The following is a 144,179-nucleotide window of genomic DNA, read 5'->3' as shown; positions in this document are numbered from 1 at the left end:
TGACTACTGTTTTTATGATATGTGTTAATATGCTTTTATCTGTTTTTAAATTATGTTTTTAATCTGTTTTAACCTGTTGTAAGCTGCCTTGAGTCCCTTCGGGGAGAAAGGCGGTGTAAAAATAAACTTATTATTATTATAGGATTGCAGCCTTACTCTCAGTTGTTCTGAGAGTGTAACTAGAACCAATGGGGTGAAACTACAGTGAATTAGATTTAGGTTAGACATGAGGAAGAATATTGTAAGAGCAGTCCAGCCCTGGAAATCTGTGTCTTGCAGCTCGCTCGCTCTCTCATAGAGGTTTTCAGTCAGAGGTTGGGTGACCATCTGTGAGGGATGTATGGCTGGGCAACCTGCCCTGAGCAGTGGGTTGGACTAGATAATCTCCAAGGTTCCTTCCAACCCTAACATTCTATGATTCAATAAAACAAAATGGGTGAAAACAAGGAAAGCAGGATCATTATGACTATGAAGAAAAGATTATGTACGTATTAATAACTGCACAATTTCAAGGGTGACTCTTTTTGTGTAAGGCTCCCTGAAACAGCTCTTATGGCAGTCAAACAAGCATTCTTCTTTATTGTAGGGCAGAACACAACTAGACTAGAAACGGGGAAGAACACGGAAGAAAAGTCTAAGGGCAGTGTCTAGCACCATCCCATAAGAGAAGTTCCGAGGATCAACACATTAATGACCATGTTACTACAACTCTTTATATAAAGGCAGCCTAGGAAGAGGAGCCCCACTGCTGAGTGAAAGAGGAAGCTCTTTCAGGCTTCAGTGCTGCCGCCAGACCTCTTCCCCCTCACTTCTGGAGTGGATTGTGCTACACTGAAGGGATGCTGTTTGAGAGCACACGGCTGCCTGCCGTTCTCTTCCCCGCTTCTCTGCTGCTTACCTGGGACCTCTCTCAGCTCCTCACAAGCTCCTCTTTTTTGCTCTAGGATCCAATCCCAGCCACCCAACCCCCAGCCTCTCAGAACCTCTTCCAATTCTTCAGACAGCAAGGAATTGCTTTTCTACCCCAGCCCCTCTAGGCCAAAAAGGGGTTGCTCCAAGAGTATCCAACAGGGGGCTACACACCCATCCGGCTGGGCCTACTAAGGTTCACACTTTTGATAAAGCGGCCTATAGTGCACAAACGCTCATTCTGAAACAAATGTGTTGGGGCCCAGTCCTATCCAACTTTCCAGTACCGGTACCGCCACAGTGCAGCCCCAAGGTAAGGGAACAAACATTCCTTTACTTTGAGGAGGCCTCTGTGACTGCCTTCCACACCACAGGGTGCAGTGCATGCCCCATTGGCATGGCTGCACTGGCACTGGAAAATTGGATAGGATTGGGCCCTTACTCCCCAATCCTATCCAGTTGCAGTGCAGTGCAGTTGTGCCAGTGGGGCATGCCTCACATCTTGTGGTGTAGGGGCAGTCACTGGGGCCTTCTTAAGGTATGGGAACATGTGTTTCCTTACCACAGGGCTGCACTGTGGTTACACCAGAGCTGAAATGTTGGATAGGAGTGGGCCCTCAGTCTTTAAGAGCACAAGACTATTCGTTCTTTAGATTGAAATAATGTTACCTGCCTGTCCCTGATAATGATACCGGGGGCCTCTGTGCAACCACAGATGTCATGCATCAGTTAGATGGATGTTGTTTGCATTCAGTCTCTGGAACATTCTAGAAGAAAATATCTGTTAGGCTCTCTCACCTCACCCCCACAATTCTGAAAGCCCTACAAGTGACGCCAAAGAAAGTGAGGCAACTAAAGTATAGAACTGTGTCACTTAACGACCTTCCCCTTAACGACAGGCCGCATGTATGACAGTGGCCAAAGCACAACAAAGAGGCTCTTAATGAGGCAATCAGGTCTCCCATAGCCTGCACTAGAGTGTCTGTTTACACAACGAAGAGGCTCTTAATGCAAAGAAGAGACAATCTATCTCCAGCAGCCTGCGTCGCCAGCTAGTGTCTGGCATGGACTGTTTATTTATCCAACAAAGGCACTAGATTGGGCTGAATGTTTGCTTAACAACCTAATCACATACTGATGGGGATACATTTTCCGATCCCCATTGTTAAGTGATGCACTCCTGTATTTGGATTTCTAGTAGTACACAAGTAATACCAATGTATGAGATGATGAGCAGGATTCCTCAAAAACATGATCATGGAAGTAGTCTAAGATTAGTATGACTCCAGCAGTTAGCTATTCTGAGATTATGCAGGATTGTGAAAACATAAGAAGAGCCCTGCTGGATCGGGCCAATGGCCCATCTAGTCCAGCTTCCTGTATCTCACTGCGGCCCCACCAGATGCCTCAGCAAGCACGCAAGTCAAAGAGATACCTGAATCCTAGTGCCACTCCCTTGCATTTGGAGTTCTGAGGTAGACTTACCATCATTTTTAGTATTGAAACTGGGACCAATTGGAATATCACCAGCTGTGGCACAAGTGTAAGGGGGGGTGTGAAACTTTAATAGCATCTTACACTCTTATAGCCTCTCCTTTCAGGCACATGCATGACAGAAGCCCCACTAAAGGAATTTAATCCTCTTTTGTTCATCCAGACCAGGCTTGACTTGAGGGCAACAAACCTAGGCTCTTGCCATGCACTGGGAAAAAGGGGGATTTAAAGGCTAGCACCCCCTCCCGGAAATGAGAGGGTGCTCACATTAAAAGCCACTGGGACCACAGCAGGGGAAGGAGTGCAGCTGGAGGTGCATGGGGGTGAGCAAGCGAGTGAAGGATGGGCCAAGGGAGTGGAGGAGGATAAGGAGACAGGCTGGAGAAAGACAGAGGTGAGGGATGAGGTGAGTGGGAAGGCGAAGAGAGACCACAGGCGAAGAGGACTAGGCTGATGAAGGAACAAGGGGAGCTGAAGAAAAAAGGGGACTAGACTTGGAAGAGTAAGTGGGGATGGAAGCTGACAAGCAGAAGCAAAGGAAAGCCCCAAGGGCTAGAGAACCCTGTGGACCATAAGCCCAGACACTGGCTTGTCACAAGCAGTTACAAAGCCTAGGCCCTACTCGCTATCTCACCTCCGTGTGAGACCCAGGGTCTCCAAGGCAGGGAGCACCCTTGCCCCTCCTTCCCAGGCATCCCCAACCCACTGACAAGAGGATTTCTGGGGATCTCTGTAGATTCCCAGGCCCCAGTGAAGGCAACTAAGGACCTGAGATAAAGATCAGACTGCATGCATTTGGGGCACACAGAGAAATAAACGCTTTTGGCAGCACAGTGAGGTACAGTATGTTTCTTTACACCAGTAGTGTTCAACCTGTGGGTTGCAACCCCAATGGAGTCATTTGGGAGCTCACGGCAAATGGTGCTGCCTTATCAAAACAGAGTTATTTATACACACAGTTCTTGATACTGCATTGACTCTGCTTACCGTCTTGCCTTGCAGCTCCTAAGGCTGGCCCTACTCAGGCTGCGACTTCACAGGATTCTTGTGAAGAAACAAGAAGATCGGCAGCAGGTCTCCAGTTTCATACTTTATTTATTTACTGGGGCAATGGCATGAAAAAGGTTGAAGAAGTTGACTTTCATCCCCTTCTCCTGGGTAAGGGAAGTAGCCCCGCAATGGCAAAAGCATTCGTGTAGGGCACCGAGCCCCACACGAATGGACAGAATTTGGTGGAGCTGTGCTCCACCGGACCAGCTTCCCTCCTTCTCCGCTCCCTCCCCCAGCATGCCTCCTGCCCGCCCTCTCCCCACCTCCCAGTCACACCACCTCCCCACGCTTTCTATGTCCTCCACATGCCTCCCCCCTCCCCAGAACACCTTCTCCCCACCTACCCCCCACCCCCGCTTACTGGGCCATGGCTCAGTAGTCCGAGCGACCACCAAGTGGCGGAGGCTGGGTACTCACCCAGCGCTAGCCCAGTGCTGGCCAGTCCTGGGCTAGCACGGGCACTTACCCGGCAGTAAGCTGGTGCATCGAGCCCAGCTTTGGGCTTTTAATCCCAGAATATTAGTCATCCCAGAATAATGTAGAAATCATCATGGTTATCAAGGAACATTGTGGTTTTTCCTTATTATTAGCAAGTCAGGGTGTAATCCTACCCTGTGCTGCAACAGACAAACCAAGAGGCTTGTGCTGCATCCAGTGCAGAATAGGGGCCCAAAGCAGCTCAGTCAGAGGTAAGGGGAAACTTTTCCCCTTACCTCTGGGTAAGGCACACTGGGCCCTATAGGTCTCCTCAGACCTGTGCCATCTTCCTGAGTCATTTGTGTCTTTCCTGTGGAAAGGTTAATCAGTGTAAGCAGATTTCTAATTTCTTCAAACTTGTTTTGATTTACCAGCTGCTCAAACCAGACAAAGTGGGCTTATTACTTAGAATACCATTATCATTCACACATTTTGGAGCCAAGCTCTGTCTGTGTGCCAGATCAGAAATGACAAGCATCAAAAACAACACCCCCTACTGTGAAAACAGCATGACTTGTAACTCAAATACTTTAAAAAGCAAAGCAATTATGGGATTTCGAGTTTTGGCATGAACGTTGTGTTTTTAGGTTTCAAGCTTTGTGAGGAGAAAGCTGATGGTTGATATTCCCAGATCTGTATTATATCGATGAGATTGGATTTTAAACTCACATTTGGTTTGATTTGAGACTGTTTGCCTGTGTTTTTGCTTGGTTGATTTTGAAATACTGAATCTGTGTGATTTCTTTAAGCCTATTGTTGGGACTTTTGGAAATCATGTGCCACACACATGCTGAAACGCACATACACATCAAACTTGCTTGACTAAAAACTATCGTCATTGCTCTGCTTTCGTGCCTGGACTATCTGGGAATGGTCCAGATGCCACATGGAAACAGTGCTCCTATCATCCCTTCCTCCTAAGGGGGGATACAATCGAGATGTACAAAATTATACAGGGGATGGAGAGAGTGGATAGGGGGATGTTCTTTTCCCTCTTACACAACACTAGAACCAGGGGACACCCACTAAAATTGAGTGTCGGGAGAGTTAGAACAAACAAAAGAAAATATTTCTTTATCCAGCATCTAATTAGTCTGTGAAACTCCTTGTCCCAGGAGGTGGTGATGACACCTGGCCTAGATAACTTTAAAAGGGAATTGCACAGATTTACGGAAGAAAGGTCCATCATAGATTACAAGCAATGCTGGGTAATGCAACCTCCTGGTTTTAGAAGTAGTCTACCTCAGAATAGGCTTACCAGATGTCCTAGTTTGATCGGGATTGTCCTGGTTTTGCAGTAATGTCCTGGTGTCCCAACTGGTTGGAAATTCTGTTCCGGATTCAGCTGAAATCGTTCTCCTAGCTCAGTGGTTCCCAACCTGCCTGAGCATGGCCTTCCCAACTCTCAGAAGACCTTCTAAGGCCTCCAAAGGGCTTTAAAACGTCCCGGTTTTTTGGGGGAAGGCTTTCTGAGGGCTAGGGAGGCTCCGGCTCCCTGAAGACCTGGGGGGGCAGCACTTCCAGGCTCTCCCTGGGGTGGCACAGTGGCCAGAACACCACTGTATCTGGGCTGGGCCTCATGGACATCCCCTCATATGGTGCACCACTGTAGAACTCCAGTGTAGAACCCAGGCTGTACCACTCCCTCTACCCCCATCAACCATGCCACTGAGTGAGACAAACAGTTCCCTTACTACTACTACTCTTCCTCTGCAATGTGCAGCCGCAGGAGGACGTTTGCTACATTTCAGAAGTCAGAACTAGAATATGTACCAGAATGCTCTGGGCTTCCTAGGCAGATACAGATGAGGAAAGCATCCCCTCGAGGTAGAAGATTTGTTTACTGTGATAGACCTCTGAATGTCAACTATCAGTACCATCAAATACCAAACACGATTGCATATCCAGTATTGCAATGTCTACTTTCAGATATCCAATAATGAAATAAAATATAATTGACCGTCAAACCAGATGTCTAATATCCAGAGAATATTATTATTATTATTATTATTATTATTATTATTATTATTATTATTATTATTATGAAGAAGAAGAAGAAGAAGAAGAAGATTGATATACCACTTTTCAACAAAAAATGTTCATAAAGTGGTTTACATAGCTAAATAAATAAATTAATGCTTCCCTGTTCCCAAAGGGCTCACAGTCTAAGAAGATGCACAAGGAATATCAGCAAACAGCCACTGCAAAAAATGCTAGGGTGAATAGAAGCAGTTGTGCACTCTCTCTCTCTCTCTCTCTCTCTCTCTCTCTTCCCCCCCCCCCACTATAAGACAAGCACCACATTAAGAAGTGTCTCTTTGCCCAGTTAGCAGTGTGTTATTCCAACATCCAGGGTTTAGCAAGAGAATATTGGCAAAGTAGGATTTTAAAAAGCTTATTTGCTTCAACTCTTATTTTCCTTGCAAATTAAAAACGTCATAATGATGTTTCAATAGCTAATGAGCTGTTGTTTTATTGTGTATTTAGATGACTGCTGCTGACAAAGTGAGGAAAAATAATCTTCTGCTGTGTTAGACAAGGAAGCGTGCCTACAGTGGCAGTCTTACAGTGCGAACCTACATGTGTTTACTCAGAAGTAAGTCCCATTTGTGTTCCAAAGGGCTTACTCCCAGGTAAGTATCTATATGATTGCAGCCTCAATAGCTGAAATTTCTGCAGATTGGGACCCTTCTATCCAGTGGTGTAACTAGGTGGGTGCAGGGAGTTGTGGGTGACACCCGTGGGGTGTGTGTGACACCACTACTGGCCCAAATTATGAAAATCTTATTTTTGAATAATAGCATCATGCTATACAATGGGTAATTTAATGCAGAATGCAGTGAAACAAACAACATTGAAATATCTGTATTCTATCAAAAATTATAGCCACGTAACCAGAAAAGGAAAACACAAGTGCCTTATGTAACAAAAAGTTGATTTCTTTAACTCAAAACTAACCAATGAAACTGATTGTTCTAAGAACCAATGAAGTGTTATTAAGACACAGAAGGAAAGCAATAAGATATTAGTAGGAGTCAATTCTCATTTCCACGTATCAGAACTAATACTAGAACACTTATTCAGGTGTGTGAGTATCATCAAGTTGGTTTTATTATTGGTTATTGATTTGTTGGGTGAACTGAACTGTTATATATTAAAATAATTAAAGTTAATGGGTGTTACACCGACCCTAGTGATGCCACTGCATTTAGGCTATATGTATGATATTGTGATTTATTCTGTATGGTCTGGGGCAGGAAGAGGTCCATCATGGGGGTGATGCAACAAGCTCTTACATCAGGTGAAGCGAACCCTAGTGATGCCTCTGCTCCTATTTTGTGGGGGTTTTTCCCCCTAGGATGTTCAACAAAGATTCACCAGAATGTAATTTGTCTTTTAGACCCTATTAGAAACAAAAGCAGGGTGATTCTGAACAGGCTGTCTTGGGCTCGTGGAGATTGAAATAAATACTCAAATTGCACTTCCACTGTTGACAAATGGGCATATGGGCATCTTCTTTCTAACTAGTCATCTTCTTTCCAGTTAGTGTGACCATAAAGCTGATACTTGCAAAGCACTGTGTGTGTCTATGCGCCCCCACACATGTGTGCATGTCTGTAAAACTTAACTAGAATAGACCCTGGAGCCTCAGAAAATGTTCCCTGGGCTGAGCCAGCAGATCTCATTAATGTTCCCTGGGCTGAGCCAGCAGAGCAGGGTCCCTCTGTCTCTTTCAAGCCCAGGGATGATTACAGCAATTGTCATGGCATTTGTTTATGACCCAGATTTCCATAGCCAGAGCTTCTCTCATTATAACAAAAAGAGCCAGCAGAGTTCAGCAAATATGAAGCATTCTGCAGTTCTGAAGCAACATCCCAGATCAATCTCTGAATCAGCAAGCAGGTAGTCCCTACACAGCTATGGTCAATCATTCACAAGTCCACATTCCTCATGTGGTCAAGAAGAAATCAGAGAGAGGAAGGAGGAATTCCCTCCGAAAGACCACTGAAAGCAGTGGCATCATTAGTTATTTGATTTTTTTTTTCTGATGCGCTGACACCCCACCCCACTGGTGCAACCACCTGCACCTGAGCACTCCTGGATGACAGTGCAATCCTGTGCATGTTTAGTACAATGTCCCACTGTACTCAATGGGGCTTACTCCTAAGTACATAAGATTGCAACTTTTCGGCCCAGTCCTATCCAACTTTCCAGCACCGGTGCAACTGCAATGCAGCCTCAAGGTAAGGGAACAAATGGCCTCTGTGACTGCATCCCCAACACAGGAAGCAATGCATACCTCATAGACACATCAGCACTGGCACTGGAAAATTGGATAGAATTGGGCCCTATGTCTCTTTACATCCCTGCTCCTAAGCAATGACCCTTTATCTTACATCTCTGTCTGTTCCTTCAACAATCTTTCTTTTACAAATTATCCAGCTCTTTCCACCTTGACTCAGCCTTATCACATGCATGTTCAAGGACTTATTTTGGAGATACCTGCTGCCCAACCCCTGGGAGCTGGGGCCAAGAATAGGCCCTCGGTTTGGCTGTACTTGTCCTAAGAAGCAACTAAACAGCCACCGGGTAGATGGGACTCCTTAGCCTGGGAAGGCAGCTCATCTGAGAGAAGGAAAACTCTGATCCCAAACCTCCACTGCCTTGTGGCTACATCCAATTATGGGAAAGGCTTCAGGAGTCAACCCGAGGCAAAATCCGGAGCCAGAGTCCCTGAAGCAGTTCGTGGCTGTATACAGTCACACTCTGGCAACTCCTGTGACGCTGCTGGAACCAACCGAATTGGCTTCTGCCTTTCCATTGGACCACTTCAGCGACATGGAGAGGGAGAATTTGCTGCATGGGTAACAGTCTATCCTCCATACCTACTTTACCCAGGCTTTGCGCACTGGAGAGGGCACTCTGTTCCAGAACCACCATTCAGAGCAAGATACCATAGTCTTCCGAGACTGAAGGATGCCAACACCTGCTGCCCCCTGGAGGGAGTTCTGTCAATTTGCATGGGTAGGTTGCTAGCTGGGCATTGGGATGTGAAAATGTATATAGAGCTGTAAAAGATAGAAGGTTGGGGGGCAGAAGGGCTGTTGCACCCTTCAATGCGGTACAATCTTGTGCATATCTGGAGGGAGCCAGCTGTCCAAAAGAGGTCATGCATAAAACCTGCCAAGTCTTGTTTCTCATTTGTCTTCCTATAAATAACTTCCTCCCATTTCACCCTTGAGCCTTTTTTCATTTGAAGGTCAAAAATTACCCCTTAATGACAGCATCTGGCACAGGGAAGAGCCCTGATAGCGGTAGGAAGACAGGGCTGTGCTATGTGGCAAAACAACATCAACTGCTAGCATATTTTAATGAGGGTATTTGCTGCTATTGTAACATTCTGGCACAGAAGCCTCTCTGTTCTAAACAAGGGACAATGCCGAAGGACCTAGATGCGAAGGCAACTGCTGTGAGCTGACAAGCTGAGAGCACAGCTATTCATGCTGGATGCAAGGGTTATCATTGCTTTTTGCCCTAAAGCTGAAATTAGTGTGGGCTGCCTCGCTGCATTAGAACAAGTTACTACAAATGCTGTTTTCTCTCCAAGGCAGTTGACAAATCTGGGCCGCTGATTTCATCACCTTTTTATTTTTTGTTTGTTTATTTTCTTTTTAAACCTAGAACAGATCAGTAAGTGCAGGGAGCCGAGATGTTCATGCCTCAGTGGAATAAACAAACGACATGGGGGAATAAGCAAGGATGATATGAATCACTCAGATCAGGTCACACATGCATGAATGAATGAGGAATGAATGGAAGCTCAAAAGAATAGGGAGGAAAGCATGAAAGAGGCATGAAAATGAGTCATGTGACAGAACCTACCAGCTGACATTCTGGAATTCTCTGCTAAAAAATCCAGCAAAACCTAGATCCTATAACACAGGTCTACAAAATTGAGGGTCAGTAAAGTTTTTCCCAAACTTTATGGTGGTTTGATATGAATTTGGGGTGCTGATTCCAAAAATGGCATCCATTTTGCCCTATCATGTCTAGTTTTGGAGATATAGCCTCATTAGTAAATGGTTCAAGCAGCTTCCTCATGAGGAAGCCATGCTGTAGGCTTCCTCACGAGGAAGCTGCTTGAACCATTCACTAATGAGGCTATATCTCCAAAACTAGACATGATAGGGCAAACCGGATGCCATTTTTGGAATCAGCACCCCAAATATACCCAGGAATTGGTGTAACGTTTAAGGAAGCAAAATGTGTGTTGGCCTCTGTAATCACAGAATCCCCATTCTGTAACTGGAATAGATTATGCACATTTACAGCCCAATCCTAACTAGGATTAGGCCAGTACATGAAGGAATTTCTGAAAGCAGAACTGGCTTACCTAAGGCTGCTAGTGAGAATTTGTGACAGAAGTGAAATTCAAACAGGAGAAGTCCAGTTTTATTCTTTATATGTGAAATGCCTTGTATGGCCTCAACATATCTACATTTGCTCAAAAGAAAATTAAATTTTACTGGATTCAGTGGGACTTACTCCTGAGCTAATTTTGGGCCCTAAACATACTTACTAGACTACAGCCCAATCCTATCCCCTGCTACATTATAGCATGCAGCTGTGCCAACAGAGGCTGAACTGCATGCTATGGGGGAATGATCAGATTGCCCACAGGAGGTAAGTGAATAAAGTTTTTACTCATCCCCCCCTCAGTAGGCTGCCCAATTGTCTATGTGTCTCCTCAGACCAATACCAGCCATTTTGCTGGTGTAAGTCTGAGGAAAGCCAGGGGCATTCCAATGAGGGGTTTCAGAGATAAGATCCTGGTGCAAGTCGCTACCACCAGATCCACTACCTTCCTTCTGACCTCAATGCCTTTAAAAGGGAATTGGACAAATTTCTGGAGGAGAAGTCTATCACAGGTTACAAGCCATGATGGGTATGTGCAACCTCCTGAGTTTAGAAGTAGGCTCCCTCAGAATGCCAGATGCAAGGGAGGGCAGCAGCATGCAGATCTCTTGTTGTCCTGTGTGTTACCTGAGGCATCTGATGGGTCACTGTGAGATACAGGAAGCTGGACTAGATGGGTCTTTGGCCTGATCCAGAAGGGCTCTTCATATGTTATTATGTTAAGGTGACTTAGCTAGGGAAAAGGCCTAGCTAGAATGTGTGAGGTTTTTAGATTAATTCCTGTTGATTTTGCAAAGTCCTCCTAGCTAGCACAAACATTTCCTGAGTGAGGTAAGCAGATTGGGTAGTGTCATGGCTCCATCTATTGGGGCCATCAGTGGTAATTGCACCTTTACAAGGCCTTTCCATTCTTCATGTACTTTTTGCATCCATTTTCCCTCAACCTGCTTTTGACTCTTTCTTCTCCTATTGTTGTTAGAACCAATTTTATTTTAAGTTTAATGAATGCATGGTCTGCCTGGTCCCTTGTTACAGGGAGATTCAATGGACTGAAGGCTTCTCTCAATTCAGCTGCTTGTCTAAAAGGGACAGTGTGGAGTAGGAAAGGGAAGAGCATGCTAATTACTAGACACTACTTCTCTGGGTCAGCCTGCATTCTCTTAGGAGTCCCCTCTTGCCCATGACACATGCTGAAGTTTGCACTGTGAGTTTCCTACAAAAACTTACAATAATCTTTGCAGAATATTTTTTAGAAATGGTTCATTTGTCATTCCTACTTTGTAGATGTTGGAGGCTCCCATTTGCCCAGGGTGGCAGAGATTACTACTGTCAACTACTGGATGTTGCACAATATGCAGTGAGATCACTATCTTGTCAATCCCCAGACAGACAGGCATAGCAATCCTATTCACGTTTCCTGAGAAGCCCCAATGAATTCAGTGCATGTATAGAATTACATGCACAGGATTACAGCCTGAACCACATACACTTAGCATTTCCCATGTTTAGAATGTATTGTATTCCATTTGAAATGTGTAATTTCCTGTCGTTTAATTGTACCCAAACCCTGCAAACTGAGGCATGCCTCAATGTGCCAGTCCTGAATTAAAGCCCTCTTTAGTGCTACTTGTATTTCCCCTGTTCTGTCCTACACATGATCTCTTCCTCTGCAAAAATTTTCTCTTCCTTGAGACCTTAGATGCCCTTATGAGTGAATAGCATGAGTGATTTCCCAGCTGTCATAACAAATTCCATTAATGTCTGTGTAAAATAAGAAGCAGAGATTCATTAGGTTATCTGTCATAGCTTCTTCTTGAGATGCTGTAAATTGGTATCTCAGTAGACTGGCAGTTGTAAGCAGATTCCACAAGGTGGCACCATGAAAAGACAAGTCATCATCCATCTGGCCAAATTTTTCCCTATGGGAAAGTGATGGAGAATTGGTTTTTGCCCAAGTGCTATGGTTTTCCCAAGAAACCAAGATGATTTTTCTGAGTTCTCTGTTTGAATCTATTCTGGCCTGCTTGTTAAATACACCCATGCTACTTCCTAATGGACCACCTGCAATTTAAACTAAGAGTTTATACTTTTGTTTGGGGTAGCTACCTGAACAAATCCTTGCCCTTCATTTAGAAAACTGCTTCTTCAGCCTCCTAGGATTTTGTTGTTAGTTGTGTGCACAAAGTCTAAGAAGCCTTTAAAAATTGGGACAGTGTAACAGTGTTTTACTTAAAAGTAAGTCCCATTACAGTTAGTGGGGCTTACTACCTGGTAAATGTGGATAGCATTGCACCTTCAGGCCAGCAACAGAAGCAGACAGTTTACTGACCAATGCTGAACTGCCACATATAGTACTGTATACTGTACAGTATAGTACTGTAGCTAGAGGAGGGCAAAACAATAAGTACTGCAGGCGCCGAAGTGCACCGTGTAAGCGGCCCTTCTCACTTGCAGTTGGAGACATTCCGGGCAGCAACAGAAATGCACAGGCACTTACAGAACCAAATGTACAGAGACAACCAAACAGAACAGGCACTTACAGAACCAATACACTTGCAGAGACAGCCAAAGGTGTCTCCTGCATATTGCCATTGCTGCCTGGAATGGCTCTGATGATGAGTGGTAGGGGCTGCTTACATGGTGCATTGTGGTGCCTGCAGTACTTCCCATTTTGTCCCCATGCTATACTACTGACCATAATGTGATTTAAAGGCTGCTGCGTTTGGCTTGATCAATCACAAGTTATGCACTATATGGGATGCTCTTGCATTTGCTAGTGTGGGAAATCTCATGGGGCTGCTGTACTGTGCAGTGATGAGGGGAGAGAAGCAAGGCACACAGCACATGTACCTGACCTTCCCATGTACCTGATACTTCCCTCAGGAGTATGCAAACAAACAGAATTCAGAGATTTGCAAACTATGTGAAAGGCTCTCCAACACCGCTGTTAACAAGATGGGCAGCCCAATCCTGAGCTCCCATGGCGTGCAGCTTTGGCGGCACCAAAAACAGCTGCCACCGCATCCTGCATGCCTCGGGATACTGCAGGCAGCACCTTGGTATCAAAAGGTCGGCGGTGAGATAAAAGTATTCGTGTAGGGTGCCAAGCCCTACACAAAAGTGCAGGATCTGGTGAAGCAGAGCTCCACTGGTCCCACCTCCCTCCCTCCCCGCTCACTCCCCCCTGGCATACCTCCTGCCCACCCTCTCCCCACCTCCCGCCTACCTGTCAAGCCTCCTCCTCACCCTCTCCCCGTCCGCCTCTCCCCTTCCCAGAAGACCTCTTCCCCGCCTCACCCCCACCCCTGCTTTCCTTACCGTGGCTCGGTGATCTGTGTGACTGCCAAGTAGCGGAGGCCAGGCACCTGCCTGGCATTAGCCCAGTGCTGGCCAGTGCTGGGCTAGCATGGGTACTCGCCCGGAGGTAAGCCTTACAGCACGTTTGTGACAATGTGCACCAGCGGTAAGCCGGTGTGCCAAGCTCAGGATTGGGTTCTCAAGCATTAAATGGGAGAGCTAGTAATAAATGTAATGGTTAGAGTGTTCAATTTAGGCCAGGAAGATCTGGATTCAATCTCCACCAGAACAGAAGTTCATCCATGGACCTTGGGTCACTCATCATCCCTCAGCCAAGCCTACCTCACAGCTGTGAGAATAAATGAGAGGTCCATATATGCTATCTCAAAATATACCGTACTTACAATGCCTTGGGACGCATCAAGCTCAAATGCATTGTAATAAAGGGAGAAAAATTCTTCATTATGCCTAGTCTGATCCTTTATTGCAGGCCTTCCTAGATTCTACCAGGATGGAGCAGATCCAGGAAAAACAATCTTGTCAGCCTTGCAGTCATCTTGCTTGGTGAATATTAAGCGGTATCTCACCAGTTTTCAGACATTATTTTCTCTATAGATCTTGATACCCCTTCTTCTGGGTCATACCATTCAGTAGCAAAGACTCTGCACAGGGCAATCAGTTATTTTCCAGGCAGCACAATAGCTGTTGTGTTCCCAGGACAAACATACCCTGCAATGTGAAGAAAACAACAAAACCCTTCAGTACAGGTTCGTAAAAGGAACCTAACTGTTGCCAGAGTACATACACTTGCAAAGAAGACACTTTCTATGAATCAGTATGCAGAAATGAAATTGCACAAATAGTTAAAATTTAGCAAAATGTCATACTTCAAATATAACCTTGAATTTCAAGCACTTCAAATTTTTCTTCTGAAACTCATGTTTTGCTTTTGACACTCTAAAACAGGGGTGTCCAAAGTTTTTGGCAGGAGGGCCACATTGTCTCTCTGACAATGTGTCAGGGGCGGGGAAGAAAATAATTAATTTACATTTAAAACTTGGATAAATTTACATAAGTTTACATGTTGTTGGCAACCTTCAGTCTCGGAAGACTATGGTATCGCGCTCTGGATGGTGGTTCTGGCACAGCGTCTAGTGTGGCTGAAAAGGCCAATTCGGGAGTGACAATCCCTTCCACACTGGGAGCAAGTGTAGTGTGTCCCTGGTCTGTCTCCCTGGCTATGGGCCTTCCTTCTTTGCCTCTTTGCCTCAGACTGTTGGCCAAGTGTCTCTTCAAACTGGGAAAGGCCATGCTGCACAGCCTGCCTCCAAGCGGGCCGCTCAGAGGCCAGGGTTTCCCACCTGTTGAAGTCCACTCCTAAGGTCTTCAGCTCCCTCTTGCAGATGTCCTTGTATCGCAGCTGTGGTCTACCTGTAGGGCGCTTTCCTTGCACGAGTTCTCCATAGAGGAGATCCTTTGGGATCCGGCCATCATCCATTCTCAAGGATGAATTCTGGATCCTGGATTCTCAATGATCCTGGATTCTCAAGGATCCATTCTCAAGTTTACATAAATGAATATATTAAAGATGAACTTATATGAATGAATGAAGGTCTTGCAATAGCTCAAGGCCTATAAAGGAGGTCTGGTCTAGAGGGTAGAGCCTCCGTTTGCCTGAAGATAACATCCGAAGGTTGCCAGTTCGAGGCCACCGGCACCGTGAACAGCGAGACCTTGAAGCAGCTGACAAGCCTAGCCAAGTTATGACGCTGTCAGCCTGTGTGGGAGGAAAATGGAGGCCAGAATGTGATACCAGATCATAAAAAGATCCATCTGAAATGTTGTGGTTCTTGAAAGACAGAACCTTCTTTAATTGTAAAAATCCCTATAGGAATTTAGTATAGCCTGGCTATGTAAACCGCATTGAATTAAAGTCTGAGGAGAAATCTGACGACCAAGAAAGGCGGTATATAAATACCTGTATTATTATTATTATTATTTTATTATTATAAAAGGCCTTGCACAAAGCAAGGCTGGCCTTTCCTTTGCTGCTGCTACTGCATCACGGATGTGAAACAGCAAGCAGTGGAGGGACTCCTCATCCCACAGCTCATGCGAGAGGTCAAACAGTCACCCTGAGAGTGGTTGCATCGGGCCAGTGTGGGCTCCAACAAATCTCCGGAGGGCCAGAGTCTCATTTGAGACTGGGGGCTTCCTGAGGGCCGTATTGAGAGGCCTCAGGGGCTGCAAGTGGCCCCGGGGCTGGGGTTTGGGCACCCCTGCTCTAAAATAACCAGGACAGGAATATGTTTTTAGAAGGAAAATCCTGAATTGTGAATGCTGAGTTTCTTGTCATGAAATAAAGGATCACAGCCTCCATACTTAGTTTTGAATCCTGGATCTAATGTACTGGTCTAATATTCTTCATTTTTTCTGGGTTTTATGAGGTCAAATAAGCCAGATGTGGTAGCTTACTGGTGATTTCTGCTATGGATATAGCCCACATGACCTCAAGGTATATATCACGGTGGCCAAACATGACTCACGAGTCACATGTAATGTGCAGCTCACGGAAATATGTTGGCTGAGCTTTTTGTATCACAATTAATAAAAAAGTTAAATAAAAAATGTCAAGCTTTATAATTATTTACCAGGTTTAAACTAAGAGTACATTGGATTAAGAGGTAAGTTTAATGTTCATGGTGAGTAAATATATTTAAGAATTTTAATGCTAATTTTAATGCTAGATCTGAGTCAGAGATTAAAGAAAGTTTGTTTATGGCTTGTGGCTCTCAAACACCTAAAGTTTATTGCATGTGGCTCTTACATTAAAGCAAGTTTGGCATTGGCAAAGCAAGCACAAGCGTGGTTGCAAACGTGCCATAAAGCACATTACAGCCACACGGAGGCCAGTGTCATCGGCAGAGAGGCCTCTGTGGCACTGGACCTGTGCCCAGGGCCTCTGAGAAGAGGGTACAAAGTATCTTTTGACCCCTTTGCAAAGGGGTATGTGAAACAGAGTGGGGGAGGGTGGTGACAGGCAAGCTGAACAGGGGGAGGGAGGGGCAAAACAGGATAGGGGGAGAGTAAAGACAGCTGGAAAAGTCTTTGGAGCCCAGGTGTACCCCCCAATGTGGCATCAGTAGTGTCCCCAGCATCCCAGTCATGGTAGTGTCCCCAGCATCCTGTGCAGGCAACAAGTCTGAGTAGAAAACGTAATATTCCAGGAAATTTCTGGGCCCCCTCCTTTGGCTCCTGGGCCTCCGTTTTGACCCTGGGCCCGGGTACAAATTACCCCCCTCTCCTAGGCCCTGCCTGCGCCTGCCAACTGGGGTAAGCCAACCATTGGCCAGCAGGTAGGCGGCAGGACAGCAGAACGGGGATAAGGGAGGAGTTGTAACTGGGTGGGGGGAGGATGGCCCAGGGGGCAGTTCAGGCCTGGAAAGGGGATGGGGATGGTAGCATAGGCTACTGCCATTCTATCCCAACTCCTGCACCCCTACATAGGTCTCCTTGGTTCTGTGCCAGCGATTGTGTTGACACAGATCTGAGTAGACCCATAGGGGCTGCAGGGGCCCAACACAGGGTAAAGGAACCAAGGTTCGTTTATCCTGAGAAGACCACTGCCTGCCTCCTTGGCCCTGCTGGATATGGCAGCAGCCGTTTTGGCAGACAGGCAGCTCAGTTAGAATTTGGCTGTCCCCCTCCTTAAATATGCCTGGATGTGGCTTTGCATGCTATTAAATATCATTTGGCCTCAACTCAGGTAAAAGTGTATTAGGATCCAATCCTATCCAACTTTCTAGCACAAGTACATCCACAACGCAGCCCCAGAGTAAGGGCCCACAGCACGATGCAGCACGAACCCTATTGGCATGACAGCACCAGTGCTAAAAAGTTGGATAGGATTGGGCTCTCCTTCTCCTCTGGACTCAAGCCCTGTAATTTTTCAGAAATAGATTCTTCCAAGATACACTGAGATGGAATGTTTAATATGTTTTTAAAACCGTATTTCCTAGCTCTGCTTTTATCAAGTTTAAAGCCATTTAAAACAAGACAGGTTACCTGCCCCCTCTTCTTTCCATTATAATTGGTGTAACATCTTCTTTTCCTTGCCATGTTTTATTTAAATAAACTAAAGCCAGAAAGAGCACTAGACCTTGCTATGGTAGTCCCACTGCTGATACTCCTTGTCAAATGACTGTGGGATATAAATAAGAAAGGCAGAATTAACTTGGTGCCTCTTTATTATTTGACAAAGCTACTTAGATTTTCAGAAATAATGTTGTGTTGCATGTGTGTAGTGAGTGAGTGAGTGAGTGAGTGAGTGAGTGAGTGAGTGAGTGAGTTATACATACCCAGCCTTTCTCCTGGTAAGGGCACTCAAGATGAAAAACATAAACAATAATAAAACAAAACAGTAAAAGCAAGATAGTAGAGGGGAAAAAGTCAAAATTCTGCTCCCTGAGCACAGGCTGCTATAGGACTTTGAACAAAGAATACAAAGACACTCCTGGGTGAATACAGTGGACCCCCCTACTTTACAATGGGTTCACTTTACAACGGACTCTGTGTAGTAAAAGGAGGTTCCCTATATACAAATAAGTTATTAACAATGGGCTCATAATTGCTGTCAACAGGACCTCATGGGTGACAGATAAGCCACTCAAGGCACAATCCTAACCAGGTCTACTCAGAAGTAAGTCCTATTTTGTTCAATGGGGTTTACTCTCAGGAAAGTGTGGTTAGGATTGCAGCCAAAGACTTGGGGAGACGGACATTAGGGGGGGAATGTGCCTGTGGAACTTACTTCTGAGTAGACATGCCTAGGATTGGGCTTTTGGTTGTACTCTTTTTTCTCAAATACACAAGCAGGCAATTGGCACTTCTCTCTCCTCCTCTCCCCCACCCCACCCCCTCCCACAGGCACATTCCCCCCTCATCTCATAATTGCAGTTAGCACCTCTCCTACTGTCCCTCCCCTCACTTCCAAAGGTCCAGAATCACTTGCTTCACATTCTCTCCCCCCCACTGCCAATTGCCTGCTCCTGTATTTCAGAAAAAAGTGTGACCAAAAGCCCAATCCTAGGCATGTCTACTCAGAAGTAAGTCCCATTATAGTCAATGGGGCTTACTCCCAGGAAAGTGGGGCTAGGAGAGGAACCTGAGAGCCCAGCCCAGCTCAGGCATGTCTATTCAGAAGTAAGTCCAATCATAGTCAATGGGGCTTACTCCCAGGAAAGTGTGGATAGGATTGTGGCCCAATGGGGCGTCCTGGAAGGTATCCCCCAAAGATACAGGGGGATACCTTTATTTTCCTAGCTTAGAACATGTTCACCATTAAGAAATCTTCTATTCTCACTCTTACTGCAGCCCCCAGAAGTTGTAGAAGTGAGAGTTGAGACAGAGGCTGCTTGACCTGCCTCCACTGAGCACAAATGAATTGTGCAGGGGTGATCCGATTGGGTTTGCAGGCAGTAATGTACCAAGAGTGGAGCAGGGTGCTGATGATTGGCCCTGGGTATCAAATCTGCCCTAGATGTCAAACATGCCACTGAGTGGCTAATACACCTGGCCTCTCCTGGGATCGTGAGGTGGCCAGATCTACCCTTTGCTTCAAGCGGCCAGTAGCTCTAGCCTCTACCAGATGACTCTTGAAGTGGAGGCCAGGTCTATGCTTTGAGTGGCTGGTAGACCTGGCCTCCACTGGGGAGGGGGACGATGACTGAAGGCCGAGGCCAGATGACCTGTGGCTTTGAGTGGCCTGCCCTGAATGTCAACTATCCTAGATAGACCACTGCTTGTAGAGCATACCCAAGAGGTCTGAATGGGAGGGTTGCCCTGGGAAACCACCATTTAATAAATTCAAAACAAACACAATAACTTTGATTAATGCTTGGAAGCAGGGAGGAAGCCCATTTTTTTTCAAAACATGTTTCCCTGCTTCCTTGGTTGAAGAGTGGAATTGTAGAAAATGCAAAGGAAAAAGTGTGTGTGCGGCCTATCTCCCATGAAAGATGTGGCATGCAATCACAGTATAGTATAGTGTGTACCCCAGCGAGGAAGTTTTCTGCCCTGAGAAGAGCCTTGGAGAGAAATTCCTGTCCCTTTCAATGGGCAAATGCTGCTGGGAACTCTGCAGATCCAGGAAGTGTGCCAAGAGATGACTGGCAGCACAAGAGAAGCAACTGGCACATATTGTGCCTCCAAGAAAGTCCTGGATTACAGTGAATTCGTGGTTGTAAATCTCACCATAAACTGAAACTCACGAATGCATTTTCCCAGGGAATGGCTACTCATTTGGTTTGGGCCTGTCAGTCTTCCCTGCTTTGATTCCTAAATCACATAGATGTCAAAAACTGTTCACAATCAATAAGGTATCTGTCTCTGTGTATGTCAATAGGGAAAAGAACGCATCTGGTGGCTTTCAGGCCAGTTCCCAGCACAGATTAGTTCTGTCTATTGGATTTGCTGGTTTATGGCCTAGAAATCCAATAGATTACAACTTTTTTTATTAGCCTCCTCTATTTTAGATAATGGAATGCTTTTTAAGCTGTATACAAACTGATGAACATATTTATGTTGATTTACAGCCTGACCTATCCCAGAAGGCTCTTAATTTAATTGCCATCTGGGGAAATCCAGGAATGTTATGAAGATCATTCTTGTAAATCTAGACATACTAATGATTACGATTAGCATTTATTTATTACAGTTTCATCCAGTGGTAGATGCATGTGCCTTTGGCTATAGCAATACAGTTCATGTGCAGGTTCCCATCCTGTCCTTCCCTCAGGTTACTCAGAAGTGTCTATGGCTGCAATCCTAACCACACTTTCCTGGGAGTAAGCCTCACTGAACAAAATAGGACTTACTTCTGAGTAGACCTCATTAGGCTTGTGCCCTATATTGGTGTTTCTCAAACAGTGGGTCTGGACCCACTAGGTGGGTCGTGAGCCAATTTCAGGTGGAACATTCATTTCAATAATATATTAGACTTGATGCTCCTGTGGTATGTGACCACATTTGGGGAAATGTGACAGACCTGTATTTTAACAGGCTATGTATATGCTTTTAACAATGATAGTCAATGGGACTTACTCCTGGGTAACAGCCGAATCCTATCCACACTTTCCTGGGAGTAAGCCCCATTGACTGTAATGGGACTTACTTCTGAGTAGACATGCAGGCGGCCAGTGTGGTTAGGACTACAGCCTAGGTGTTAAAAATGTTCCTGCTTGATGATGTCTCGTCCAGCCATGACATCACTTCTGGTGGGTCCTGACACTTTCACACTCTAAGAAGTGGGTCCTGGTGCTAAATGAGTGAGAACCACAGGTGTAGCTGGACAGAGGCATCCCTGATGCAGCCTGACTCAGCACAAAACAGCCTTATTAACTTCTGAGCCATCCCAAGCGATGCACTGACCGGCAGGGACCGAACGCAGATCGGGAGCCAGCACGGAGCGAAAGGTACCAGATACCGTATATCCAGTGCGTTCGATGAGACCGACTCCCAAAAAACCGCGCATAAAATTATCGTGCGCTTACAATCCAATCTTTTCGGTAATCACTCCCCCCCCCCCCGAGCATTCCATCGCTCCCGGCTCGCGCCTTTCCTGAGTTCTGACTCCGCCCACTTCTGTGGGAGGGGACGTTCTTTCGTACTCGAGCTCCTCACGTAACCGTTGGTGTGGGTCGGTCCTCCCAACGAAGCGGCAGCCATCTTTAGTCCGGGAAAAGAAGCCTTGAGGAAGAGGTGGGGGGAAAAGCAGCAGGGCGTTTTTTTCTTAAAGGTAAAGGAACGCTAAACAAGCCTTCCCGTTTTCAGCGGAGGGGAGGGAAAACCGGTGAGTAGTAGCACCCTGAGGTAACGACCCGTCGTCCCCCGCTGCTGCCCTCAGTCAATATGTCCGCGCCGTGCCAGGCAAGAACCGCAGTCTGGAGCCGACGGGGGGAGGGGGGTGTTTGCTTGCACAAAATGGCCGCCGAGAGCAGAAGCTGGCGCTCTAGCACAGCGTCTCTATGACTGGGCACGCTGGTGGTGTTGAGAGTTGGGGGTTAGCGAGCAGGCCTGAAGGACCCATAAGCGGGGAAGGCAGCGCGGCGGGTGGCGATAGTGTGGCTCTTCCTGGTTAGGCGGCGGCGGCGGCAGCAGCAGCAGCAGCAGCGACTGCCCTGCCGCCCCCTGCATGTCCTGCTCCCCCCTCCTTCAAGGCTCTCCCCGTGGCTTCTCACTCTGCCCTCGCAGCCCTTCCCTCTCCTCTCAGGGGCCTCTTCTCTGCCCCGTGGCTTCTCTTTCCGCCTCCTCAGCTGGAGCAGCTCCTCTGCCTCGCCTCCCCCTGCCCCTTGGGGGGGGGGTCTCTTGCACTCCTCTCAGCTCCCCCTTGAGCCTTTGGACCACGCGGGGCTTGCACTGACTTGCCTGCCCCCTCCCCATCCGTTGAGGTGTAGAGAGAGAGCACCTACCTACTCACACGCTTCCCCCTCCCCCCACCACTTCTGCCTCGTCCCCTGAAAAGTCCCCACCCTGCCTGCCTGGCTCTGCACGTTTCACCCTCTTTCTCCTCCTAGCCCCTCTGCTGGTCTTCTCCCCTTTTCCCTGCCCCCTGCTTTGTCCCAGGAGGTCTTCCTTCACTGTGTCAGTTCTGTCACTGCTTTCTCTGCCCTTTATAGTCCAGCCTGGAGAGACTGTCCCCTGCTTGCCTCCTTTCTCTGGGGCTGATTTGGGGTCCTCAGGAGCTCTCAAGCCCTCTCTCTTGACACATCTTTTGTTTGGAGAAATTCTCCTTCCTGAGTCTGTCTCCCCTCCTTTCTTGTATGTAAACAAACTTCATTGCCTCTGCTTTTGCTTCTTACTGCCTTTCCTCTCCATTCCAGCTTGAACTAGGAATCCCCCCTCCCCATCTAGCAGTTGAAACAGAAACAAAACCTCTAGATTTCCTCTTACCCTCATACAGCACTTTCTTTGCTTATTATCATCACTCCACACAGGCTTAGTGGCTGCTTGCATTCTAGGCTTAGGCAAACGGCAGTATCTGCTCTCTCATAGGTGGCTTTTTAAAAGAATGTGTCAAGCACTAACTCTGAACTAACTTTGTTACTTCTCCACTTCTGCTTTTAAGAGATCTTTCTTTGTTGCCAGAACTGTAGGGTTGGGGACAAGTCTTCTGGGGAAATTACTTTTCTTCCCTCCATCTCAGAACGGGTGGTAATAGTTGGAGAGGCTGAGGAGGAGGATGCCAAGGAAACTGCTGTTGCCTTATAAATCTGTGTTTTCTCACTCTCGAGTTCCAAGGGGTTTGCATGATTCCTTGGCAATGAATGCAGCCAGAAGTGGCTACCGGGTCTTCTCGGCAAATTCCACAGCAGCCTGTACAGAGCTGGCGAAGAAAATCACTGAGTGAGTCTCTTAAGCTTTTTGTTGCTTTGCACTCATGAGTTTATGATTAGGCTAGTTCAGGTGGTAAAGTGGCCTAGAAAGAAGTAGTATTTGCTGAAATAGGCTTACTTTTTTGCCACAGGCTAGCATTGAATTAATTAACCTTGAGTTATTTCTAGGTGCTGGTCTGTTTGTGCTTGTCTTAGGACTGTCAAAATGACTCACAAAAGTTGTGAACAAACTTTTTTCTAGCGAACCAACACAAACTGTCTGTGATCTTTTTGGTTACTTATTTCATTTCAACTTAATGAAAGTGATTTACCATTGCTTTAAACAGTTAATATTTTAAGTATTATCTCTCATACTTTTATTTACACTTGAAGTAGCTAGGACTTTAAAAAACCTTGTTTGACTATTGTAAATAACCCGAAAATTCGCTAATCAGATATAAATGTCTTGCTTTAGTTTTTACTACATGGTATAAAGTGAACTGATATAAAGGATATCATGATATAGTGTTGTAAAAAATGTGTACCTATTTCTTGATTCCATCAATGCAGCTGGCAACCATTTTGCAAAATTTAGAGCCCAGTCCTGTGCTCGGCGGCATGGCTCCAGCACGGGGTGGTAGCCCAGCTTCCACGGCATGGCGGTCTCCTGGACCGCCAAGCTGCAGCACGGTAGGCAGGGACGGGGTGGGGAGGAGGTGTTCCAGGGAGGGGGGAGGCCAGCGGGGGGCGGAGAGAGGGCGGGGGAGGCGTGCCGGGTGAGGGAGGCAGGGAGGGAGGCGGGTTCGTGGAGCTCCACTCTGCAGGATCCAAGGTGCTCGTGTAGGGCACCGCGCCCTATGTGAGTTCCTTTACCTTACAGGTAAAGTAAGTATCCCCATTGCAGGACTGCTTACCTTACCTGGGAGAAGAGGACAAAAGTCCCCTTCTCCTGAGGCACCTCTTGAGGCGCAGAATCTGGCAGCAGCTGTTCTCGTTGCCACTGAACCTGGGCACCCCGGGCAACTCAGGATTGGGCTGTAACTTGTTATTTAGTCAGTAAGGTTAATAATAGCCAGGATGGTTTAGTGGTTCCAGAGTTGGAATTAGACCTGGAAGACTAGGTTCAAATACTCACTCAACCATGAACCTTCCTGGGTGACCTTGGGCCAGTCACACTCTCTTAGCCTTGCCTACCTCGCAGGGTTATTGTGTGGACAGAAGTAGGGGAGAAACTATATACAAAATCCTGAGCTCCTTGGAGGAAGGGCTACATAAAAATGTGGAAAAAAATAACTTTCAGCAGTGTTTTATTTGCATCAGTTTATTCTGTGGGAAAGATGGGATATAAATACAGTAATTTAAATAACTAAATGTTAGGTACATATCTTGTTCTATATTCTCTTTTTAATACATTGTCAATCATCCTTTAGGTTGGAGTATTTGAAATTGAGGCATAATTGGTAATCATTTTTTTGTCAAGGTTTCACAGAATGTGCCTGACCTTGGTCCTCAGCCAGAATTGGTGGTCACATCAACCCTACCCTCCCCTGACTCCAAATTGGAATGTAGTCTTTTATTTGCTGTTAGTCTGAACATTGGACACACTTGGAAGTCTGCTTGCTTTGGACTGGTCTTAAAGCTCAGTCTACACAGGGACAAGATTCTGTTTCTTCCTTCCCACCTAATGCCTTTGAATCCCACTACAAGCTTAGAAATGAGCTCCTGCTTCATCTCTTATTTGCGGTCATCTGAATAGAAATATGCTTACTTTAAAGCATTTTAAACCCCTTTTCCTGTTAACTATGGAACTTTTAAACTAATATTAATTGGTTAGAACAACTTGTAATTAATTGGCCAGGCATCTTATTTGCACAAATTAGTGAAAACACGAAAGCATTCTGTTTTGATAGTGTCACTTTTAAGGCCAGCCTTCCCACAAGGTCACATGTTTTGGCCACTGTTAAAGATCATCAAGCAGTCAGTTAACGGCCTCCTCACACTTCATTAAGAATGTGAAACATACATGAAAGGGTGTAAATTTGATTGAAAGTTGCTGATCTCTTGACTAAGTTATGCAACTTGCCCCTCAAAATGGCCACAGTGCCAGAAGATTGGAGGATAGCAAATGTCATGCCTATCTTTAAAAAGGGAAAGAGGGGGGACCCGGAAAACTATAGGCCGGTCAGCCTAACATCTATACTGGGTAAGATGGTGGAATGCCTCATCAAAGATAGAATCTCAAAACACATAGACAAACAGACCTTGCTGAGGGAGAATCGGCATGGCTTCTATAAGGGTAAGTCTTGCCTTACGAACCTTATAGAATTCTTTGAAAAGGTCAACAGGCATGTGGATGCGGGAGAACCCGTAGACATTATATATCTGGACTTTCAGAAGGCGTTCGACACGGTCCCTCACCAAAGGCTACTGAAAAAATTGCACAGTCAGGGAATTAGAGGACAGGTCCTCTCCTGGATTGAGAACTGGTTGAAGACCAGGAAACAGAGAGTGGGTGTCAATGAACAATTTTCACAATGGAGAGAAGTGAAAAGCAGTGTGCCCCAAGGATCTGTCCTGGTACCGGTGCTCTTCAACCTTTTCATAAATGACCTGGAGACAGGGTTGAGCAATGAGGTAGCAAAGTTTGAAGACAATGCCAAACTTTTCCGAGTGGTGAAGACCAGAAGTGATTGTGAGGAGCTCCAGAAGGATCTCTCCAGACTGGCAGAATGGACAGCAAAATGGCAGATGCACTTCAGAGTAAGTCATGCACATTGGGGCAAAAAATCAAAACTTTAGATATAGGCTGATGGGTTCTGAGCTGTCTGTGACAGATCAGGAGAGAGATCTTGGGGTGGTGGTGGACAGGTCGATGAAAGTGTCGACCCAATGTGCAGCGGCAGTGAAGAAGGCCAATTCTATGCTTGGGATCATCAGAAAAGGTATTGAGAACAAAACAGCTAATATTATAATGCCGTTGTACAAATCTATGGTAAGGCCACACCTGGAGTATTGTGTCCAGTTCTGGTCGCCGCATCTCAAAAAAGACATAGTGGAAATGGAAAAGGTACAAAAGAGAGTGACTAAGATGATTACTGGGCTGGGGCACATTCCTTATGAGGAAAGGCTACGGCGTTTGGGCCTCTTCAGCCTAGAACAGAGGCGCCTGAGGGGGGACATGATTGAGACATGCAAAATTATGCAGGGGATGGACAGAGTGGATAGAGAGATGCTCTTTACAGTCTCACATAACACCGGAACTGGGGACATCCACTAAATTTGCATGTTGGGAGAGTTAGGACAGACAAAAGAGAATATTTTTTTACTCATCGTGTGTTTGGTCTGTGGAACCCCTTGCCACAGGATGTGGTGATGGCGTCTGGCCTGGCTACCTTTAAAAGGGCATTGGACAAGTTTCTGGAGGAAAAATCCATTACGGGTTACAAGACATGATGTGTATGTGCAACCTCCTGATTTTAGAAATGGGCTATGTCAGAATGCCAGATTTAAGGGAGGGCACCAGGATGCAGGTCTCTTGTTATCTGGTGTGCTCCCTGGGGCATTTGGTGGGCCGCTGTGAGATACAAGAAGCTGGAGTAGATGGGCCTATGACCTGATCCAGTGGGGCTGTTCTTATGAAAGAGTAGCTTATTGGGTGAAGTGAGGGCATACTTAACTCTCTTCTTGTTTGGAAAACTGACCTATCAAAAGTACTCTCCCTAAGATGGTCTTCTAACTAGAAAGGAAAAAAACATGTATCTGTACACATCTCACAAGGGATCTCTCATTTCACTAAACAAATTTACAGCCTTCTGTGGTTGCTTTTCACTAGTAAAAATACTTTTGTTGTATGCACTTGCTTTATAACATCCAGTTTGGACTGGAGTGTCATGATACTATAGCAACAACTTTTTTTTTCTCTTATAGCTGCAGTGCCTTGGTTAGTAGTATATGTCCTTTGAAGGAAATCTATCCAGTATTTTCAAGCTTGTAAACATTTTGAATTAAGTTTGTCACAGTAATATTTCTGGCAGACTTATTGTTGAAAAAAAGCTGAGCATTTTCTTCAGCACAAAGCCTGTACTGTATTTTGTTTAACATGTCACGATTATCCGCAAATACGTTTTTCGTGCACTATTATTAATATTACCCATAACTGATCTTTCTAAAATGGGGATAAAGAAAGAACTGTGTGTACTAACAAAGAGCAAGTATTAATAAAACAAGAGTATTATTTTTCTCTTTAGCCTGCTCTTAAAAATGCAAAGTGGACAAGTGTCTTTTTTGTTCTTATTGAGATCTGGAGCTATAAACTATTTAATCTCGAATTATTCTACAAAAATGTAAAGTATTGTACTTCATTTTTTCCCTGTTAGGTATGGCCATAGTGAGATAGAAAGAGCTATCTTTTGATATCCAAATGTGCCTGCCTGCAGTGAGCTTGTTGTTCTGTCTATGATATGGACAGTTGTGCTGTCTCATATGATATGATGAGAATGGGGCAGGCAGGGAACCATCTGCTTGGTGCTTATTTGCAAGGCTGATGTATGTGGTGGCTGGTATTTCGTGAAGACTCTTAATACAGTGGCTTAACACAAAAATGTGTTTTGAGTGATGCACAAAGGTATACTGTATATAGAGAAGGTATCCTATGAAGGCAGGGAAACATTTCTAATATTCAGGTTAGTAGGTACTTTTGTTACTAGTTTCAGTTATAAATCATGCTATATCTTAGGTTCTGTGAGTCCAACTTGCATTTGTTTCATACCAGCGTAAAGTACACTAATCAAGTAGTAATTTATCAGTCACTAGTTAACCTATTATTAGTTAAGCTATCTGCAGCTGTTTTCATTGTAATAAAATGTGTAGCATTACTGTAAAGTGGTTTTTGAAATCATCAGCAGAGCACCCATGCAAGCTAATTCTGAAATAGCTAAAGTTCATGTTTCAGTTCAGCCAAATACAAATTTATATATTTTATAAAGTGCTATCAGTGTACCTGATACTTTACAAAGAATGAAAAGGCAGATTCCTGTTCCAAGGGGATTACAGTCTATTGACACAACAGCGGTGGGGATGAAGGTAGGAATAAACACAAAGAGCATATTGACTTGTTTCAGGTGGACATCCTTTTATTGTTCCAAGTTTATTACAATATCTGTAACCTTGCACAAAAACTGAAAGATTGAAATTGACAGATGCTTCCAAAGACTCTAAGTCAAGGTCCTAATAGGACCAAATGGGAATTATGTGAGGTATCTCAGGAAGTGACAGCCTGTGGCTGGGCATTGTAAGCGCTCGGCTGTCATTTCCTGAGACTGCACATAATTGCCAGCCATCCCTACTAGGATCTTGACTTCCAGGATCTTTGGAAGTATGTGTCAATTTCGACCTCTTTGCCATGGTGTGGTGGTGTTATTTATGTCCCTTTGTAATAAGCCTATATTCTTAGATCTCTTAGTGTGTTTGCCTCCATGAGGAGAGGAACACATGAGGGCTTCCTAGGAGCATGTCCCTTTAGCCCTGCCTCCTCTTTAGCCCCGCCCCCTCTAGTGTTGGTAGAGAGAAGCAGTCATGCTCCTTGGGAAGTCCTCACATGTTCATTTCCTTATGGAGATGGATAGGACTAAAGTAAGATTTATATTCAGTTGGTTGAGCCAAAGCTCAAGCACCTGCTATCACAGCTTTTTTGAGGCTGATTTCAAAAGCCACTGTGAAGCAGATTCTGTGGCTAACAATTTCAGGCATCCCAGAATACACTTTGCTGGGAAGTCAGCCACCCTCCCCAGCAGAGCAGGGTGAGTCTGTCCAGTCTAGTCCCATGTGTTCTTCTTAATGCTATGTGAAACTTTCACTAAGAGGTTCAAGAGAAATTCAAAACATTATTAATTCGTAACTGGAACTTGAACCAGTTGTGGGAATAATGATGGAAATAGAGTAGAATATGATGCTGGGTTATCACACTGACTTGGAGACAGCAATTAAGGGGTTGCCCTCCTGTTTACTGAAACAGTCCAGTTTATACAAAGTGTTGATAAATAGATCATATACCTAGTGGACTGTGGAAACAATGCATGTTCTCCCTCCTTCTGTGCTTAACTTTAATGTGAACTGTAGCCATTGTGTATGAATGCTTATGCTAGTAAGCGTTGCATTTGCAATGTATTTTGTTTCATGCTAGATTGCATGTGAAAGAGCCCTTAGACCAGTGTTTCTCAGTGTTTGTCCCCTGTCATACCACTTCGCATGCTCCACTTATTGGAAACACCACCAGAAAGTTACTGGTGATAATGTCATCACCACTTACTTCTGGATTGGGAGGCTAGACGCAATGTGACAAATACCACTAAGAGGTTAAGGGCAGATGGGAGGGCTTTCTCAAGCATGTGAAAAGTGCACACTGGAGCTCTACCCACTGAACTTCCTACTGCTACTTGTCATGTTGCATTGCTGGTCTTGCTGCCAGGTGGTGGGGGTCTGGGCGTCCCGCATGTACCACCAGACACTGGTGGATGAGTACCACTGATTGAGGAACACTGCCTTAGATTACTTTGTTAGAGGCCTCCATTACATGCATAATGACTTTAAAAATGGGCTCTGCTTTTTGTGTGCCCCACTAGGAATTCAAATCTTTAATAAAAGAAGGGAGTTTTTTTAATAGTTCCAAGACATGCATGTGCTTCAAGTGAGGGAGTTGGTAATGCATGTGCCTGAGAGACTGCAGTTTAAGTAGGTGTACCAAGAATGTCCTCTATATATGTATCAGGAACATACTGGGATGTGTGTCTGATGACTATGCTGTAACTAGAGCTTCCTTATCTTAAGAGAGTTACTGAAGACTGAATACAATCTTGGAAAGCACAGTAAAACTTTTTGTTTGGACTACCTTTTGGGGCTGTAAGCTAACATAGCCTAATTCTACAATGCTTTGCGTTTAATGGGTCTCTCATTCTGTTAGGACATTCTGTGCCCACCCAAAGTGCTTTGGATTGTGTAGGTTAATTAGACCAGTATGAAGCTAGTATCTGTTAACTAAGTATGCTAGAAAAAGAGAGAAGAGAGACTTTTCTGAGTCTGAGATGTCACCAGTTTGTACTTCTCATTCTATCTTGATTCAGTAAATGGGTTTGGTGCAGGGATGAGTTTAGAATAGATTCAGTCTTGATAAAGCTTCTTTCTTCCACTTGCCCTCTCCTTAATTGCTTTGCTGGAACTCAACCCTGGGTTGGCCCCATTTGGCTCAAGTGTCCTGAAAAAGGTTACAAGTTGAAAGTGATGTGATAGAATCATTGTGTCAGCTTTCTAAAGCACTTTTTGTGGAGGTAGTCATAAGCTTTTTGTTGTTGAGTGAAGAAGCACTTGCTGTTGTACTCCAGGACTGTGCTGTGTCAAGCAAATAGAGCAGATCTAATTTATGGTGGAATTTTGTAGATCATGTTCACCTAAATGAAGGCTGATCCCATTTCTTACACAGTCTTTAAGGTGCTACAAGACTAGGTTATTCTTGCTGCAGCAGGCTAACATATTTATTTTTGTTTATGCTTCTAAAGACTCGAGCTCACTGCTGTTCTCTCAGTTGTTCTCAATTCCCAAGTGCCTCATATATTGTGAGATTTTTAGTATATGCTATTGTAGAGATTAAACATGTGTAGAGAGGTAAAATTGACTGCATTGTTTAAATGGTGACTCTTATATCTAGCAAGGGGAGATGAATTGTCCATCCCAGCATAGCTTATTTTTCAGTGGCAGTTTTCTGGTGTCCTGACATGTCTTTCAGATTTTGAGCCCATTTAGAACAAGAAACCATTTTTAAAATTTATTTTGCTATGTAAGTCACTTTGAACTTTTTGTTGTAAGCAGTATATACATATTTTAATTGGAGCGCTTTTAATTTCTGTCTATATAAAGTAGGGTAGTGTGTGTCTTCTATGAAGACCCTTCTGATGGATTCAAATCTTTGTTTATGCCCCTTGAATAAAATCTAATCATATCCACGTATAAGAATCTGTTTTTGCTAAGTAAAGCACTGGATTGTCAGGGTCAAGCATCCTTTTTTTGTTTTTTCTTTTCTTTTTTTGTAAATGGACATCTTCTGGAATTTATCTAATTTGTTTGTTGTGCTACCTTGTTTCTAGTCAGAAAGTCTAACAAAAGGGATGTGTTTCGAACATAGAAATGCTTTTATCTCTTTAAAAACCTTTGGGCAAAATAGCCTGCAAAAGCTGTGAAATGAGAAAAACAAAACTGTTAAATGTGCTGCCTTCAGATGTGATATAAATGTCAAAATCAAATGAACCAGCTTCTTTTTTTAATGGGGTGTTATGCATAAAAAATAGTTTGATTCAACAAATCTTTGACTAGAGCTATTTTCAATGTGATTTGAAAGATCTCGTGAAGATAAAGGATATAGACCTCGGGTGACTAATGATCTAATGAATAATGAGTAAATATTTGCTTAGAACTGACTTCTAATTAATAGCTGTTTCTCAGTTAATGTAATTCTGGCATTGGAAATACAATCTGGGAAAAACCGAACTGGGTCTGATGAAGTGACTTAGGTGTAGTGAGACTGGGTTATTGAACTGAAAACTTCAGTGATTCCTTTTGTACCTGGATAAATGAATTGGCATACCAATTCTGTTTTGGGAATTGTGCAGCTTAAGTCTTTTTTTAAAGTTTAAGAAACTAGCTCAACACCAATATGTTATTGCATATTCTTTGATAAGGGACCAGTTAACTGTGTGTGCCCACATGTTTTAGGGCAGGTGTCTACCATCATACTGTATGTGTTTACAGTCACTTGGCCACTTGGACACAAATAAATCCTATCTTTAGTATTCTGATGATGCAATTTATGATCGAGGGATGCTGTTCCAAGAGACCCATTTGGCACCATTGGTGCTCACCTTGCACCAGGCAGTTAGTGTTTCTATTCAAGTAGGTATTTGGGCTCTCTGGAAGCTGAACTGACATGAAGCTGGTCCTGTATGTATTCCGTTATGGGCAGCTGTGATTTTGTAAACTGTTTTCATTTTTTAAAAACTATTTGCTCCTTTAGACGTGTTTTTGGATCAAAAAGCAGAATAAAAATGTTCTGAATCATTGTGTTTGTCATCATGGTCTGTATTTTAGTGCTGAGCTTAGCTTTGATGCTACTCTGCTAGAAGCTGTGTAGTGAGTAGTTCTGTACTAATAACCAGCTGCTTCCTGTGAATCTAAATTCCCTTGCATCTTTCTGTCTTGTTTAGGCGTCTTGGTGCTGAACTTGGAAAATCTGTAGTGTATCAGGAAACCAATGGAGGTACGTCAGGTTTGTAACATGCTGATTATATGTTCAAAGTGATTGTGCAGTGCTGCATTTACAGACTCGAAGAAGGTACTCTTTACCAAACCAGCCTAATCTATGTAAAATTTCAAGAGATGTTTCACTGCTACCTGTTTATGTAGGTAGCAGTGAAACATCTCTTGAGGAAAAACATTAATTTTTGGAAATTTTGATATTTGTCCTTGAACCTATTGATTGTTTGACTATCAGAAAACCACTGAGATAAGCATTTCGTTGATTTTCTAGCTGCTGCCATGATTCTTTAAATATTCTGTTGAAACATGTTTGTTTAGATCTCTCCTGGGGGGATGAATCCGCTCGTTTAGGGTGCACTTCCTTTTGATGATCTGGACTGCTTGTGTTTTTTTTACACTTGTAGGAAGGACTGGCATTTTGAACTTCTACCTGTGCAAATTAAGGAATTTGCTAAGTATGAACCTCTAGGTAACTCGGACCTGAGATCATGAAACAAGTTTTCTCTGTAGGGCCTATCTCAGAATTCCATATACAGGTTGAGTCTCATTGGGTGGCAAAAAACACATTAAAGCAAATCAATTTAAAAAACAAAGTTCCTTTGCTCTGGTGATTTAAAAACATCCTTACTGATCTTTGTGATGTAAGAAAGAGTCATTAAGTAGACCTTCAATCAGTCTCTGTAAAGGTGCTTAGAAAGGCTTCACTCCTACCCCTCCCTTCACCAATGCAAAGTATCTTTCTTTCTGTGCTCAGGGGGAAGGGAGGGGTCTTGAGCTGATGCCTGAAGAGAGAATGACTGATGGATTGTCAACCTACTGCCCCCCTCATTGTTAAAGGATCATTTTCCTTTAATTTAAAGGACTAAAAGGCTTTAAAGACTTCTCATTGCATTGAGAGAGAAAAATTAGGTTTTACTTGTAATGATTAGGTTTTACTTGTAATGGCTTGCATGGCTTGTAATGGCTTGCATGACTGTCTCTCTTGACAACAATAAGAAAAGCAGTTTTTTTAAACAATGTTTTTAAAGGGATGCAGAGATGCTTTTTCCCCCTTGTCCAGGGATCAGCACATTCCTTCTCATTTGCAGTGGCCATTCTGAACCTGTACTGATGGGTTGCTTCACAAGTTTATGAAAACGTAGTTTTTCCAGGAAACCAAAAACCAAACTGAACTTTGAAAAGTCAGAACCAAAACCCTGTCTTTGGATATTTTCCAGAGCATGAACAATAGACACTTCTATAACTGCTTCAGTCCTAGGACATTTGGTGACTTGTAGATGTAAAATATATCCTCCAAAACACTATAGTTTGAGTTGACTTACTTAGCAAACCAGCAGTCCAGCTTCCGCTTCCCAAGGAGTGTCATCTCTTAGACTGTGAGCCCCTCAGCAATCAATCAGTCTAGAAAAGAGGTGCCTGGAGGAGGGGACATGATTGAGACGTACAAAATTATGCTCGGAATGGATAGAAGGATATTCTTTTCCCTCTCACACATCAGAACCAGGGGATAGCCACTAAAATTGAGTGTCGGGAGAGTTAGAAAGACATAAGAAAATATTTCTTTTGCCAGCATGTAATTAATCTGTGGAACTCCTTGCTACAAGATGTGGTGATGAAGTCTGGCCTAGATCCCTTTAAAAGGGGATTGGACAGATTTCTGGAAGAAAAGTTGATCACAGGTTACAGTCCGTGATAGGTATGTGCAACATCCTAGTTTTAGAAGTAGGCTACCTCACAATACCAGATAGAAGGGAGTGGCAACAGGATGCAGGTATCTTGTTCTCTTGTGTGCTCCCTATGGTGGGCTACTGTGAGATACAAGAAGTTGTACTAGATGGTCCTTAGACCTGATGCAGTGTGCCTCTTCTTATACTCCAGTGACCTGTTTTCTGTTGTAAAGCATCATGCACATGGGATTGGGCTATATTAATTGTCATAGCATTATAATGCTATGAAATCTGAACTATTACAATGTTCCCCTACATCTAGAACATTTGACTTCTTTGTATATTGCCATTCAGTCAATTCTTCATGAGTTCTATGCTGCAGGATTGGATGAGATCCATCTGATTCAGTATTCTTTTTTCAATAAAAGCTATCCAGATTCCTTTTGATGCTCACAAGCAGGGCATGAAGGTTATTGCCCTTCCTTGGTTTTTCATCCACAGAATTTGGTGTTTGTAGTTATACTGCCCTTGGACATGACATAGGCTGTCATATCTTATGACAGTTGATATACAAATTAATGGATGATAAGTCTAATTCCCTTTCATGACCATCACCATCCCTTGTGGCAGTGAAATGTACCAAACCTTTATCCTGTCCCTGTCCTTAGTTCATCTTAAAACCAGCCCAGTGATTTAATTTATCCTTGAAAACAAGTTGTTCCAGCATCTTGAACATGTTAGTTGCCTTGTCTATACAACTTCCAGCTGAGATATCCCTGTATATTGCACTTCCTGCTTTAAAGGGTTGCTAAGTGTCAAAATGAGACACTTTCTCATTGGCAGTCTTTCTTTGCAACTGTAGTGCAAATTAGTTTCTGGTTTGTGAAATTTTGTTGTTGTCCTGATATAAATAGATTAGATTCTATTGCATTTGGCAAAAAGTTCTCACACTGCTGGATCCTATCAGGGCTTATTTTGCTTTCTCCAGGGGACATTGCCTCTTTCCTGATGCAAATGTAACCTCAGGCACATCATAGGTGCAATGTTATTTAATAAGTTTTTATTCTACCCTTCTTATGCCCACAGGAGCCAACAGGATGACTCTCAACACTAAATATTGTTTCAGTTTATATAGGCCCAGAAAAGCATTTTCCTCCTCCTGCATTTGGAAATATGCATATTGTTGGATGGCTTTTGGTTAAAGACTGAAGGGGAAAGAAATCAAGAAATCTCAGAATAAATCATTGTGCAGATTTAATAATGAGATAAAATATTCTTAAGATAATAGGATCAGATTCTGGGAATCTGACACATTTTGACAATTGATGTGTTGGAGCAATATAAAGTTTAATTCTTGATATATATTTGTTTTGATCAAGCGTGCATGTCAGGTTGGAATTTTTGACGTATTTATTTTGTGTATATTTTGACATTTGAAGAAAAAATCCTGAATGGGAAACTGAGCTGCCATATGTGAGAAAAATAGGTGTCTGTATAGACACACAGTTTGTATCCATAGTTTATATTGTGAAAGCAGTTTAAGTGTGTCTGTCTAATCATGTTTCAAATACAAAACTTGTTGGAAGCATGCATGTTATTAAATAAATTTGCAAGCATTGTATTTCAGTTTAAATATCTCCTTTACAGAAACGAGAGTTGAAATCAAGGAATCTGTCCGAGGCCAGGATGTGTTCATTATTCAGACAATCCCTAGGTGAGTTTACCAATGGAATGATCAGTAGCAACCCAGATTATTGGATATGTGAAAGTTCCTGTTGAGTGGATTTGTTCTGGAGTGTTTCCTCTACATTTACAAGTGTAAATACTTTTCTATCCGTCCTGCTACCAACATCTGTTACCAACATCTTCTACATTACTGGAAGAATATGTGATGTATAATGCCAGTTAATCTCTTTCATCCACTGTGGAGACGCTTAATCAGACAGCTTAATGTGGTACTGAAAGTGACAGTAAATGAAACCCAGTGAGATTTCATGGTTGATGAAGCTCTCCTGAAGACTTTTAATTAATCTTTCCCATCTCTCTATTTAAGAACCTTTTGGAGGATTGTTACTCCTTTAACCAGAGTATTCTTTATAACACAACTTAATAAATGCTTCTACTTAAAATTAAAAGAAACACCTCCTTGAAACCCCTCAGTGCTATTCAGTTACGATATATTTTCAGGTCCTAATGGTGGGCAAACAACTTGCTTGCCTGAAACTAGTAGGTAAGCAACTTTTTACTGATGTGGTAAAACAGATGTTGAACTAGCATTGGAGTCTCAGAGACCTGATGAGGCGGGCCCACTACCCAGCCCTCTACCCAGCAGGGAGGGGGTGGGCCCACTACCTAGCTGGTAACTCCTGCGATACCGATGCTCATCTGGGAGGCAATGCATGTGGTCCTGCTGCCCAGCCAGTCATTGTTAGCTGGCCAAGGGAGTGTCCATATGAACCTGCCTGTCTTTTGAGGTCCTCTTAAGAGGCCCTGCAGTGAGTGTCATTGCCACTGGAAGTGCAGTTGGTAGTAACTTTGTGAATGGACCTTCTCTGTTGTGGCATCCAACCTATGAGATTCCCATGTGAGATCAAAATTGCCCCCTCTGTGTTGACCTCCTGCAAGATTTTAAAAACTTTTCCTTTTCAACAAGACTTTAGTTGAGTTGGACTGCAATCCTATACATGTTTATCTGGGAGTAAATTCCATTGAGCTTAATAGACTTACTTCTAAGTAGTTATGCATTGGATTGTGCTGTAAGTCTGCTTTTTATTTGGTTGTGTCTGGCTGCCTATCTGCCTAAATTGCCTATTATTGCCATTTTGACTTTTTTTCTTATAGTTGTTGATTTGCTTCTTTGAGTGTTGTGTTTTATGTTTATATTGCTTTTAATTATGTTAAACTGCCTTGGGTTTCACATTGAGAAAGAGAGGCAAAGTGTAAATAAATATAGTGAAATAAAAATTGTTTTAATTTCACAAAGGCTGGACCCACAAGTGATTAAACCGTTTCTGATTTGTGTCACATGCATGAGAAAGTTTACAGACATGCCCCTGAATCTGCAGGGGTTGCGTTCCCACTTCCCCCGAAGATACTTGAAATTGTGGATAAGAGTAACCAGTGGATAAGAGCAGTCAGCCTACCTAACCTTTGCTCTACTGCTGCAAAGGATGCTGGGGTGATCCCACAAATTACATAAACAGGTAGATGAAGTGAGGACATAGAGGCTTCAGTTTACATTTCCTTTGAACCAGGGCTATGCAGTGTGGGGATGAAGTTAGGCGGAATCACCCCTTTGGAGTTCTTAGAGAAGTGCGGCTGCCATAGTGGCTGCGACGATTGCCCAAACAGTCCCAACCCATGCTCTTTGAACAGTGCCTGGAACGTGTGGGTTGTGAGTGTTTGGGCGATCACAGCTGCTGCTGCAGCAGCACTTCTCTAGGAACTCTGGTGGACTCTCTAGGAACTCTAGGAACTTTGTTTCAGCAAGACATGCCTGTGGCCTCTGGGAGACTCAACTCAAATCCAGAAGGCACTCTTCAGAGGGGTGGGACACTTTTATACATTTCTGGTCCTTTGTCCTAAAATCTAGACTTCCCATTGGCTGAAATTTCACATCATAGATGGGGCAAACTCCCAATAGGCTATAGATAACATTAGAGACACCTGATAGGTGTATTTCAGGTTACAGGTTTCCATAAAAGGTAAAATTAGGCATTTAAACATACTCAATGCCTGTTCATATTCCCATCATTCAATCCAATTAAAATTAATTTGACAGGTCTTCTTACTAACATCATTTAAAGAGATGACACAATGTGCTTTGCCTGGTACCTTTCATCTTATCAGCATACTTTTCCCTTGTGTTAATGTAAACATTGAACACCTGTGGGACCTCTCTGCCAAACTAAGGTTTCTTGTCTTTTATAAAGTATCTCTTAAACTTTTCTAAGATCAAGTAATTTTTAGTCCCCTATGGCCTGCTTCTAATGACTATTATGTCCCCATATGTGGGTTACAATTTTGGGGCAAGTCTATCTTGTCCTAGCTTTTGTCTATATGTGCCTTTTTCTATTTTAGTTGCAATTCAAATAAAGAGTCTCCAAAAGCAGAAGTTTCCCTGGTACTTTTCCACTTCGTCCCTCTCATCTTCTCGCCCCCTCCTTACTTTCAAAGGGGGAGTAGCCTTGTCTCACTTTGACTTGTTGAAGGATACTGGCTTATCGAATTAAAATGTGTGCTGTTTTCTAAAGTTCATCTCTTGCAGGTGTCTTGTGGTTAGCTAGCTAGACACTTTGTTAGTTTGCCAAGAAACATTGCCAACTGATAGGACTACCGTGACATTTTAGCAGCGCAGTTAATTTAGCAGCGCAGTTAATTTAGCAGCGCAGTTAATTTTTAAGCTTTCCCCGAAGTTCATGCTTTCCCTGTCCCTTCTTCCCTTCTCTGTTACACTGTATTGATGCTTGCTACAGGTTTGGCTATCTTTTCTTGGGAGGGGGCCTGAGACAGGTAAACTGGCGTCAGTACTATACTTTACAGTTCAGTATGAAGCTTGATAGTGGGTGACAGAGCTCAATGGGGGAGCGGATCCGGATCCACGGATACCAGATCCTTGGATACGGGGGCATGCCTGTACTCCACGTACACACTTGCGTGTGTGAATTAAGCACCCTTTTCCTATGTTATGTTTTGTTGTTGTAATTTTTATCTTACATAGGTAAATAATGCTGTTTAAAAGTGTTAGAATTTTTCTTTTTCAGACAGGGCTTCTAATAATAATTGGGGCAGTTGAAATAAAACAAATAGCTATTATGTTGGTTAGATGAGTTCTTAGTAAACCTTTTTACTAAGGTTTGTAACAAGGTTACAGACTTGTTCTTAGTAAACCTTTTCCAAATTGGTTTGGCTGCCACAGTGATTCTGGGTGTGTTCTCTAGTGCATTCTCTGTTCAAGTGGGACACTGGCCAAATTTGTTGGAGCCCTCCACAAACTGAAAACATGTCTCAAATTTTCCCAATGCTCTCCTTGGGCTAGCAGAAGATTGCACTTTTTTTTAATGAATTACTGATCTTCTCAACTGACTAGTTTTTGTGTTGTACCTGAATTCCTCTGAACACAATTCGAGAAGCATTAGGTGGCTTATATTTTTTTAAATCCTTTTACCCTGCTTTTCCCACAACTTGTGACCTAAAGCACCTTGCACTCTTGCAGCCCAATCCTTTCGAAAGGCAGCGCAGTCAGAACACGTGTTCCACTGTTGCTAGATGCTGCAAAAGCACTGTAAAGTACTTTGTGGCAGTGCAGGGTACGAAGGCTGGAAGGTTTTAAAGTAAAGGTAAAGGTTCCCCCTGGCCTTAAGCCTGTCATTTCTGACTCTGGGAGCTGTGCTCATCTCCATTTCTAAGCCAAAGAGCCGGTGTTGTCTGTAGACAATTTCCATGGTCATGTGGCCAGCATGACTAAACTCCCAAGCGTACAGAATGCTGTTACCTTCCCACCAAGGTGGTACCCATTTATCTACGTGCATTTTTACCTGCTTTCAAACTGCTAGGTTGGCAGGAGCTGGGACAAACAATGGGAGCTCACCCCACTGCATGGTTTTGAACTGCCAACCTTGTGGTCAACAGGCTCATTGTCTCAGTGGTTTAACCCATTGAGCCATCACTTCCCAGTACAGGACATTAAATTGGGCCTGGAAATACACCAGCAACCAATGACACTTGCATAGCATTGGGGGTCAAAGGTTTTCAGCATGGAATCCAGGCTAACAGTTGCTGCAGCACTCTGTTGAAGCTTCCAAGCACTCTTCAAGGACAGAGTAATCCAGGTGAGGCTAAGGGAGAGATATGTTAGCTGCTATGATCTCTAAGAAAAAAGTCTGTTATATCAACCGCACAGTCACAGAATTCTGTTTATAGTATTTGTTTCATTTTCTTTTATTGGTCCATGGGTTTCTGACTAATATTTTCAACCATTTCAGAGATGTGAACACTGCAGTGATGGAACTGTTAATCATGGCGTATGCACTGAAGACGTCCTGTGCCAAAAATATCATTGGGGTCATTCCTTACTTTCCTTATAGCAAGCAAAGCAAAATGAGGAAGAGAGGCTCAATAGTCTGCAAACTGCTAGCTTCCATGTTGGCCAAAGCAGGTATGCGGTCTGATTGGGTCAACAAGATTTGATCTCCCACAATTGTGCTCAGCAATAATTTCAAGAACTTATTTAGCTGCTTACTTGTGTTACTTTTGTTAGGTGCTTGGGCAATTTTGATGTATTGCAGTATGTGGTAGAGAAGGCACATCATTGAACAACTAGTAGTCATAATCAAACCCACCCCCGCACTTATCAATGAGGTTCAGTTGGTGACTTTAACAGCCATCTTTCATGTATTGAGAATGAAAGAGGGGTGAGAGCCATAGTTTGGGTTCAACAAACCACAAGGAAAATTTCATTTGTGGAGCAGAGTTATTTTGCCCCTTCTGCTGCTACAGCCACTGAACTTGAGGGTTCATTGACTCTTGGGAATGTCGTAGGAGGTGGTGTAGGGAGCTGCATTTGGAGAGAAACCAGTAGAAATCATGGACTCATCCCTTGCACAAGCTGAAGTGCCTTCTACTCATGCTGGCATCCCTTTGGGTACAACCTTATATATTCTACCTTAAGTTCCATGAAGGAAGAATTTGATAAAACTACTTGATTTTCCTCATCTGCACACTGTAGATAATGGGCATGGTCTGTATTTGAACATTAGATGTTTGCTGAGCCAGAGCAGCTCAGGTGACTACAGATTAGGTTCATTGGGGCGTGTCCTGTTTAACCCCTATTCCGGTCTTTGTCTATTCTGTTATGTTGCTTAAATATTGCATAAAAATATTGGCACATTGCAGTATGTTTGAGTTTTTGTTTGCTCTGTGTTTCACCTACTGTGGTTTATGATAAGAAATATATTTAGGGAAAGTCAAAGTCCTCTGTAAACCAGCATCTTCTATGGTCAGCAGCATCTGTAGCCTGTAATGCACAGGAGAGTGTAGTAGGCATCCTGACAGATTACCACAATCTGAAAAATCAGATATTTATCAGTGATTAATGGCAGCCACTGCACAAGTAAGAATCTTTAAACTCGTAGTGTCTGAGTTTGTGAGTGGATGCTTTAATGCAATGGATATTTCACTTCACATTTGGAATTCTTTAGTGAATTTAACATGTTTTCTTCTTTTAGGTCTAACCCATATCATCACTATGGATCTTCATCAAAAAGAAATCCAAGGCTTTTTCAGCTTTCCTGTTGACAACCTGAGGGCATCACCTTTCTTACTTCAGTACATCCAGGAAGAGGTAAAGTCATTTTTAAACCATTAGTACTCGTGATGAATACTGTTCAGATTTATCTGAGAATAAATAGAAGATAGCACAAACCATTTACAACTGGTTAGCTAATGCTCTTACATTTCATTCTGTTTGCCATCAGCTTTATGACCCACAAATGTTGTTCAATCAATCAATTACGCCTCACCTTTCCCATGCCACAGCAAATGCTTAAAGCAGCTTACAAAATTCCATAGAAGAAATTTGCAGTCTAAAAACAATAGATGAAATAGTTACTGTAGTAACAACAATAAAACTATTGATGGTCAATTAGTTAGACCAGAATAAAGCAGCGGAACAAAAAAAAAAGCACTTATCAGTTGAGCTTGTTGAGCAACATTTGCTAATGATGGCAGCGTTCATTGTCTCTATAGCAAGAGTAACTGCACACTTTACTCAGTCAGGGAAATATACCAAACTCTTCTGTCGCTTTATTATGTCATGCAATACCCCCCCCCCCACTTTCCAGTTCCAGTTTACTTTTATGTCTTGAAAAGGGTGGTAAGAACAAAGCATTTTGAAGGGACAGGTTAGGTGCAAGAGGAGTCCTAAAGAAGAAAAATACTTAGTAGATATCCTGTAACTCATTAGAATCATTAGGAAGGATTACCTAGTCTTGTGCTGTCATCCTGGACGGGTTGATGGTTTCTAAAGAAAATGTCATATTTGACTATTTTGTGATGCAGCTAGAATAAGGAGGAAGACACTTCCAAACATCTAATGTCTCAAAACGTTATTTGGAATTCTATAATTTTATAAAACCCTTTGAGAATAATCTTGTTTGCTTAAAGGGTTGCTTTGTACTTTATAAAAAGTCATTAAGCATAAGATATGTAGTACATTTATGGGAACTTGAGTTCTTCAAGATCAAAGTTTAGGCCTGCTGGAACATCTTGTCCTTTTTCCAGATATATGGAATGTTGCTTCTAAGACTTTGGGTCTAAAATTGTACATGAAAAGCCTGGTTCTCTGGGTGATAATGTTTCCTTTTCAAGCAACGTTTGTGTCTTATGAACCATGAGTCAATCTTTCTCTTCTCTGCAACTATGTAGAATGTGATTCACACAGAAGGAGAGCATTTCATGGTGTCTGGGGTACAAACAAGATACAAGATGCATCTTCTGTCTTGTTGTTTAATAGAAGTTCTGGGATGATGTTATTTGGATCATTTGCCCATGTCTGATTTGTTAAATAACAGCTGGGTGTGTCCAGTAGGGTGTGTCCAGTGTCCAGCTAGATGTGATTGCTGTGGGGTAGAAGGAGGTTTGAAATGTTCTCTTTTGCCATGTTCCTAATCTGGATTATGACAGTCCTTGTGGCTTCTTCCCCCCTCCCCTTGGAGAGTTCCAGTAGGAGCTTCCATTATGGGTGATATAGCTGTGAGTGTGATCTGTATCAGGACCACAATGACAGTAAAGGGTTAAAGCATCTCTCCACCCCTGCCATGGTCCAGATTCTGATATCTCCTGTCCCCCTCCTCCCCTACTAATGTTTAACAACAATCATCCCTCCCTAGCAAACATGCAGGGCCCAAATTATATAACACTGCATATAATTTGGCCCGCATTCAAGTTGTAATGAATGTGTAAGAGCTACAGCTTTAAAATGTCAACATCCTTTATCTTTACTCCAGATTCCTGATTACAGAAATTCAGTAATTGTAGCCAAGTCCCCTGATGCAGCTAAGAGGTACTGTAACTGTACTTGATGTGGATACATTTAACAAGTCCTGAAAGATTCAGCTAATACACCATGTATCAGAAGTGGTCGCATGTTGTGATTCAGGCCCTCTTAGCACAAGGGAGTGTAAAAGTTTTGAGTACGAATACTAGGACAAGAGGCAGTTGTTTTTCATTGGGAGAAGATACAGTTTGTGCTAGAAACCAACATGGGCAACTGTGAATGTCCAGTAGAAGAAACTGACACAAAATTTAGACAAAGTATTTTCCTCAGTCAGAATTTGCACCAAGAACTTCTAGGAATGAGGATTTTTCTGCATCCTCTTTCCATGGGGACTCTGAACACCAGTGAGAATTCCTTAAGTTCAGACTGATATGCAAGGAATTCTGTCAAGATGTTCATTAAATTCATTACTAGACTACTGTATTTTCTGTGGGGTATATCCAGTGGCTACCTAAGGAGCAGCCAAGATGTCTTCCTAGCTTTTTCTGAATGGAAGCAGAAAATCTTTGAGTAGCAATGATAATTCTGCAGTATAATTGACCTGTTTAGCCCTAAAGCATGTTCAGTTCTTCTCACATTTCTACAGTTTAGGAGATCTTAACTCAATTGTTCTGATGCATTGTCATTCTCTATACTTCCTGGAGATTTACCTCAAGGCTGGTGCAACCTCATCTATATATGAGATAGCATGCAGTAGTGGGCTTCTTACCTGCCATTTGGCCTCTGCCAAAAGCACAGGTGGCCTCCCTTGAAGTCAGATTGGCATATTTCGTAAATGGAAACCCCAACCTCTTGCAGGCATCTATAACTGATTGGGGCAACTTGGGAGCTTTGGTATAAGAAGTGACTGTGTCAAGGAATAGCAGTGGCCAAAAAGACCTATTCCTAGAAAATATTAATCATGTTGAAATGCTATTCTCTTAGTTTTCCTATACTTACCTTTTTATGACCTTGACTTGATTTGGTTGACCTGCAGATGATGATTACTATGAAGTTATCACAAGCAGGAAAACGAATTATTAGGAAGGCTGATGCTGGCATTTTATATTGTAGGTAAATTAATATAAACTCAAATATCGAAAAATAAGCCCCTTTGGTAGTATTTGATACACTTGCAGAATAAGTAGCATTTGGTTTTCATATTAAAGTTATGGAGTGGGAATGCATTGGAATGCTCTTTCTAAAAGGAAGTTTAAGACAATAAGCCAAAACAAAATGATTAAGCACAGACTATTGTTTATTGAAACAAACAACAGGGCCAAAAACTTCTTTCCAAGGCTGAATTCTGTTTGAATAAAGCACACGGAAATGAACCAAAGAAAAGATTTTTCAGGGTGAAGGTCTTGCATCTCACTAATGTGCTGTGTTTTTACAGGGCCCAGTCTTATGCAGAGCGGCTGCGTCTAGGACTAGCAGTCATCCACGGGGAGGCTCAGTGCACAGAGCAAGATATGGATGACGGGCGCCACTCTCCTCCCACTGTAAAAAATACCACTGTGCACCCTGGCCTGGAGCTGCCCTGTATGTGATTGCATCTTTCTGTCCTTATTTTATTTGGGTTCACTGGGCAACAAAGTATGCAAGAGCTCATCTGAGTTCTCTGTTGAACAAACAAAACTGTTTTGTTTTGTTGAATGAACTGTTGAAGCATGTAAGCTGTTGAAGTAATGTACTGTTGGCCAGAAGCCAAGTAGGCTCTGAGCTTATAAATGAGAAATAATTCAAATGCCAAAGGCAGTTGACATCTTTGACCAGAGCTGAGATGTCTAGCAAAACTGAGACTTAATTCTTGTTAAACTTGTATCTGTATTGTACTAGTTCAGAGTGCAGGTGGGATGTCATGTGATGGAGTGTTCCTCCATACAAAAGCATTCTTTGCACACTGAAAACTCACATGCTGGGGAAGGAGAAAAGTCCCAGCAGACTTCTCCAGGACATCTAGTTTTTTGTCAGCTGGGAATGATCTGGTATGCAGGAACATTCAGTCATGCAGTGCCTCCTCACCTTGTAGTTTGCAGTGGTATAGTCCAGATACAGATTTATTACCTCAGTGGGAACTAAGTCAAAGAAGGTTAGATTTGGGGGCAGGAATAATAGACCTGGAAAGCAGCTAGGAGAGGGTGGGAGTTCTGGTAGTATAGCCATGCTTTCGTTAGATGTATTACATGTCCTCCTATACAGCATATAATTCCAGTTAGGAATGAGAGAGCCTTAGCCAGGGGGCCATCAGTTATTCACACCTTTGCTCAGCACTAGGCTTTATGAATACGTCTCTGGCAAGGCAACTTTTTCTCAAAGAACAAGTAGGGATATAAATGTGCACTCAATAGTATGACCACATACTATCAGGCCAGATCAAAGTTTTTTCAACTTTCCTTTGGTAAACAGAATATTGTTGCTTGAATTCTGGATTAAGACAGAATACCACTGGACACATCGTCTTATAACACATTTGAATGACCCCTTTCAAATAGCATATCCACTTTTGTATTTGTGTTAGCAACTTTGCAACCACTGATGTAAAGAGAGTCTTGTAGTATTTCACACAGCCTGTTGTCAGGTGGAGGGATTTACAACATACCTTAGGTTTAGGGATATTTAGGCATCTGCTGTCATAGCCTTAAGGACTGGGCAGGAATGTTCACTTGACTACTGTTTCCTTAATTTAAAAAGAAAACTGTTGTAGCTACCTGAGTTGGTTTCTACATTAACACAACACACCCTGTTCACTTACTGCTTTGAGAAACTAGTGAGAAATTCTGGAATTGATTTTTTTTTCTTCCATTTATAGCAGAATGAATTCTTTTGAAATGTTAGGTGAATAATGGCTTGCAGCTTCTCTCTTTCCTCCAGAGAGTAATTCTTTCTTGGACTGGGCAGGTATATTCCCCTGACTACCATTTCCTTAATTTAAAGAGAAAGAGCGAGCCCATGCTTTGAGAACTGAGAAGAAAAGGAGGAGCTGCTTTTAATATTGGTATTCCATGAAGATATAATTTAGAGCTGAAATGGTTCGTTTTAAATTCTTTATTTATGTAGACTTCTATTTTTACAAATGATGAAAACTCAACTAATATAGACATGCATGCACACACATACAAAACTTAAGGTGCCAAACAAAACTACAGTGCTGTTAAAGCAAAAATTAGTAAGTACCATACACTTCATATATACTCACCTCTATAAACAGAATAATAAAAATGAATAGTTTACTTACAATATTGATACAGTGATGCCTCGCAAGACGAAATTAATTCATTCCGTGAGTCGTTTTGTATTGCGAAAATTTCGTCTTGTGAAGCACGGTTTCCCATAGGAATGCATTGAAATTTAATTAATGCGTTCCTATGGGCAAAAAAAGTCAGAACAAAGTCAAATTTGGTTTACAAAGTGTTTATTAAGTGCTCTTTAAAGGCATACATACTGTACAGAGGATTTCAAAAATTTCAAGCACAAAACTTCAATGCATCCTGGGTATTAACAGTTGTGCGATTTAAAACAAACCAAAACAAAAAAAATGCAAAAAAATTCATCTTGCGAAGCACGGCCATAGAAAAATTCGTCTTGCGAGTCACCAAAAAAATTGCAAAACGCTTTCGTCTTGGGAGTTTTTCGTTGCGCGAGGCATTCGTCTTGTGAGGCATCACTGTACTTAAATGTTAAATGTTTTGCTTCTGTTAGAGCAGTGGTACCCAAAGTCCACCTTAGGAGGAGGGAACCACTTAAGTCTTTGTGGGGACGGGGGATTGCGGCAACTCGATCCCCAGGATCAGGCTCCTTCCAGGGAAAGGGAGGGGTTCTGGCTTACCTGAAGCCAGTGATGGGCTTCCGGAAGTGCAGGGACACTTCTGCAGGGCTCCCCAAACTTCAAATAAAAATCACGATTGAAAACTACTTTGGAAAGCCCTTAAGGGGCCAAAGCTGAGTGCTTCCCTGGCTGGTGGATTGCAACCCACCAGTTTAGGAACCACTATGCCAGAGGTAAGTGAAAATCAAATTTCAGGTCAGAGTGGCATTTACCAGTAAAATAGTACTGAATTTCCAGCATTTAGCTTGGCTTAGTGTTTTTGAGAGAGATTTGCTCTGGTCCATTTGATGTAAGCAGAATCCCTGTCCTTTGATGCTAGCTAAAGCTGGAAGCCATAGGTAATCCTCGGGGTGTTGGGTTAACTCAGTTTCCCTATCAAGAGACTTTTATTACTACTGAAACAAGATTAATGTTTAACCTGCACTGGTAGGTAGTTTCTACAATTGAAATGTTTAGCCTTATCTTGCAAGTCTGATTCTGTTTTATTAAAAGTGCCCTTGGCTCCTGCCTTAATCCTCTAACACAGGGGTGCTCAAACTTTCAAATTTAGGGATGCTGGACCTTTAACAAGTGTATAGAAGAGAGAATTTCAGCAGGTGTAGCTTGTCATCTGTGGGATGACAAGTTGCACCTGCTGCAATTCTCTCTTCTATACACTTGTTAAAGGTCCAGCATCCCTAAATTTGAAAGTTTGAGCACCCCTGCTCTAACATAAGAAAACCATTCCCTCTGTCTAATGCTCCTCTGTCTCAGTGCATTGGCAAGATGGCAATAAACACTGCCAAAGAGAAATTCCGTCAAAGATCTGCTGAGTCGGAATTAAGTTACCTGCATAAGTGCTGGCTAAGATAATGTGCAGCAGTGAATAAGGTTATTGTTGCATGTCACAAAATGAGCTCTTTTGCTAAGTGCCTAGATTACTTTGACTGACATTATAAATGTTTTAAGGTAGTTGCTGCTAAATATGTAGTTTGCCTTAGGCTGCAATCCTGTACACAGGAGTAAGTCCCACTGAAGTCAATAGGACTTACTTCTGAATCAACATGAATAATTGTTGTTTGCTTTTAGTTTCTGTAACTGAATTTCATATTCTGTTGCAGACTTTTTAAAAATTTTAAATAGCCAAGCCACCTGTTCTTCTGCACTGTCAGATTTATTAATGCAAAAGTACTTACAGATACACCAGTCCCTGCAGGAAACCTGAGGTGTATCAGGGCCAAACTAAACGTGATAGGAAAGCTATAAGCTTGCAGTAGCATATCTGATATACTCATATTTAAAGTAGAATGTTGGTGTTTTGTTTTGTGCACACACACACAAAAGAAGGTAAGTGGCACTAAAACTCTTCCCCCTCATTGCATTTTGCAACTCTTCTGGTATGGGGGCTGGGGGAAAAGTCCTTCTAAGGAACAGTTTACAATTGGGTTTTGAGAGGGGGGAGGCAGAAGACTTTACTCCTCATTTGCATATTCCTTTTGTGTGTTTAAACAAAAGCCATCCCTCAATTTCTATGTCAAAGGGGTAGACATGTGAACAAATACATGTGGCTACCCTGACACCATTATAGCTTGGCCTTATATTTTAAAAAGATGGTTTAAATCAGTGCAATGGGTTTTATTTTATTTTTCACATTTTTATACCATCTTTCCTCCAAGGAGCTTGGGTGGTGAACATGGTTCCTTTCCTCCTTTTGTCCTCACAACAACCTTGTAAGATAGGTGAGGCTGAGAGTTACTGATTGACTCAAGGTCACCCAGGAAGCTTTCTGGCTGAGTGGGGATTGAACCTGACTCTTCCAGGTCTAAGTCTGACTCTTGAACCCCTACACCATCCTGGTTTTTTGGAATGTCATTTTTGTTTTAAAATTCTTGTTTGCTTATTCCATACATTCAGGGTTACTTATGTTGGACAAAGTGTTTGTTCCTTTTTGTGTTAAAGATAATGATTAAGGATACTTTTTGTACTGTATATCATTGGTAAAATGAGTTTTAAGTATATTCCACATAAGAGAACTAGGCTATATGTTTACAATGAAGGAAAGACAAATTTGCATTAAGCAGTGCAATAAAACTTAGGTTACTAAAACTGTTTTTTCTTAGTGTTGATGGCCAAAGAGAAACCACCGATAACAGTAGTTGGAGACGTTGGAGGTAGAATTGCCATAATTGTGGTAAGGAACCAAAAGACCAGTAGGATGAATTAGATTTTCTTCTGCTTTATCTCTCTCAAATATTTATGTAGCTGAGATTTCCATTCTGGGCTAAAAGCCATTAATTATTTGTGTTGGAATACTAAGTATCACTTCAATTTATTTCACTACAGTATAGTTTCAGTTTTCCTGCATTAAAAACATCGTACTTCAGAATCAAGTGTTCATTTCAGTTTACTTTGGCTTGCATTCCTGAAATCTTCCTATCTGATATGCACACCATCACCCCTCTGTTGCACAGTAGGATCTTATTAAGGGCCACTGTGTGCTGCTGCACTTGCAGCTGTTGACATCAGTTACATGTTGAGCACAATTCTTCCCCTTCCCACAAAACTCTGGGTTTGCTAGTCTTTCTGACTTATTTGGAAGGAAGAATGTCTTACTATGAAAGATTAGACATCTTAGCTTTAGCAAACTTGCAATACATGCACATGCCCTCCCACTGTGTCATAGTATTCCATATGTGCAAGTGGTGAAAAAGTAGTTTTGGTCTGCTCTTTGATCTAAGAGCTGCATAATCGCCAGAATTGGGTGTGCTTCTTAAGTATTTCAGAGTCCAGCCCAGAGTCATGGGGTACTTCAGTTTGCATGGCTGATGCAGGACTAGAACATGCTGTATGGTTCACCTGGATGACTTTTCATAGTGAGCATAAAACCGTTCTGGAGAAAAAGTGCCTGCCTGATGCTTCCTGGGTTCTGTGCTCCACAGCAAAGTGCATCCATGGCACATGAAGCTGTGTTATGAACTTACTCTTAGAAGAGAGGTATCTCTCCCACTGGAAACCATTTTTGAGTTTTCAAAGAGCCAGATCCTTTAGGCATTAGGATTTCTGTCTCGATGGATTTTGTTTTCTTCTAGCGCCATTTCCTTGAAAAGACAACTTTGGTGGAAAAGTTTGCCTTAAGCATATATTTATTCCTTGGAGTACTTTAGCCCTTGCTTCAACCAGCGGTCATCTGGTATAAAATTCCTGCCACCAAAGTACTGTTGGCAATATATCAAAATTTCCCATCCATGACTCTAGGTAGAGGTCAGTGAAGCATCTTACAGAAGTAGTAAAGACTTGTAAAGCAGGGGAATAATTCCTGTTGCTTCAGTCATTTCCAGATTCTAACTGGGGCTTGCTTTGTTTCTCAGGATGACATAATTGATGATGTGGAAAGCTTTGTGGCAGCTGCAGAAATCCTGAAAGAGCGTGGTGCTTACAAGATTTTCATCATGGCCACTCACGGGCTCTTGTCTGCAGATGCTCCACGTCTCATTGAAGAATCATCCATTGATGAGGCAGGTCTTGGGAGACTATGTATTAAAATATCAAAATGATGGATTTGAACTCATTCGTAAGTTGGCAAAGACTTGTGGAAACGTCATTAATTGGCTTCATCTTGCATCCACCTTCCTAGAGAAGATGCTTGCAGCAAAAAGTTAATTTGAGCTAGTGGTTTGAGCTGATATCTGGGACCAAATGCCATTGGCTTCTCACTCCAGGAAAAATAATAGTTGGCTTAAATTAAAACCTTCCACACAGAGGATTATCTAAGGTTTATTTTCATAACCATAGTCATTTTCCTGTTGTATCTTGAAGTGCTTGATAGTGCTTTGCTCTATACTGGATACAGCATATTCTGTCTACTGCCACAGCTCAACACTTAATGTCTCCAGATCATAGAAATACAGTGCTGTGCTACGGCAGCTGCCTTACTGTGTTTTTCCAAGCAAGAAAATTCAGTAGAGTATTACAGTGGCAGCACTTGTGGTACGTTCTGTCTTCAGTGTTTAAAAGCCAATGGAGAGCAATGAGCACAGCTATTACATAGCACTGTGTGTTCTCCTCTGGGGCCCTGCCATGGGAAATTGCATGGCTGTGATGAATTCTAGCCCTGTGTTTAATTAAAAAGGGGAACTGTGCTACTAGCCAGGGTTGGTTGGTTGTTTTTAATGCTGGAATGGAGGCAGAGGAGCCCTGGAGGCCACAACAACCCCCTTTTGGTAATGCTAGTTTCTGGCAATTTTTTCAGTGAGGTGGGTAATGGAGAGTTAATGCAGTTCAGTGTACTCAGTGTACAGAATTCTACTAGATTTGCATAATTGGTAATGGTTGGTGCTTGTTTGGAAGAAGCAGGTTGATTGAATGGACCTCGGATGCTGTGATGGAGGAACACAAAGCACTAAGATATCTTTCTGTTTATGATGGTTTGGATTTGAGACGTTTAGACAGTTGTACAGTATTGGGAGGCTTCCATTCGGCTCCTGTTCTTGCTGCCGAACGGAAGCCTTTTTAAAACCAAAACTACTCTTGTAGATGCTTTCTATGCGTAGCTATGTTCATTCCATTAGAGAAGGGCTTCACATGGTGTTCTCTTTCAGCTATCATTTCTAGAACATCTTTCACTTTGTTCTTCTAAGTTTTGGAATAGTTGTATTAACTATTTTGAGAGCCACCAAATGCCTTAAACAGTGAAAAGCATTGTTGTTTGGTTGTTACATCAGTCTCACGTGTTCCATGTTAGGAAGCCCCTCCCATTGATTTTCTTTTTAAAGCAGAATTCTGTGTCTCATTAACTGTAATCTGAACAGATGCTTCAGCTGTGTTTCTAAATGCCTTTCCTTTCTCATCCATTGGTAGGTGGTGGTCACCAACACAGTTCCCCATGAAGTGCAGAAGCTGCAGTGTCCCAAGATAAAGACTGTGGATATTAGTTTGATCCTCTCTGAAGCTATCCGTCGGATCCACAATGGGGAGTCCATGGCTTACCTTTTCCGTAATATCACCGTGGATGATTAGATATTTTTTGTCACCCCCCATGTCTGGTTCTTCCAGTAGAAGAAAGGAAATGTGCATGAACAGCAGTGCCATAAAGTTGATAGCATAATATTTTTTTTGAGGTTTTATAAGGGGCCTGGGTATTAAGGGGCAGATGCCATCAGATATGAGTAACTGAGTTTCACTGGTCCAGCAGTTCTCTGTTGAGGCTAAGTTAGATCAAAATATATAGATACTGGAGTCTTAACATTGTTTGAAAGATACTAGTGGTGGCCTCTTGCCCTTGACATGCAGAAATTGTTTCTAGTTGGAGAATGACCTTGGTATCTTATTGAGATTTGAGTTATTCCACAAATTCTCCAGGCACACATGCTGTCAAGGGACTTGGAAGGAAGCAAGTTTCTTCTTCCAGTACTGGTATGTGCAAGACCCCTTTTTCAATATTGGGAGCTATTCCTAATCTCATGGATGCAGCAGAGCTTCCTCTTGTGAAATCATCTACAGTTACATTTTATCGAAGCCTAGGTAACTTCATCAGCAATAATATAGCATGATGCTAATGATTCCAAAGGGGTGGTAGAATCTAGAACATGTTACCTCTGTTTCATAGAGTGCTAAATTCTAATCCCACCTATCTGACCGATAAGGGGAGAGTAAGACTATTTAACTCCTACAACAGTTTGTAGTAAAGTGTATGATCAGGCATGGTCTGATGGGATTTACCCTGAGGTGGCATTCTGTGCTTGCATTCAACCTAAGGGTACGCTGGCTAGAAAATGTGGAAAAATCCATGCAGAATCTTACCCAGCTCAGCTTCTGATGCTGGACAGTTAGGAAAATTGTACTTTTGTGCCTATAAGGGACCACTGTCTGCTGTCAACACTAAGACCTTTTCTTGGGTGATTCAGTGTGCTTCCTAATGCAGCGGCTCTTATTAAGAAGGCATACAGAATTTCCTATTTGAGCTTGTCCATTAGATTTTAGTCCCTAACTTGGGAATTGAAACTGTCTATCCCTTTTGCTATATTGTTTTAAACACATGCTTCTAAGATGCCAGTATTCCACTCATAAGTTTCCTACAACTTCTATCCGGTCCTCTCCATGGTTGGAATTGCTCTTCTAATCCCTGTGCATCAAAATCTTGATGATCCATGAGAAATGGATCTTGCTTTCATTTCTAATAACTTTTGGTTATATGCAAGAATGAATAATAAACATATATGACAGTGAAAGCCCTGGAGATTTTCCGCAAATGATTGCAGGGTAGGTCCTAAGCACTATAAATCTAAGGGCATTTCTGAAATACCAATCTTTACAAAGTCGGTTCACAAAATTTTGTCTTCAAGAGTCTGCATACCTGATGGAGGCGACTTACTTCAACAGCCATTTTGTTCCAAAAATCAGTCAATAATCATTTGCCAGTGAGTGTCTATCAGAATTCTAAGGTTGGCAATGCACATTGCCCTCTATGGTATATAAGGGAGAGATGAGACTAGACCAACTCAACTTAACTCTCTTAATGGTGGCAGCCACCTGTAAGAGACAGAGATGAAGGCAAGGTGAAGCAAAGTCTGATTTCCTGACCGTACTGCTCTATTAACTTTCCTTGAGGGACCCATCTGGAGATATGTCTAGCCCTTTTCTTCTCCCTGATTTTAACTGGTACCATAAATTCGTAAATTTCAACCCTGCCTCCATTAGGTTTTTCAGTTCAGACACTGTAACTTTTATCAAGGTAGCTTTCTCCATCATGGTGCTACAAAGAGAATCTGCACATAGTGCAATTTTGCTTTTCAGGTTGAAGAGAAGGGACAAATGCCTTTTTTGAGTCTAGATTCACTTCTGGTACAGTTCTCTAATTTTTAAAGTGTCCTTGCCTGGCTGCTCCTTTCTTAACAACTCCACAAATCCCTGTGTTAAAGGTTTTTCAACTTCAGCTTTTTTCCATTGGTCCACTGTTTAATCTGACTTCTTCTTTTAACCAATCTGTCTCTGGGTTCACTGCGCCTTAGTTTCCCAGCTTCTTACTGGGAGTGAGTAAATCCATTACTCACTCATTACTCATTACTGGGAGTCCATTACAAGAGGTGTAAATCTCATGCATTCTCCTTTCACAGTATGTCTGAAGTAGTGAAAAAGTGCAAATTCCCGTTCCTTATTGCCACTGTGAACACTATACCAGAAGCATGGAAAGAGGATATGCAACGAATGCATGCATCTTCTTGATCACTTTTTATATTTGTCAAAACCCAGTCTCCCTCCTTGCCAGTACAGCACTTCCTTTCTGTAGGCCCTATGAGAAGGGTTTTCTGAATCAGTTTGACCTTACTGAAGCTGAACTGCTTGAATCCCCTCTTCAGAACTCAGATTGAGTTTATTCTGGTCTCATGGAATTTTGACACCTTGAGTTGATACCTGCCCTGAAACTGTATGAGGCAGAACATAAATAAGAAAACAGTTTCACATCCTCAGCAGTTCGAATGCTAACAGACTTTCCACGACATCTTTGTAACAGCCAGTTGTTGCTAGAGACTTCACTACCATGGATTTTTCAGTGTCCCCCAGTGTAGATTACAGGTTCTGGAGAACAGCCCCAAGTACCTACATGGAAAGAGGAAAGAAACTGGTTTAGCCAATCCATTCCAAAGTGTGTGAACAAACATGTGGTTAAAATGTCTTAGCTAATCTGTATTAACAGCTTCATTCCAATATTTGTTGCACCAAAGCACAGATGTGCCAAGATTTGTGTCAATAGGATACTAAAACTGCTGCAACATCACACCAGCTCCTCAGGCAAATATACTGGCACAGACAAGTTGGGATTAAGTGCCTTAAGTATGGAATGATAATTCTAATCCACATTTGTGATGTTAAGAACAGAGGCAGGCCTGGTATATCTTTTAGATGGATTCACTGGGAACAATCTTTAGTAGTGAGTCCTTGATTGCCTGAAGTATCAAAAACACAGATGAGGCCTTCAGGATTGAGAAGACCATACAGATTGTTTTCTCCACTTATCGTTCAGAGGTGGAATCGTCCTTTGTCTTTCTCCCATTTATTTTTTCCTACTCAAGCACATTTTAAATGTTCAAGTCATATTAGAGAACAAACGAGACTGCAAGCCCAGGAAAGGCCTTGACTGTTTCTTGGTTTTTATGTAAGCAAACATGTATCTTGCACAACTAAATCCCCTTATTGTCTCATTAACTGCATAGTTATGCAAGTTTGAACCCACAGATTCCTTGTTTGTTGTCAGATTTCTCCAGCTAACAGGTTCAAGTCCTCACAGATTACTCTGAATGTAAGCAATACTTTGGGATGGATTTACGTTGATTTTCCTGTAACTGCTGAGTAGTGGCGAGAAATTGCCGTGCTTACTCCATAGCTGAGACTTTATGAACTTGATTTCATATTTGCTTGATATACTTTTAATGGTAACATAATGTACTTCCGTTCCAAGTATCTATGGAGTTGTCTAAAGCAGGGGTGTCCAAAAGTTTTTGGCAGGAGGGCCACATCATCTCTTTGACACTGTGTTGGGGGCCGGGGGGGATTAATTTACATTTAAAATTTGAATAAATTTACATAAGTTTACATAAATGAATATACAGTAGAACCTCCAATGTTGACCACCTTTCTATAATGACCACCTCCTTAAGTTGACCTAATTTTCTAGAGCCTTGGGTTTTTCTAGACCTAATTTTTTAGAGCCTTTTTTTTCCCCGTATGTTGACCACCCCCCTATGTTTATCAATTCCTCCAATCCCTTGGGTGGTCAACTTAAAGAGGTTCTACTGTATTAACGATGAACTTATATGAATGAATGAAGGTCTTGCAATAGCTCAAGGCCTATAAAAGGCCTTGCACAAGGCTGGCCTTTCCTTTGCTGCTGCTACTGCATCACAGACATGAAACAGCAAGCAGTGGAGGGAGCCCTCATCCCACAGCTCACGCGAGAGGTCAAACAGTCACCCTCACGCTGAGAGCAGTTGCGTAGGGCCAGTGTGGGCTCCAACAAATCTCCGAAGGGCCAGAGGCTCATTGGAGACTGGGGGCTCCCTGAGGGCCGCATTGAGAGGCCTCAAGGGCTGCAAGTGGCCCCAGGGCCGGGGTTTGGGCACCCCTTGTCTAAAGTATGTGTGGGAGTTCAAAATGTGATGTCACCCTCGCTTCCAAGCAGTTTCAAGTTTATGCTGGATTTTAGTTGCCAGTTCTATAGCGGTCAAAACCATCCACATACATGTTGGAAGTGTAAGAATGGTTCATATGTGCAGTATCAAATTGCTTTGTTTAAACAATATATTGGATCAGAAGTAAAAAAAAGGGCTCTATTCCTGCATCAGACTATTCTTTAAAAGCAATTTGAGGGGAACCATCTGGGTTCAAGAGACCCAGTGATAACAGCAAGAGTAATGGTGGATAAGGATTAAAGTGATGTAGAAGAGTTATGCATGGCATGCTTTTCATGTGCTGGGTCATAATAGTTTTTATCTGTTTCCACATTGAACCTAACTGTGTTTCACACAATAGTGTTGCTGTAAGTTGGTAGGGGATTCTGTCTTCAAATTACAGTACTGACCTTATTTCTTTAAGTAAGGATCTTCTATCCTATCCCTATCACATATAACTTTGTGGAATATTATAGCTCTGGTAAACAGTATTCTCAGCCTTCTGAACTGAGGAGCTTTGCCAGTTTAGTGCTCTTGTGGGATTTAGCTTGGAATGTCAACATTTGGGGGAAGAACTGCATTCAAGCTATGGCTTTTTAAATTACTTCACCCTTGCTGATATCCCCTGCTCTGCCTTGGAAATATTCAGAACTGCATATAAAAGCAATATGATGACCTATGAAGCATTACTTATGCTACAATGGCAAGACTTGAGACAGTTGTAGAATCAATCTTGCCATATGATAGTGTAATGTGTGTGTGGTTTTTGAAGGAAAATATCTGACTTTTTAAAAAGCCAAAGCTAATTTAAAGCAGACTTGCACAGGTTCATAATGATTTTTTGAAGTGTTTTAATTGTTCTGATATTAACAACATACATAGACATTAGCTTCATGCCTTTTTCTTCAGCAAAATGACACAGTGGTGCAGCAAATCCATTTATTGCTACAGTTGCTATCCCCTTTTTAAGTCAGTCGGCCTTGGGGTTAAAGCTGTGGGAGGCGAGAAGATTTTAATTTACATTTTTGCCTGGGTACCTCAGAAAGCAAATGGTCCTCTGCCCAACTACATGATCAGCAACTGAACAGCGTAACATGTGATATAACCCAAGGTTCAGAGAGTCAGCACAACCACATGACCCTTAACAATGGAAAAATGAACTCCTGTCCTGCTGCCTTTCAGCATGATCAAACAAAGCATACCCCAACTGTGTTTGTCCCTTGCAAGTATGCTCCTTGAGTCTTCATTTGGTGATGACAGTGTAATGTCCTGTCTGGACTTTTTTTCCTTAAAGTTGAGTAAATTATACTGGTGTCTGCTCCTGCTTTCAAGATACTATGGCTGGATGTGCATGCAATCTCCAAAGGGCTGGGACAATTAATCACTACAGCAATGTTACAGTAGGAAAGAGGGTACTCTTTCTCCTCTATACCCATTAAAACCATCTAGGCGATTCGTCTAGCAGGAACTGTTCAATAAGGCATCACCACGCTTCTGAATAATGTGCCTGAAATCTTTAACAAAAAGCAATTTGTAGAGTAGTGTAGGCCTGGGGTGTGTGACTGTGTTAATGCTAACATCACAGAGAATATGCATCAAGGACATGTGACATTTGCAATAGGATTCATCCAACACAGGATAATAGCATTGGCTATTGGCTATCTGGCTGCTGTGTCACACCTTCCCAAGGACAAAATGTTGAGCATGCATTGCAGAGATAATGCGTTTTCTATCTTGGAGATGTGTGAACTAACAGTAATGAAGTAATTTAAATGAAGTTAAAACAGCAATTCGGTTATTTTAAAACCACTGGGAATTGCCACTGGACATAGATTTTATCCTTCTGGCACAAAAAAAACCTGAACATGCAGAAATGCCTTGAGCATACTTCAAAAAAATGGCTATGAATTGATCAAAATACTCCGGTCCCTTCTTGGTTCAGCCAGGATGTAATTCAGATAGGGCCTCTTTCTCAACATGTGAGCATCTTAGTTTCAACCATTTATGCTGTTGGTACTGTCTTGACTCCAATATAACTACAGTATTTAAGGAGGATTGCTCAGTGTCTCCTTTGTGCATGTAGAAAAGATGACCTTCCTACTCGGGTTTCGTGCTGTGTCTTGAGGGGAGGTGGTGTTTTCAGGGTAATTCTGTTGTTCTCGGCCCATGTGAGGCTCTTGTGCAGTTCATGCTTCTGCTAATAGTGCAGCGAGGTAACATGAAAAGCCCGTTCCACTGTATTCCACTTATTCTTGGTCTTCCACTTCACTGTGCCATAATGGTAGCTGCAACCTCAGCATCCACCATTCCATTAAGCTTGCTTGCTGGAATCTGTCTTAAATTGCTATGGTTGCTGCTAGGAATATGAGAACTCTATGGAACAATTGTGTGACTGCTAATAAACACTTTGTTTCTTTGGTGTTTCAAATGGGACCTTGATTGTCTCACAGCCCTATCTTGAGTTCTATCTTCACTTGTTGGTTTTGAGCAGTTCATTGTGGTTTAGATCTTATACCCACAAGGACTTCTAGTGTGGAATATGGAAAATGGAGCTTCATATCTAAGCAATAGTCACTTGTGCCTGATGAAAACCTAGAAATGGTACGGGGTCTCTGTCCAACTAGTCATCATCATTGGTAAATAAGACTTCTCACTCCCATGTATATATTCTAGCTTCTTGTAATCCTCCTTGTTCTACACCACTCAAATTTCCTTTGCCATTGCCTCTGTTCAGAGGATGAAAAAGCTCACAGTACTTACTGCTGGTCAACACCTGCTACTGGGCTACAAAACAGTGAATCATAAATGCCCAAAATTCAGTGGGTAGCTTCTGTCTGCCTCCAACCCAGTGTCCTCTCGAGCTGTTCATTTCTGTGTATGAAAAGTGCTGATTAAATGTTCAGTGGCCCATGGGAGTAATTTCCCATAACAGAAGACTTAATGAGGCAAAGTTAATGTACTTCACAAAGCATAATTGCAAAGCAAGGTGAATACAATATCCTATATAGTTTCAGTAAGGTAGAGATTTAGTAGACAGTGAGTTAAGGTAATTCCTTATTCCTTCTAACAAATTATTTTTTATACTTTTATTTGTGCTTGCACATCTCAACCTGCATGAACACGAATTTTCTCTGAGATACAGCACTTTTGGAAAAAAAAAGATGTATAAGTTGTAGAACTTGCGAGGTCAACTTTTGGCTACAGAGATGATGGCTTAGCCTATAGTGATGCAAAATTAAATACAGCAGGCCTGCAGAGCAAAATGAAGTGTCATAAATGTTGTTAATAGGTCTTTGATCAACTTATTTGTCAACTAGAATACAAATACCTTTGTGGCATATGCTAAGTTCAGACATTAGCATTATTATGAGAACTTTTATCAGAAGGGATGTTTTTCATTTTATTACAATTTGAGTGTTCAGTACTGTCAAGTTTCTTGAGTTGCATCCCACCCAAGTCTGAAGCTATGAGAAATTTTCTTTGTGTGAGCTTTCAAATTGCAGAAAAGAGGCAGGCTGTAATATGACTGCAGCACATTGCACAAGGATATCGTCTCCCCATATTGTTTCCTATACACATGCTGTCAAGCAACTATACACAATTTGCAGTTGTGTGCTTTGCACACAAATGTCTGTTTTTCCTGTGTGTGTATGTATAATGGAAAGCACCAGTTAGTTGTGATTTCCTGCACACCATGTGTAGACATGTGCAACAGACAAGTATGTCGTTCATCTCTCATTTTGCTAGCTTTGGGTTATACAGATAATCTTTCTCCATTTTTTTTCTCATTCAGCTTCAATGTGAAGGCTGTGACTATTGTTCAGGCAGATTGCTTGAGGTAAAAAAAGGGGGGGGGAGTACAGGAACCCATTTTATCCATGCAACAGTTTCTGATGTTTTGCTGATCTCAGCAGCAGTGTCCTATTGCAAGACTATGGTGCAGGTCATATTTACACCAGAGCAAGGATGCATTGTGAATAAGAGTCTGTGCTTTCTTGTGGTAGACATGTAATAAGTTAGGTCCTGTGCTGGAATTTGTCGGTAAGTGCTTCTGTTTCATATGATGTGCTGCCACCTGCAGGCTATTTATGTATCTGAAGGTCTTAATATTGACAGCTTGCAGACTTAAACCTTAAGGTATGGTCAGCAAACATGTAGCATGGAACCTTTCATCACATCACATTGTGGAATGTCAGTGTTTCCTTGCGGCTGATTCTCATGCACTTTTTTGCCTGGAAGCAAGAACTTGCTCAGTGTGTGTAGGACTGCAGCCTTAGGCTAAAATCCTATACACTTACTTGGGAGTAATATTCAGTAGGGGCTTAATTCAGAATAGGCATGCACAGAATTGCAACCTTAAAGTGACTTTTACCAGCCCATTTCCCAAGTCAATCTAGTGGTGTTTCCAGTCCATTCTGGCCTCTGAGGCCATGTCTGATAAGATCCACAATGTTTCAGACTGGAAAGATGACTTATAGCTGGGATTCCAGTGTGAATAGACCAGGTCTGTGGAACTCCTTGCCGCAGGATGTGGTGCTGGCGTCTAGCCTAGACGCCTTTAAAAGGGGATTGGACAAGTTTCTGGAGGAAAAATCCATTATGGGGTACAAGCCATGATGTGTATGCGCAACCTCCTGATTTTAGAAATGGGTTATGTCAGAATGCCAGATGCAGGGGAGGGCACCAGGATGAGGTCTCGTTATCTGGTGTGCTCCCTGGGGCATTTGGTGGGCCGCTGTGAGATACAGGAAGCTGGACTAGATGGGCCTATGGCCTGATCCAGTGGGGCTGTTCTTATGTAGGTGGTCAGTATCTTTTAGCTTTACTGAAGCACTTAGTTGAGTGCGGTGCAGAAGGAAATGGTCTTCTTTTAAACCTTTCTGTTCCAAAGGCAATGAAACTCTTGGTGTAAGTCTCTGGTAGTCTGCCTTAATTTGTTATGGCTCTGAAGAAATGTGGGAAAAGCAATCAGGAGGAGATCCATTGCTACTGAATATACTGTAGTGTAAGGGTCCCCCCAATCCCATCATGCATTTCTAATCATGTCTATAGAGTGAGAAGCATAACAGAGCAGAGCCTGCCCCCTGGCCTAGTTTGAGAAATGAATTGATAGCTGCTCTTGTTTAGGTTTTCTTATGTTTTGCAGGACTTTGTTTTTTACAACCATACATAACAAAACAAAAAGAACTCTGGTGGGGGAGGGCTAGTCTCAAGCAATCTGGGAATCAATGTCTTGTCAGGCCAGCAGGAGCTAGTTCAAAGCATATATGCTGTTAAAGGTCAATCAATTGTTGAGATAGGCCTGCCCTTTTCTGCTCCTTTAGTTGACAGGACTTGATCCTTGATTTACAAGGCTCAGTTTCATGCCAAGGAGGAGAAAGTATATATGCAAAGTATATATGCAATATCCCTCATTTCAGATTTGTCTGCTTCTGTTTTTCTGTTTGGAGAAGGGGACAAACTGCCTGGAACCATCAAGCACCCTGAACTCTGTGGTCTTATTGGAGCTTTCATTCCAGCTCCAAGAGCATTACTATGACTGCCTGTGCAGTGCACTTTTAAAAGTGGACCCTGGGTATTTTACTATTTATAGAAAATCACTTCACCTTCACTGCAATGCAGTCAGGCTAGAAGTAGAACACTACTGTCTAGCTAAAGGTGAGGTGAAGCAGAAATATTGTAATGGCATTGGCAACTTCTCCATTGTACAGTAGGTCATGGCTTTAGGGATGTGTTTGTGGTAATCAGTGGTGTCACTACAGGGTGTGGACTGCACTGGGTGACACATTCAGGGGTGTGATATACCACTATTGTAAGAATTGTAAAATCTTGATATTTTTGAATATCATCACATTATACATCTTTAGATGTATGTAATTTAATACAGAATGCAATGAAACAAGCTGTGTTCTATCAAAAGATATAGCAAAAAAAAAAACAGAAAAGCAAATCACAACTGTCTTATGTAACAAAGTGAATTTTTAAAACTCAGAACTGATCAATGAGACTGAGGTCAGTTGTTCTGAGAGCCAATGAGGTGTTACAACATAGCAGAGAACCAATAAGGTGTTAGTATGAGTCAACTCTTATTTCCATGTATCAGAGCTAATATTAGGACTCTTATTCAGTTGTGTGAGTGCCATCAGGTTAGCTATTGGTTTTTGATTGGTAACTAATTTGTTGGGTGACCTGAACTGTTATATATTAAAATTAAGTTAATGGGGGTTGCACCAACCCTATTGATGCCACTGCATTTAAAATGTGCGTATGATATTGCAATTTATTCTGGCCAGTTTGGTACAGGAGTAGGTTCATCATGGGGGTGATGCGATGAGCTCTTGTACCCTAGTACAAACCCTATGCAAACCCTAGTAATGTCTCTGCCCTTGCGTGAGTCTTTCCTCTGCCAGGAATTCTCACAAGGTGATCACTCCCTCCTGGCTTTGTCTTCCCTGGTTGCAATGTGGAAAGAATGACCTACATCTAGAAAGCACTATGCAAATGTTAAGCATTCTCATTTAGCCAGCATTGCCAGTGTCCATTGATGGAGCTCTCCTACCACATTATTTTGTCTAAACTACTTGTAAAGCCAGTAATTCTATTAAATACTGTTAATAATAATAATAATAATAAATAATGGCCATTGCCACACCTTGTGGCAGTGAGTTCCATACATTCATTAGGTGCTGTGAGAAGAAGGGCCTCTTTTTGCCTGCCCTGAATTGATTGTCCATCAGCTCCACTGAATGAATCAAAGTTGTACAATACTTGAGCAGGGCTGGCCCATCCCTGAGGCCAATTGAAGCAGTTGCCTATGGCAGCAGTTTGGTGGGTGGCACCTGTTCTGCCAGATTCCCAGTTCAAGCTCCACCTGGAGAATTATGCCCACTTTAAGCTTTCTTTCCTCAATGACCCTAGTTCTGCCCTGCAGCACTGCAGGACCCCACCATCAGGGTAGCCTGCCTGTTCCATCTGCAGAGGTGCTCCTTCCTCCCCTCTCCTACCAGCAGCTCCTCCCACCACTACAGCAGCACATTGGTCCTCTGCAGGTCTTGGGCATGGCAGCCAAACACCAATCTCAGTGTTGCCAGCAGTTTCTGCTCCAGCAGCCTCCAAAGTCCATTCACACATCAGTCCATCAGCAGCTCCAGTAGTCCATTAGCCATTAGTTCCTCAGTCCATCAATCCAGTCTCCCTTCCTCAAGTTTTCTTCCTTCTACTACCAACACCAAACTCTCCCTTCATCAGATGCTTTTATGCCTGAGGGTCCTATTGCCTTCAGGTGGCTGCAGCTGTACAGCACACGCTGCTGGATGCCCAGGCCTTACCCTTAAAAGGGGCCACTGCTGAAACCACATCCTACCTCCTCGCCAGATCTTCCTTGATTCCAATACAGCACCCACTTCTGTTCATGTTTGCCTCTATTGACCCTCTTCCTCCCCCCTGCTCCCTAAACTGGGAAAGAAAGAGGGGAACAGAGCAGAAGTGTGGAGGAGAACCAGCGTGCCACCAGTGGGAAGGGGATTGGCACTCCACCTCAGGCACCAGAAGGTCTTGGGCCAGCCCTGATGATGAGACAGGGAGGAGAAAAAGCCCTCTTCCGCCTCCACACCATTCAGGATGCTTGCACTCTGCACAAACTCCTTCCTCCCCACCCCCAGTTAAAGCCTTTTGCTTCATTTTCTGGGGCTTCCACCCTTTGCAGCTGACCTGATGCTCGTTTTTCAATTAAGTGCTGCTGTTTTTGAGTTTGCAGCATTGTTCACTCTGATCCATTTGACTTTCTACTGAATCTACAAAAACTTCAGGTCAGGTTCTCATTTTATCCTGTATTGATTACTGCAATATTTTATTTACAGGTCTTCCTGTTTTTCATCTTGCAGTGCCTCACTTATTTCTGTCTTAAACACGTCTGCCTGTTTTATCTTGTGCAATGTTATGACCATATTACCCCCCCCAGCTTCCTGTACCTTTCTAAATTGAATTTCCACCTTATTTTTAATGGGGCCAAACTAGAGGGAAACCTGACATCAGATCTTCTTCAGTTTTTTAAAGGTGAGAGCAGCAATGGAGATGAGGACATTGGATGGGGACTGGGGGGGGGGGGAGAGTTAACCATCCCCCCACCCCACTGTCACCATTTTCCTCATATACATCGCCAGTTGCACCCAGAGCTGGAATCTATCTGGCAGGAGAAACATACATACCATAATGTACAGGATAAAACGTAGCTTTGGTAAGGTGATTTGGATTGGAGGAAACAGCCCAGGGGAAGAGTTCCTCTCCCCTCCCCCCTTAAACATCCTGAAGGAGACCCTTGAGTTGCATCCACCTGTGCAAAGCTTCCCTTACCTTGCACTGGCTGCTTTCTCAAGGGTCTCTTGCTGCTGGCACTTGTCACTTGGCTGGCACCAACACCACCTTCCACCTCCTGTCTCCTGTGTGCTCTCTCTCTCTCTCTCTCTCTCTCTCAAGTCCCACTACTTGAGTCCCCTTCTGTTGAGTCCCACTACTGGTCCTTCTAGCCCAGTTTGGCATGTTCTGATTGGCAGAGGCTCTCAGCTAGAGAGGTCTTCCCTCCCTTGCTACCTTGGGCTGGGACATGCTGGAAAGAAAGGTACCAGGTGCTCTGCCACTGAGCAACATACCCATTCCTGAAAAGGTATGGCCTCCCTCTCTCCCCAGCAGTAATCCCAGTGGAATCTAAACCAGAGAACCAACTTGCCACCAAAAGGCCTTTGATACTTTCTGCTGACATTGTAGCTCTAGTCTGAACCTGGACTGTTGCAAATTCTGGCCTTTCCTAGGGATGTGTAATGTTCCTCTGCCAAGGGCCCTCTCTACATGATGCTTGTCTGTGTCCCGAGGGACTGCTCCAAGCTACACCTTCAGTCCCTTCCAGGCAGCTGGTTCCGTAGGCAGAAGAATCAGGCAGACACAGGGGAGGCAGCTGCTTCCAACAGCAGTGGGCTCTGGGTGGCAACTTGCACCCACCTTCCTCCTCTTGTGGCTGCCACACCCCACCTCACACCTGCCACATCTGCTAAGCTGGCAGACCAGCAGACACTGGACTGCCTGCATGCTTGGAAAAGGCAGAGGGGTGACAGCAGGGACAAGGAGGTCAGAGGAGTGGAGCGGCACTCTCAGGAGCCCAGCTGGCAGGGCAAGGCGGGACAGGGGCGGGTGGTGAGGAAGAGGGGCCCATGGGGGCGGGGGGTTCCAGGCAGCAGAGCATTCTGGAGTGGGGCCCGTTGGAGGGAGAATGACAGGCATGGGGGTAGACCGGGTGTGTTTCCTGTGCCCAGAGCGAGGGGCGGCAACCTGCAGACAGATGCCTGGCTGCGCGTGCTGAGTGGCCAGGGGGTGGAGGGGCATTTGTGCCTCTGCAACCCCCGCCCCAGACAGGCAGCCGCAGGACGTTAATCAGAACAAACACAGGCCCTGCCCCCAGGGCCTCACACCCACCTCTCACGTTAGCGTGAGAACCAGCCAATCCCAGAGGGCACCGAGGGGCAAGGGCGGGGCCTTTCTCTCCGCGCACCATCCAATCGCCTCAGCACAGGAGGCGGTGCCCGCGGGAAGGGCAGCGGAGTGACAGTCGAAATGGGCCGGCCCACTTAAGCCTTCAACCAATAGCACAGAGGTGTGAGGGGGGGTGGACGCCCTCCGATCCTCTTTGGGATTGGCTCAGCGGAGGGGAGGAAAGGCGGAGTAACCCTAAGGGTGAAGCATGACCCTTCAGAGCTGCCGTACAGTTCCCGTTGACGGGAGGCTGGTCGAGGGGGCAGGGGGTTGCTCGGCTCGGCTCGGCTGGCTGGAGCTGCGCTCCCTGCGGAGGCAGTCCTGGGTGTAGCTGTTCAGGGACGCTGCCGGGCCGCTGGACGAAGGAAGGGCCGCTCCGCCCGTAGGCTGCGCCGGTGGCAGTCACCCTGTGACGTTCCCGGGGGGGCCCTCATGGGGGCGCGTCCCGCGCGCTACTGGGGTCCTGCCCCGCGGTGTCCCTGGACAGTGGCCTGCTGGGGGGGCCTGCCCGCGCTCTGCTCTCCCCCGCACGGCCGCCTGCACGCAGTAGGGGCTGGCTAGGCCTAGGCTGCGACCGCCTGCAGGCTCACCTGGGAGGCGCGGGACTTACTTCTGAGTAGGCAAGCGGGGCTCCAACTGTCAAGCCACTTTCTTTAGACTCTGCGGAGTCAGCCGCCAGCTTCCTGTTTCCAGGTCTCCAGCCAGCTCCTCAGCTCGGTGGCGTAGCTGAGGGGCGGTGGAGCAGCTAGTCTGGCAGGGAGGCACGGCACGGCAGGCAAGCGGCCCCTCCCTGCTGGGAATGGTTCCGAAGGGAGGGGCCGCTTGCCCGCCGCGCCGAGCCTCCCTGCCAGACTGGCTGCTCCATCCCCCTAGCTACGCCACCGCCTCAGTCACAAGCAGACCTGCTCTCGAATTCCCTCACTGGGGAGCTTTCTGAAGAATTTTTTGGGAGAGACTCCAGATGACAGACCAGATGTCCAGTATCAACATGCTTGTCAACCTTTTCAAAGAACTCTAAAGCAGCGCTTCTCAACCAGTGGCACTGGAAGTGGGGTCCTGTGGTACGGGCGGGGCACCTGCTGTCTGATAGTGAGACCAGCAACGCAACATGACAACAGCAGTAGGAGGCTCGGCTCAGCAGGAAAAGCTCCAAAGCGTGCTTTTTGGACACTCAAAAAAGCCCTTCTGTTCAGGCACCCTAAGCCTCTTACTTGGGTTTGTCGTGTCCATCTGGCCTTCCAACCCAGAGGTAACTGGTGATGACATCATCAGCAGTTGCTTCCGGTGGTACTTGTAATGCATGGACCTTGCAAAGTGTTACCGTGAGGGACAAACATTGAGAAATGCTGCTCTAAAGATTTGAGAAGCCTTACCCTTTCAGAAGCCATCCTGATTCTCCCTCAGCAAGGCTTGTTCTATTACGATTGCAATCCTATCCACACTTACCTGGGAGTGAGCCCCATTGACTAGAATGGGACTTACTTCTAAGCAGACATGCAGATAAGTGGGCTCTCAGTGTTAAGATTTTATCTTTAATGAGGCTTTCTACCATCTTACCTGGATCAGAAGTTCGGCTGACCAGCATGTAGTTTCCCAGCTCCCCTCTTCCTGCTTTTTTAAAGACTCATGTGACATTAGCTATCCTCCAATCTTCTGGCATTCCTCATTTTTGAGTTTCTTAGAGAACTCATGGGTGGATGCCATCTAGGCTGGATAACTTATTGATCTTACTTTGTCAGCCAGTTATGAAATGTCTTTTAAGCTCTATTTAATTATTTATTCAGGATGGTGATCAGGGAGATAAGCCTCCATCTGACATAAGATTCACCATTCTTGTTGGTTTGAGGCCCCTCTGCAAATCTCTGTACTGGCTTTCCTCCTGCTTCCATAGTCAGCACAGACATCTTGCCCTTACTTTGAAAATAGTCACTGCACACCTCACCCTAGCTTTCCACTTGTCTGCTGGTACTCCAGCTCTGCTATTAGCTGAAGACTTCTGCTCCCTTCAGTTACTGTCTGTTGATCTCCTACACATGGAATTTGCAGATGGGAAGAAAATATCCCCAGCAGTGGTGGTCCTGGCAGTTTTCCTTCCAGGGGCCACTATCCCACCCGCACCCTGACTTGGAAGTATTTACAGTGATGTCATCATCACCACAATTACCTCCGGCATGCTGTCTCCCCCCTTTGAAAAAAGGGGGGAGACAGGAGGCAACCCAGTCTCCAAAGGAGCTGTTTGCACTGCTTCTAGTATGAGTCAGATCTCATTTCCATGGATCAGAGCTAATACTAGAACTCGCAGAGTTCTGCTACAACTCAGTGCTAGAACTAGAATTCAGTTGTGTGAATATTATCAAGTTGGTCGATGTGGTTTTTTGTTACTAATTTGTTTGGTGACTGTTACTTTATATATTAAAATAAAGTGAATAGGTGTGACACTAACCCTAGTGATGCCACTGTATTTAGGCTGTTATATTTAGGCATGTCATATTGTGATTTATTCTGTATGGTTTGGTACAGGAGAAGTTCCATCATGGGAGTGACCCATTGAGCTCTTGCACCAGGTGACGCGAACCCTAGTGACATCTCTTATGGTGATCTATATTATAGCCAGGATGAGTAGGGGTTTTTTCATGTGACTTTTTGAAATAAATCTTCAGTACTAATTGCATCTGTAAAAGGCAGTAGTTCCCACCGATCTTGTGAGTCCACTGTTAAGATTATGTTAATGGGGGCATGTTGTACTAAAACTTGGCGTGCAAATACTATACAGCAGTCTTGGAATACTCATGAGTATACAGCAGTCTTGGAATACTCATGAGAGGACATGAGTATTGTCAGCAGTCCCCTTATTACAGGATCAAGACATCTAATTACAGAACAGGGAACCTGACTTCTCTGCAATGAATCTGATATTTTTCTTCCAGCATCTAGGTATGATGATAGCATATTTCAACTGCTGGTGGCTGATTATATTTATTTATTTATTTTACTTTATTTATACCCTGCCTTTCTCCCCGAAGGGACCCAAAGCGACTTACAACAATGATTAAAAACACAATTAAAAACAAAAAATATATCAGCCAGGTCCAGGTTTTCATTGCAGTGATGTAACATACTCAATGTGTCCCCAAATCATCTGTTTTTAGGGTGCCCGGATACAGTGGAGGACAGGATTCTTAGGCCGTTTGGACCTGCAGCTTTGCTCACACTGTACAAGCTGCTTTTCCTGAAATTCCTTCTCTTGACAACTATTACAAAGAAGGTACACAATGGTGCAGTTATAAGAACATAAGAATATAAGAACAACCCCACTGGATCAGGCCATAGGCCCATCTAGTCCAGCTTCCTGTATCTCACAGCGGCCCACCAAATGCCCCAGGGAGCACACCAGATAACCTCATCCTGGTGCCCTCCCTTGCATCTGGCATTCTGACATAACCCATTTCTAAAATCAGGAGGTTGCGCATACACATCATGGCTTGTACCCCATAATGGTTTTTTCCTCCAGAAACTTGTCCAATCCCCTTTTAAAGGCGTCCAGGCTAGACGCCATCACCACATCCTGTGGCAAGGAGTTCCACAGACCAACCACACGCTGAGTAAAGAAATATTTTCTTTTGTCTGTTCTAACTCTCCCAACACTCAATTTTAGTGGATGTCCCCTGGTTCTGGTGTTATGTGAGAATGTAAAGAGCATCTCCCTATCCACTCTGTCCATCCCCTGCATAATTTTGTAAATCATTTCCCCCCTCAGGCGTCTCTTTTCTAGGCTGAAGAGGCCCAAACGCCGTAGCCTTTCCTCATAAGGAAGGTGCCCCAGCTCCGTAATCATCTTAGTCGCTCTCTTGCACCTTTTCCATTTCCACTATGTCTTTTTTGAGATGCGGCAACCAGAACTGGACACAATACTCCAGGTGTGGCCTTACCATCGATTTGTACAACGGCATTATAATATTAGCAGTTAAAGATACTGAGAGCCCAATCCTATGCACGTCTACTCAGAAGAAAGTCCCATTATAATCAGTGGGACTTATTCCCAGATAAGTATGGGTAGCCAAGCTTTCCACACTTATGTGGGAGTAAGCCCCATTGACTATAATGGGATTTTCTTCTGAGTAGGTGTGCATAGGAGTGGGCTCACAGTGAATAGTCTTAAATGGTTCAATTACTGCGTGGAGTGTATTGTAACAAGTGAACTGTGACGAGCCTGTCCTGGATCTGGAACCAATAGATTAATTCATGAATTGAAGGAGCTGGTGTGAGAAAGAACTATGGGAATTGTGACTGTCTCAGAGCAGAAACATGAATCACCTTCTACCAGAAAGTTCCTTCCTCCCTCCCTGCAACTTTCTGGTCCACTGTGAACCAAGAGTTCTGCTTGCTGCAAAGGAGAATAAAAAACTATACTTCTGTAAGTGGCAGAGATATCAAATTGAAATGGCTTTGTGAAAAGATAGGACTGAAATTGATTGACAGACTGGAAAAGTGCAAAAACAAACTGGGCCAATGGGCAAAAATTTAAAGATTGAAGTGTAATAAAAAAAACACCTACTGTACTTGGTAAGAATGATTAAAGACATCATCGTTTGGGAGGTGGCTTCATCACCAGGGCCAATGATGTATTGGAAAAGGTAGTGTCCATGCAAATTGAGCAAATTGAACAGGTTTGCCATAGGAGGGGAAGCAGCACGCTCCTTTGATTAAAGAATCGCTTTTGGGAGGATTGCTGCTTCTGGAAAAGGGATGATCCAGGAGCCTGTGTCAAACTCTGTATGGTTCAATTATATTACATACGTGGAAAGCTCCTTTTACTACACTCCTAAACGCACGCCACAGAGTACATCCTACTTAGCTAAATGAGACTGGCTTCTGGCTACACGTGCGTAGAACTGCACAACACAAGGGGTCTAACAGTAGGACAAAGAAAATACAGTATATAAAAGGATGAATAGTGTCAGTACGTATGATGAAGTATGATGGCTTAAGTGTGCAGCAAGTGGGGCTCCACCTTGTCCCCCAGCTCTTGCAGCTTCTTCCGGACCCGATGCTCCATCATTGGGCATGGATCTCTCTAACAAAGAGTGAGAAAAAGGACTATTTCTCTGGGCGCAGCAAGTCGTCGCCTGGCTGCATCACCGCTTAGCAACCGCGAGCGCCCAAATGTAACGAAGCAGAGACGCCTTGCGGTGTAAACAATAGCACATGGGCAGCTGTGGCGGCCAATCGCGGAACAGGGGGGTTTGTGAGGTCACCAATGGAATGTCAGGATTCGAACGGGGCTGGATTGTGACGGCGTTTCCCTTCGGAGCGCGGCAGAGAGCGGCTCAGTCCGTGTTCGACTTCCACAGGCGCCCCAGCTCGAGATCAGTGCAGTCTCGGTCCAGGAGAGCTTGAAAAGAGGCTTTGCAAGAGGAGTTGGTTGTTTTCAAGGGAGGGTAGTCAAGGCAGCCAGAGATCCTAGAGGAGTTGCTGTTGAGTGCAGCCTGCATGATGTGCACCACTGAGGAAAGGCTTCTATGTTGCAAATAGACTTTTCTTTTGTTTCCTGAGCTATTTCCCCCCCCCCCCAACCTACAATTTCTGGGGGATCATATATGAGTGCAGATTTAAATATCGCTTAAAGAAGATTTTATTTCTTTTTTTTTTTTTTTTAAATAAGACAAGTCACAGGGTTGTCACATAGGAAGAGAGCGCTCAAAGGACTGGAGCCATGTCTGTCAAAGTCAGCCTATGGGAGCTGGCAGACCTCTCCATAGGGACACCCGAGATTGGCGTTGTCAATTTCAATGCCCTGCACGCCCTGCTGCGTGCCATGATTAAACACCTCAAGCTGGAGGATTTCAAGACTGATCTCAAGGAGGAAGGGCGCCCCCCACCCAAGCCTGGAGAATCAGTGCCCCTGGTGTCACTTGAGAAGGACCTGGGGCTTTCAGCGGAAGAGGCTAAGCAGAGGGAAAAGAAGGAAAGAGAAAGGAAGGAGAGGGAAAGGAAGGAGAGGGCTGAAAGGGAGAGGGCTGAAAGGGAGAGACAAGAAAGGGAGAGGGGAGAAAAAGAGCCAGGAGAAAAGGCGCAGAGGGAAAAGGAGTGGAGAGAAAAGGAGGAGGACAGGGAGGAAGTCGATAAAGGCCCAAGTCCTCAACTTTATGACTTGGAAAAGAAAATACAGGCACTTGAGGCTAGCCTCCACGGCATGGAAGATCATGTCGCGGAGGTGGAAGACCAAGTTAAGGGTATGCAGATCCAGGTCCAGGGAGCGCAAGACCAGGTCCAGGGGGTGCAAGACCACCTCCAAGAGGTGGAAGAGAAAGTGGATGGGGTGAGCAAGAAGCTGGGCGGATTTGACAAACAAATCTCTGCCTTGGAGAGGCTGCCTTCTGGAACAGACTTACTGGAGAAGGCCAAGAGTGGCACCGGCGCTGTGGCAGACATGTGGCAGATGATGCAGATGCAGAAGAAGGTGGAAGCCAACGAGGAAGGTGTCAACCAGGTACGCGTTTCAAGCCAGACCGTAGAGTTTCTGCAGGATCCAAACTTCAGTAGAATTAGTTACACCTTGAGGATGGCGGTGCTTTTTCAATTACAATCATTGTCAGTGGTCTGCTTTTGCAGGATAGCAAAGAGGGATATTTAAGAAAACTCCCCACTATATTTCAGATGATGATCCTCAGAAACACTTCTGGTTATTGTGAGGCACAAGAAAGTAACCACAACAAATGTTCTTTACTATGCACTGCTTTTTAAAAAATTAAACTAAACCCCAGCAGCCGCTGTTGGTCAACTCAGGCCAGTGCCAGCGGTATTGTTGGCACTAGTCTGAATTTGTCCATGTCAGCAGATCAGGCCCTGGAAGGCACATGCTGGCGTTCCTGATCCTGCCCACTCCCAGGTCTGATTCATCCAACCCCCATCGCCACCCTCCCTCCACCCTGTTCACCCCCTCCCTGCACCTCCTGTCTCCCCTACACTGGTCTTGCCAGCTCCAGGGGGCATCTCTTCACATGCTGGCACCAGTAGAAAAGCTCTGGCCTTCCCACTAGATGCATAGCCTTCATGCTGACACAAAGTGTTTTTGAGAGTCGCCCAAAAATGTCCCAGTAGAAATATTATTATGCTGAATGGTTTTAGATCATTTGGAATTACTTAATTAGAGCGAATGGGTGTGTGTGTGTGTGTGTGTTTACGTTCACAACATTGGGTGACTGGTTTAATTTCTGGATCACAAGTACATGATATGGAATAAAAAACATAATATTTGTATTATTCTGTTATTTTAAAAAATAGAATGAAACTGATTGTGATGCCAGGAGCAAAAGAATGCACCTACACAACAAACACAAATTCAACCCCCATCCTTCCCATGTTTCTCAATGATTCATGCCTCCCTCTAGTACCTTTGGAAGAAGCTGGATTCCCCCTTTCTGAGTCTATGAAACAGCTCATCCTTGTGGCACAATTATTGCAACACAAGAAGGAAAAGCCTAAATGTTTAATTACTGCCTAGTTTTTATTGTTGGGGGTAGTGTAAATCCTGATTCATAAAATGTGAAGAGTTCATGCTTCATTCCATGAGAGCAGGGGGAGCCTGCCTATGGCACCAAATGATTACTTATGAACTGTCTGATAATGACAATAGGGTGAATTATTATTAGCCTGTCTGATAATTATTAGCCTGATAATTATTAGCCTGTCTGATAATTGTCTGTCTGATTATTATTAGCCTGTCTGATAATGATAATAGGGTGGATTATTCGAAAGCCAGGGATCTGCACTTTACAGAGACGTTTTCTGAGCGACTGTGGCTTTGTGGACCTTCCATGAATACACAGAATGATATCTTTTGTCTTTAACAATGAGATACAATATTATGAAATAATAGTTGTTACCAGACTTCAGTATGGAGCTCAAATGAACACATTCGACCTCCCAGATCAGATCAGATTTATTAAACACATGTATCTACCTTAAGCCACAGCTGGGCAACTCGCAGCACAATCCTATCTTGCATTGAAACAGGCAGGCCAGGAGGCCTGCGCTTATTCGGCACAAGAAGTAGGGCCAGAAGGATTCAGGGGCCAGAAGTGGCTCAGCCGTATGCAAGGGGAAAGACTTTCCTTTTCCCCTGGGTAAGCCACCACGTCCCCAATGGGTCTTCTCAGACCTGCGCCATCTCAGGAGGTGGTACAAGCCCAAGGAGAACAGAATGGCTTCAAGCCGCTCTGCACTACTCAGGGAATGGGGTTGGGATCCAGCATAGCAGCCAGGTACCAGCCCCCCCTCCCACTCCCCACCGCCTGCCCCCGAGGACCACCATCCACCTTCCCTCCCCCCACCCTGGGACACCTCCCTCCTGCCTCCTCCCCACCCTTCCCAGACCCCTGCGTTGGCTGAGCTCAGCCAACCCTCCCCCCCCCAAATTGATACAGCCCAGTTGGCTCCTGAGGATACAGCCTGCGCCAGCCCAGTTGGCTCCTGAGGATGCGCAAACATGCTTTACAGCACACTTCCGACCCTCCTGAGCCAGCGCAAGGGACTTGTGCTGGCTTAGGGTGCTGTTAGGATCGTGCCCTCAGTTACTTCTTGGGCTGTTTTTGTCAATTTGCTGCACAGGATTCTATCGACTGACCCAGCAAGAATGCTTGGGTGTAGCAGCTTCTGCCTTCACTTGGTGGCAGACGGTTGGGCTCCTTGACCCTCAAGTCTCTTCTATTCCATCATCTCTATCACTCTGTATTTTAAAATTAGAAGCACCATGCTTCTAAAAATTGTGTGTAAGTGTTGGCAGCACCTGGAGTCTCACTGGTTTTTCCTTTGGAGGGAATACCTGTTGGAATAACGAACAGAGGCATAGACAATTTTCTTATGAGAGTTACCCTCGTGATTGTTCTTTAGCAAATGCCAAGAGTATGCACATTGTTATTTATACCTAGGCACATTGTCACAGTGACTGTGATCAATATTTTGAACCAGAATGATGCAAGGTTAACACTGAAGATCCATTCGGGTTTGGAAACAGAAAGCAATATGATTATACTTAATTTAGCAGTTATGTTACATAGAACTTAGCAAGTCAACTCTGTTAGTCCCATTTTAGTTCTAGTTCAACACAATAGTTATTTATTTACAAAAACAGACAGCCTGTTCTCCTTCAGTGAAGGAGTCACCAAGGTGGCTTACTGTTTCACTAAAAACAGTTAAACCGCCAGCTAAAACATCCTAACAATCAAAACAAGCAAGCTACACAAAACATAATAAGCAGAAACCAGCCAACAGCATGAGCAAGAATAGAAGCAAAGCATGGCTACAAAGAGTATTTGTAGGAAAGCCAGACCAAAAAAAAATGTTTTTACCACCTTCTTAAAAGCAGGCAATGTGGGGACCAGCCAAGACTCATGGAAGAGGGAATTCTTTGACTGTGGATCTGCCACGAAAAAGGCCCTGTCTTGGATCCTCATCAGCCATGCCTCAGTAGGCAGTGGAGCATGGAGCAGGGCCTCAGATGACAGTATGTGAGCAGTCTCAGGTGGGATACTGTGATCCTTCAGGACCCTCAGTTTCTAAGGCAGGAAATAACCAGCACCTTGAATTATGCTCAGAAACGTATTGGCAGCCAGTGCAGCTCACAGCGCTGTGTGATGTACTATAACCATGAGTGCCTTGGTGTCACATTCTCACCTTTTAAGTAGTGCCCTTATTTCCTTTTTATCTTTATATTTAAGGCCTCCCATAGTCCAGTTGTCTAAATGAAAGTTAGTATAATTAACTTCTATTAATATTTTATTTAAAAGTTGAATTTGCTTATAATGAAATGGCTGCATTTATTAAGCATCCATAAACTCACACCTGTCTGTTCCTCAGTCTTGTAATGGTTTGGAAATACTTAAGGGTGTCAGTTTCCCTCTTGCACACTATTGGGCATGTTCAGCCCTTCCGAGCCTATGTATCTGTGCACACAGGAAGTTTGGAGAGAGGGGAGTGGTGATTGGAGACTCGCACTTTCAGTGTAGTGCATGCAAGGGAAGAATGTGGGGAAGGACTGCAACTTTTCCTTAAAAATCAATTAAAAACTCAATGAAACAACTTATGTGTTGAAATGAAACAACTCCGATGTGTGTGGAATGGTTTGGCTTCCGATGCTCTTGACAATCACATTTTTATTAAAATGCGATCAATGACTTTCTCTCCACTGATTTTTAGAATCAAAGTTAATTCCAGTGTTTCTGATTCAATACAGTTCGCCAAAGGAATGGACTGAATAGTCATCCAATATGAATACTTTTGGGGAAAAGTTTGCACAGACTCTGTCATTTCTGATAGGACTGCCTCAAGTCATGTGTTACCAGGACTTGATTATTCTGTTGGAAGTGTAAGAAACTCAGAGGATTTGCTCAAGCAGGAATTGCTCCACCAGAACCAAAGGAGCATCAGGCCTGGCTAACAGGGAAAGCTGGACAGGCTTCTGGAATATTCTGTGTCCCCCTAGGCCATCTTTCCCTGCCTCCCTTAGAACTGGTGACAGCTCCGGCAACTTGTGAACTGTGAGGTATGCCAAGTATGACTCCCGGCAGAGATAAGCTTTGCAACAGGCAACTACTGGAACAGTTGCTACCTGACATTCCTGAAGAAGTTTCCATTAGTTCTAGAGTAACATATTTATGCACCAGTGAGCCGGGCAGGTGCAGACACAGCTCTTCTTGCTATTTGGAAAACGATGGAGTCCTGCCTGGGGTAAAGGGGGGTCAGAGGTTGCTCCCCTTATACCTGTTGCTGCCTGGCCATCCATCTGCTGTGCACTGACCAAGGAGAATCAGTCCTGTTTGACTAGATCTAGTTGTCTTCTATTCATGTTAGTGGTGATAGGGGCACTCATGCGCACGTGTGTGTGTGTGTGTGTGTGTGTGTGTGTGTGTGTGTGTGTATAAACAGCATGTTGGACTTGAGTCTGAATGATCAAGAGTAATGACACAGTGGAAGAGCACCTGCTTTTCAGGCAGAAAGTTTCAGGTTCAATCCTTGGTAGGCCTAAGACAGACCTCCATTTGTGGAGGAGAGCTGTTAGTGAAGTAAATGGGCTCATGGTCTTACTCAGCTGAAAGCAGCTTCTTGTGTCCAGATCCCTCTTCAAGTGGTGAGAAGGGCACCTCTGGTCAAGTCACTATCCTTCAAGCCATGGTTTCCAGTTTGTAGGGTCAGTTTATCAGTGACCCACCTTGCAAGGTTGTTGAATGGACAAGCAGGATACAGATAGTGAGATATTTGCTCCTTAAAAGTGCTATTAGCTTCTTACACAGTCAGAAACTAATGGATGTTGGCATTCTTACTAGGGTCACAAATGCACAAATTCTTACTAGGTGTCACAAATTTAGATGAGAGGTTTGCAGAAAAATCAGTCGCAAAGCAAAGCACTGGTTAAGCCCCCTGCCCTATGAAACTCAGAGGGCCAAGGCAAAGCTGAGAGTGGGGTGGAGGTGTTCCTTGCACATGAGGGAGCCACATGGTCCTGCGTATGGCTTCCCACTGGAACTTGGAAGCTGTCCTGTTCCCCACAATCAGCTTTGCTGTTTTGGGAATCTGTGATGGTGTAAGGTCAGCAGATTGAGAGAAGCTGCCTACATCACACCATCAATGATTCCAAAAGAATTTCCTTTACATCTGAAATGCTGACTGTGGGGGAAGCCACATGATGCCCTGGTAACCTTATACCAAGTATTTAGCTCAGTATTGCTGACACTGTTTGGCAGCAACTTCAGACAGGACTTTTTCTCTGCCCAACCTAGAGACCCCAGGGATCAAACCTGCCACCTTCTGCATACGAAGCAGGTGCTCTTCCACTGAGCTACAGCCCCTTGCTGACTGGCAGGGAACAAATAGCTTCCCCCTTTTGCAGGAATGACCTATACAGCTTGACGGGGGACTTGTATTTCCCTGTGCCACACAGGCAGAATTCTGCTCTCTTTTCTGCTTTCGCCAAGTTAGGCTGAATTCCAGTCCTGTTGGAACTCCCAACAACAACAGCAACAACAACAACACACACAATCCTGTATGTACTTTTTCAGACTTGTACTTGTGATAAATACTATAGTGTTTGGCTCTGGTTGAAGAACTGAGCATTATAGGAAATAGATTCTTTCCAGTTGCTAGACAGCAGATCCATAAGACTTGATAGGAAAAGCTATAGAAAGAAGTCAGTTGTACATACTGTATTGGTGAACGTTTCAAATTCAGCGTGGTTGTGTATGATGACAAAGAGTTGGAGTGCCAGCCTGTGGGTTAATGAGTTGAAAGAGCTTATGTCCGGTAGCATCTGGCAAGTCTGTGCTTGATTTCTTAGTTAAGTAGAAGCCTGGTGTTCTGATTCTGAATTTACCCCCTGGTGAGAAGTGTGTTGGAGAGGGAAATAGGAAATAATTGTTTAACCATTTAGATGAGTTTAAACTGTAACTGCTTCATCTATTAAACTGCAACTTCCATTCTGCTTTGCAGGATGGCCTTCCCATCAGAGCATGGATAAGGGCTCATTATTTCCTTGAGTAATTTATTCATAGCCTAGGCCTTATCAGGTGAGACCAGGAGGCCAAATTCCTTGGTCATGCACTGTTGACATAACAGCTCCGCACAGTGTGCATTTACAACGATCACATTTGGAGAATGTTAATTTAATAGGAGCCCACATTTTCCTTATTCAGACACTGCCTATGGAGACTCTCCATGTTTAGGTAATGTCCAGGACTGCATTGGCAAGCCACACCCTTGCTGCTGCACTTGTAGCTTCACCTCTTACTCTCCTGAGAAGGGTAATGATATCCGGGAGGGGCATCATTAGTGAGGGCAGGCTAGCACACCATGTTCACAAGAAGCCTCTCACATGCTTGCTTTGCATGGGAAAGCAAATGCCTGAATAGGACTTTGAAGTGCTGGGCTCCCATGTAATTGTCACCCATTCGGTTCAGTCTGCCAGCTTGCTAGGGGATCAAAAAAGCTGCCTCAGGAGGCCAGGTGCCAGAGACTGCTTGCCAAAGATCCTACCTTGAGAACCTTCCCTCCCAAGGGCGCCATGCTAGTTCTACATTCTCAAGTACTGTTGCTATAATCAACTAAATGGACCTAGAAATGCATACCAAAGGTACACATCTCCTTCCTTTAAAAAAATACAAAACAAAAAGGATGATAATTTGGTCTGTACTGATAACATTTCTATAGTCTGCTTTGGAAGGGGTAGTCTCTCCACTGTTGACAGTCTTTAAGCGCAGGTTGGATAGCTGTCCACCTGGGATCTTGCATTGGCAGGGGGTCGGATGACGATCTTGTAGGTCCCTCCCAACCCTATGATTCTAATTCTGATGCGATATAAAAAATAGTCACAAGCTCTAGAAATCCATAGCTTAAGCCATTTCTGCCCAACGCTGCATATATGCAACAGGGACCAAATGTGTACACCCATAGGCCAGGCTAAAATTAATGCTGACCACAGCTGGCAGAGCATACTTTTCCCGGCAAGATCCAACAGCACTATGGCATCCTTATATCCTTATATGAATAGTTTTTATCCTAGAGCTATAATCTTATTGAATGATGAACTTGAAAATCATTAGGAATATGATAACACAGCATCTTCAAATGTTTTACTAGGTTTTATTATCTATTTATTACATCTCTGAGTGAATGTGTTACATGATTGTTTGATTGTATGTTTGTTGTATAAATGTTTTTATGTCCTTGTCTTGGAGTGCATTGAAATTTTGTTGTACTTGTACAATGACAATAAAGTCTATTCTATTCTATTCTATTATGCTGGCTATGTGGGCTATAGATGACCAAAATGGGTAACGGGAGGGAACACCACTTTGAGCTGGAAACATGTCCCGAAAAGAATGAAGACATGATGTAGGAGAACAATGATGGACTCTCCTGATTTCCAGTACTCTTCTTTGGAAGCATGGGTTGGGGAGTGAATGTATTGCACTGGAGCTGCAGTACAGGAAGATGAGTGTTTTAAATCTTTCCTGGTCTACATAAATAAATAAGAACAGACATTATCCAGATACCTGCTTTAACTCCCCCACCTTCAATGAGAATCATAGCAACTTCGGGGGGGGGGGAGGAATTTAGACAAGTGAAACAGCAGTGGCGGAATGGCTCAACGCCCCCTCAGCAGTACTTTCCCAGGCATCTTCCTCCCCTCTGTGGCTGCTTTGAAGCAAAGAAAGCAACCAGTCAGGGATCTCCCATTTCACATCTGTTGTGACCCTAGAAGCAGAAACAAGAAGTAGCAGACCCTAGAAGCAGTAGAGAAACAAGTGCTTTACTTATAGAGGTGTTCGTTTCTGGTGAATAAGAGTACAGCCTAAGTCTTACTGAGCACATTGGGCTTAACTCTGAGTACAGGTGTGCACCACTTAATGACAGGGATATGTTCTCTGATCCCCATTGTTATGAGATTAGGTCATTAAGTGAACACTCTATTGCCTTTGTTGTGTCAACAGACACTCCCTGCTAAACACTAGCTGGCTGCACAGTCTACTGGAGATATACTACCTCTTCTTTGCATTAAGAGCCTCTCTGTTGTGTAAAGAGACGCTCTGCTGCAGGCTACGAGAGACGCGATTGCCTCATTAAGAGCATCTTTATTGTGCCTTGACCACTGTCATATATGTGGTAAATTGTTAAACAAACTTTGTTAAGTGGCGTACGCCTGTGTAATAAATAACACAGTATTCAAACATCTCAACTTATTTAAATTAAAAATAATCTTTAGGCAAATATTTTAAGGCAAATATCCCCTGCAAACTGGGCAAGAGTCACTTTTTCAAGTGATGTTCCTCTTATATTTACTCTCTCCTTCTATTTAGCAGAGGAGAGTAACTGTCCCTCTTCATCCCAGCACAGTCTCTTTTCTAGTGGCTAGTGTTCTTCTGTATCTTTCTAGATTGTGAGCCCTTTGGGGATAGGGAGACATTTAGTTATTTGACTTTGGCCGTAAACTGCTTTGTGAACTTTTTGTTGAAAAGTGGCATATAAATACTGTTAATAATAATAATATTTTGAGAATTGGATAAATTCCTGCTTCCAGCAATCTCTCTCTTTCTCCCCCCCCCCCCCCCCGCATATTATAGGCCATGGCTCTGCTGCAAGATCTGTTGGATGAGGCCAACAACATGAAGTCAACTACAGGCAACCTGGAAGAAGAAGTGCAGAAACTTAAGGAACACATGGCCCTGGTGACCTGCTCTGTGCCTCTTTTCTGCTTCTCTTTCATTTCTCCTCTTACCTTTTTTTGACCGTTTCCTAGATTTTTTTTTAGAGATGGTTACATTTCTTTTTCTTTGTTCTTGTATCTCTAGGATTTTTAAAAAAAAAATACTTCTTGTAACTGTGTAATAGAATTAATCAGGTTTTAAATTAAAAACTCAACAAAATATTTAAAAAAAATAGGTAGGTTCCCAAGATAGAGTATTACAGGACTCTCACATTTTGCCGCATAATGTATTTTTGAACAATACTGAAGGCACAGATACATGCTCAGAGTATCTCCTGAGAGCAACTCAGCTCTTGGGTGCTTTCTATTGTTTCCTTGCTGTCTTGGAAACAAGATGTTTACTCCTTTCTCTTGAGGCTGATGGGAAAGGAAAAATGGCCTCTTAGAGCTGTGCACGTGTGGTGAACTCTACTCATGAGGGGGAGTCCAGGTAGAGGGCTTCACTGTTGTTGCAGGCTTTCCCCCCTATTACCCATGGGTCCTGAAGGTGTAAGGAAACCAGCCCGCAAGGCCTGTTAGTGTTTAGAGCTTGTTCACACTTGCATCTTATCCATGAGTAGCCTTTCATGACCCTAACTGATCTCTGTCTTCACTTCACAGATAGATCCTAATACATTTGATGATCGGCTAAAGACTTGCTTAAGCGACCAAATGAGCTTGGATCAGGATGTGGTATGTTCGCTCACCGCTGCTCCATAGACGAGCAATCTGCATGGCAGTCACAAACAACCCTCCTCCCGCATCCAACACCCTTTAGAAAACATACGCGTGATGGTTTCAAAGGGTGTTAGCTGTGCATTTCTTGGCTCATCCATTTGCCACTGTTAACATACATCAGCAATGTGTAGTTAGCGAAGTGAGACATTTCTATTTTTTATTTGTGGGGGACCTTGCCATGCAGAGAAACTTGTTCTGTTCACTTTTTGCATTCCTGGAGTTGTACTAAAGCCGCATGCTCATAGCACAGTAGGCTGCCTTGCATATATACTCCCAGTGAGTTGTTGAAACAATGCCACCAGTGCTCCGTGTGAACTTGGCACATGTGTGAATTTTCAGATAGACTGAACAGAATGAGTGCATGTGGTTTCCTCACACTGTTGCTCTAAAGTAACATGGGTGTCTCATGGTTTGATGCATTTTCCAACTGTTCACTGAGATGAAGTGAGGAAATGGAGATGTTTCCCAGCTACCTGAGATCTGTCGGCAATAGGGGTTCCTAAGGGAGGAATGAATAAGAGACAAAGCAGTGTCCCCCAGCTGTACTAGTATGGAGGAAAAGTAGTGACATTTTAATGTTTTGGCTTCTTTCTAGAAAGGCTTGGAGAAGAAATTAAGCCGATTTCCTTCCCCAGAGGAAATGAACAATATGGTGCGATGGGAAGTTCTGGAGGATGTCCTTCTGAAAGGAAAGAGGAGCCCTACTCCTGTGAGTATAATTTCTCAGACCAAAGGAGTGTTGGTATGGAGAAGCTGTGCATATAATACAAGATTTCTGTAAAAACTTTTGTGGCTGCTGTCCTTTTCCTGGCTGGACTGCTCAGGGATGGCTAATCCAGTCAGATGATGTCATCCAAGGAAGTGCTCTCTTTGTCCATAAATCAGTTTGCAGCATTCAGAGTGCTAACTGCAATTGCTGTATAATTCTCTCACCCTAATGCTTCTGTTTTTAATGAGGGTGGCAGCTACTTAGTGGATAATGCCCGTGTCATCATTTCCCAAAGTAACACAACGCCTTTGCCTGTGCTATTAGGAATTTGCCATCCAGTTTTACTTCCTTTTTTTGTTCAACGCCAAAAAGAGATTTGGTATGAACCCACAAAAATGTTGAGCTGTCTATGCTTGGAAGATAACAAAGAGCAAAACGTAGTTCTCAGGGGTGAGGTGGGGAATACTGTTTGCATATGATATACCTGTGTGCAGAGCATAATGTCCTGCACCTGGGGCAGTGATGTGACAATGTCCGAGGAGAACACTTCCAGGTTCTCCCTGGAGGAGGAAGCACTCGCTGTGCTTCACGCCCCCTGTTTCTTCTCCTTTGGAGGCTCCTCTTTGAAGGGGAAGGAATGGGGCCCAAAGCATTAGCACCTCCCCGTCTGGGGAGAACCCAGAACTGACTGCCTTGTGCTGCTTGCAGTGCAAGGCAGTTACTTCTGGGTTCTCCTCAGAGGAGGAGTGCTTCCTGCGGCAGCTTTACACCTCATTCCTTCTCCTGTGGATGCTTCCCTTGAAGGGGGTACAAAGCCACTAGTGCCTCCTCTATAATTAAGGCAGAGCCTGGGGGGCAGTCATGTGCCTCGGTTTGCGTAGTACCCGGGGCAGGTGCCCCTCAGGCTCTGGCCTAGTTAAACTTCTGCCTGTGTAGACCACATCACCTTGAAAAACAAAGACTAAATGAATTTGTATTCTTTTAATATATGCAATGTTTTGTTTAATATTATGCAGCTTAGCTCCAGGACAGTGGATTGAGGATACCTCAGGGCTACCCTTTGGCCCCTGAGGGACACTTAATACAGTGCAGATACCAGACACCCCATTTAGCATCATCCTAAGCATCATTAATTCCCCTGTTACACAAAGTCACAGAGCAGCTAGTGCCCCATGGGGCTAGTTAGGAAAAAACTTGCATGCTTGTTAAATGCCTGCAAAGCCAGCATTTTGGGTATACGATCAGGCTTTCACAAAAGAATTGTTGCAAGGCAGTGCAATAGTTTCATCATTCTGAGGCATCTTTGTATGAACAAAATACAAGTTTGAAAAAAAATAACAATGCCTCTGTTGGGATCAACTATAAAAACATAAGAACATAAGAACAGCCCCACTAGATCAGGCCATAGGCCCATCTAGTTCAGCTTCCTGTATCTCACAGTGGCCCACCAAATGCCTCAGGGAGCACACAAGACAACAAGAGACCTGCATCCTGGTGCCCTCCCTTGGATCTGGCATAGCCCATTACTGAAATCAGGAGCTTGCACATACCCATTATGGCTTGTAAACCATAGTGGATTTCTCCTCCAGAAACTTGTCCAATGCCCTTTTAAAGGCATCTAGGATCACCACATACTGTGGCAAGGAGTTCCACAGGCCAGCTACACGCTGTATAAAGAAATATTTTCTTTTGTCTGTCCAAACTCTCCCAACACTCAATTTTAGTGAATGTCCCCTGGTTCTGGTGTTGTGTGAGAGGGTAAAGAGCATCTCTCTGTCCAACCCCTGCAAAAATTTGTATGTCTCAATCATGTCCCCCCTCAGGGGCCTCTTTTCTAGGCTGAAAAGGCCCAAATGCTGTAGCCTTTACTCATAAGGAAGGTGCCCCAACCAGTAGCGTCTCTAGGGTTTGCGTCACCAGGTGCGGGAGGCCTGTGTGTCACCCCATGTAGTGGGGCAACGTCTCAGGTGGGCGTGGTGACGTATCATCACCCTGCCCCCACTGGTTTTTTGGCGGTACCTTTTGTTATAACACAGATATTTCAATGTGGTTTGTTTCATAGCATTCTGCATGAAATTACGCATTGATTGATATATAACATGATGGTCTTATTCCTCCAAATTCTGACTTTAGTGATTTTGAAAATTTGTAGAGTCTCACACACACACACCTGTGTCAACTTACTAACACCTTATTGCAGCAGTTCTCAGACTTTTAGCACTGGGACCCACTTTTTAGAATGACAATCTGTCCAGGACCCATTGGAAGTGATGTCATGGCCAGAAGTGACATCATCAAGCAAATTAAAATAAATAATTTTAAATAATTAAACTAAAATAAAATAATTAAATAAGGGGGAGCCAGTCCTGTTCCACCAAGTGAATCTACTCTGAAATAAGTCCTATTGTGGTCAATGGGGCTTACTCTCAGGAAAGTGTGGGTAGGATTGCAGCCTGTGAGCCCAATCCTATGCATGTCTACTCTGATAAATCCCATAGTGGTCAATGGAGCTTACTCTGTATGCCTGCAATAACAACCCCCCAAAAAGAATCAGTGAGATTTCCAGCCCTCCCATTGCCCAGTTTAAAGTTCTTCTATTTCAGGCACATCAGAATAAAGACCCACCTGGCTTCACAAGTGCAAAATAGAAAACTTTCTCCTTACCATTCAAGCCTCTTTTTTGTTCTTTTTAGGGGGGGAGGCTGCTTTCTGGAGCAGCTCCATCAGATCGGACCCTTCTGGTGTCCTCATATTCCCCTTGCCTGGCCTGACCACCAGCCAAGGCACGTCTGCCTACTCACGAGTAAACGCGACTATGAGGCTGCTTTGCTTTCCATAGGGCTCCATAGACTGGGAGGGAGGCAGCTGGGAGGGAGGAACCTCCTTCTCCGGTGTTTTTGGGGGCTGCAGCCATTGGATGAGGACCATTCTGACGTCCTTGGAGCCTCTCAGCCTGCCTTAACTAAGGCATGTCTGCTTACTCCTGGGTAAACGTGGCCACGTGGCTTCATTTCGGGCTCAGACTTGCAGCTGGGAGGAGGGAGCTTCTCGGGTGTTTTTGGGGGGCTGCATTCATTAGATTGGGACCATTCAGGTGTCATTGGATTCCTCTCAGCCTGCCCTTTCCAACGGACTATGGCAAGTATGCCTACTCACGAGTAAACACGCGATATGACTCACTTTCACTTTCCATAGGGCTCCATGCTTTTTTTCCTTCCTTTTTTTGGCCATAACTTTTGAACGAAAGGCGCAATTTCAATTCTGGTTTTTGTACTGCACTCCACTGGCCATTCCGCATCCAACAGTATATAGCATGACACAGTAGCTCCTAACCTTGCAATGTTAGTGCATCCTCCCCCAGGGCGTGTCACCTGGTGTGGACCTGGTGTGTGCAAACCCCGCACCTCCGTAGCGATGCCAGCAGCCCCAGCCCAATAATAATTTTCGCTCTCTTTTGCACCTTTTCCATTTCCACTATGTCCTTTTTGAGATGTGGTGACCAGAACTGGACACAATACTCCAGGTGTGGCCTTACCATCGATTTGTACAACGGCATTATAATATTAGCCGTTTTGTTCTCAATATTTTTTCTAATGATCCCAAGCATGGAATTGGCCTTCTTTACTGCCACTGCACATTGGGTTGACACTTTTATTGAGCTGTCCACCACTACCCCAAGATCCCCTCTCCTGATCTGTCACAGACAGCTCAGAACCCTTCAGCCTATATGTGAAGTTTTGATTTTTTGCCCCAATGTGCATGACTTTACACTTACTGACATTGAAGCGCATCTGCCATTTTGCTGCCCATTCTGCCAATTTGGAGAGATCCTTCTGGAGCTCTTCACAGCGCTTCTGGTCTTCACCACTATAGCTTCCTTCCCATGTTTGTTGCTTGATTGTTTGGAAGCCAAGTTTTTGGATGGTCTTTTGGGGCTTTATTTTTATTTTTCACATATTTATACCGCCCTTTCTCCAAGGAGCTCAGGGTGGTGTGCATGATTTCCTCCTTTTGTCCTCACAACAACCCTGTGAGGTAGGTGAGGCTGAGAGATGGCCCAAGGTCACCCAGGAAGCTGAGCAGAGATTTGAACCTGGATCTTCCAGATTTGTCCAGCTCCCAAACCACTGCACCATCCTGGCTTGGACCCAGCTATCTCCTGCTCCAGACCTCTCCCTAACGTATTAGGATTCATCAGTCAGCAGGCTGTGAAACCTTTGGGGTTCCTGTTAGAAGTACAAAGGCAGAAATTACACAAAACTTGTCCAGCAGACAGTTCCTTGATCATTTGGGAGTTTCAGCTCTTTGGCAGGCTAGTCCAAGATTTGCCAAGAAAACAGGAAGCAAAAGGAACTGTTTCTGACATGCAGGATGCTTTTGTTCTGCATCAGAATCTCAACCAATGGTAATCAATGTATCACTTCCTTGGCATGTGAATACTGATGACATGAATAAATTCACTCTCAGTTTGCTTGATACAACTAGGCAGTGTTGGGAAGTAGTGGAGCAGAATAAAAGCAGGCAGACCTTAATTATTAGACTGGAGCTTACATAATCCTTCTTTTGAAGGAGAGGCTTCTGTGACAGTTGTTTCTTACCTCTCAATGAGATAAACCGCGTTCTAAATGGACAGCAATCGCCTTTCACTATGGGCATCTCTGTGCTGCAGACATCAACTGCTTTTGAAGGTGTTCCCCCAGGGAACCATAGTTCTGTAAGTAGGACCTGTAAGTAGGACCTGGGTTTCTCACCATCTTCCTTAAGCTGCATTTCCCTGGATGCAGCTTTTTTTTTTTTATCCCCAGGAAGCCATGAATATAATCAGGGTATAAAATTAATCAGTTAATCAGGGTATAAAATTAAGAGAAATGTCTAGCATAGATAGGCCCCCAAAGCAACAAAGCAAGCTCTGGTTGTGTGTGGGCAGGATGCCTCTGAGGGCGGGCAGACTGTCTTCTTCTCACCTACATTCCTTCTCCATATAGAAAACATGAATAATTTGTGAGATTGGCCAGTTGCTGCTCCTGGAAAGTTGATGGGGGTTTCCTGAAGCGATGCTAAGAATGCCCTCAATTTCAAATGCCCTCATTCCAAATGTTCCTCACCTGTGATTATCATCATTACTACTATTTATAAAATATCGAAAATAACTCAGTACTGTGCAAAAATTAGAAATAATACAGGACCGGCACTCAGACTTCCAATCTAGAGATTAAATAGTAAGAAAGAAAGGAAAGGAGATGCCACTGCATATCTATGTTCTAATGGAAGCAGAAAATCCCCATTTTAAAATAAAGTACCCTCTGATCAGTGTGGCTATTCCATTCTATGTATGGAGACAGAGAAGTGACAATATGTAACTAGAGCAAGCATCCCTTATTTTTTTTGTTTATTTCATTTTAATCCCATCTTCCTGCCAGGAACTCGAGATGGTGTTTGGGCTGTAATTTCCTACCCCGTCCCACCGAGGCACCCCACCCTAGTTTTCCTAAGAAAGAACGATTGCCCCAAGCCTCAGAGCTTCTTGGCTGAGCATGAAATTAAAGATGGGTCTCTCTGTTCTAGCAGCCCAACCCTATCTCCCACCATTCTTCAGCATGCAGTCATGTCAACTGAGCACATGCTGCATGCTATGGTGTGTGTGTGTGTGGGGGGGGGGTGAATAGAAATCCAGTGAGAGGTAAGGAACAATATCTTTTACTTAACTCCCAGTAAGCCACCTGATTGCTAATGGGTCTCCTTATACCGTCTCCTTATACCGTCACCAGCTATTTTGGTTACATATGTGCAGTGAGAAGAAGGGGATGGGTCCAAGCCAGGAAAGGAGGATAAGGTCTGATGTGCAACTATCACCAAGATCCTTCCCTTCCTGCCTTCAAATCGCTCTGCCAGTTTGGCCCACTGCCACCCAGAACCTCCCTCTTCTACCTTACCTACAGAGGCAGAGCTCCTGAGTGGTCCTGGCCTGTGCACCGAGCCTCTGGCAATTTCCTAGACCAGGGGTGTCCAAAGTTTTTGGCAGGAGGGCCACATCGTCTCTCTGACACTGTGTCACAGGGGGGCTGGGGAAAAAAGAATAAATTTACATTTAAAATTTGAATAAATTTACATACGTTTACATAAATGAATATATTAAAGATGAACTTATATGAATGAATGAAGGTCTTGCAATAGCTCAAGGCCTATAGAAGGCCTTGCACAAAGCAAGGCTGGCCTTTCCTTTGCTGCCGCTACTGCATCACAAACGTGAAACAGCAAGAAACGTGAAACAGTGAAACCTGTGGGAGGGAGCCCTCATCCCACAGCTCCCGCGAGAGGTCAAACAGTCGCCCTCACGCTGAGAGCAACTGCATCTGGCCAGTGTGGGCTCCAGCAACTCTCTGGAGGGCCAGAGGCTCATTGGAGACTGGTGGCTTCCTGAAGGCCGCGTTGAGAGGCCTCGAGGGCCACAAGTGGCTCCAGGGCCAGGGTTTGGGCACCCCTGTCCTAGACCAATGGATCTCACACATTAAGCACCAGGACCCACTTTTTTACAAGGAGTATTTGTCATGACCCACCAGAAGTGATGTCATGACTGGAAGTGACATCATCAAGCAGGAAAATTTTTAACAATCCTAGGGTGCAATCCTACCCACTCTTACTCAGGAGTAAGTCCCATCTAATATAATTGTTAAAAGAATATACGTAGTAGCTTGTCAAAAGTACAGGTCTGTAACATTTCCCCAGATGCAGTCACATACCATGGTAGCATCAAGTCTAATATATTAAAAATAAAATATTGAAATGAATGGGATTCCACCTGAAATTGGCTTGTGACACACCTAGTGGGTTCCAACCCACAGTTTGAGAAACACTGTCCTAGACCCCTGGATCGGCTGCTGTAACTGGCCCATAAAATTGGGCCATAGGTTTGACACTCTATACCACACAGGCTTTTAATTTTTAGGAAAAATCAAGGGCTGTACAATTGCACCTTCTGTCTAAAGCAGACTGCATTTTCAGATTGTGCAGCCCTTATTGTTGTCATTTGGAGAAAGACTGATTCCAAATTAGCTAGCCAGCTTCCCAATCAAGCTCTAGCACTCTCAAATTTCCAGATTGTCTCAGTAAGGCTTACAGATGGGATGCATGGCTTCCACCATTTTAAGTTGCTCAAGCATTTGGTTGGTTGGTTGGTTGGTTGGTTGGTTGGTTGGTTGGTTGGTTGGTTGGTTGGTTGGTTGGTTGGTTGGTTGGTTGCTCAAGCACATTCATGCAGTTGAAAATTGATAATGATGTCCCTTTTCCACACAGTAACATTGATGTGTTTTGGTTTTTCTTTGAATTTCAGCTCCAACGTTTGAGAGACTTGTGGTAATTCTATAAGCTGTGATTGATCAATTTTGTTTTAATACTGTGTGTTTTAAACTCCCTGCTAACTCTTCCTTCCAATATCAGCCTGTCCACTTATCTGTTACTAAACTTGTTTCCTTTCCATTTCTTTCTAGGAAACAAGTCCAGTCCAGCGCTCTCCAACTGGCTCAACTTCTTCTCAGGATGGGAGGGCCCCTGGATCTCCTGGAACCCAGCCTGGTGTTTCCAGAGGAGCACCAGGGACACAGGCGGGCATACCTGGGGCACAGGCAGGGGCACCAGGGGCTCCGAGTGGTGCCCAGGCTCCAGCAGGTTTTCCTGGAGCTCAGCCAGGAGGCCAGCCTGGTGTTGCTACAGCTGAAGCTGGATACCCAGGGGGTGTACCTGGGACCGGGCCAGGAGCCGCCTATCCTGGGGCCCAGCCTGGATACCCAGGAGCTCCCGGGGCCCAGGGGCCTTATCCAGGAGCTCCCGGGGCCCAGGGGCCCTATCCAGGAGCTCCCTGGGCCCAGGGACCCTATCCAGGAGCTCCCGGGGTCCAGGGGCCCTATCCAGGAGCTCCCGGGGTTCAGGGGCCCTATCCAGGAGCACCCGGGGCCCAGGGACCCTATCCAGGAGGTCCCGGGGCCCAGGGGCCCTATCCAGGAGCTCCCGGGGCCCAGGGGCCCTATCCAGGAGCTCCCGGGGCCCAGGGGCCCTATCCAGGAGCACCCGGGGCCCAGGGACCCTATCCAGGAGCTCCCGGGGCCCAGGGACCCTATCCAGGAGCTCCCGGGGCCCAGGGACCCTATCCAGGAGCTCCCGGGGCCCAGGGACCCTATCCAGGAGCTCCCGGGGCCCAGGAACCCTATCCAGGAGCTCCCGGGGCCCAGGGACCCTATCCAGGAGCTCCCGGGGCCCAGGGACCCTATCAAGGAGCTCCCGGGGCCCAGGGGCCCTATCCAGGAGCTCCCGGGGCCTATCCTGGAACTCCCTGGGCACAGGCAGCCTATCCTGGAGTCCTTGGGGCCTATCCTGGAGCACCTGGGGCCTATCCCGGAGTCCTTGGGGCCTATCCCGGAGCACCTGGGGCCTATCCTGGAGTCCTTGGGGCCTATCCTGGAGCACCTGGGGCCCAGGGACCTTATCCCGGAGCACCTGGGGCCCAACCTGGAGACCTTGGGGCACAACCTGAAGCTCCTGGGGTTCAACCAGGTGTTCCTGGTGCTCAGCCAGGAGAACCAGGGCCTCAACCAGGTGTTCCTGGAGCCCAGCTTGCAGTTCCAGAAGTTCAGTCAGGTGTTATTGGAGCCCGTACTGCAGTTGGAGAGACAGGGTATCCTGAACTTCAACCCTGGGTTCCCTGGCCTCTTCCTCCTGAATATCAATTTGTTCCACCTGCAACACAGCTTGCATTGCTTCCTGGAAGCCTTCTTACAGTACCGACTGGAACATTTGGTGCTACACCTCCAGCATCACCCTTATTGACTCCCACAACTCCGCTACAGGATTCAGAGTCTCCCTCTGGATCCAGTTTGGCTCCAGCCCGCTATGCTGAGACAGTTGATGCCCTGCGCCAGCTCTCGATGCTTACAGACCTCTACAACGTTTTGAGAGAGCAGATCAGCTTACTGGACCACTACAAATGTAACCACGCTGACCTCAACAGGCTGCGAGACTTCCTCACAGATGCAAGTATGCAATGCAGATGCAACAGATACTATTTCCAAGTCTTTTAACATTGCCAAATACCCAGATCCTATTTGAATGGATCCATTTTGGATCTGGGGATTAGACATTGCATTAAATCATAGAAACAAGTAACTTTAATCTTAAAAAAAAAATTATTCTCTTTCCTTGCTACTGGGTAGTTTACAGGAGCCTTGCCATCATCCCACCTGATCTTCCAGAGAAACTTGCTGCAATGAAGTCCATGGAAGAAGATCTGAAAGCTGAGAAAGATAAGGTGAGAGAATAGCATGCTCCCTTGCTTGCAAGGAGAACGTTTGCGATTGTTGCAATCAGGTTTTTTTCCAAGGACGATTTGTCCAGCATCCAGAAGCATCTGGTTCTTCTAAGCCATCTTTGTGCATCCATTTTCTTAACCCTTTGCATTTTGGCTGCAGAGTGCTCCAGTTATTTGTTTATTTAGTTTCACCAAATGGGATCCCCAAGACAGTTTTAATAACAGAATGATATGCAACCACAACCCACTTAAAAACCATTATCATCCCCAAGTAAGAACATCAGATTGAAATCACCAATAAATCAGTAGGAGAGAGCACAAGAATATCAAGTGAATCTCAAAATTCAGCCTAGTTTCCTGGCTTCAAACATGTAGCACAGCCTCTGGAACCTCACCATTCCATATAATGGAAATCTATGAAGTGATGTTCCTTTGATGCTCTTCCTGCCAATGAGTCAGTTTAATATTCCTCTTTTTTTCCCCCCAAGAACGTCCTTAAACTCTAGGCCTAAATTTTGCAGGAGTGCAGATGGGTGTACACTGCTAGAAGTAATTGTTGCTTGCAGTTAGAAAGGGATGCTTGTACCCCCACACCCACCACGGAAAGTTTGATAGAGGTCAAAGCTACAAATTGTACCTAGAGTTCTATACTGCAAACCTGAATGTTGGGCTCCTTGTTCTTTCTGATTGTGGTTCTAGATAAATAAACTTGAGAAAGTCATTGAAGGAGAGCTGGCAGAGGACTCACAGGAGAAAGTGGAGGGAGCTGGTCAGATCAACATGCAGATAGGTTATCTCAGGTAAAACTAAAGGAAGTCACTAATCCTGACTCAGTGTCATAGATTGATATGCACTGATCTTTGATGAGAGACCTCGTTGAAACCAACAATCCATGGAGTTCATGTACAAATTGTAGAATGGAAAATTAAAATGATAGCTTTTTATTCTATAAGCTCTCATAAAAGTCAAAACCAACATGCTGTAAACCTCTGCATGTTTACCAGTGACTATTCCTTAATAGTCAGTAAGATTTTCTCAAGAGAGCAACTATAATGAGTTTTCACAAAGCTGTTTCAAAAACATTATGAGAGTAAACATTTGAAAAACACCACTGGTTTTTCAGTAAAAAGTTAAAGATAATAATTTGCCAGTTACCCATATTTTTATAATTTCTTATTTTAGCCGATGACAAATGAAATAGGACACATTCTGAAACACTTTAAAATACGGATGTGCATACACAGGAGACTTTTAAAGAGGACTATGTGATAGCAGACATTGATGTTTTTGAAAGTATTCTTGACAGGGTATGCATTCATCTCTTTACCTAGGTCCTAGACTGTGAGCTATCCTGAGGTAACTGGTGGGCCACTGTGGGAAACAAGATGCTGAACTAGATGGGTCTTTGGCCTGATCTGACTGGGCTCTTCTTATGTTCTTATTTTTCAAAAGAGTAAATAGAAAAAGCCAAACAGTGGGTTACCCCTTCAAAAGTAGCCAAAACTGAAATAGCAGTTTCTCTTGGTACAGCGTTGTTGGGGCACAACATGACTGTGTGGAAAAACCCACAACATATTTAAAAGGGTCATTGAGGCAGGAGTCTATCTTTTAAGAGCCTTTATTCAAAGAAGCAAATCTTTTCAGAGAGCCCAGGTAACAGGTTACATCTGGAGTCATGTGCTAAAACTAAGGTCTGAATGATGTCAGAAGAAGAAAGCAGCTTCTCCAGTGGTAGTTTAGAAGCAGAGGGGGCCTGAAGAGATCGTGTTAGAGCCCTTCTCAGATGGGCCTCCTTCCTTTTCTAAGGCTCACACGGCATTATTATGGGCAGATCGTAGGCACTATGGTTGCCAACCATCCAGGACTGGCCTGGAGTCTCTAGGAGTCCACATCAATCTCTAACAGGCTATTGAAAGTAATCCCAGAGAATTTAACAGGGCCTCCAGGAATATCATGCTGAAAGAAAAATCTCCACTAATTGTGTCAGTTAGCATTGGCAGCTCTAGTAGGCACTGCTGACATGCATCTCCTCAGTTCAACATGCTCTTGTGTGGCGTGATGTCATCATTTTAGACATGGGAAGGTGCTGCAGGGAAATGTGGGTCAGCACCACCAACAAATCTCCCCTTAATGTGTAGCTTGGGATGGAGAAGAATCAGCTGGCCCTTCTGGGCACCAGTCAGATGGGCCCACATAATTAATGCAGCCCATGTGGTTCGGAGTCTAGTCAGATATAATCATCGCAGTAGTGGGCGGGACCTCTCCACAACAATTGTGGTTCCTATTCCACTCATGTTAAATATGGTTGTGATGAAGAGTCAAGAATTTCAGTTCAACATTTCTTAAATGTGGGACACTGTATATGTGCAATGTGAAAACTATAGATTTTGATGGATTTGCAGTGTTCTGAAATAAGGAAGATGCTATATATAAGAGGTTCCTGGCAACTCAAGGACATGGGTGTCCTCATTATAAAAGCTGAAGAGAGATATTTTTAAGACCCTGCCCCCTAACCCCTAGCTGTGACCATGCATCTCTCTTCCTCTACCTTCCTCCCATGTGCTTGACTTTTATGTTTTTGGGAAAAAGTAGTTGGCAGAGGAATCGCCAGAATGATTTCACAGGCCCTTAGGACATTTGGTGAGTGACTCTTCCCTGTTGTTGGCTTTGTGGTACAGAGCAACAGTGAAGGATATAGAGAAAGAGCTAAAGGAGCTGAGAGACAAGCAGGACATGGGGAAAGCCACTCTGGAGCAGTCGTTGACTGATAATGCCCTCTACCTGCAGGAACAGGTCAGCAGAAATCGGGATGAGCTGAGATTGTGTGCAGTGGTATTTCTTTTTGCCCCATTACATAGTTCCCCTTGATCGTTCATGCTATCAAGGCATTTGCTTACCTGAGCCTCTCACCTTGGAACCCTTTTTCTTTGGTGAGGGTCACAGTGTTGTTGAGGTGCAACAATGTGATCCTCTGTTGGCACAAACCTAAACTGCCCCCAACACATCTGGTCACTGTAGGACTTGTTCTTTGGCTGGGTCTGTTAAGCTGACCTGCCTTGCAGTAGCTGCGAGTAACAATGAAGAAGATTCGCTGTGACTTCCTCTTGACAAGCTCACAAAGCCCACTTCTTAAGCTCCCCTGTGATGAGCATGTGATTTGATGAACATATTCATGGCTGGTACATTTTTGCAGTCCTGGCCCAATGTGAAATGGTGCCCTTGGGGCATGAAATTTCTGGGAACTACTTTGATCTGGATTGGGAGGGGAGATTTTATTTTTTCAGTAGGTAGCATAATTGACACTACCCACTCTCCCCCCCCCCCCCCGGGGTCTGGCTCTAGATGTATTGTAATGCCAAAAAGCTGGCAGAGTCCCAAAGATCAGCACACAAATAGTTCCTTGCCTTAGGTTTTGAAAAGGTTTGTCCCAACACCACCACCCAGTTTTCTATGCAAAGAACATTATTCAAGCTCTGGCTTCCTGTAGTCAGCAGATTCTACCTACTCAGCAGGTACATTCTTCCTGCTTTGCTTCCCTGCTTCCTCAAGGATCCTTGACCTCCAGGACTGTCAACTTTTGCTCCTGTAGCTGTTCCCTTTAGTAGAAGTTTGATCTGCACAAGTCAGCAGGTGATGATGTTTAGCTCCATGTCATGGAAAGCTTCACCATTGTTTAAAAACTCTTGTTAAAGAGACAAGCGCAGGCCAGGGGGTTTTCTTCCAATCCTTTTTTATTGTTTGTGTTTTGATTGCATCCTTCTCCAGAGAGCTTAGGGTTGCATGCATGGTTATCTCTCCCTCCATTTTATCATTTCAACAACAAGCCTATGAGGCTGAGCAGGCTAAGAGATGGTAACTGCTGGTGCTTAAGGTCACTGGCTGGCCTAAGCTCATGAAGCAAACTGAGTGCAAAGTCAAATTCCTGTCTTCCTAGTCCAGTGGTTCCCAACCTTTAGGAGCCTGAGGCACATTGGAATTGTCATGGACCACGTGCAACCCTCTCCATCCCAACCACACAAAAAATACAATTCAGTTTGGTAGCCCATAGGGGGGTGCTTCACAAGACACTGGAAATACCAGCTGCGGGGGGGGGGGGGTCCATTCTCCGCCCTCTCCAGCAGTCCATGGGGAAGCATCTTGCCAAGTGAGCGCTCCTCCGCAGACTACCAGAAAGGGTGGCACATGGACCCTTCCACAGCTGGCACTTTAGCAAGTGCTGGACCACCAGAGAGGGCAAATAACAAACTACCTACAGCCACAGTCGATAGTTCAGTGGTCTGTGGGGGGATGGTCACTTGTTGAGATCCTGGAAGTAATCAAAAGTGATCATTTTTCCCCCCTGAGACCTTGGGAATCACTTCTCAAGGTCTCATGGACCACCTGTGGTCTCCGGACCACAGGTTGGGAACCACTGTCCTAGTCCAACACTCAAACTACTACCCCATGCTGGCTGTTCTGTAACTTTCCTGTTTACCTCCTGTGATCTTCCCTCTCAATCCAGAAGCTACTTTGAGTGCCTATGGGTGGTAAATCAGCATAGAAATGAACAAATCAGGTGAACAAATCAACTTCTGCCACATTGAGCAGAAATTTAGGAGAGCCCTCATTTCCCTTGAGGATCTCCCCCAATTGTCACACATATGTGAGAGGCATGGTTTTTGACCATTCAGGATCTCACAGGCTCTTACATACTGTGAAAACTCCACAATTCCCAGAAGTTACCTCAATTGGCCTAATGGATGGGCTAGCCTTATGTAGAATGGTCTTTATCTTGGTGAGCTGTACGTGGTGAATGATAGTCATGCTTTGATTGACCCCTAAATCTCCAACCAGTCTCCTTCAGCTGTCTCCAAGATTCTAGCAGATGCTGCATTTTGAGGCTTTTTTCTACAGTCTTGAATTCTAGAAACTATTTTTTAAGTGAGAGCTGGGATTCTCAGCATTGCAGCAGCATTGCTAGATTCTGCCTTAGAAAGTTGTTGGGCTGTGCCTCGTTTCAGACCCCCTTTGCCTTTTCATAAAGAGGATAGTCAAGATACATGTAGCCTAACTCAGGGTCTGACAAAGAGAAGGCTGGCATGGCCATCACCTTTCCAGCCTCCTTGGAAACAGAGACACATTGCTGACCTGCTCCCTGCCTAAAACCAGCTTCCTCCATCTCTCCCTTGCCCACAGTTAGACAGGCTTAGATCTGTCATAGAGAACATGATGGCCTCTTCCTCCGCCTTGCTGTCCATGAGCATGCCACCTACCCCAGAGCCTGGGTTGGCTGATGTCCAGACTACGACAGGCACATGTGCAGCTTGCAGCTTAGATGTCAGTGAGAAGGTTAGCCAGCTGTTCAAGCGCTATGAGCAACTGCAGGACATGTTCAACAACTTCATGTTGAGGCAGGCAGAAGACAGATTGACCAAGAAACCCAAGCTCCAGCAGGTAAGGCTAGCACGAGTGTATGACTCAAGGTTTTCGGCACATATCCAAGAATACAGAAATCTCCCTTTGAGATACAGCAAGGGTTGGAAGAGTCCTGGAACATTATGTGGTTCTTGAGGCCTTGTTTGATACTAATTGAATATCCACTGATACTGCTTCAATTTTGGCTGCTATCTGCTGCTTCAGACGTGCTTTTGGTATTATTGATTTATTGGTTTTTGTATTATGGAGATTTCATTGTTGCTTTAAACTTTGCGCTTGTCAGCCATCTTGTACATCTCCCTGGCGAGAGGAGAATGCACAGGATATAAAATCTTAAAATAATACTGAAGCTCCTCTACTTAAGAAAAGAACAGGTTATGTTCCAAGGATCTGTTAGTGCTTTGTTCTTAAGTCCAACATCACTATTACTAGTAACAAACAGCCCCAACCAGCCCTTTTGAAGTGCCTCTTTTAAAAGCAAGAAGCTTTGTGTTCATGACCCAGTGAGGCCAGCTAATTTCCCTAGACAACAGCAGTGGCTGAACGTGGCCTTCAGGGCCCCTCAGGGCCCACAAGTATCTTGTGACACTTCCAGAGACAGAAGCACCAACTAGACACGTTCATATCTCGAACATTCATAAGCTGAAAGTACATAAATAGACAAGCTTCTGTAGTCAGAATAATAAAATAACTGAGGTGGCTTGGGGATGGATCCTTTGAGAACAGTGTGGCAGGCTGTAGCCTAATGCTGAGGCTGAGAAGCAGAGGTCTAGAAGAAATCAGAAAGCGTGTAAAGAACCTACTGCCCTAAGAGTGCACATCAGGACATGTTATTATACAATATACTCTCCCATTTCTATATCTGTCTGCTACCCATCCTCAAAAGCAGAGACCTGTGAAAGATGTACTGCAGACTTAATTTGCATCCTCAAAAGATGGCAATGCAAACTAAGGCTGCAATCCTATATGTGCTTACTTGGGAGTAAGACCTATTGAATTCAATGGGGCTTCCCTCTGAGTAGAGGGAATGTATAGGATTGAGTTGTACGTCTGCAGTACATCCTTCGCCTGGTTTGGTGCTTGTTCCTAACCAAACTGCTGCTTATTTTCCTTCCTGCTTCTGCTTGAGCTGAATAGAACTTAGCAACCAAATGGCTGCACCCCCAAGCCCCCTGATTATTCTGACTGGATGCAATGAGCTCTAGAGAGTTTTGGGAATGGGCTTGAGAGCCAGCAGCTTTTGCCTTCCATGCTTTGCTCTATCCTTGCTCTGTTACTTCTCCTTTTGTTTGAACTTCCATTTTAAAAAAACCCAATAACAATGAAAGAATTGTGGCAGTGCTTGTGTTTTTTTTTTATGGAAAAAACAAACTCTTTGGAGATGAAAAGCATCTGCTAAACAACTGTGCATCTATGTGTCATCCTGAAGTTTTTTTCTGATTGTTGATATGAATCTGAATGATTCATATGGCCAAACTATTTTCTCTCCTTGACCCCAATTGTCTATGAAAAGATTATCAAAAGGCCCAATAGAAATGTGTTTTTAAAAATTAAAAAAAAGAAGAAAGAAAGCAGTCTGTCTGTCAGAGGCTGGAGGGTGGATTTTGGGATTTCCATCAGTGACTACAAAGTCTCTTGCTGTCCCACTTTTGCATGCTCTTCCACAGATACCTGCAAAAATAGAGGCCATAGTCTAACAGAAAATGAAGTGCATTTTAAGCCCACTAATTTCAATCATCTTGAGTGCAATTAAATCTGTGTTGGATTGTAGCCAAAGTGTTGAAAAGAGCAGCTATCCTAAGCCTAACAGATTCTAGGTGCATTGGCATGTGTCTATGTAGCCCTCTTTAGACATTCTGAAACCAGGGATACAGTTCATGATTACAGGATGCCTGGGAGCACACAACCAAGACCAAGCCCTGCCATTGACCTTTTCATCTCCATCTTCCTGGTGATGCTGTTTGTCTGAAGAGGCAAATGCCTTCTCTCTTGAGAGCATATTCCTGTGATCTGGAATATTCAGTGCTGAACATTCTAGTTCATGTGAATATTTTCTCCTCAGGGACAGTGGTACCACATGGGTTTATGGCACAGCTAAGGCTTGCCAAACAGAACATCTAAAAAGCACTTTGGGTTCTGTGTGTGTTTATAGCCTGAGATTGAATTTATCATGGACTACCATGCGATGGTACCTCTGTAGTCCTGAAGATCTCTCTCTCATAATGGACAGCCCTGCATTTTAGCAGGCTACTGTGAGCAGCCTTGGCAGTAAGGCCACGAGTTAGGTGAAATGCATGTGTATTTTCTGCCTATTAAAGAGATTCTGCCCTTAAAGAGATTTTCTGCCCTTAAAGAGATTCTTCTTCCAGATAACAAGAGCAAAGAATGTGAGAGTTGGATTGGGCTTAAAGGTCATCCTCTTCAAGCAAATTCTTCTTTACAAATAATCAGAGACTATTTTATCTATATTCCCCATAGATCTTTGAACATTTGTATTGAAACTCACTGGTTGAAAACGTTTCCTATCACACTGGCAAGCAATGCTTTTTCCACTGAAAGTCATGTCATGTGGTTGTTCTGTACTGGCTGCTTGCTTGTGTATAGCAAGCCTGGTCTGCGGCCACAGAGGTTGGGAGCATGACTGTGAGACACACCACTGTTTGTTTGTTTTTTCTCCAAAAGAAATCTAATGCATAGGACAAAGTTTGTCATTCCAGAAATGCATGTTGTCTCTTCTTTGTCACCCCTCCCCCGTTTTTTCTAAAACACCGCTTTGTTGTGCTCTATAAAGGTGCCACTATCTGCGATCTCTTTGTATTCTGAAACAGTATGCTGAAATAGCACCACACTGGCACCTAGGGACAGAACACAACCATTTTAACATCAGCAGTGGTTGAAGGGGAAATCCCACACATTTTAAGGCATATTCCACAGATGCCTGTTCACAAGCTTGGCTAACACCCACAGAAAGATATTGATGGTGTAAAGTTTGCAATTCTGAGTGCACATGGATAGAAATTAAAATACCTCAAAATAAAAAGGAATTATGTTTGGGTAAAAATACTTAGAATGCAGACAAATAGTTGCAGAACAAACTACCGTCTGGAGACGAACTACAAATGGAGAGCAATAGTGATGCGCGGACATCAGGCTTTTGTCAGTTGAAAAAAGTCCAATTATCCTTGATGTTGGGGCCCTGTAAATGTTACCCTAGCCATGAGGAAGCTATTTCCATGCAACTGGAAATCATCTGAGTGACCCAGCAATGTGAACAGAGGCCGAACCATATGGGTCATGACCTTGAGTCAGCTCCCCCTGGGAATGGGGTGTGTTGATTCCTTGAGAAAGACCCATACAGTGGGGATTCCACCTACCAGTTTGGGTCAGTTAAACAGTATGGAAAAGTAGCTCTCGTGTGGCTAGGTCAGAGATCCCGTTTAAAGGCACCTCCCCATAAAGAGCACAGTAACTGTGCCAATAGTCTGTCTAGGGCAGGCCATATTCTCAGTCTAGGTGCAGTTCATCAGACGTTTCTCACTGAAATGAATGGGAACTGGACACTAACCGATTCTTGCTGGTTCGTGTTCAAGTCAGAGATCAAGTCACCCTGTTTGTTATGAAGAGATTCGTCTATCCTCCATCATTTACTTCCATCTGTCCAGAGGTTTAAGATAACTTGAGCAGGACCTAGGGGCTTTTCGGCAAGCCATCACCACTTCAATTTGTTTAGACCTTTATTGATTTGATTACCTTGAAATCAGGATGAAGAGTTGCTCAGCAATATCCAGAACACTATCCTGCAAGTTCAGGACGACTGCGAGAAGCTGAATGCCACCACAGGCACCCTCATAGACGATCATCGCAAGAAGCAACAAGAGATCAGTGTAGGTGATCTAGAAGCAAGGAGAAAGGGTGGAACAAGAAGAAGGGGGGCCATCCTCGTAGGTACCTTGCATATGCCAGTGGATAAGGATCTCTTGAAACGGATTGTGGTGCTTGCTGCAACGGTTGGCTCTCCTCTTACTTCTTTTCCCTATGGTTAATAGGAAGACTTATGGCTGCAGCCATGAGAAGCAGGAGCTCCCAACTCCCTCACAGCAGCAGCATCACTAGGTCCTTGGCTGGGTTTCTTGACATTTAAGTTTGAAGTACCTGTCAAGCAGCTGAAGCTTGAGAAATGTCACCAAACCACTTCTTACACCAGATATGAACAAGTTCTTTGTCCTCAGGGTGTTTACCAGACCTTTGTGCAGGGTCCAGGAGTGTTTCAGGTCAACCACAGTGAACAGGTCAACCCCTCATGGCTGCCCAGACTTTATAAGGCAGTTTCTAGAAAGACAAGATGTTACTTAGGAAACCTAAAGAAAGATGAAAATATGTGGGGTCTCTTGGCTTCTTATAACTTTGGATAACACCTTGCTCTTATAAATGACACTGTGGGCAATGTTTCTACATAATCTTGACCAACATTTGTTAGGGCTGCCAAGGCCAGAACAAATCACTTGGTTGGCAACCTCAGCTTGGGGATGGATCTGAGGCTCAGTGCTATACTATATGCTTTGCATTTGGAAGGTTTCAGGTTCAACTGCTGGCATCTCCAGGTAGCAAAGACCTCTGTTTCAAGCCCCGGAAAAGTGAGTGGATCAATAGTCTGACTTGGCCTAAAGAAAGCTTCATATGTTGAACAGGTGGCCATCACTGTTTCAGAGCATTGATTCCCAAGTGGCAAGCTGATACAGTATAAAACCACAGATGCCTAGCATTTGAACGCAGTGAGGTCTTAAGTGCTTTTGCCATGTTGCAAAGAGGAAATGATAGTGTAATGTTCCATTTTCATTGTGTCCCTATCACTTTCCCCTTACTTAGTCAAAGGCAGTAGTGTAAGGGTTGCCCATCCTGTGCGGGTACCTCTGTTCGTCAGAGGCAATCCACTGTATATTGGCCTGTGATCAGTTAGCATCAATCAGGTGGAATCGGAAATATTGCCCAGTTTAGAATGTGGACTCATGATTTGCAATATTTGGGTCTAATGAGAGACTGAGAGTCCAATCCTATGCATGTCTACCAGAAACAAGTCGTCTTATAGTCAATGGGGCTTACTCTCAGGTAAATGTGGATAGGATTGCAGCCTGAGTCGGTTTTCTTTTTTTTTTAATATTTGTATGTAGCAGCTCTGGGGGGGGGGAACATTCTACAGTATAGGAAACTTGAGCCTATGTTTGTAGTAGTCACTTTAATCCCTTTGCTTTTATGTTTTTTAAAGATGCTATTCAAGTCCCTGGAGAAACTGGAAAGTGAAAAAGCTGACAAAGACCGCCTTGTGATGGAAATTGATGTGGTAAGGAACTTTGCTGTTGCATGCATGGCAAATCAAAGTTGGATGCTCCTGCATAACTCTGAGCCCAATCCTATCCAATTTTCCAGTGCCAGTGCAGCTGTGCCAATGGGGTGTGTGCTGCATCCTATGGTGGGGAAGCAGTCACAGAGGCCTCCCCAAGTTATGGGAACATTTGTTCCCTTATCTCAGGGCTGCATTGTGACTGCACCGGTGCTAGAAAGTTAGATAGGGTTGGGTCCTCTATTGACAGAAGGAGCTAAGGGGTAGAAAGTAGAGAGAGCAGGGCCCTAACTCTTCAGCTAACCTGCAGGGTGATCTTGGGGAGCTTGCTTCCCACTTCTTAATTTTTGTTTGGATGGGGATCCTGATATTTATCTTTCTTTGAGAGCAGGGAGATGCTCTTTGAACATTTATAACTATACCTACTGGGGGGGGGGGAAGGGAGAGAGTCCTTTGGGTCCCTGATCAGCTCACAGACCTACCCCACTATTTCCCCATCTTTCCAGAAAGCGGATAAGTCTGCCTTGGCTGGGAAGGTCAGCCGCAGCCAGTTTGATGCGACCACCGAGCAGTTGCATAAGATGATGCAGGAGCTCTTGAATAAGATGGCCGGGCAAGAGCAAGACTGGCAGAAAATGCTTGACAAGCTCTTGATTGAAATGGACTCCAAGGTAAGGAAGGCTCCTTTGTTCTCCTGCTTGGCTGTTCACAGGCTGGCTGCTGAAGGCAGCAGATATAAGTGAAGAGAGCTTCCTATGATTGCAGTTGCGTTCACATGTGCACCCAGGCACCTGAGCACTCCCAGCAGGAAGGCGGTGATTTGTATTTCATGGCTTGCATTAATTCCTGCCAATCACATCAGGGAGTCCTAATGGCCTGAAGTACATTGTGTGGTTTCTGCCAGTGGGCACCGACTTCCATGTTGCTTCTGAATGCAGTTCAAAATAGGCCAGTTTGGACCTATAACACTGTAATTGGCTTGGGGCTTGGTTATCTGAAGTACAGCCTTGTCTAATGCAAACCAGCCTATTCACTCAGATCTCTGCTCCGGCTGCCCCACCTTCAGAGGTTGGGTGGATGGGGATCTTTCTGTGGCATTTTGCAACACTCTTCCCAAAGATGTCAATTTGGTTCCTTTACTTTTGTTGTTTCTGTGCCCAGTAAACAGCTTCCCCCAGGATGTTAGCTAAAGCTGCTAATTCTGCTCCTGTGGCTTTTGATGCTGATTCTGATCGTGTTCTATCTGTTTCAACTGTTGTGCAAGGTCTAAATGCTACTTTGAATGCATGTGCTTTGCCTATCCTTTCTTTTTTTTGAGGAAACAAAACAGCACAATAACATGGAGGGTACAAAATGTCACAAAACCATGGGAGGAGAGATTAAGGGGGCCTTAGCACTTAGGCCTCACAGTGATTCTTACCACACACACACACACACACACACACACACACACCCTCCCCATGTGTTGTTTACATTGAAGAAAAAGCCTTCACTGGCTCTTGAGCCACAGATTTGCTGACCTGTTACCAGTCAGGATCATGTGCTATGATGAGATGACCCAGCAGTTTTCAACCTTTCTCATTTCACAGCACGCTGATAAAGGCACCAAAATTGTCAAGACACACCATCAGTTTTTTGACAACTGACAAGGCACACTGCACTTGTGGGGAGCTCACATTCCCTACTAATAAATGACCCTCCCCCAAACTCCTGTGGGACACCTGCAGACCATTCACTGCACACTGGTTGAAAATCACTGAGATGACCACTCTGTGTTGAGCTGCAAGGAATTCAGAGCACCCATTGCCATTACTGGAAGAAGCACATACTCCTCTCTGGAGCCCTTTCTGGAGCTCAAACCTAGCTAGGTGCCAGTGCTGTATTGTTTTACTGCAATCATCGAGTCTCAACTTGGTGCCTGGAATATGCAGTTTTCTTTAGCACACTTGTCTTCACAGCTGGACCGCTTGGAACTGGATCCATTCAGACAACAGCTGGAGGAGCGCTGGAAGGACATTCGGAAACAGCTGAAGGAGAGGGCTCCACAAGACATAGGGGATGAAGCTGCTGGGATCAGGAGGTAAAAGTCTAAAGAGAAGCAGCTGCAATCGCAGTTGGAATAGTGGACAGATGCTTTGTGGTGCCACCCATAACAATGTGTTGCTTTTGTTCATTAGATTACGATCCTAGCTTTCTTCCTTCATGGAACTCAAAGGGCATACATGGTGTACCCAAGGAGTCCCCACCCAAGCACTAACTGGATCTAGACCCCTCTTAACTTCAGCAAAGCTGTGGTTTTAGAGCAAGTGTCTCCAACCCCAAGAGGCAACCAGCCTCTTGTCCCCTGAAAGCCTCTGGCCCATTCAACTGTACATGACCAGAGCTGTGCTCTGGTTGTGTCTGGAGGGTGTTCTGAGGGCCAGAGAGGCTGAGTGAACGAGCCCATTCATTCATTTATTCAAAGTTCCGTCTCTAATTTATTTATTTATTTAAATTTAATATTTAAATTTTTTTTCCGGCCCTCAACACCATGCCAGATATTTGATGTGGCCCTCTGGCCAAAAGGTTTGAAGACCCCTGTTTTAGAGAGATGGTGACTGGCTCACAGTTGCCCAGTGAGCTTCATAGTGGAGTGGGGATTTGTACCAGAGTCCTCCCTGCTTTAATCCCTGGCATCTTCAGTGGAAGAATCATAGGCAACAGAGCTGGGAAAGTCCATAGCCTGAGCTCCTGGAGTGTTGCTATCAATCAAACTAGGCGGTGCTGAGGTAAGTGGGCTATGGGACTGTTTGGATTCCAATCAGCTCTGTATATTTAGTGTGATGGCCTGAGAGAAAGATCAGGGTTAGGGTTGGAGTTTACACCCTCACATAGTACTTTGAGAAGAAGGTGTGTTCTCCAGTCCATCCACTGGCAAACCTGGGCCCATACTTCTACCTCACTGGGCTCTTTACAGCACAATACTATGCATGTCTCAGAAGTAAGTCCTATTATAGTCAATGGAGCTTACTTCTAGGTAAGTGTGTATAGGATTGCAGCCTTATAGCCCCATCCTATGCCCCCCCATAGATTCTGTGGTGCAAAAATGGCTACTACTACTTCCTGTGGGGGGGGGGCAGTTGTGGAGGTCTCCTCTGAGAAAGGGAACATTCATTCCCTTACCCAGGAGCAAGCCTCCTCAGCAGGGCCCATGAGAAGGGGGTAAAGGGGGTAATTTTTTCCCCAGGCCGAGGGTCAAAAAGGGGCCCCAGAAATGACCTAGGAACTCCTATTTTCCTATCTCACCTGGTCTCGCTGCCTGCATGGGACGCTGGGTATGTGGTGGCTGCTGCTATCAAAAGCCAATATGTTCTCTAGTGTCAAATCTGGGAGGAAACTGGCCTGCTAATAGTAGCTCTTAGGCTTGTGGATACTCTTACCATGAAGGATTGTATAGGAGCTCAGGGACATAGCTGCGGGGCTACAGCTGCTTCAGAAGCACGTTCTATGCAAACAGGACATTTTCCATTCTAGTGTGAATCTAAACACGATGATGATGCTAATTTTCTGCAATGATTTTCTATATTTAAAAGTTTTTAGAGAGATTTAGGAGTGCATTTAGTTATCCATAATATTATATCTAGCTGCTGACACTGCACAGGCAGGCAGACCTGGGCTCTGCAGTGGGAAGCCTGATAGACCTAGGCTCCAAAGATTTGTCTGGCTTTTGCTACCCTTCCCCTGCCTTGTTTTGCCCTCTCTCTGCCCCTGTTCTGTCCACCCTTGTCATCACCCTCTCCCACTCTGTTTCATCCCCATCCCCTTTGGGAAGGAGCCCAAAAGAAACTTTGTACCCCCTGATAAAATTCCTCTCAGAGTCCATGCTCCATATCATGGAGTTCACTGGCACAAGTCCGGGTGGGCCAGTGCACGGGATTGGATCCAGAAAGCGGACTAGGATTCAGTGACTGTTGCTGCTCCCAAACCAGCTCCCTTCCCAGACCCAATTTGCCCATCCCCACCTTGTCACCTCCCTCTTCTGCCCCATCAATTCCTCATTCCCCCTTCTCCCCACCCTGTCTCGCCTCCCCCATTATCTTATCTGCCTCAGCAATTCCTCTTGGATTGTTGATGTGCTCAGGAAGGCTTCGGCCTTCCTGGTGTTGCTCCTGCAGCATGCTACTCTGTGTACTGCTGAAGTGACTTTTAGGACTGCTTTATTTCAGTCGCTGGCAATGGAATGTGTGTTCTGCAGTCAGCTGGCCCAGTATGGCCATTTAACTCCTGGTGTTTGTTCTTGACACTTGTGCTGGGAAGTGTGAGCTATTCCAGCACTGATTGGGAGCTGAGTTTTCTTGTCAAGATTGCCTCTCTCTGCACCATCCTTGATTTTCTCAGATTTTACCTGCTTGTGCTCCCCCTTTCCTTTCATAAGTGTTCCTTCCGGCCACAGTTAGTCATTTATGACGCAGTGTGCTATGCTGTCCTCTTGTCTTAAGGAGTACATTGTGTCAACCTGTTCCACAACTGAAGCTTTGTCTACTACTATGCCATTAGTCTGCTTTAAAGTTCCTGGTTTCAGAGCAGACACTGTTCTGAATATGGAAAAGTGCACACTTAGAGCTTGTTCAGAAAATAATTGCATCTTTGAAGTTATCTTTTTCCTTTAGTGCTATGATCATTCGTATTTAAACGTATGGCTTGCATGTGCAATGGGGAAAGGGAGTGCGATAGGCATCAAAGCACAGAATTAAAAAACCAAACACCTCACCAAATATAAAAAAGAATAAAGTTACAATCTATAAAATTTACAAATCAGCAGTCAACGAAAGGCCAGTGAATATCCCTGGGAAGAAATATGTCTTCAGTTGACAGAAGAAGATGACTAGCATACAATTGTTAGGTAGATTTGCAACTGGTTGGATGACAGTACTCAAAGGGTGTTTGTCAATGGCTTCACGTCAACCTGGAAGACAGTTTTGAGTGGGGTACTCCAGGGCTCTGTATTGGGCCTGATTCTCTTAAATATCTTCATCAATGACTTGGATGAAGGGATACAAGGAGGCCTCATCAAATTTATTGATGACACTAAGCTGGGAAGAATAGCAAACACTATAGAAGACAGTATGACACTTCAGGAAGACCTAGACAAAATGAAATACTGGGCTGAAATGAATACGATGAAGTTCAATAGGGACAAATGCAAGGTTCTGCACGTAGGCAAAAATAAACAAAGACGCAGGTATAACATGGGAGATACCTGGCTTGGCAGCATAACATGTGAGAGGAATCTTGGAGTTTCAGTAGATCACAAGATGAACATAAGTCAGCAGTGTAATGCGGCTGCAAAGAAGGCAAATGCAATTTTAGCCTGCATTACTAGTGTGGCTTTCAAGTTGCGAGAAGTTGTGGTTCTGCTTTACTCTGCATTGGTTGGACCTCACCTAAAGTACTGTGTCCAATTCTGGGCACCTCACTTTAACAAAGTTGCAGCCAAACTGGAGTGGGTTCAGCGGAGAGCAATGAGGATGGTCAGAAGGCTGGAGAACAAGCCCTACAAGGAAAGATTGTGGGAACGTGGTATGTTCAACCTGGAAAAGAGAAGGCTGAGAGGGGATATGATAGCTCTCTTCAAATATCTGAAGGGCTGTCATACGGAAGAAGGGACAAATTTGTTCTCAACTGACTCTGAGAGTAGAACTAGATCCAATGGGTGCAAACTGCAAGAGATTCCAATTGGATATCAGGAAAAAATTCCTGATGGTAAGGGCAGTTCGGCAGTAGAACAGCTTGCCAAGAGAAGTGGATTCTCCCTCACTGGAAATCTTCAAGCAGAGGCTTGACAAGCACCTGCTAGAGATGCTCTAGGAGAATTTCCTGCTACAGCCAGGGGGTTGGACTAGATAATCTTTTAGTTCCCTTCCAACTTTATGATTCAAAGATGAGGCCTTTTCTGTAGGCCTGTATCAATGTTGGAACACTGTCTCCAGTGCTGTTCATCTGGAACCCAGCCCGATGAGTTTTAACTGCCAGATGAAAATAATGTTTATTAAAATGACATTAATTGCTCAGGCTTTTTTAAAACACACAATAAATACGGTATTTTTATTGCTGCCATTTTTACTCATGTTTATTGGTTATGTTTTTTTAACCTTGTTTTAAATTTATGGCGTTCAAACTCCTCTCCTGACAGTTGTTACGTGTACCTGCTGCTTAGCTGTCCTTTCTGATCTCTGTTACAAGGAATTTGGACCAATAGTGACCGGTTCTTTCTTCCCTACAAATTATAAGTCTGTTCCTCAAGTATTGCATGGTGTGTCTCCAACATTTCACCACCAGGAGGTGCTGGTGCTTGGAGCACAGCTCACCCACCAGCACCTGTGGACTGCCTCAGACATGCAGACTGGCAGTTCCTGCTGCATCCTGTTGAGCGAATGACACAATAAGCAGCTCCATGCGCATTAATATAAGTTACAGATGAGACCCAACAGGAAGTACCCTCTCCCATACCTACGCTGGACCCCACAGACTGTAGGACCTGTGATTTGTTTTACCCTTTAATTGAACCAAACGCTCGCTGCACTGGAATGCATGAAAAACAGAAATGCAATGAAACTGCATTTCATTGGCTGACAAAAGCATGTTTCTCCAGGTAGAGAGTTGTGCGTGCTGTTAAATCCAGTACCGCCTCCAAAGCAGTCCTCAACAAATGGAAACTACTGACGCTCCAGCCCTGCCCAATGCACTGGTTAAACTTTCCCAGCAATGCCCAGCAGTGGTAGTGCCAATTCTTGACTCACAACCCCTTCATCTCTGTTTTGCTTACGTCATAAGGATTAGGCAAAGATGTTTCATGTTTGGGATGGGGGAGCTCCATAGCCACCTCATTTCAACAGGCAGACTCAACTAGAGCCAGCTTCCCTGTTAAACACACACACACACACACACACACACAAAAATCTCTTACAGTTTACAGGGTGTACAGTTACTGGTCTTAGGGGTGTTTATGTTGCTTTTGTTACAGAAACCAGCTTGTCATGGTATTTTAAACCACAAAGCTTTCTGGGTAACCCAGAGTCCAGTCACTATTTTCCAACCTAGCCAACCTCAAAGGGTTGTTGTGAGGACAGAAAAGGGGGAAGGATCATGTATGTTGCCCTGAGTTCTTTGGAAGAACAGTGAAACACACATGTAGCTACTCATGAAAAAAATACAATTTCACGTGATTGACAGAACATATAATTTGACATATAATTTTTTTAAGTCTGGTGTTTCAGGAATAATTCAGATGCTCTTTTGTGTCCACATCAAATACCTGTGGGAAACACTATGCACAATTGTTACCCAGGCTCAGTGCCTCAGAGCTGGTACATACATTATATAGATAGGAGGAAAGAAAAAAGCACAACTGTCCTTCTATGCTTTCTTTCCTGCTTCGGCTGTAATGTCTGAAAAAGGAGTTGTGCAGCCTGTATGGAGAGGACTCCCAAGTGCCAAGTGTTATCTGGGCTTCAAGGATCTCACTTATATTTACTAAGCATAGTACTGCTTCCTTCTTTCTCTGCTCCAGCACGCCAGCTTTTCACAGTCGGGTCATTTCTTCACGTGTGAAACATAATTTGCAAATTACATTAGTTGTAGATAATGGGAATATGCTAATTAACTGCCACTCCATGCCCATCTGTCCTGTGTGTCACCTCCATTTTGTTCACCTTGACCATGTATCCAAATGTGTGTATCCTTCTCACCTCCTTGCCCACCATATTCTCTGAGCATAAATACCTTTTTGTTTGCCTATACAGGAGACTGCTGGCTCATTTCCATTGCATTTCGTGTGACCGGCCCTTGGAAATGGTGGTGCCCGGCCCGTAAGTACTCCTAAATGGTGCCCTTCTTACATGGTTTGTGCACTCATATTTATCTGGCTGTGGTTGAGTGTGTCCATCATAGAACATGAAGGTAGGTGACATAGATTTTAGTCTGGCTTAGTCAGGAGCAAGCCAAAGCATCTGGCAGTAAAGCAAAAAATCCACCAACCAGCAAGAAATTGTGGTCATTCACTGAGGAAAACAAAAATGGCTGTTGAAAACGACATGAAGGACTTTCTTCATCTTGTGCAATGTTTCCCCTTTGCTGATCTGGTCTGTTTATTGTCTTGACAGGCAAATCTCATCACTCCCTGCTGTGCCAGGGTTACCTGCTCACCCTTCCCTCCGGCCATACATGGTTTATGAAATGGAACAAATGAGGCAGCTCAGCCGCAAGTATGGAAGCATGGGGGGTTTCTGGTGTTTGCTTACTCAAAGGCAGATGGGAAGGGAACACTAAAGAGCCTGAAGAGGAGATTGAAGTTGAGGACTAACCTCTGTGTTGGGTTAGGTGGAAGGGCCTGTTTTTGGATAAATGGCAGCTGCAGGGGGCCCCAATCAATTGTGCATGAAGTGTAACATTACCCTTGAGCTGTTTTTCTGCTAAAAAATTTCCATCAAGACAGCCATTTGCCCCTGAAGAAGCTGTTTACATCAATGTATCTATTTAAAGATTTCTATTATTATTTATTAACAGTATTTATATACCGCTTTTCAATTAAAAGTTCACAAAGCGGTTTACAGAGAAAAATCAAATGACTAATGGCTCCCTGTCCCAAAAGGGCTCACAATCTAAAAAGATGCAAATGAATACCAGCAGACAGCCACTAGAACAGACACCGCTGGGGTGAGGAGGGCCAGTTACTCTCCCCCTGCTAAAAAGAGGAGCACCCACTTGAAAAAGTGCCTCTTACCCAATTAGCAGGGGTAATCCACTTCCAGTCCACTTTTGGCATAAAGGTCCTTTGTTAATGAAGGGCATCACATAATAAGTCGCTTGACCTGGCGAAGAGAGCAGCTGCAAAGAGACTCTACCTCAAGTGACGTTGCAGCAGGTGGGGATGGGGAGGGGCCAACAAATAGCTTGTAGCCTGAATATCACCTATGCAGCGAAAACAAGACTGTGGCAACACATTAGATTTTGGGCTGGCCTCTTTTACTTGCAGCATCTGGAGTGATGCGAGTGCAGTTGGATGGGCATTCCACCTCCCTCTGCAGAAGCCACTCCAGAGTGCCCTGACAGGAGCTATGCAGGGCTGCAGTTTTGGCTGTGCAGCCATGCAGTTTAGAGGGAACAGGGCCTCCCAGAACCCCTTCAGGTATTCTTTCCATAGGATCCTTTCCAGAAATTGTGCCTGGTTGAATGGGAAAATGCCCTTTGCTTTGTAGAGTCTCCAAAGCAGTCCTCCTGGTTCGCGCAACTCCACGTATACCTTCTTCTTCCTCTGGCTTGTGCTGCATCCATTTCACTTCATTCCATCCCATCCCATTCTATCCCATCTTATCACCCCAGTCTGAAATTAGGACCGGGCATTCGCTTTGATGCACTGGAGAAGAGTGCAAGTCTGAACAAGCTGCGCCGCATCCATTCCAAGATGCTCATGGATATACAGAAGGTGCAGAGGCACTATGGCAATGCAGCAAAGGTCAACGCTCAGATGATTAGGGAGATACTGCAGTCCCAGTGTCTTGGCTCAAGCCTGTACAACAAACGGTACGAGAAAGGTCTTAAATAGTGACTACAACTCCAGGGAAACAGGAGGCATAGCTCCATTATAAATCTCTTCCTGTATACAGTAATACCTCTGATAATGCTGCTTCCTTGAGTGCTGTCTCACTAGGGTATCTGTTATCCCGGGTTCATTGGCAACTATTGTAGCCAATGGAAGAAGTGCATTCTGGCCCATTTCCTTCAAGCCCATCAGTGCTCATTTCCTTCAATGGCATCTCCTAGAGCGCTATTTCAGATATCACTTGACTTTTCAGGATGGACCCTGATGTTAACAGAGGTATTACTGCATTATTTTTTAGTTAAACAGTGATCTCCATTCAGAGCAATCTCTGCTTTGAACTCCTAGTTAGGTGCCTGAAACAAACCTAACGTAAACCTGGACAACTTAGCTGCAAGGCAGTCAAGATGAATCGTTAAAATCAGAAACAAACAAAAATCTTCATTTTCCAAGCCTGAAAAATGTGCTCCTGTGAAGTTGTTTCCAGCAGCTTCACACACAATGAACATTCCTACACACACGCCACGTTTGTGAACAAGTGTATATGAATCCTGTGTGCAGATAATTTCTGCACTGGGAAGCCACTGTTTCTTCATAAGTGTATGCCTCATGTAATATCATCACAAATGGGAGTCTGCATAGAGGGTTCGTTTACATTCCTACACAGATCTCTGTTCCATGTAGGGATTCCATCATGCCTGAAGCATCCATTAATGTGCTTTCCTCTTATCATATTTACAGGTCTGCAGTGGGAATGAATGCAGATATATAGTGGTTTGTCTGGGTAATAAAATCTGGAATTCTAAAACAGGCTCAGGACTTCATTGGTCTGTCAAACAAGTCAGACCTGATTGTTATCACTTTAACAGTGTATTTACTGATGCTTGCAGATGGCATCCTGCATGGGGGGAGGGGAGCTTTAACTTATGAACCAGCACTCACCTCCACTGCCGGCCACTTACTTTCAATCAAGCAAATAGAACCAAGGTTCCAGAAATTCCTGCTATCCGGACTCTGATGTATCCATGTGCATTTCTTTTTGGCTTTGCTTACCTGCCGGAGCTGGTGCAGCTCCACCTCTTGCTTTTCTGCCTGAAATTTCACTTTCTGTCTGGGAAGCTGCCTCCCTATTCAGATGCTGGCTTGGGAAAGGATCCCATGTGCTCCTCATCTGTTTTATGTGCATGCATGTTGATGTTGCTGTCTAACAAATTACAAGGCGGGGAGACAAAGCCAGAGACAGGTTTCCGATGTATATCGAATGTGTACCTCGTACATCAGTTTATTTTGCTACCCAGAATAATGAGCTTTATCTGGAATGGCTCAATATTCTCTGCCTTATTGGGAACTGGATCTGACAAGCCGAGTTTTCACATTCTGAAAATATTACCATTGTGATTGAAATACTGGGTGACCATAAAAATGTGCTAATTGGTGACAGAGAAGTGTGTGTGGAAAGAAAGAAAGAAAGAAAGAAAGAAAGAAAGAAAGAAAGAAAGAAAGAAAGAAGCATGATTTTGGGGCTGTTGGGAAACAGACATTTTCAGGTTAATTTTTCAAAAATTCTTGGGCAGGACTTAACCCTAGACTACTTGGGAGTGGTGTTTGGCTCACTCCCAGGTATTTGTACATTTCTGTCTTACCTTTCACTGCAAGTGGAGGCTCAAGACAGCTGACTCAGCCATGAAATGTCAATATACCATTTAAAAAGTACATCCTAAATTAATTTTAAAACAACTGTGTCAAATGCAAACAGCCATCACCTTTGGAATTGCCAGGTCCTTCCTGTCTCCTCAGCAGCTCCACAGCCACAACAAAGGATGGCACTAAGCATTTGTCTTCCTTGCTCATCCTCTTCATCACACTTTTGCCTAATTTGGGAGCCAAAATAGTTCTGCTTGGTCCAGCCAGCTAGCAGTGCATTTGGGTGTGGTAGAAGACAAGGAGCTGGGACAGAGAAAGCTTTGGCTGTGTGTCCTTTGTGACGGCTGAGTTGTGCAAGAAAACAGTATGGGGCCCTACCTTGTTCCTAGACAGTGCTAACTGCAGCATAAACCTCTTATTCGCTTACAGTACACATGTTGGAGAAATGTGAGAGGTACAAGAAAGGTGCTCTGTGGATTATGTTTTTCCTTTGTGAAAGTAGATAGCTTAGGGAGGTAGCCCCTCCCTGCAGCCAGCTTGGGGTTTACAACAATATAAGAGTTTGGTTTTTTTTCCCCACAACAGCTGCTGGCTCAACCTGTATGTATCCCAGAAAGGGCCATACTACCTCAGCCTCTACCAGTGGGCAATATAACTGGTTTTGATTTTATTTTGTTAAATACTCACCTATATCCAAAATTCCAGGCAACAGAATACCAGCATAGTAGGCAAAGATCTAGTTAAGTATCTTTCTCCTGATGTGCTTGTGATGTTTTTAGTTTGCCAGGAGTTAATGATACTGAATGAGGTTCAAAAGCAGCATCTCCCATCTGCGCTCTGAAGTGGTACAGTCTATTTTACTGGTCTGTCTCAATATGCCGCCACCACCTTGTGTTGCCTGGATAAATCACCAATCCGCACTCATTTCTGTGAAGGGGAAAGCTTTGCATGAACACCAAAGTACATGGGTTCACTGTCATATTTACTGCAGTGGGTTATGGAATGTCCTTGGGCAAAGGACTATTCAGCAGGGCTTTCCCCCTAAGGCAAGTGGTTCTCAAACTGTGCACCGCAGTGCCTGAGGGTGTCACGGTAAACTCGCATGGGCACTATGGGATGTCCCCAGTGGCCTCTTCTTCCAACTCTCCCTGGTGCCCGCATCTTGGATCATGCAAGATCTTGCGAGAATTGCATGAGATCATTGCGCAGTCCAAGACGGTGGTGCCTGGGAGAGCCAGGAATAATGGACTGCCGCAAAAGAAGGGTGTTGTGAGAATGGCCAGCCTGCACAAGGAGAAGCATAGTGAGCCCTAGCATCTGGGTGAGAATATCTCAGACTTCCTGATATTTATGTATTGTGTAAATGCTATCCTACAGAAACCTGGCCGGGGTAACCAGTTTGCCTTCGAGGTCAACCGGGTTTGCTCTCTGGACTGGTTTACGAGGCCAGGTGTGTAATATTGACCCTTGATTCTCAACAGTGACAGACTTCCTGACGTGGCCGACTGCACCTATTTAAGCATACCTCGGCACTGTGGAGGCAGCCATACCCTAACATACCCGTACAGGCGCTATGGACGACTGCAACAGTTTGCCCAGTGTATGCTGCCTGATGAAAACAGCATGGTAGCAATGATGAAGGTAAATGATGACTAGCATGAATTGGATGGAGGACAGCGATAGAGACAGAAATCAGTATAAGTCTGTGGCTGAAGTTGCCCTTGGACTCTAAAGGGTATAAAAAGTAGTTTCTTGCCATGATCTGCTACCCAAACTACCTAAGGAAGAGATGCAGTCTGCATCCATCCAACCTTTTGTCACCTTCAGTCTGCCTGCGGTGCTCCATTTTCAGACTTTTTTTTTTTGTCCTCATTAAGAGGCACATGCTATCTTGCAGCGGGCCTGAACAGAAGTCATGTGCTTTCCCTTTCCTGGTCTTTGTTCAACAACCCCTCCCTTATTATTGTTTCTTTTCCTGATGCATCTACACTCATTCACAGACACCTTGCTGATATTGTCTGCTAATTTCTTTCAGCAGAAATTGAAACTGGCCTACTGCATGATCCCATCTGAAAGTTCTCCCTTCCCCTCCCCCCCTTTAGGCAAATTTAGGCTTATTTTTAGAAAAAAAAAAAAAAACCTTACAAACCTATGCCTTCAATTCTGAGAAGAGGAAGCACACATGAGTAAGAAATGCACAAAAGTAATATTGGAACAGCAAGGGACAAAAGAGAAATAAAATCAAAAGGCAATAAGACTAGTTCTGGACACACTTGTTGACCTCAGGCAAGTTGCTATCTCTAGCCTGGCTTCTCCACTTTTATAATGAATTATCTAAATGAAAATGATAACATGATGATTTTTCGAAAGTAGCCCTTTCTTTGCACTTTTCTTTAACAGCAAGAATGGTGGCTTGGCATTGATCCTGTGATATGCTTTACTTGCCACTAGCTCTTCTAGGATTTATATAACATATGACAGCTGAAAAACCATTTTTCTTTTGGCCAACCTCCAAAAGAGGTTAATTTTTTTTAACGTTCTTAAGTGCAAAAGAAAAGCCTTGTTGAATGAGGCCAAAGACCTATCTAGTCCAGCATCCTATTTTCCATGGTGGATCACCAGCTGCCTCTAGGAAACCCACAAGCAGGAAAGAAAGATCTTCTTCAATCCCATTATTGCTCCCCTGGTATTCAGAGACATATTGCTGTGGAATGTGAGGTAGAGCATAGCCATCATGGCTAGTAGCCATTGCGAGACCTGTACTCCATGACTTTGTTCAATTCCCTTTTGAAACCATTTAAGCTAGTGGCTGTCACGACATCTTGTGGCAATGAATTCCACAGATTAATGAAGTACTCTGCCAAGAAGTCCTTCCTTTTTTCTTTTCTAAATCTCCCACCACAGTTTCACTGCATGACCCTCTAGTATTGTGAAAGAGGGAGAAAAAGATATCTAGCCACTTGCTCCACAGCATACATAATTTTAGAAGTCTCAGTAATGTCCCCCCTTCAATGCCTTTTTTCCCCCCAAACTGAAACGCCACAAACTTGTATCCCATTCTCATAAGGAATGTGCTCCAGCACTCTGATCATTTTGGTTGTCCTATTTGCATCTCTTCCAGCTTCACAATGTCTGTCTTGAAGTGTGGTAACTATACATGGTATTCCAAATGTGGCCACATCATAGCTTTATAGAGGGACAATCTAATATTAGCAGTCTTATTCTCTATCTTTCTCCTAATGACCCAGCATAGAACTCTCCGCCTTTGCCACTGCTGCACACAGAGTTGACATTTTCATTGACCTCATGACCCCAGGGCCCCTTTCCTGATTTGTCACAGGCAGCTTAGACCCATCAGTGTATATGTGAAGCTGGGAATTTTTGCTCTGATTAGCATCACTTTATACTAATTTACACTGAACTCTGTTTGCTCCTCTGGAAGCAAAAATATTTTTTAGCTACAAAACATGCCAGTCATCCTTCTGAACCAGACTATGCTTGATGCTAGAAGCTACTAGACACATGTATAGCAGAGCAGTCATTTTTATCTTGTGACATGATTTAGAGAGCCAAAACATTAGGATGAATTCCCTGATTACATTAGCTAGCATCATACCCCCATGATGATCCATGCAGCTTCCCACTTTCCCAGTTCTTTTTAAAAATTCCTAATCTTCTTATTAGCTGTTAGATTCACCAGAGCACAGCCATTATTGTGGTCTCCATACCTCCCCCTAATTTCCTCATGTCCCCTTCACTTTCCATGTTCTAATGACTGATCACCAGTGCACAGCCTTCCCACGCCTCAGAAACCTCCTGGACATGACTAGAAGACACTTTTGGTCACCTCTGAGAGGTTCTTGAGGCCCTCCCTGCGGATTCGATTAACAGCAGAAATTGGTGGTGGTGGGGGAATGGATCCCCTTCAGATACTGAGGGCCGTACTATATATTCCATACTGTACCACCTCACTCCTTTTTGCCTTTAGTATTTGTTTTTGTTTTCCATTCAAGCGCCCCCTGCTGGTTGGAAATTGGAACATCACCGGTTAATATCAAAGCAATACTACTGTATTTAGTTTTCTTCAAACCTGGGACCTACCTCTAAACCCAACCTGTAAAAACTTTCCTGTAACTGCTTTTTAAAATTTATTTTAAAAGATGTATGTCCCCATATTTTTGAAACTCTTATATTCTCTTAAACAAATGCAAACCAAACGAAAATGGTGGTGACATTGCATTGGTGTGACAAGCCTTGGCACGGAGCACAATGTAGTTATGGGACATAATCTGTTCATCACCTGAAGTCCTAAGTAGCATTGTTGCTCTGGTGAGAATGGCAGGCCGAGCCCATACAGGATGCTGTTTCACCACAGATCATAGTAGTTGGGTTCTCCAAATAACTTTTTAAGTGCTGCACTTTTAGGACACATGTTGTTGTTTTGTTGTTGTGTTTTTAAGCATTTCTCAGCAACCATGGGAACCTAGAAGCACACTTAAAGCTGTGCTTCTTTCTAAAGGCAATCCTGAGGAAGCTCTTAAATGTTACAAATATATGCAGTAGCAGAATAGTTCTGATGACAAGTAAGATGTCTAATCTAGCAGGTGGAGACCAATTGTAATTAAAAAGCTGGACAAATTCAGATTACAAATCAACCTGCCTATTTTAACATTGAATGTGGGCCCAATACTATGCAAATTTCCGGCACTGATGCAGCTGCAATGCAGCCCCAAGGTAAGGGGACTGCCTCTTGACCGCGGGATGCAGCACACGCCCTGTTGGCACACTTCGATCAGTGCTGGAAATTTGGATAGGACTGGGCCCTGTGTGTACTAATTTACTTAGGGGCAGTTTCTTCCACCATTATTCCTTCTTTACCATCCAAGAGGATTGCTAAGTCACAACCCAAACACTAAATTTGTACCTTGACATTCTCTGATACGTGGAAAATAAGGCACTTGTAACACACAATAGGAAGAGGTAGGTGCCTGGGCCAAGGGAGAAATAGGCTGAAGATGTCATGCTTGATCAGGAAATTTAAAAGTTATAGCACAGATTTCAAAATTTGAAGGCGTGGTTGCCAACCTACACCTTCAAAGTAGGAAGGCTTCCCCTGGAAAGAAACTTCAAGCTTAACCATAAGGACTGGCCCTGATGGAAAGAAACTCAAAGATTTGTTTACAGCACAGTTTGGTAATGACTGCATTGTAATGACTGCCTCCAGGGCTGAAATCTGTTCTGTGTTTATTCCTAGCATGAAGAAGTTGATATACTGGGCCTTGATGGTCATATCTACAAAGGACGGATGGACACGCAACTCCCATCAATTACAGAAAAGGACGGTGAGTTTTGTGTTCCCTGTGTGAGTGTTTTGGGCGGCTTCACCCTTTTCATGGACACAATTTTAAATCATTCAGGGTGCAATCCTAACCAAAGTTCTAGCACCGAGGTAAGGGCAATGCAGCTCCCAGGTAAGGGAACAAACATTATCTTATCCTGAGGAGACCTTTGTGACTGCCCTTCTCCCTGCCCAACCGCAGGATGCAGCACATGCCCCACTGGCAGAGCCATGCCAGTGCTGGAAATTGGTTAGCATTGCACCCTCAAAGTCATAATGATAAGGGGTCACTGCTGCTAATCTCTGTTGTGGTGGGTCATCTTTTTAAATGTCCAATTCAGTCACTACGGGCATGTAGAATATATTATTTACGGTATGTAATTCTACTAGCATGTCTCTGAGATAGCTATTGTGAAATGGCTTGTTGAATAATCCCATCTGTAAAACCCACTGCACAAACATGGTTTCCTGGCATTGAAGAAGCCACTGTGCAACTATTCATTTGTGTGCATCGGAAGCACTGAAGCCTCCATTTACCCTGGTGCTTCTCAACCAATGGAACTAGTATGACCAGTGGCATTTTGCAGTGTGACAGCTGGTACTTGCCCTCCCCTCCCAGTAATCACCATGGGCACTGTCCAGTCTAGCCCAAACCTACTGGAAGTGGAGATGGCTAGGACAGTAGTATACCAGTGAGCAAGATGTGGCCATGCGGTTGCTTGGACCTTCCAAAGAGGCATGGCTTGGGGAAAAGGGTGCAGAGTGAAGTCCCACCTATAGGACAAGCTGCCCACTTCTTTCTCTAGTGGCAGGATTGGTTCTCGCAAAAGCCGGTACTTGCAAAACACATAAACACACACACACAGGTTGAGAAGCTTTGGTGTATCCTCTGTCTTTCTTCCACCAGGTTCAAGATCAAGAAACAAGCTAATCCGGTCTTCCTCACAAAGACATCATCCAACACTCAGTGATTTTCCCAACCTCCCAGCTCGTCCCCACACTGCCAAAGTGTCTTTGCGTAGCATGTCAGGTACTTGAAGCGTCAGATCTGGTTTGGACCAGAAACTACCAAGGAAATCTTCCCACAGAAGTCAGAGGAAATGAGTTACCTCAACATATAGACTCATTTTAAAATAGTTTCTAAATGGAACAGGAGAGTGATGGTTATCTACAAACAGCGTTTCTGAGACACAAACTACAAAGCCATCGATTTTTGAAGCACTATGGCTTTCACTGAAAATTTTTGGGATTTGTAGTTTGGTAAGATGCAGAGAATTTGCCCACCAAATTCCTTTTGAAGGAAAGCCAGGAAATATCATTTTGTGAAGACGATATGACCGATGAACCAGTTTAAGTCTGTAGAGCAGCTACAGACAGGCTGATTTCACTGTGCCTCTTTGCAGACTTTAGCCCCAGGGGAAGTAGCATGGTCCAGTTGCTATCCTGCTCAGCTCTTGTCCTGCTTTTTGCATTTCACTAGGCAATGCCTTCTCAGATTTAAGCCTCCCTGAAAAGCGACAACCCATCTCCTCTGTAAAGAACATTAGAAAAGCAAACTGAGATGCTTGATAGTGAATTCTGGGCCAAGTACCAATCCATCTTTCTATAGAATTGAAGATTCTCAGTTATATTGAAAGCTCTTGAAAAGCAAATACCATTGTTTTTCCACTACTTCTAAGGGGACTGTCTAAAAATTCCAATTTACTTGCAAATGGTCCCAAATTCTCCCCCCCCCCCGAAAATGGCCAGAACCTGTGTAAACACTCTGCCTAGGTTCCTGTGTATGGACACATGGTAAGAAGGAATTCCTAGTAAAATATGAGTAAAGAACACTGTACAGACAGGGTAAGTCCTGCTACATTTCAATATCCTCTCTACTGCATGTGATAGGAAGCAATAATAATAATAATAATAATAATAATAATAATAATAATAATAATAATAATAATAATAATAATTAATAATGGAGGTGCATGATTTCTTTTTAAAGTTCTGTAAGTGAAAAGGGTAGCTGGTGCTGGGGATTGTTTTGCCAAGAAACCCTTGGAGAGCCCTTTTTACAATGGCTCCTATGGAGACAAACAGTCACTGGCTGACTGATTCTAGGTCTGTTTGCAATCTCCATGCCTGCCAATCCATCTGTCCATTATCGAGAACTCCCTTCTGGTTGCACTGAGGTGCTGAACGATCACATCTGAGATGTAATTGCAAACACAGTCAGTTAGAACAATTGGACTGCATGCCAGATGGATTGAAGAGAACTGCAGGAAATCATACAGCATAGCCCAAGAGCACTGTTTACTTACCACTGACTAACACGGAAATGTGCAGAACCTGCCAATGAACTTTGCCTGCCCTGCACAGACTTTGTGGAGAAAGCAATGGGGAGCAGGAAGAAAGGAAGAAGGTGAAAGGGAAAGGAAAGATCTCTTAGGGAATGGAGAAAGTAAAGCACTTGGGTACTTTCTGTACAAAGTCAACATGGGTGTGCCAGTGAGATCTGGTTGCAGGAAAGAGTTGATGCTCATCCCTCTCACAGCCTTTCTCAACGGCTGCTTTACACATTATAAAATTGAGCAACACATCAACTGTACCTGTGATGTACTTTCACACGCAAAAGGCAAATGCACCTCGTTTTGCACAGGAAATAAAAAAAACCCATATACACCTAAGAAAGGCCATGCCAATTACAGCTCCCACGACCTGTATGCAAAGTTAAAAACAGAAGAATCATGTTTTCCTCTCATGTAATGAAGCATAACGCAGTGTCGAGAGAGGTGCTTGCTAATTTCATGTCATAGGACGTGGGTTTGAATAAGAGTGGTCTGTGCCAAATCACTGTCTGAACCCTCCCCAACTCTGCCATCCCCCCCCCACACACACACACACGGGGTCCACTTGCACTCCTGCAAAGAGAATTTCCCTCTCTCTTCAGCATCCGGGGCTGCCATCTCTCCTGCTTCCTCTAATGGTTGTGGGAAGGAATGACTGCAGGACCCCCCAGCATTCCCTCTGCTGGCCACTATAAGAAGAGGCAGTGGTAGGAGAGCCAATGCTGGATGTCGGAGGAGGAAGGTCAGCCCCCTCCACCTCTGTTGGTTTCACTGACCTCTCTCCCTTGGCATCCAGTGCTGCTACTCCTTCCTCTAATGGCTGCAGAGAGAATGCCAGGCTGCTAGCATTTCCTCTGCTGGCCACTGGAGGAGGTGTTGGTGTTGGCAGCCGTGCTGAACTCTGAGGGAGGGAGGTAACCCCTCTCCATTTTCCTCTTGCATGTTACTGCATGAGAAGTGGGTGCATCTGTCTGGACTCCATGATGCAGCAGGCTGGGGGAGGTGGTAGACAGGTGTTGGTGACCCCCACCAACTTGCTACCTCCACCAACTTGCCACCAGATGCAGTTTTCAACTTGTGTCATGGATGGGCCAACCTTGCCCCGAGTCTAGTAGGCCTGCCCAGTGCTTTGTGCGTGTCAGCAAGAGGTCAGGGGGAAGAGTGTCTGTTAAGCAGTATAGCCTTGATGTTGGGCATACTCATTTCCTACATGCCTTGGCTATGCTGCAAAGGGCAAAATGTAGCTGCAGAAATGTAGCTGCAAAATGTCCTGCAGAAAGACTGATAGAACCTGAGGTCTGACATTAAGGTTCATCAACAGAAGTCTCCAGGCCTGTCTCTTCTTGTATACACTTTAACCCAGAAACTTCCATGGCTTTTGTAGTACATGTACAGTGACTCATTCACAAGTGATACTGACAAGTGTTTAAGATTCACTTTGTGATGATCTGTGTTTAAAAAAGAAAAGAGGATAACGTGCTAGAATACATTTGCATTAGTTTCTCTTCCTAAGGAGGAACAATCTCTCCAACTCATCTTAGGGTTTTTTGTTTTTTTTCTATAGGCAGGAACACCTACTTCATACATTCCCTATCTACTGAATGCTATAGCCACCAACAAGATTTACATTATCAGGTTACAATCATCCCAAGAACTGTAAAGTACATTCCTTGTGTACTTCATTTGAACAGGACTCACTCACTATCTGCACCAAGACTCCTTTGGTGTCAAGGCCCTTGAACTCATATCATGCTATAGCCAACACAGTTTCCATCCAGGAAATGCTGGAGAGTACCTTTGAACAAGTACAAAGTTCCTTTTCCACAGCACTGAGTCACCACAGCCATCCCCACAGAGTTGAGAGACAGCCAGGTTTCCATGTGTAGGATGGGGGTGAACATCTTCTCAGCAAACTTGCATCCCAGAACACCCCCCCCCCCAGCCCTGACTGGAGAGACAGAAAGGAGTCAAATCAGAGTGCCTTACTGCATGAATAGAAAGAGATGTACACAGGGAAAGGTGTTTGGCTGCACACATAAATAAAATTATCAGTTGATGAGCCATCTCTTTACTCACGGTGTTGAAGACTTTGACTTGGGCATTATTGTTCTTGTGTCTTGCAGCTAAGTCACTAGGTGACAGGTCGATGATGTCCCAGACCCACTTAAGGGGCGTTGAGGAGCCTGAAATGCTGGAGAGAGAAACGCTAGAGGTACGACTGGAAATCCCCACCAAACATCGCTCTGATGAGCAGTCAGCATAAGCATGGTGACCCCATCCTTGCACTTCAGCGAGAACACGGTTCTCGGAGATGAACGCCAGAAACAAGAAGACTGTGTAACGCACATGGCTGCCACAGGCGCAGAGCCATTTTATTGTTCTAAGTCTACAGCAAGTGTAGTCTCTGCCTCTTCCATATAGTGATGCATTGGGGGTAGTGGTGGTAGGAACAAAAGAGAGGGGACAGCACTTCCTTCTGCTGAAACTATTGTTCTGCTAGTTCTGCAGGATATTTGCTTGATTTGTCCAGAAAATTTATTCTTCAATACAAAATTCCCTGTTTAAACTGATGAAAGAGTTGTTTTCATGTGTCCACTTCTTCACAACATCTCTTGTGTTCATATTCAACAGGTGTAATTCCTGGCAATGCATGTTTATCATGATCTTGCAGTTTCATGAGACTTGGCAATTCAGATTTGTTTCCTGACTTGAAATACCATTCAAAAATTGATATGACAGCTTTTTTTCTTGCACTGTACACACAAACTAGCCTTTGTGGAGAGAAGGATTGGTCCCCATTTTTCACTGCATGTGCTGGGCAAGTTAGTGCTGAAAGCATCTGTCCCTTCTGCTGGTCAAAGTGAGTTTGCAGCAATGCATGTTATCCGAAAGGAATGGTGCATACTTACTTCTCTATTTGGCAACCTATGTAAAATTTAAAAGGACTGGAGTTATTGGGTGGCTCACTCCATTCATAGTCACAGTATGCAGCTATGTGAATGAATTATAAAATTCATAAAGCCCAAAATAGCAGAGGAATCTAAGGGAAATATTTGTGGGTTCCACAAAGTGGAGGTCCATTCCTTTCATCTCAAGTATGCGTTTGCACTGATTGGCCTTTTTTCAGTTGGACAAACAACTAATGCCTTTTCTGTGTAGCCAGAACTAACTCCTTTGCAAGTCTTAAGTCATTAGGAAGTCTTTAGGAATTTCAAACCATTCCAAACCAAGTAAATCTTAGGTCAAAAATGTAACGTTTGGTTCTGTGGATATGGCTATGGATCTTTCAGTGCTTAGTTACTAATTCAAAACACAGTCAGTGTAGAGAATTATCATTTATTATTCCATCATAGAAGGGTTGTTGTGCTTGCTGAGGTGCTATCACCCCACTGGAGCTTGAGGACATAGGCCAAATTGTTCTTGGGAGTGGCTGGAGAGGGCACAGTTTGGAAAACTGTACCACCCAAGCTCTTGTGGCTATTTCTGTGGCCACTCTGCCTTCTTCTGATGCCATGGCTGCCATCAAGGTTTAGGCATTTGCCAGAGACCAGCAAAGAGTGGTGATGTCAACACTGCTGCCATTTTTGTTTTATGCAAGAAGCCCAAGTAGTAGCTAGAAACTCACTTTGCTTTTGACTTTCACAGGCACCAGAGCAAAAGAGGCAGGGAAGAGTGTGAGGAGGCATTGCTTTGAAGGGGCTGAATGCTCATGGGAGATGCATACAGGAGTGTCAGTGTAGGTACTGGAGGCAAGCTCTCAATTCCTCACCTTGGAGGGCTCTGTTCAAGCAGCACTGGAGCATGACTTTGCTGCCTGAAGCAGAGCACCACACAACCACTCCCTTTCCCGTTCTCTCTTTTTCTGTTAAAACCACACACTCAATTTCTTCCTTCTTTCAAAACTTCCCCTTCCTGCCTCTCTGTTTGGAAGGGAAAAGGAAAAGCAGTATAATGCCTTCTTGCCTTGACAGGCCACCCAGGGCTGGGGAGTGGGTGGTGCTGTGGTGTCCTTGAAAACTAGCCAAAATGTTGCTGTCTGAACCAGCCCAGTTTAAACCCTGCTTTATAAGGCCAGCGCTCTGTCCAACAGCCTCCCAAATTCTGTAACCAGCCCTACCTGACTACTGGAATGCCATCAGAGCATGCTGGGGTAACCAGGACCCTAGAAGAGGCTGTATCTGGCAATAAGTAGTCACTTTGTCATTATTTCATAAGACCTATTAATGCATCAGGAGGTGTTAGCAGTTTATAGCACAATAGTGATGTGCACCAATCTCCCCCCCCAGCAAATAATTGCATATAGCAATTCACTAACACCAGCAATCAATTTTGCTTAATTGAGATGCTAGTTGGTGAGTCTTATTACAGTGAAGTGAAGCTTTTGATAAAGCATGAGTATGACAGACTGAGGGCCCAATCCTTTGGGGCCTGTGCCGGCCCAGCACTGGCACACAGTGTCACAAACATGCTGTAAGGCATGCCTGCAGTACTTACCACCAGACCAACTTCACCGCTGGCTCAGTGTGAGCTTGCGCTGAGCCAGCAGTGGGTGCAGGAGCAATGACCTCTGCCCAGAGCTCCCAGCAGGTACCAGTAGCAGACTGTTAAATAGGGGCAGGGGGAAGCATTCCAGGGAGGGTGGGAGGAAGGCATGGCGGGGGACGGAGGGGGATGGGAGGGGGGATAAAGATGGTGGCAGACCCAGTGGCCCACCAAATGCTTCAGGGAGCACAAAAAACAGCAAGAAACAACCTGTGTCCGGGTGCCCTCCCATGTATATGGCATTCCGAGGTAGTCTACTTCTGAAATCAGGCGCTTGCACATTCCTATCATGACTTCTAACCATGATGGACTTTTCCTCCAGAAATTTGTCCAATCTCCTCTTAAAGGCATCTAGGTGAGATACCATCACAACTTCCTGCGGCAAGCAGCTCCACAGACTAATAACACGCTGGGTAAAGAAATATTTTCTTTTTTCTGTCCTAACTCTCCCAACACTCAATTTTAGTGGATGTCCCCTGGTTCTGGTGTTATGTGAGAGGGAAAAGAGCGTCTCTCTATCCACTCTATCCATCCCCTTAATAATTTTGTATGTCTCAATCATGTCCTCCCTCAGGTGCCTCTTTTCTAGATTGAAGAGCCCCAAACACTGTAGACTTTCCTGGAGGTGCGCTAATACAGTAATCATTTTGGTTGCTCTTTTCTGCACTTTTTCCATTTTCATTATATCCTTTTTGAGATGTGGCAACCAGAACTGGATGCAACACTCCAAGTGTGGCCTATCATTGATTTGTACAACGGCATCATAATATTAGCCATCTTATTCTAAATTCCTTTTCTAATAATCCTTTTCTAAGGCATGGAATTTGCCTTCTTCACTGCCGCCACATATTGGATTGACACTTTCATCAAGCTGTCTACCAGGACCCCAAGATCTCTCTCCTGATCTGTCTCAGTCAGCTCAGAACCCATTAGCCTATATGTAAAGTTTTGATTCTTTGCCCCAATGTTCATGACTGCATTTACTTACATTGAAACGCATCTGCCATTTTGCTGCCCATTTTCCACGTTTGGAGAGATCCTTCTGGAGTTCTTCACAGTCTCTTCTGAAGTTTGATGTCGTCCACAAACTTGCATGACTTTACATTTGCTTACATTGAAACGCATCTGCCATTTTGCTGCCCATTTTCCCAGTTTGGAGAGATCTTTCTGGAGCTCTTCACAGTCTCTTCTGGTCTTCACCGCTTGGAAAAGTTTGGCGTTGTCTGCAAACTTGGCCACCTTGCTGCTCTACCCTGTCTCCAGGTCATTTATGAACAGGTAGAATGATGGTATATTATACTGGAGAACATAAGGAAAGCACTGGGGAATACCCAAATGGGTTTTAGAGGTCAACCGTTGCAAATATTTTCAGGACTGCCAGAATTTTGCCATGGTGAAGTACTTCTTCATATCCCATCTAAAGACCTCACTACCACAGGGTGATAAACGGCTTTAGAAACTTAGGCAAGATCATGAGGATTAATTTGCTGTACTTGGTGATTTACCACTTAGCTACTAAGGGCACAAGACCCTTTAGTAAGACCCTGGTAAGAAGGGGGGAAAGTGGCAACTCTACACATGCAAGGATCAATCCATCTGGCACAATAATCTGTTCCCTGTTCCACCATTGCTTGTGGAAAAAGTCTTATGATCTTTTGAATGAATTCAACAAAATTATATCTACAGTCTATATCTAAGCAAGCAACAAGTGTAGCTGTATTGAACTAGGGTGTCCTCGCATTGCTGTTATGAACACATCTGAAGCCATGAATGAACTTACCTGCATTAAAAAGCCATGGCTCCTTCAATAAACCAAAGAATGATGGGTCAGGCAAACATTCTTCAAAGCTGATTCTGTTTCAAAGCAACGTACCTTCCAAGTAACCGTACAGTAAACATGGAAGGGGATTAGCACTGAAGCAACATTCGTTGCAAGTCTCATCTTCATACTTCCTACCCTATCTGGAAGCTTTTGAAAAAAAATCTCTGCCCAAAATATTGATAGTATCAATTTGTTTTGTCCATGTGTAGAACACACACAGGCAGCTATGGTTCACATAGAGAGAGCTTTGGTAGGCATATATTCTTTCAACCTCTTACTGCAGAGGCCACCCTATTACATTTGGATTGCAGGAATCCTTGGCATTTGGTTACTTTCACCAACAGATGCCATACATACTGCTAAACCTGAGCATTCCTAAACATTAAGTGTTCCTAGTGCCCTGGGCCCAAAGAACACTTTGCCCTAATGACCCCAGATGTATTGTTTTGACGGCAGTAGCCTTTAACTATGAATAAGGAAGATTGTATCAAGTATTTATTATTTGGCAAATGTGATATATAATATTTATTTTAAAAATATGTCTACATGTCAGTTTACTATATTTTAAACAATAAACATTTCATATCTTTTTGTTAAAAGAATAAAGCGGATTTCTCTCTCACACACACTTTCTTTCTCGTAGTAGGAAATTTAATGCAAACAATTGTAATTAAAAAGCATATTCTTGAAGAAATCTTTCAGGAGCCCATTGAGATGGAGCCCTCATGGTTTTCAGGGCACTAAAAAAAAACACACCCCCAAAATTGAGTGCTCCTGAATTCCCACAGCTTAGCCTGGTGACTTCAGTATCATTTCACTAATGTGAATTTTTAAATTCCAATAATATTGGAGGGGCACTCACAATGTATGAATTTTCTTTCTAAACTGGAATTTCTTTGAAAGGGGGGTATTGCAATGTGGCTTCCATAGTAAACCCCACGACATTTGAAAGGGAGATGCTTGTGCGTGAACCAGCTAAAGGCATGTCTTTAAGTGTGTGTCTCTTTCATATGATGTTCACCAAGCAGCCCTCTGCTGGATACACTGCCACACATAGTTCTTTTGAATCATGTGAAACAGCCTATATATCATGTCCTGTGACGGGGTTTTCAGAGTTGGACATTCACTGAGTTCCTTTCAGCTCAGACCACAATATATTTTTTTTCCAGTTCTCTGGGACAGGCCCTGAGTCCTTATGCAAATTCTTTGCTCACTACACACTGTGAAGCTCTTTCTGCCAGCGGCTAGGAGAGGGGGGTAAAGGGGGTAATTTGTACTTGGGCCCAGGGTCAAAAGGGGGGCCCAGGAGCCAAAGGAGGGGGCCCAGAAATTTCCTGGAATCAGACATTTTCCTATCTACTGAAACTTGTTGCCCACACGGGATGCTGGGTACAATATCATGACTGGGGATGCTGGGAACACTACCATGATAGGGGATGCTGGGGACACTACTGATGCCACATGGGTGGGTAGACCTGGGCTCCAAAGACTCTTCCAGCTGTCTCTACCGTCCCCTCACCATGCTTCGCCCCTCCCTGCCCCTGTTCTGCCCACCCATCACCACCCTCCCCCACTCTGTTTCACCTTTGCAAAGGAGCCCAAAAGAAACTTGGTACCCCCTGATAAAAATTCCTCTCAGAGGCCCTGCTTTCTGCACTGAATGTAAAACAAGTGTATGTGGTTTTCCCCCAGTCAAATGTGGGAAAGTCTAACTGAAGCATTTTCAATAGCTCTGTTCTTTTCCTGGGGCCTTGCTGTGAGAGGATTGCCAATCTGATGTTGATCAGCCATCTCCTCCATTTTATTCAGAGAATTCCTTTGCACATTACAAGATGTGATGAAAGAGGAAACAGGGTAGCTAACCTAGTGTTAGACTTGAACTTTTCTTGCACCTTGAAAGTTACAAGGCAGCTTTGGGGAACTCACTTTGATTGACCTCAAGAACAGGTCGGAGTATAAACTTAGATCTTAGGGGACTGCTTGGTAAACACCGTAAGAACTTAGATAACCTCTTTTTAAAAAAATTATATTTGCAGGTTTATAGAAGACCCAGAAATCTACAAGACTGCTCAAAGACGAAATACATACAGTATATGCTTTTAGAAAGAACACTATAATCCACTTCTAATAATTTTAGTGTGTATCTCTCTTGAAGGTATTGGAGGGGTATAATACAATTGTGATACACAATACCAGTATTGAAAGTTCCTCCTTTGCACATCGTTATGTAGCTCCAACTCCAGAGATGAAATTAGCTCACATGCCTTTACATACAGGGTTGGGAGGATGCCCATGTTCCCCCTTCACACATACTTTAGTGAAAACACTAGTCACTCTTGCCACTTCCTGTAACGTACAAAAGACCCTAATGTCTCTGTGGTTTCCCATTGGTAACGGCATGTTCCGGTCTGAGTATTACAACAGCACCTGACATGCTCATGAGCTCTTTTGAAATGAGTGGAGGAGCCCATTTTCAAGGAGCAGGGCTTGTGAAGATGTGAGGAGGACAAGACAGAAAAATGAGCACAACAGCAAGACCTAGAGACATTATCTTTAGTCACCAGGGGACTGATTGAAGGGTCATCTTGTTTAATTCTGGAGGCAGGAATTCACGTTGCCAAAGGTAGCTGGTTTTATAGAGCACAGTTGCCTTAACTTTCCCATGTCTGATCAATGGGGGAAATAGTGCCCTGCTGCGACCGGAAGAGCTTCTGCTTGTGGCTGGCACAATTAGGCAGGGGAAAAAAGGCATGTTACAGTTGTTTCCTGCTGGTTAGGGAAGTTGAGCAGAGGCAGAGAAAATGCAGGGGTTGAAATGCATTGTTAATCCCAAGACAATGTAGCCTCAAGCACCAGCAGATTTTCTACCATTTCCAGTACAGATGTGTTTTTCTGTTGTCTGCTTGCCACTTTGACCTCAGCTCTCAAACTTTAGTCACTGGCATCCTTCAGTCTCGGAAGGCTATGGTATTGCGCTCTGAAAAGTGGTTCTGGAACAGCGTCTACTATGGCTGAAAAGGCCAATTTGGGAGTGACAATCCCTTCCACACTGGGAGCAAATGTAGTCTGTCCCTGGTGTGTCTCCCTGGCTATGGGCCTTCCTTCTTTGCCTCTTTGCCTCAGTCTGTTGGGCAAGTGTCTCTTCAAACTGGGAGAGGCCATGCTGCACAGCCTGCCTCCAAGCAGGACGCTCAGAGGCCAAGGTTTCCCACCTGTTGAGGTCCATTCCTAAGTCCTTCAAGTCCCTCTTGCAGATATCCTTGTATCGCAGCTGTGGTCTACCTGTAGGGCGCTTTCCCTGCATGAGTTCTCCATAGAGAAGATCCTTTGCGATCCGGCCATTGCCCATTCTCACGACATGACCAAGCCAACACAGGCATTTTTGTTTCAGCAATGCATACATGCTAGGGATTCCAGCTCATTCCAGGACTGTGTTGTTTGGAACTTTGTCCTGCCAGGTGATACAGAGGATGCGTCCGAGGCAGCGCATGTGGAAAGCGTTCAGTTTCCTCTCCTGTTGTGAGCGGAGAGTCCATGACTTGCTGCAGTGCAGAAGTGTACTCAAGACACAAGCTCTGTAGACCTGGATCTTGGTGCGGTCCGTCAGCTTCTTGTTGGACCAGACTCTCTTTGTGAGTCTGGAAAACGTGGTAGCTGCTTTACCGATGCATTTGTTTAGCTCGGTATTAAGAGAAAGAGTGTCGGAGATCAAACTTTAGGTTCAAACATTTAAATAAGAACTTTGTATTTCAAAATACTCCAACTCGGGAGGCTATGTTGTCATGAATTTGGGTTTATGATTATGAATGCTATCCAGCCAACTCTTTTCTTACATACATCACTAGCTGCTGTTCCAGGAGACCAGTGGCTGTCTCTGAAGGGGCAGGTTGAAGGCTCTGAAATATCCCAAGTCTTGTGAGACACCAAGGGGTCACTTCCACCTGATGGGAGGGCTGATGTATGAATGTAAAGGGAGACCAAAAGGGTTTCTGGCAACTTTTGGAGTAAGACAGAGACTGGAATAGAAGTGAAGAGAGAGAACTAAGGAAGGCTGAAGCACCTTACAAGGTGCATAGTTTGCTCTCCAAGGAATTGATGAAAGCTGATGCTGACTTGTAGGTATGTTCACTTATTTGCTTCCAAGCTAACATCCAGCATGTATACTTATAATCAGTGGTTCCCAATCTTTAGGAGCCTGATGGCAAAAATTGGACTCTTGCAGCTCGATCCTATCAATATCTAAAGTACTTTCCCCTTATTTCAGTAGGACTCGATATACAACCATGTGCAGCCCTATTCTGTTCATGGTTACTTAAATGTAAAATCCATTGAATTGGATGAAACTTGTCAGTTAAGTGTGCATAGGGTTGTGGCTATGGTCACATTTTTAGTACCACTGAAATTTAATCTTAATCTGAACTGCTACAGTAGGTTGACCAACATAGAAAATAAAAAATCAAGATACATTTGGCTAGAGTTGAACGGAAAAATAAAGCCTTGCAGGCTGCAATAAATTTTTTTTTTTTTTTGCAAGAGTGTAGATGTAAGTCAAGGAAGAACAGAACAGAGCAGCCATTTTCTACTGGTGGCCTGTGCCACGTTGGTGAATGGTCTGCAGGTGTGCCATGGACGTTTGAGGGAGGTTAATTTATTGGTAGGGACATTAGGAATGTGAGCTCCCCGCCAGCGTGCCTTGAAAATTGCCAAAAATCTAATGATGTGCCATGAAAATTTTAGTGCCTTGGCCATGTGCTGTGAGATAAAAATGTTGAAGAATCGCTGGAATAGCATATGGTTAGAACACGGAGTCTATCGTAATCAAGACAAAAATCAAATTATCTAAGGCCCAAATAAACTCTAGGAACACTTTTCCTTTAAATAAAAAAAAAGTAATAAGCAAAGCAGCCACTACTCATTTGCATGCTAACTTCAGTGTGTGTATGTTTTAGAGTCTCCAAAATCAAAAGAAGGGGCAAAAGACTGGTTTTCCTTTCAATAGATACATTATTGAAACAAAAATTGCTGTCAGCATTGTATGTGTGTGTGTGGGGGGGGGGAGGAAATCTGACATGTTTAACAGCTCTTCTCCATTGAGGGGCTAACTTGCAATTAGGAATAAAACCAGCACAGATCATATGACCCAAAAATGGAGGGGGGGGGGGAAATGCTTCCAAAATTATGTAAATACACCTTGAATTTCAAGAAACCTTTATGCTACTGCTTATACAATATAATCATAGTTTTCTAAAGAGCACAATAGCCCTTCTCAAATTCCTGTGCTATCCTGGCACAGTCCATAATTGCATGCAGCTCCTGTTGCCTTTCAAAGCACAGTATCAAAGCATGTGTTTAGCAGTGCATTTACTGTATAGGCAGGGGCGTGTATGCAAGAGCCAGTAAGTGTCAGCCTAGTGAGGGGCTAACATGCAAGGTACAGTACTGAAATTGGGAAGAATTTGAGTGATGAGGTCAGGGGAAAGCAGTACAGGAAGAATTTCCTTCAGCGGAATATAGAAATGATGACAGAATATGAGTGCGTTTGGTGCATGCTCTGGCTGGATTAATGCTAGGGATAGACAAAGAATTTGCTTTGTTAAATATCCTATGCATAAGATGCCAACATATAATTGGAGTATTTAGTACAAAAAGGCAGACATAGATATCTGAAACTTGATGCAACAGTAATCCCAGTGTTATTCAAACTGTGCAGCGCGGCTCTTTAGGGAAGCGCCAGGAACTGAAAGGGGAGGCGCGGGGTGTCCTCTCGCAGCGATACAGTCACACCCCTGGGCAGAATATGAGCCCATCTTCTGGCCGTTGTCTGCGCTTTTTTTTAAAGCAGAAGAAACGGAGTTGCTCAGCTGCGAGAGTGGCTGCTGCTGCCCCGCCCTCTTCTGAGCATGCTCAGCTTGCAGTCCTTAACCCTCGCTGATCCTTCTCTGGTTGGTTCCTAGTTTCCAGCCTGGGATCACTTCTCATCAAAGTGAAATCTCTCTTTTCAACCCACTCCCCCTTCCACTCCCCCCTTTCGATCTCCAAACCTTCCCGCTTTCCTCGCCCTCCCCAAATAAAACGCTTCCTATTTTGCCAGTCACCAGGGGTGACTTACTTCTGAGTAGACATGCATAGGCTTGAGCTGTGCATCTCCTAGTATAGGAGACAAATCAGCTTCCTAACCAAACCCTTCTCAGCTCTGATATATTTTCATTTAATTAATAAAGGGTTCAATCCTATCCAAGGAGAATGGGAGAAATGACTAGTTGGATTGGGGTCCACAGGGGTGTGTGTGTGTGTGTGTGTGTGTGTGTGAGTGATGTTGGTCAGACTGGTTGTTCAGAAAGTTCATTTGATAACAATTGCCTGAAAACAATTCTATTGGTATGCTTACAAAGTTTAAAAAAATGAGTCCTCCTGGACCAGACAAAATCCACCTACTCCAGCATCCTGTCTCCAACAGTGATCAGCAGCTGATCATTTATAAAGCATGTATATTGCTGTGTATTAATATATTTTTAAGATCTGCATTTAATTAATGATATGATTAATATAATTAATATTAATATAGTTAATATATATTTAATATTATATTATAATAAATATAATATTATATTTAATATAGTTAATATTTATGGCCACTTCCTGTTTAATGATGTCATTTCCAGCCCTCAGGAACATGATGGAGTCATGGCCAAAAGCCATGGGGGTCAAGGGAGCCACTGGTCAGAAAAGTTTTGAGTACCACTGGGTTATCCTTAGATATAAAGACCAAAGAAAGGATCAGGAAAAATAGATTGGAGGAGGTGGCACTTTACATCTTGAAGACAGATGTTTCCATGCTTGAAGACTTAGATCAGATGCTTCCATGCTTCATGGTGACAGCAATTGAAAGGGCAGGGTCCTCTTTACTCAGCCTAAACTGACGCTCCTCTGCCCAGGTTCCTTAAGCAGTGACAGCATTCCATTGCTTCAAGATGGTGGGTCTACCTGAATGGCCCAGGCTTGTATCTCTTCTCCATGTCATTTGGTCAGGTCTGACTCTCACTTTTCTGACTGTCCTTGATAACACGTCTATTATATCTTCTCCTCAGGCTCTTGTACCTGACACTGCTTCCTTCTTGCAGGAACCTTCAAGTTAAGGTCACAGGCGGCTCTTCCTTCACCCTGTGGCAGCTGGGCCTTGTTCTTCTTGTGCTGGTTGCTGAACCATCTTAATAACTCTTTCTATGCTGGGGCAGGTTGGCTCCAGAGAACCAGCTCGCACCATGATAACAGAAACACAAGTAGAATGCGTGTGGCAGGAAGTGCAGCCTGGAGGTTGAGTTATTACCTTGCCTGAAAAAGCTTTGCAGGGCCCTCTCAGGTCTCACCTTCAATGGGTGACTGGAAGTCACTGGCAAGTGATGAAGGAACGTGGAGTCAGTTGACAAGAAATAGATAACAACCTGAGAACCAGCCTGAAGCATGTTTTGCAGCTGCTTGTGGAAGCTTGGAAAGTGCCAGAGCTGTGCAGCCAGGACTGCATTATGAAGGAAAACATCTGGAGAAATGAAGGGTCCTTTGAATATCTCTTGTAAAAACTCCATTGGGAAAAAGGGGGCTTATGGTCAGCCTGTGGATGTCAACCACCTGGAGTGTGAGACTCAAGTCTACAAGTAAGGCGGTATATAAATACTGTAATAATAATGTACTTCTCCAGTTAGGAATTCCATAGAAACATTCAGTAAGCAAGCATAAAGGAAGCTAAAAAGGGCAAGAGAGCTTCCTTTAAAAAGTGACAGCCCTGCTCAAATGAGGGAAATGAAAAAGGGCACATATTCTGCCTGAACAAATAAGAGCTTATAAGGCAAGAGGAAAAAAAGAAAAATACTCAGAGGAACATATTGCTAGAAACATTAAGACACACTACAAACCTCAAACCTCAACTATATCAGAAGCAGGAAACCAACTGGGGGGAGGCAATCTAGTGGGGCATGGCATGGCGCAATCCTCTTCCTCATACAGCCCCATGAAATAAAACAGGAAGTGTGGGGTGCATTGGGAGCATTCACTGCATATCCCACACTTATTTCAAGAAACCACAAGAGGAAGGAATGAGAGATGGGGATCGGGGAGGACTGCTGCCTCTGGATCTGGTTCCTGTTTGTTAAAAGTGAGCAGGAAGTGGATGGGAACAGCTCTTTCTGCAGTGGGCTGGAAGGAGGCAGCAACAGACTTGGGGTAAAAGGCACCCCAAGTCTGTTTGCCGGGCAAAGTGCGTTGTATCATTCACGTCATGCAAGGGAGTGGGCGGGGGGTTTCAGGGCGCTGCAAGGTTGCTATAGGTACCAATAAATGTCCTATTTAGGAAACCTATTTAAAGACAACACCCAGACCCAAACAAATGACCAAACAGCAGGTCAGATACAAGGAGGAAGCTTATTTCGTTACAGTAGTTTATCCGGAAGAATGGTAGAGTTGGAGAGTTTGTCAGTGTTTTGAAAGTAGAATGACTTTGCCTTCCTATAAGTTTTCATATTTGCTGGCTTTTATGAATGGGGAACAAACGTTACTGAGAATCTATAGACCTTAAACAGTTGTGTTGCACAGTTTATTGTGGAACTGAAGACAAGTGAAAGGAAGCTGCTTTTTAAAATTCTTATTTCTGGCAATATTCCATACGTCCCTCTCTTGCCTTTCCCAATTCTAAACAATGCAAGATTGGCCCTGACTCTGACAAGAGCTGTCCCGAGGAACAACTCTCCCCTCTCCACAAAGTAAAAAGGAGCCAGATGTTCACTGCAGGAGCCAAACCACTCAGTATCTTCTGGATCAAAAGGTGATAAGAAGGTTTATAGAAGCCATTCATTGTACAACAGAGACAAGAATATTGCACTGTCTCTACTACGGCTTCCCTGCCCTTCATTGGTCTGTGTCTAACAACATGGTTCATCTGATAAAATAAGCCATTGCAGAAGAATGTGTTTGTGTACACAAACAAGGGGACTGTTTGGGGAAACACAGAGGGTGTGAGAAGCCTTGCATATAGTCCTACACTGGTGCTGTAGCCACATGGCTAAAAGCATGAGTCTGGAAGGTTTGAGGCAAACCTCACCTCAGCCATAAATTCATAAAATACCAAGCCTTCTTGTCTCAGTTTTTGCCTCCCTTGCCTGAAGTATGGGATAATACCCACCTTTCTTACACAACTGTTATGCAGCCATTTTAGCAGGCATGCTCTGCGATCCTTATTTTTTATCCTAACACCTTGGTGAAGAAACAGCCCATGCCATAGATGGGAAAGCAAGTCTAAGAGAAGCAGATATGTACAAATACCAGTACAACACATACGTGCAACAGCAAAGTATGACACAACACAACAATTTTGTGCATCAGAATACAAGTAGAAACCTGCCACTTTCTCATTCAGCTCTCAGGAATACTGAGGAAGGAAAAGCTGTTTTTAAAACCCACCTAGGCCTTTTGTATGGAATATAATTAACATCTATGTCTCCTGTCTTATAAAGAGCAGGGATTCCATAGCTGGCTCTGGCATGCTGTTCACACACACACACACACACAGTCTGTGAGAAAATGCTTCTGCATACATTCAGGTGAAATGAATGAATAAAAATCCATATTTCTATTAATCTAGAGCAGTGTTTCTCAAACTGTGAGTTGGGACCCACTAGAAGGGTCGCAAGCCAATTTCAGGCGGGTCCACATTCATTTCAATATTTTACTTTTAATATATTAGACTTGATGCTACCCTGGCATGTGACTGCATTTGGGGAAATGTTACAGACCTGTACTTTTAACAAAGGGCTATGTATATTCTTGCAACAATGACAGTAAATGGGACTTACTCCTAGGTAGGTGTGGGTAGGATTGTAGCCTAGGATTGTTAAAAATTTTCCTGATTGATGTCACAGCCAGTCATGACACCACTTCTGGTGGGTCCTGACAAATTCTCATTCTAAGAAGTGGGTCCCAGTGCTAAATGTGTGAGAACCACTGATCTAGAAACACAAGTTTAAGAATGCATGAATTCATGTTCTTATGCACCGTCTGTGCAGAACACTTGTTTACTGATGCTTTGCATTGGGGTAGAATCTAATCTGTACACAGTGGCAGTCTGAACTGCACATGGGAATATTTGAGTGTATTGCATCTAAAAGGGCTGATTCATAGAGTTTCTTGGGGGGGGGGAATCAGTCATTTATTAAAATGTTTTATTTTTCTAAAAAGGAGAAAATTGTAAATAAAACTTAAACAAAAACATGAAAAGCATTAGGGAAAAAACCCACAGATATTTCTTCAATTGGGATGGTACAAAACTATCAGGAACAAAAGAATTTCCAAATAATTAAATTCTGCTCCTGTTGGTGCAGCCTTGTTTCTCTACGAACTGGCTGAAAAAAGCCAGCCCTCTCTTTTTTATTCAAGTAGGAAAATGCCTCATAGGTGAACATTTTTAGCATGTATTGACACACAGTTTAGAAGATTGTGTTTATAACATTTGGAACATTTAAGTGCAGAAGAAAGTTCTTGCTTGGCCACAACTCTGTGTCTACACGTATTAGTATGTGTCTACCATACCCTTCTACAAATATAACATGATGGAGTGTTAAGGAACTACAATTGCCAGTTTAGTTAACTAGAGAGCCAAAATCTGTTGTGTTTGCTGTGTTTGGCTTAGGTGTGTTTCCAAATGCAGCTTTAAGCTAGAGAAGTCAGCTGTGTGAGTGGCAAGTTCAGGTGGCCAGCGGGTGCATGGTCAGATTGATTTTCAGTCTGTAACTTTTTCCACACAGCTCATTGAAGGTTGAAATCTGAACTGGACATGCGATGAAGCAATCGGGCAATTTGCCACACAGCTGGCTGCAAGGCACATCTCAGCTGCAAACATCAATAGATGGTTGAGAAACTAAATGCAGAATTCCTGTTTCATTCATAAGGAAGCACAGAAAAAGTGGGGGGAGGGGAATCCAGCTGAACCATCTTGCCAGATTCCTAGAGGGTGCTTAATGGGTAACTTGTGAGGTGATCATGACTCCCTTAATTCAGGAATGAGCAACTAGCTGCCCATAAACTACAGGCTTCTATCTTATCTAATTCACTTCCAAACTGAGTGCAAAATGTTCCAGTTTAGCATATTTATGTGTAAGTAAAAATAGCTGAATGGACAGAGAGTGTGTGTGTGTGTGTGTGTGTGTGTGTGTATATATATATATATATATATGAATGGACAATCTCTGTCGGTAAAGATGGCGAAATCAGACTAGGTACTGTCCTCTTTCCCAAGTACACATAAGGCTGCCTTTTTCCTCAGTGTCTCCTTTAGAAAGTGCTATCTTATGCAACCAGTCACACCTACTCACACTGTTTCACATTGTGGCAACTGCAGCTTTTGCTCCACCTGAGTTTACTTTTAGCCATGCTGCAATGACTCAAAACAGTCTCATGACCTCTGCATGCATCTAATTTTGCCCTTGATCGCAACTGTCGCTTTAATCCTTGGCTATAATCTCTGATGCATGCAGAGGACTACAATTGCCTGCCAGTGGTCACATGCGTGCCTCAGCCTACAGGAGTGCAGCTAAAGAATCAGTAGGAACTGTGGCTTGACATAGTCATGTGAATGAATCTTAATTGAACACTTAGAGGCTGGGTTAATCTACTCTTCAGTTACCCACCCTATGCAGCTTTTATGTATTATAGCAGAGGGGGCCTCAGTATACAGCAAGGCAAAGAATGCATTCCCACTCCTGCTGTTGTGCCTTGCTCTTGACAGACAGCCCCAGACAAATAGCTCAGAAGAGACCCAGAGCACGCTGTAGAAGGGTTAATCCATCGTCAAGGCGCAGGGCTTATGAATGAGCAGAGCACTTTGGGTTCTTCCTGCTGTCAGCCTCCATTGCTTCTGGAACAGAGCAGCCATTCAGCGTGCCGAGGGTGGAAAGGCGGCAAAAGAACCCTGTGAACTGGCCTATTCATTGCAGCTCTCCATATTCCCCACAGCATTGCTACATTAAATACCTGAGCACATCCACTCCTGAAGCGAGAAAGAAAAAACAGCCATTGCAGAATCAAACAAATCCCAGCCTATGAGAGGGCAACATGCAGCCCAGAGCTGTAGAGGCCTCCTTGCAAAGAGGACAGCAAATGTTTTCCATGTATATTAAAAGAAACCCTTTCCATTTCTTGGGAGCGTGCATGAACGGCTGCATCTCACCCAGGCTGTTGCTGCATTTACAGAGATCTTAAGTATTTGAAGGGCTCATCCAGGCAGCCAGGAAATACAGGCCCAAGCATATGTTAGCATTCAACGCAAGAGTCTTGCAATTCCCCATTGAACGATGAGCACAGTGCTTTCCGAAGGGCAGATGTGGAGCTTTTTCAAAGATCAGGGCAACTGATTTGACACCATGCCCTGAACATGGGCAATCCCTCCCTCTGATAGAGAGGGAGGAGGGCGCAGCTTTTAAATGACATACATGTAGAATGGAAAATAAGCTGTGACATAGCCAAATATTGCAGCAGTGGAAAGGGGGCAGCCAGGATTGTGTTTTCTTTGTCTAAGGCAGGGGTGCCCAAACTCCAGCCTGGGGGCCTTTTGCAGCCCTTGGGGACTCCCAATCCAGGCCACAGGGAGCCCCCAGTCTCAAATGAAGCTCTGACCCTCTGGAGACTTGCTGGAAACTGCGCTGGCACGACGCAACTGCTCTTGGTGTGAGGGCAGCTCTTCAACCTCTCACATGAGCTGTGGGACAAGGGCTCCCTCCATTGCTTGCTGTTTCACGTCTGTGATGCAGCAGTGACAGCAAAGGAAAGGCTGGCTTTGCTTTGTGCAAGGCCTTTTATAAGACCTTGAGCTATTGCAAGACCTTCATGCATTCATATAAGTTCAACCTCTAATATAGTCATTTATGTAAATTTGAAATGTAAATTAATTTTTTTTCCTGGCCCCCAACACAGTGTCACAGAGATAATGTGGCCCTCGTGCCAAAAGTTTGGACACCCCTGGTCTAAGGGACAAAATGAATGCTTCTAAGCTAGAATGCTTCTAAGGTAGACAATACAATCAGAGTTTTAAGTCAGACAGCAGTACTGAATGGCCTAAGGTAAGAAGAGCTTTGTCACTCATTACTCATTACTCAGCATAGGTCAGCCATTTTCAACCACTGTGCTGTGGCACTGTGCTGTGGCACACTGGGGACAAGAATGGTCCCCAAGTGTGCCACGGGAATTTGGGAGAGGGTCATTTATCAATAGCACCATTGGGGGATGTGAGCCCCCATTGACAGCACAGTGTGCCTTGTCAATTGTCAAAAAGCTGATGGTGTGCCTTGACCATTTTAGTGCCTTGACCATTTGACTGGCCTTGCCAGTGTGCCATGAGATGAAAAAGGTTGAAAATCACTGGCATTTGTGCCTTGCCCATTTTAGTGCCTTGCTAGTGTGCCATGAGATGAAAAAGGTTGAAAATCACTGGCATAGGTACTATCCAATACAACTGTAACAGAATGTGATTATTATTGCAATTAGTGTGCTAGTTTTTGGGGGATGGTGGTGGCATTCATGCTAGTAGCCTGCTGTTCCCTGTTTTAACCCCAGCAAAAAAAGAAAAAAAGAAAAAAGCCAGAAGAGTGTTTAAAGTGCTTTGGATCTTTGAAACAAGTGGTCATGGAGCCAGGATCAATAAAATATGGCACTGGGGTTATTGTACCACCTTGGTTCTGGCAGCTGCCATAATTTATGATGTCCTAATGCTAGACATTTAAGGAGAAAAATGTATTTTTGCAGAAATTCTGGAGAGGGGCCTGAAATAGAATACACCATCACACACAAAGCTGGAGACTGCCAAGTTAGGACTATTGCTAAGTCTACAGGGACGTTATAAAACTTGCAAACTGCCTACTGGTCCTGACCAACCAAAATATATCTTAATCCTCAGGTCTCATTTAAAACAAAAGGCTAATTCATGCAGCCATGCAGATTTTGTTGTCAAGTTGATGACTCACAGCTAAGTGAGTGTACCAATTTCATTGTAAAAGGATTGTGCTTGAGGCGATATGTATGTTGTCTGTAGGTGCTTAATCTCCAGTGATTCATTCAGCAGAGGCAAGTCACCAAGTGAGGAACATGCATGTCTGAACAGTCTCAGGGAGGGGGACCCTACATTTGACTTCCTAATAAATGTTTCCAGTAACTGCAGAGGCATTTGCATCACCACAGACAAAATGAGATCATCCTTTGTGAATGGCGCCTGGAGGGTCAAATGACAGGTTACATTAAGAGCATGTGTTTGTGGCTTGGTTTTCCCCCCCAAACAGAAGTGGGGAGGGGGTACCGATTCAGATTAGGACTATGGTGCAGGGAGAGAAAGACTTTAATTTTTTACCTTGATCACAGTCCCAATCTGGATCTCCCCCAGTGGCTGCCATTTGCCCTGGAGGACAGGTCCCACTGGCACCAATGGGAAATTTTCTCTCTTATGGTATCCACGGAGAAGGCAGATCTCAGTTCGACCATGGCAGAGACAAAGTGTTTTACACTATGCCATATTCCCAACTGAGATCATCCCATGGCTCTCATTCGAAACAAGCACGCACATTTGCCTTAGTGACATGTTTAACGTAATGTATAGTTTGACCTTGAAACACAAACTCAGATCTATACTTGTGGCTTTGAGTATTCAGGATCAGGGCCACTTCGTACCAAATGACCCAGAATCAGGAACTCAGGCCTATTTCAAGAAGTGTTGTGGTGAGAGGCCTAGGGGGATACAGAATTATTGTAAAACAGCCTGACAAGTCAAGGTAGCCTAATATGTTCACATATTTAATATGAATGCTTTTTTAAAAAGTGATATTTTATTTGAAAAGTGCCTTGTGCCTGACACCTATCTCAATGTCTTTGCACTCACTGGCCATTACATTCAAAGGAAGGAACACATTTACTGAAGTCAAGAGCAGTTGAATAGACAACTGCTTGTAGCCATTTCCTTATGCTTCCATAAGTTAAAAGGTTAGAGACTGCACTCCCCCATGAAAACTGAAAATTCCAGGCCAGGGCATAAACCTAAGACATTCTGGTAGCCAGTATTATGCTGAAGAGCATTAAAACAATGCTAGCTCAGACCAAGTATCTGGTTAATCCAGCACCGTGAATCAGCAGCCAGCAGATACCTCTGAAAGCTCACAAGAAAGTTCTGAAGGCTCCCTCTGTTGACTTCCCCCCGGAACCTAGTACTGAGCGGTATATTGTTTTAGAACATGGTGCTTCTGCTAGTTCTTGCTCTACTTGCTGCTAACAGTCATAGACAGATCTACCCTTCATGCATTTGTCAAAATTGTTTTAAAATGCTATTTTATGACATTTGCTTTTTCTGGAGATTTGCCAGAGCCCCAGCTTAAATACTTTTTGGAAGAAATAGAACATCCTATCTGGACAGACAGCTGGTGATTGGGACAGGATTATTTCATACTGTATTTTTATTTGCTGATTTCTGCACATTCTCAATAGCATTGCTACTCACCATGAGGTTCTCAAATAGGCAGGGAATTATCAGGAACTGGTACCTTGTGCAAAAAGTTGAATTCCTGTGCATTTCTTAGAACCTATTTTGTGTGTAGCAAGAAGAGGAGCAAAGTTAGCTGAAGCAATCCAATTGAGACAGTGAGGTTGTGCAACAAGAGAGGTCTCATCCATATAAGGACATAGGCAGCAGCATCTGCCAAGCAACTAGCAAGCAGGTGCAACCCCAGATCCCTGGGCTATGTAAGCCAACTGGGGCTGGGTTTCTGAGGTCCTGTGGAAGTGATAGCATTTTGCACCAGAGTTGAAGGTGTCACCAGCTCAATCATTTGAGTCACTGGCTGCTTCACACCTCTCCCAGTTTCCCATGGGTTGACATTCTGCAAGGCTATTTTCAGATGCGTTCTCAAAGCACAGCCAAGATGCCAGCTTATTTGTCAGGTTTTCCCCCCCCCCTTTCCCCACTTTGTACCTGAATTACTGAGCAAGCACACAGTCAAGATTTTCAGGGGATTATGGCATACAAGCCAGCTTCAGTTAGGATAGGAACATTGAGGTCCAACCAGTATCCTTTCCTCCAAAGCATGAGGTTATCAGGCGAACTATGTTTATATAGCAAGGCATTCGGGGATGAATCCCTTATCACTTGTTGCCACAACAACATAACTCAGCAGAAGTGGGAGAAGCAGATCCTTCATGGCTGTGCCATGCAAAACAAATTCCATACACAGATCTGTTGTCCGCCCAGAGTACAAAAACAAAAGGGAATACAACAAAACACTCTGCACTTATATTGCGCTTTGGGGTGCTCTCTGTTCTCAGGAATGCTTGTGTTAACAGCTCTAAATGGCATGGTTATCATTATCTCTGTACTGAAAAGAGGCGAGGGCGATGTTACGAGCAGTGACTTGAGCAGTGACTAACCAAACTACCATCTTGGGAGATCCTGGTAGAAGTGAAATCTGAACCAGGAAGGTTCTGGTTCACTGCTGTCTCCAGACCATCATGACAGAGTAGACTAACTTCTAGACTGGAACCAGAGACCACCTTCCTAAACAGGGCCTACTACAATGAGGAACAAGACATTGAAAAACTAGAATGTCTTTTTTTTTTTTTGCAAGTCACCTAGCACAGAAGTGCAGAATAGATGCAAAATCCAAGGCA

At 44.1% G+C, this 144,179-nt stretch overlaps 2 protein-coding genes and 1 long non-coding RNA gene across 15 annotated transcripts; 2 read left to right on the top strand and 1 right to left on the bottom strand.

Moving 5' to 3' along the window:
• The first annotated feature begins 21,371 nt into the window (after positions 1 to 21,371).
• Positions 21,372 to 53,051, top strand: PRPSAP1 (phosphoribosyl pyrophosphate synthetase associated protein 1). Of its 4 annotated transcripts, none has more exons than XM_066613244.1 (11): positions 21,372 to 21,493; positions 22,935 to 23,046; positions 32,264 to 32,316; positions 35,630 to 35,696; positions 39,967 to 40,139; positions 41,209 to 41,324; positions 42,988 to 43,043; positions 44,413 to 44,558; positions 48,945 to 49,015; positions 50,193 to 50,339; positions 51,682 to 53,051. In XM_066613244.1, the coding sequence occupies exons 2-11, from the start codon at positions 22,964 to 22,966 to the stop codon at positions 51,838 to 51,840; spliced, it is 1,071 nt and encodes a 356-aa protein (XP_066469341.1). In that variant the 5' UTR covers positions 21,372 to 21,493; positions 22,935 to 22,963; the 3' UTR covers positions 51,841 to 53,051. The 4 variants fall into 4 exon arrangements, with proteins under 4 accessions (XP_066469341.1, XP_066469339.1, XP_066469340.1 ...); XM_066613243.1 differs by lacking the exon at positions 21,372 to 21,493 and adding an exon at positions 21,614 to 22,461; XM_066613245.1 differs by lacking the exon at positions 21,372 to 21,493 and adding an exon at positions 21,619 to 21,703.
• Positions 53,052 to 70,855: 17,804 nt separating this feature from the next.
• On the top strand, positions 70,856 to 123,767 carry QRICH2 (glutamine rich 2). 10 transcript variants are annotated; one of them, XM_066615091.1, is made up of 20 exons: positions 70,856 to 72,000; positions 80,624 to 80,728; positions 81,367 to 81,438; positions 82,079 to 82,192; positions 89,680 to 91,219; positions 91,396 to 91,490; positions 92,190 to 92,290; positions 94,169 to 94,283; positions 96,666 to 96,923; positions 100,667 to 100,789; positions 102,169 to 102,243; positions 102,750 to 102,914; positions 104,202 to 104,323; positions 110,025 to 110,090; positions 110,385 to 110,486; positions 111,604 to 111,804; positions 114,946 to 115,105; positions 118,719 to 118,806; positions 119,710 to 119,832; positions 123,259 to 123,767. In XM_066615091.1, the coding sequence occupies exons 1-20, from the start codon at positions 71,224 to 71,226 to the stop codon at positions 123,396 to 123,398; spliced, it is 4,542 nt and encodes a 1,513-aa protein (XP_066471188.1). In that variant the 5' UTR covers positions 70,856 to 71,223; the 3' UTR covers positions 123,399 to 123,767. The 10 variants fall into 10 exon arrangements, with proteins under 10 accessions (XP_066471188.1, XP_066471189.1, XP_066471190.1 ...); XM_066615092.1 differs by lacking the exon at positions 80,624 to 80,728; XM_066615093.1 differs by lacking the exon at positions 111,604 to 111,804.
• Positions 110,757 to 143,580, bottom strand: LOC136640174 (uncharacterized). Its single transcript, XR_010793774.1, has 3 exons — positions 143,488 to 143,580; positions 143,017 to 143,098; positions 110,757 to 111,790 (listed from the first exon to the last, which is right to left on the bottom strand). It is a non-coding gene; the product is annotated as an uncharacterized lncRNA (long non-coding RNA).
• Between the last annotated feature and the right edge of the window lie 599 nt (positions 143,581 to 144,179).

The sequence above is a fragment of the Tiliqua scincoides genome, chromosome 2 (genome assembly GCF_035046505.1).
Source record: "Tiliqua scincoides isolate rTilSci1 chromosome 2, rTilSci1.hap2, whole genome shotgun sequence".
Classification (NCBI taxonomy): domain Eukaryota; kingdom Metazoa; phylum Chordata; class Lepidosauria; order Squamata; family Scincidae; genus Tiliqua; species Tiliqua scincoides.
This window is presented reverse-complemented; position numbering and strand designations above follow the sequence as displayed.

Excerpts from the sequence above, each read along its gene's own strand:
- PRPSAP1 (XM_066613242.1), top strand. The coding sequence starts at position 22,883 with ATGCCAAGGAAACTGCTGTTGCCTTATAAATCTGTGTTTTCTCACTCT. Across the intron at positions 32,317-35,629 it reads GTATCAGGAAACCAATGGAG|AAACGAGAGTTGAAATCAAG; the intron begins GTACGTCAGGTT and ends TCTCCTTTACAG. Across the intron at positions 49,016-50,192 it reads GTAGAATTGCCATAATTGTG|GATGACATAATTGATGATGT; the intron begins GTAAGGAACCAA and ends TTTGTTTCTCAG.
- QRICH2 (XM_066615091.1), top strand. The coding sequence starts at position 71,224 with ATGTCTGTCAAAGTCAGCCTATGGGAGCTGGCAGACCTCTCCATAGGG. Across the intron at positions 92,291-94,168 it reads ATGCAGATAGGTTATCTCAG|AGCAACAGTGAAGGATATAG; the intron begins GTAAAACTAAAG and ends TTTGTGGTACAG. Across the intron at positions 119,833-123,258 it reads GTCTTTGCGTAGCATGTCAG|CTAAGTCACTAGGTGACAGG; the intron begins GTACTTGAAGCG and ends TGTGTCTTGCAG.